The 144,179-nt window shown below is 43.0% G+C and overlaps 3 protein-coding genes and 1 long non-coding RNA gene across 13 annotated transcripts; 3 read left to right on the forward strand and 1 right to left on the reverse strand.

Annotated features, from left to right (window-relative positions):
• Positions 1-11,959: 11,959 nt before the first annotated feature.
• On the forward strand, positions 11,960-21,445 carry GGCT (gamma-glutamylcyclotransferase). The gene is made up of 4 exons (XM_066991960.1): positions 11,960-12,135; positions 17,264-17,409; positions 18,129-18,264; positions 20,018-21,445. The coding sequence occupies exons 1-4, from the start codon at positions 12,040-12,042 to the stop codon at positions 20,165-20,167; spliced, it is 528 nt and encodes a 175-aa protein (XP_066848061.1). The 5' UTR covers positions 11,960-12,039; the 3' UTR covers positions 20,168-21,445.
• A 400-nt stretch (positions 21,446-21,845) lies between these two features.
• NOD1 (nucleotide binding oligomerization domain containing 1) lies at positions 21,846-50,068 on the forward strand. 7 transcript variants are annotated; one of them, XM_048078003.2, is made up of 12 exons: positions 21,846-21,977; positions 28,401-28,739; positions 30,602-30,776; positions 31,997-33,800; positions 35,900-35,983; positions 36,677-36,760; positions 38,325-38,408; positions 40,422-40,505; positions 42,655-42,738; positions 43,853-43,936; positions 45,969-46,052; positions 47,632-50,068. In XM_048078003.2, exons 2-12 carry the CDS (start codon positions 28,524-28,526, stop codon positions 47,702-47,704), a joined length of 2,856 nt encoding a protein of 951 aa, XP_047933960.2. In that variant the 5' UTR covers positions 21,846-21,977; positions 28,401-28,523; the 3' UTR covers positions 47,705-50,068. The 7 variants fall into 7 exon arrangements, 5 of the variants coding, with proteins under 5 accessions (XP_047933960.2, XP_047933962.2, XP_047933963.2 ...); XM_013197769.3 differs by lacking the exon at positions 21,846-21,977 and adding an exon at positions 26,569-26,814; XM_048078004.2 differs by lacking the exon at positions 21,846-21,977 and adding an exon at positions 26,846-27,243.
• A 3,615-nt stretch (positions 50,069-53,683) lies between these two features.
• Positions 53,684-113,977, reverse strand: ZNRF2 (zinc and ring finger 2). Of its 2 annotated transcripts, XM_048077988.2 has the most exons (5): positions 113,082-113,954; positions 83,346-83,441; positions 62,505-62,610; positions 60,644-60,721; positions 53,684-59,457 (listed from the first exon to the last, which is right to left on the reverse strand). In XM_048077988.2, the coding sequence occupies exons 1-4, from the start codon at positions 113,590-113,592 to the stop codon at positions 60,664-60,666; spliced, it is 771 nt and encodes a 256-aa protein (XP_047933945.2). In that variant the 5' UTR covers positions 113,593-113,954; the 3' UTR covers positions 53,684-59,457; positions 60,644-60,663. The 2 variants fall into 2 exon arrangements, with proteins under 2 accessions (XP_047933945.2, XP_066848060.1); XM_066991959.1 differs by lacking the exons at positions 53,684-59,457; positions 60,644-60,721 and having other exon boundaries at positions 83,335-83,441; positions 113,082-113,977.
• Positions 113,978-114,145: 168 nt separating this feature from the next.
• Positions 114,146-119,122, forward strand: LOC106046650 (uncharacterized). Of its 3 annotated transcripts, XR_010829245.1 has the most exons (4): positions 114,146-114,354; positions 114,876-114,981; positions 117,974-118,108; positions 118,842-119,122. It is a non-coding gene; the product is annotated as an uncharacterized lncRNA (long non-coding RNA). The 3 variants fall into 3 exon arrangements; XR_010829244.1 differs by lacking the exon at positions 118,842-119,122 and having other exon boundaries at positions 114,146-114,422; positions 117,974-118,501; XR_010829243.1 differs by lacking the exon at positions 118,842-119,122 and having other exon boundaries at positions 117,974-118,500.
• The last annotated feature ends 25,057 nt before the right edge of the window (positions 119,123-144,179 follow it).

Below are 144,179 nucleotides of genomic sequence, written 5' to 3' on the forward strand. Positions count from 1 at the left end.
GCAAAACACATTCATATCTACCCACAAAATCCCTTGGCCTGCTGCTAGCAATGGCCATCCCATATTTACTGGGATTTGGAGGAAAGTCTCTTATCATCCCTGCTGGGGAGTCCTCCCAAGGCACATGCTTGACCTTATAATATATGGTGTAAGAGTAAATGACATGTACAGTCCATGTGTTGTGGTGGTGTTATTTGAGGGCCTCCTTCCTCCTTTATGTCTATTCCCTCGAAAAGGACAAATGACAAGAAGCACATGTCAAGACACCTCGAATAATGGCCAGTACCCAAACTAGCCAGCATCATATCACAGCCAGCTCTCTTGGATTAAATCATCCTCAACTTGATTTCTTTTTTCACTGTGCTCATTTTTCTTAACATTTTGCTAAGGTGTACTCTGCTTCTACATATAGTTTTCTGACCTTTACATTAACATCCCCCACCAGTTGATTATTTTGTTTTGTTTTGTTTTGTTCTGTTTTGCTTGTTTGTTTAATTCACAGCTGCTACCCCCATTATACTTTGTATATTTGCATCCTAACTTAATTATGTCCCTTGACTTCATTCAGCCTATGCCTCTCACAAAGCAATATATAGGGGTAGCTGGACCTAGGAAACCTTAGTGCAGTGGTACTCCTATCCTCTAGGACCTTGTCCCTAATATTGCAAAACACACAGCGTTCACCCATTCCAAAAATTCCTCACTCTCCAAACATACCTGAGGACTAGTGGGGCACCAGGTGGCTATCAGATAATTTTCCAATCCTAGCAAAAACTAGGACAGGAGAGAAAAACGAAGGCAAACTAGAAGAGAGGGATCTGCTCTGCTTAAGGCACAAAGAAGCTCATGGTGGCTTCAAGAAGAATGGAAGAAATTATCGGTTTTCTTGATTTAATTATCAAAAGATTATTAATCTTGAACAGTGTTTGCACAGCAAAGTGTTCACAAGGGGAACATTTCTTGTCCTCTGGGGCACTGTCCTGCAAACACCACAGGAACAAAAGTAAGGTTCTCCTGTCCTGATCAGTCACGAGCATTTAATCCGTGGCAGCAGAAGAACTGAGTGCTGGGGAAAGTATCGCACAAACTGCAACTTAGGGGCTTCACAAACCCTCTTGTTTAATACTGCTTGTTTTAAAAGATCCATTGGATCACCACATTCCCTGGTGGAATGGGAAACTGAAAGGCTGGTAGGGCCACTTGTTTGAGAGAGGAAAGGTACATAGACTCACCTACACGGTGTGCCAGGACAAGCACCGAGAATTTTGTACTGCTTAAGTTAGGAACAGACTCCAGTCCTTTTCCTTGACTGCAAGAGTGATTAAATTCCAAGCTAATTAAACTGGAAAGTAGTTTGCTTACGTAGATGTGCCCTCTAAAAATTATGTTTCCTCATAGTCATCAGGCTGGTGACTGCTTTTCAGACACTTCTCCTTTTGCTCGTGGTGGCCAGAGAGATCTCCTAGGGGCTCCGATGTTCACAGCCACCGCTGCTCAGACCCCCTTCTGCTGGGAGCCAGATGTCCCTCCAGCCTTTCCTCGGATAACACCACTTTGTGTGTCATGGGAGTTTGAGTGGAAATGGAGAAACACTGCAGATTTGGGCTCTAACTTCATCCTCAGGAGAGTTTGGTTATAACCACATTTTCACATTAGCAAGGTATTTAAAGCGTAAGAGAAAACAACTCTCCTGCTCGGCTCTGGTATCTTAGTCTGTATTCCAGCCAGGGAGTGCCTGATAAAGGCTCAGTATTTTTCCATGAATTAGGATGCCTTAATTAGTAGGGACAGCTCATTTAAATTAGCTCTAGGAGCAGGTGCAGTCCTCAAGAGAGCAAAGGATAATTATTGTAGTTCATTCAGAACAGAGTGAGGAGAAGCTCTGCTTTAGGAAAGACATTCAAGCAGGCAGACCGAGGCAAGGTTGGACGTGCAGCTAGTCACCTACATGCATCGGGGTTTGTTGTCATTGTTGTTTCGTGTGAGTGTGTGTGTTTGGTTGGGTTTTTTGTTTTGTTTTGTTTTTTTGGTTTGGGCTTTTGTTGTTGCTGTTGTTTTTCAGAAAGCGCCCATTGGTCCTTTCTGGAGTTACAGTCACAATTTTTTCTCTATGATGTGATCCAAGCTGGATTTTTGCCTGGACAGAAAAGGTACTTCTGAAAACTCAGTTTGCTTAATGCAATCAGAGCTATAAAGTGCGCCCCGCCTATGTCTTTCCAGTGAAGGCATATTGCATTTTCCCTAGCTCTGAGACAGGGGCATGAGTGGTTATTTCCATTACTGCCCTTCTTGCACCACACGGATGGCACCTGCCAAGGTTGGCTCACCCAACTTGCTCGCGCATGGAGCACAGGTAGAAGATGAGGCCGGAAGCAGGAGATCCAAGGCAGGTGCTATGGAAAAACATCTGGTTCCAGATTCGCAAATTGGCAAGGAGCCTTATGAAGGAGGCAAGCTGGACATATTTTCTTTCTCATTTGCACTAGCACACTTTTGTCAACAAAGGAGGGAAATGGGGAAAGTAAGATGCAAATTTTGATCAGCAATTGCAATTATTCTAACAACGGCTTTACCTTTTAAACTCCCCAATGTGCTTATCGCTGCAGGAAGAACTTGTTCTGCAAACCAGGCAGGGCCATCTGCAGGAGCAGACAAATCTGCAGGTACTGAAACATGTCAGCAGACTGGCCTGTGGAAGGATTTTGACACTCTAGGTACAAATCAAAAGTGGTTGCTGAGGAGTGAAACACTCCAGCTAAGCAAAATTGCCGGAGCCAGGATAGAGTCCTTATCATTGGCACAGATGTGCAAATAACAGCTGCTTCCAAACCCTCCACAGACAGCTATTGTAGCAATGGCAGCAACTTTTCATCCTCGTACGAAGAGCTGCAGTTGGACATTGTTTGCAAGGCCACAACTTACTTGCTTCTCCCTTGCACTGGCATGCATCCCTCACGTCAGTTGTGAAGCCGAGCCCAACGCCAGTGACTTGGACTTGTTGAAACTGCCTCTTTTTTTCCTAGGAAATACCCTTTTGAGCTTAAAATACATATCAGTCTGTCCTAACAGGAGCACAGGCTCAGCAAGAGGTGCATGCAAGAGAGACAGCAGATTCAGCTTGGTTCTGGAGACTGCTGATCTGCTTTCCTCCAGCAGCCCATTAGAAGAGGGACATGAAAACATCCTTGCAAAAGTCTCTGTGGGGGAAACCACCCCGCATGCAAGTAAGGATGTTGCATTCCTCACCCCCCAAAAAACAGGGCAAGCCTGTCTGAGTGAGGTACCTCACTGACCACTTGAAGATCCCCAAAGAGCAAGACAGCATCAATGTGAGGCTGATATTTTTCAACACATTTTTCAGTCCATCATTTTTCGAAGATACCTGGATTCATAGGTGGTTTTTGGGTTTTTTCTTTAGCTCTTGTGTTTTAAAATGGTAATCTGTTGAAAAACCTGATTGGTACTAAAGACATCAGGAAGACCTCTTCAAGCAAACAATTAAACAATTACAACGGAAGACATTAAAATAAGGCTTCTGCGATACCATGGGATTGATTTAAGAGGGTTGCAGGAAGCTGAGCCCTGCTGTTCCACGGTGATTGGTGTCCCTGAGAAAACCCAGTAAGGGACCATAACATAATCACATAATGGAATTGTTTGTGAAATATCAGTGGCTCTGGGGTTTGGAATACAACATTTAACATCTTTATTCATGATCTGAGAAAAGAAAAAGTAAATAGCATGGAGGATGAAACAAAAGGGCCCCCAGCTGAAGTAGACGCTGGCAATGTCAGGCTTGTTAAGTCCATGGGGAACTCAGACGGAAAGAGGTCTGATCAGACACCTCAAGCAAGATGTTGCAGTCTGTCTTAAAAACCAGGTCTACTGAGTCATCTTCGGTTAAAGGAAGGGCAGCAAGGGCCAGCAGAATCAGAGGAAAAATGGACTTTATTGATGTAATGTAGGGTTACATCGGAAGTCCACACGGTGCCTCAAAAACCTCTGAACCTACCAGGTCCAGAAGTCCTTTGCTTCTCAAATACCACTGCACCCAAGCATCAGCCAAGACTGGAAAAACAAGGGCAGAGGTGCAAATTGTGCCTTTCTACCCCTTTTCCCCTGAAAAAAATGAGGGTGGTTACAGCACCCTGGCACGAGTCTTCCCCTGGGGCTACCGGTAAGGGCAGCCACCCTTCAGGGCAGCTCTGGTGGTGACGAGTGGGGAGGAAATCCTGCTTTTCTCTGTGAAAACCAAAGTGTGCTCAGAGCCCCAGAGAGCCTGGTGGTGGCTGTGGCTCCAGAAGGTGCTGGTTTCACTCACAAATGAACTGAGAACCCCGTTCCCTAGGACAGTCCCTTTTGTACACACAAAACTGTGTGCCGAACATGAGCCAAACCAGATGGGTTACGGAGCAGAAACTTGAATACCATGGCTTGAATACCATAGCCAAAACTGAAGGGTAACTACTGTGCTTGCAGCAGCTGCAAAATCTCTGTTCAGTCCAATCCAGCTATGGACAAAACAAGCGATGTCTGGCTGTTCTGGCTTTTTCCTACAAACTACGCTTAGCCTCACAGCTGCCCTGTATTCCCTGTGGAGCACGAGTGGCATCTGGTGGTCAGATCCTCCTAGCACTCATCACAAACGGATGAGTTATACACTCATATATATATTATATATTTGTGATATATACACTATATGTACATAGTAACTACATTGTTATGCTTCTGCAAGTGGGAAGGGAGGAACAAGGACCTGTTCTATCTTGCTGAAGACATATTTTATTTTATTTTTCCCAACTGCTTAGAAAAAATAATAATCAGCAGCAGGGCTTCCTATGAGGGTAGAGATAAAATAAGCTTGTTTCCAATCAGCTACCAAATGTGCATCCCCAGAGATGCTTAGGGCCACGTGTTTCTTGGAAGAAAATGTTGTTATTCTCCTTCTGCCTGTTTATCAGATATTCTCTGCTTTGGCAGGACATGACTTCTGTAAGTCCCTGCACTTTGCAAACCCTGTGAATAATGGGTGTGCTCAGAGGCTGAATTTCTGCCAAGGGTGCTCCTCACGTCACTGACGTGTCTGGCAAGCAAAAGTTTTGGTGCAGAAGGGCTCTGTCTAAGAGATGAATAGGAAAACAAGCCCACGCAAAGCACTCAACATAAGACAGCCTGGTTTTGGATTCATATCTTGCAGGTGAGTGATTTTTTCATGGCTCATTAGAGAACACAGACTGAGGGGTTGTCCCCTTAGCTCTGATAAATGTAAACTCGTACTGGAAGTTTTTCTGCAGCTGGGCCATGGTCTCTCTCCTTTGCTGTCTAAGAGTGTCCTCAAACTGGTGCCTTTCCCTGTTTGAAACCTATTTTTTGCCTAGCTGTCCCCTTTCCTAAAACTCATCAAAACATGGTGTCGAAGAGATTGATTGGTACCTATCTGCAGGTCTGGTAGGAATTGCCCAGAAGTCACTGGGATGGACATTGGCACATGATGGGATAGCACGAGCTGCACTTCCACAGGAAAACAGGCTACAAACTCGGGCTGTATGAAACATTGGCTTTCCATAGCTGCTGTACTGGAATAAAATGATGAGAACACAGACAAAGCGATTCTACAGTGACTGCCAGCGCAAAACTCTTGCCGGTTGGCTTTCCTGTGGGCCATGCTCAGATTCCTGGGCACCAAACTGCACTTGGAGAGGGAAATCCACCTGTTGGGCATGCGCCAGCACAGGCAGAAAGTGAAGAAAAGGTGGCATTATGTGAACACCACAATCGATTTTAATGAAGAGTGAGATCTGTGGGTGCAGCTCGTGGATGGCTTCTCTGCCTTTTTTACCCAAGAGGCCCTTGAGGGATCAGAAATGTGATACTTCATGATGCATCTCTGATGTTATCCCGGAAGGCTCGTCTGGTGAAGGAAGCAGAGCGTTAGCACCCTTCCCTCCAGCAGGCTTGCTTGCTCTCCTGCCCTGCTCAAAGGCTTGCATCCCTGATGCAGTGGAAGAAAGAGGTAAGTGAGGGTAAAGTAAAGAGGTAAAGAAAGAGGGAAAGAGGGTAAATGCAACTGAGCTGGAACAGGTCTAGCTGCTGGTTCAGAGATCTGCTTACACGTTTGTGGAAAGCGATGGCAAGCCACAGCCTGAACTCACACTGCTGTCGCCATGCCACTGCAACGCTGGGGCTCAACCTCTTTCTCTGACACAGGGATTTTTCTGTTTTAGTTTATGTCGTGCTGAATCAAGTTTAAAAACAGTGGGGAAAAAAAAGCACAAGAGTGCTTCTAACCTACAGAAGCTAAAAGGATGAGAAAAAAGCAAACATACACTGCACTGTAAATAATAATAAATAGTAACTATAATAAAAATGAAATGGACATTAAATAGCAGGGCTGCCTAAAGACAGCAGAACAGAGCCCTTTCATTCACCACTCTGCATTCAACAGTCATCTCACTCATGGAAAAAAAAAATAGTACTCAACAGGCTGCAGAGACAACCTGCTGGGTGTTTGGTGAGACAGAAGTCTCAGCTGGAGAAGGACACCAATGCAAACTGGTCCTCTGAAGGGATAGCCACGTCTGCGGTGGGAGATGCCCAGCACCACAGAAATGCCATGCTAACAAAATCCTCCTTGATGCAGCAAAACCACAGGACTTCAGTAAGAAGGGAAACTATCTTGACAAAATCTCCTGCAATCATTTGCTTTGTCTCACAAGAGAATTGTTTTCATTCAAAGCAGCTTTACAATGAGAGAAGTAAAACAATCGGTAACAGGAGAAAAGCCAGATTTTGAATTTATTTGCCCAAAGATGAGCAGAAATTCAACTTCAGGCGGTTCCCACTGTACACTTGTATACAAGGGATAAAAATTAGGCTCCAGGTACAGCCTGCACAGTAAAACCCAGCATTTTTCCTTTGAAATCTGATGTAATGTTTGGCAAGATTTTCAAACTGGTTGCTGAAGTCACACCTGCAAGTGCCTGCAGTACTGTGAGCGGAGCAGATGCACTCACAAGCCAAACCGACTACAGCCAGCTGCATGCCGTGACTGTGCCCACTGGCATCTGTTTGCAAAAGCTCTCTCCCCCTTTTCACATCTCCAGATTTCATGCATGTCAAATTGTTAGCATTTTTATTTTTAAATAGATCCCATATGTTTTGCCCCTACAAGAGTTAGATGGGACTCGAGAAGCTCATCACGGTCCGTCTGCACAAACCTGGGTCCCAGGAGGTCCATGCTAAAGCCAAGGCAGAGATTCACATCCTCCTCTTCCCAGTGTATGATCAAGAGGGGGGAGCTGCACGGCTCTCCTTTCCCTGTACACCTTCCTCCACCCCAAATGGCACAGACCAAATGGCAGAGACATCGCAGGACTACACTGAGGGTGAAGCAGCCAGGGAGAGCTCCAGGCTGCCTCAGGAAGGGCCCCAAACTCACTTTGGCACTGGCCCGAGCTCAAAAACAAGGCAGGTGGATACATGCACAGACACAGGCACTTTAACAGCTCATCGCTCCTAAATGACTGCACGTGCTATTTGCAGAAACATGTGAAAACAGAACTGCAAAATGAATGATGGATATTCCCCTGGTCAGAACGCTGTGGGCCAGTGGCTGTTCTGTCGGAGAGGGCAGGGTGGGAGGCCAGGTTTGCACAGGATTTCATGGCCCCTGCTTTGTAGGGAAAGAAGCAGCGCAGCAACACCACAGCACATTGTAAAAGTGTTTGCATTCATTTGCATGAACGTGAAATCTCTGCGGACCCCCCCCCAGACCTTGCACACTGCATCAAGAAGCTACCATCAGCTGCAACTCTCTCGGTACCATTTCCACAAAATACTAATTGCAGAGCACATCCTGCTAGGGCTCCGTGGGGAGGAGGAGAGAAAAGCCGTGGGGAGGACTGCACAAGTGGCTCATTTGCATCAGTTGCCCTTATTATTCCTCCAAGTTCTTTCTTTTTCTTGGGTATTAATTAAAGCTCATGCAGTGACAGGGAGGGAGGCACACTGAATGACTGCCACATGCTTCGGCAGGTTTAACTCATCCCACTACAAAACCTTTTTTCCAGATCCCTAAATCCTATGTAGGATATGAGAATGCTGAGGAATAAACTGTGTCTAGGGATAAAAATATGATGGGAGAAAAAAACATGTTTTCGTTGTACAAATAACCCCGCTGATCTCCCCGTGGGACAATGCACAAACCGCAGCGTGCATCCAGAGCTTTCCCCTGCACCCAGCCCTTGGGAGCCTCCCAAATACGAGGCGTGCTGCTGACTGCCTACTGTGCGCAGGTTTTGTGTCTGCAGCAAAGGGAAACAATGGCTCCCAATTGTTTGGGGCTTCTGACAGGTTAACACGGGGCTCGCATCAGCTGCTCTGACAGCCCTGGCACTGGTTTACCTTCAAAAAGCAGGGTTTTTTTTAACACCCTGCTCTCTGTGAGGTCTTGAACCAGCAGAAGCGTAAAATGTAGCACAACCATCAGAGCCCTGAAGGCCTCTCTCAAATTCTGACAGGAAAAATCCTTCCACCCACCTCCATTTTTTGTGTTTTTTATTTTTTGTCAGTTGGGAACATGGTTTCAAGCCAAGGTCTGCCCGCAGTGCCCAAGCATTCTATGTATGCACTGCCATGTATGTACCTCATGGATGTACCTCAGTGGGAAAGGTGCAGTTATGAGGCCGCACCTCGAGTACTGTGTTCAGCTTTGGGCCCCTCACTACAAGAAGGACATCAAGGCCCTGGAGCATGTCCAGAGTAGGGCTACGAAGCTGGTGAAGGGCCTGGAGCACAAGTCCTGTGAGGAGCGGCTGAGGGAACTGGGGTTGTTTAGTCTGGAGAAGAGAAGGCTCAGGGGAGACCTTATTGCTGTCTACAACTACCTGAAAGGAAGGTGTGGGGAGCTGGGGGTCGGCCTCTTCTTGCAGATAACCAGTGATAGGACTAGAGTGGATGGCCTCAAGTTGCATAAGAGGAGGTTCAAGTTGGAAGTCAGGCGACATTTCTTCTCAGAAAGAGCAGCCAGGCATTGGGACGGGTTGCCCAGGGAGGTGGTGGAGTCACCGTCTCTGGGGGTGTTGTTGGAAAGGTTAGACCTGGAGCTTAGGGACATGGTTTAGTGGGCGACATTGGTAGAATGATGGTTGGACCAGATGATCTTGGAGGTCTTCTCCAACCTTCATGATTCTATCATAGGCTTGCAAAGCTTTCTCTCCAGGCCTAGCTCCCTTTTCTCCTGTGCTGCCTCGCCATCAGCGCAGCCACACTGCTAATGAGTTGCACCCAGTCACAACCTACGCTGCACCACCTCCTGGTGCTGTGGTGAGAAGATACAGAAAATTCAGAGGCTAATTCCTAGTGAGCATGAGCTCTGTATTTATATGCTTGGATCAGCCAGGAAAACTTAGTTGTTGTGATGGTAGGCTTCAGAGTTAACATTCCCTCTTTAAAGTGTTTTGCATGCTAGGGAGGCCTAATTTCTATGAGCTGCTCAGTGCTCTGCATTAGATGTTGATGATCTCAGAGCAGACAATGCACATTTGGGTGCTCTATCAATAATAATTTTAAGAAAGCTTTTAAGAAAAAGAAAGTTTTAATAAAAATTATTAAAAGCTTAAATTTGTTTAAATGTTTGGGGTGTCTTTAACGCTCTGTTGGGAGATGAGGTTTATATTTTCCAGCTAGTTTAAAACTAAAGCTTACTGTTACTCTCATGGGGAAAAAACATTGTCCCACACCCTCAGTGTTGGCCCTTCCAGTTCAGCTCTGCCATCCATCACCCTTATGAATAGCGGACAGGCTAAACATGATGTTTCCAAGCTGCTGTGGGCTGTGCTGGGGAAGAAATGGGTTTCAGAAGTGCAAATTGATCGACTCATTCAATTAATTAAAAATTAAACACTATAAATCTGGGGTTTACTTCAATAGCATTAGAATTAGCAGTATGTTATATCTGGAATAGGCAAGATCAACTTATACCATGCACAACAAAAATCTACTCCTGCCACTGCTCCTTCACTCTAGAGCAGGCTCAATATTCATTACATACTATAAAAAATGGAAACCTCAATAGGCCTCATTTGAAAATGCATTCTTGAGTGATTAAATACTTAGAATTGCAAGTGGCAGTGTTTTAAATTGATTTTCCCTCTGTATGTTTGACTGTAATTTTGCTAACCGTGCATAAATCCAGCCATAAGCTCAGGGACAGCCTCCTCATTTGTCAGTCATCTCACTTTGTAACATTCGCGCTTAGATTTGAATAGCATTAAAAAGCATGCAAGATTTAGGATAAAACAGTTTCTCCTCGTTCAAAATATATATGCTACTTGAATAAAAAAAATCATAGAAATCGTTGTTGAAACTAGGTGTTGGGAAAATAGAATTTTTGTACAGAATTTCAGAAGTTTCAATAACTTTAAAAGTGTTATGAAAAGCTGGTGGTTTGTTGTGTTGTTTTTTTTTTTTTTAATTTTTTTGGAAGATCATTTTGAGATTAAAAAGTGTAAATTGCTACATGCATCACTACAATTCCTACGCCAGATTTTCAGTTTAGAAAATGATGCCAATGCTGGCTCACAAGCAACAGCTCAGAGCAAAACCGAAGGGGTTGTTCAGCAAGCACTGGCGTGTGGGGAACCTGCCATCCTCCAGGGGCATTCCCCGAGGCAGAAGGACCATGGGATGGATGAAGCCAGGAGGCTCACAGCAAGCTCCTCCAGCGGGACGCATGCTGTCCCACTGCTGCACTCACATGGCAGCCTTTTCTGAAGGATGGGCATCACAGCCATCTCTGCCTATTTTCTTGAATCTAGTAGAAAATGAGTAAATTTGAAACCCCTTTGCATTCTGTCATCTCTGGTTGAAATCAGCATTGCTGATGCTACTGGCAGAAAAGAGGCAGGCTTCTCCATGCAGAGTTCAGAGTTGTGTAAGCATTTCCCTGGGGATAGTGGACTAAAAGGAGATTCCAAAACATATTTCCAAAAGACACGTTCAGCTACCAGCTGTCCTAAGGACCGAGACTGAAGAAGCCTTGCTTTGCCATCCTACAACCTAGGTCACAAATGAACACTATGGCTCTCTCTGGCCCTAAAATACTTCACAGAATCATAATCACAGTATGGTTTGGGTTGGAAGGGACCTTGAAGATCACCCAGTTCCAACCCCCTGCCATGGGCAGGGACACCTCCCACCAGACCAGGTTGCCCAAAGCCCCATCCAGCCTGGCCTTGCACACCTTCAGGGACGGGGCATCCACAGCTTCTCTGGGCAACCTGTGCCAGTTCCTCACCACCCTCTGAGTAAAGATATTTTTTTTCTTTCTGATATCTAATCCAAATCTACCCTCTTTTAGTTCATTATTCCTTGTCACATCACTACACTCCCTGGGATAAGTCCCTCCTCAGCTGTCCTGTAGCCCCCTTTAGGTACTGGAAGACCACTATAAGATCTCCCTGGAGCCTCCTCTTCTCCTGGCTGAACAACCCCAACCCACTCAGCCTGCCCATATAGGAGAGAAGCTCCAGCTCTGATCATCCTTGTGCCCTCCTCTGGACTTGTTCTATCAAGTCCGTGTCCTTCTTGTGCTGGGGCCCCAGAGCTGAACGCAGGGCTCCAAGTGTACTTATCCCTATTTAATCCTACTTAGGGGAAAAAAAATAAATGGAAAACTGACGGACAGGAAGGATCAGAACCTCACTTTTAATTCAACGCATTTAATGACGAATTATAATTTCCCGACACCTCCCACAGGTTACTCCTGCAGCCCCCCCCCCCCCCGCAAGCACCGCCCCAAGATGGCGGCGCCCCCTCCCCTGCCAGCCCACCGCGACGTCACCCCCGCGCCACCCCTCCCCGCCGGCCGACGGCCGCCGCGACGCCAGCACGGCGCGCGGGCGGGCAGCCAATAGCGGGGCCGGGCTGCCCTGAAGTGGGCGTGGCTACCGCGAAAAGTAGGCGTGGTTAAGGGAAAGTGGGCGTGGCTACGGCGAAAACGGGCGTGGTCGAGGCGCGGGGGGCGCGTCCCGCGGCGCGATGGAGGCGCTGTACTTCGCGTACGGCAGCAACCTGCTGCGGGAGCGCCTGCTGCTCGGCACCGCCGCCGCGCCCTGCGGCACCGCGCGGCTGCAGGTGCGGGAGGGGACCCGGACCCGGACCCCGGGCCTCGGAACGGCGCGGGGGAGGAGGAGGAGAAGGGCCCGTCCGGGTGCCCGGGGGGGGTGGGTGGGGTCGTCATGGGGTTTCGGGGTTGTTTCGGGGGTTTTAGTTGGAGCCGGAGCCTTCCTGCGCCCTGGCTGTGCCGCTTCCCTCCTGCCAGCTATCTAACATCAGTATGTTTATGCCTGGCTATCGGCTCTTCAGGAGGGACAGGCAGCACAGAAGGGGTGGTGGCGTGGCTCTCTACATTAGAGAATCTTTTGATGTTGTGGAACTCCAGGCTGGGAATGATAAGGTTGAATCCCTGTGGGTTAGGATCCGCGGGAAGGCCGGCAAGGCTAGCATCCTGGTGGGGGTCTGTTATAGACCGCCGAACCAGGATGAGGAGACGGATGAGGAGTTTTATAGGCAACTGACAGAAGTTGCAAAATCGTCGGCGCTTGTCCTCGTGGGGGACTTCAACTTCCCGGACATATCCTGGAAACACAACACGGCACAGAGAAAGCAGTCTAGGAGGTTTCTGGAGAGCGTGGGAGATAGCTTCCTGACGCAGCTGGTCAGTGAACCTACCAGGGGTGGTGCCCCGCTAGACCTTCTCTTCACAAACAGAGAAGGACTGGTGGGAGATGTGGTGGTCGGAAGCTGTCTGGGGCAGAGTGACCACGAAATGGTAGAGTTCTCTATTCTTGGTGAGGCCAGGAAGGGGACCAGTAAAACTGCTGTCTTGGACTTCCGGAGGGCTGACTTTGAGCTGCTCAGGACGCTGGTTGGCCGAGTCCCTTGGGAGGCGGTTCTGAAGGGCAGAGGAGTCCAGGAAGGCTGGGCGCTCCTCAAGAAGGAAATCGTGATGGCACAGGGGCAGTCCGTCCCCACGTGCCCAAAGATGAGCCGGCGTGGAAGAAGACCGGCCTGGCTCAACAGAGAGTTGCGGCTGGAGCTTAGCAGAAAAAAGAGGGTTTATAATCTTTGGAAAAAAGGGCGGGCCACTGAGGAGGACTACAAGGATGTAGCGAGGCTGTGCAGGGAGAAAATTAGAAAGGCCAAAGCTCATCTGGAGCTCAATCTGGCTACTGCCGTTAAAGACAACAAAAAATCCTTTTACAAATACATCAACGCGAAACGGAGGACTAGGGAGAATCTCCATCCTTTACTGGATGCGAGGGGAAACCTAGTTACTAAGGATGAGGAAAAGGCTGAGGTGCTTAATGCCGCCTTTGCCTCAGTCTTTAGCGGCAATACCGGTTGTTCTCCGGACACCCAGTGCCCTGAGCTGGTGGAAGGGGATGGGGAGCAGGATGTGGCCTTCGCTATCCATGAGGAAATGGTTGGCGACCTGCTACGGAGCTTGGATGTGCGCAAGTCGATGGGGCCGGTTGGGATCCACCCAAGGGTACTGAGAGAACTGACGGAGGAGCTGGCCGAGCCGCTTTCCATCATTTATCGGCAGTCCTGGCTATCGGGGGAGGTCCCGGTTGACTGGCGGCTAGCCAATGTGACGCCCATCTATAAGAAGGGCCGGAGGGCAGACCCGGGGAACTATAGGCCTGTCAGTTTGACCTCAGTGCCGGGGAAGCTCATGGAGCAGATTATCTTGAGGGTCATCACGCGGCACTTGCAGGGCAAGCAGGCGATCAGGCCCAGTCAGCATGGGTTTATGAAAGGCAGGTCCTGCTTGACGAACCTGATCTCCTTCTATGACCAAGTGACGCGCTTGGTGGATGAGGGAAAGGCTGTGGACGTGGTCTACCTTGACCTCAGTAAGGCTTTTGACACCGTTCCCCACAACATTCTCCTCGAGAAACTGGCTGCTCGGGGCTTGGACTGGCGTACGCTTCGCTGGGTTAGAAACTGGCTGGATGGCCGGGCCCAGAGAGTTGTGGTGAATGGAGTCAAATCTGGTTGGAGGCCGGTCACTAGTGGAGTCCCCCAGGGCTCGGTACTGGGGCCGGTCCTCTTTAATATCTTTATTGATGATCTGGATGAGGGCGTCCAGTGCACCCTCAGTAAGTTTGCAGACGACACCAAGCTAAGTGCGTGTGTCGATCTGCTCGAGGGCAGGAAGGCTCTGCAGGAGGATCTGGATAGGCTGGAGCGATGGGCTGGGGTCAACTGCATGAAGTTCAACAAGGCCAAGTGCCGGGTCCTGCACCTGGGCTGCAACAACCCCAAGCAGAGCTACAGGCTGGGAGATGAGTGGCTGGAAAGCTGCCTGGCCGAGAAGGACCTGGGAGTATTGGTGGATAGTCGGCTGAATATGAGCCAGCAGTGTGCTCAGGTGGCCAAGAAGGCCAACGGCATCCTGGCCTGTATAAGAAGCAGGGTGGCCAGCAGGTCGAGGGAAGTGATTGTGCCCCTGTACTCGGCTCTGGTGAGGCTGCACCTCGAGTACTGTGTTCAGTTTTGGGCCCCTCGCTACAGGAAGGACATGGACGTGCTCGAGCGAGTCCAGAGAAGGGCGACCAAGCTTGTGAGGGGTCTGGAGAACAAGTCTTACGAGGAGCGGCTGAGGGAGCTGGGCTTGTTCAGCCTGGAGAAGAGGAGGCTCAGGGGCGACCTCATCGCTCTCTACAGTTACCTGAAAGGAGGCTGTAGAGAGGTTGGGGTTGGTCTATTCTCCCACGTGCCTAGTGACAGGACGAGGGGGAATGGGCTAAAGTTGCGACAGGGGAGTTTTAGGTTGGATGTTAGGAAGTACTTCTTTACCGAAAGGGTTATTAAGCATTGGAACGGGCTGCCCAGGGAGGTGGTGGAGTCACCATCCCTGGAGGTCTTTAAAAGACGTTTAGATGTAGAGCTTAGGGATATGGTTTAGTGGAGTACTTAGTGTTAGGTCGGAGGTTGGACTCGATGATCTTGAGGTCTCTTCCAACCTAGAGAAATCTGTGAATGTCAGCCTGGCTTTGACGGGCAGCAGTACCTGCCCGTGGTCTGGGTTTGATAAGGGCCCGGAACCCCGAGCGTGTGGCCGTCAGGGTGTTGGTGAACGGCTGGAACGGCCCCTGGGGGAGCGTCACCCTTAGGATGCCCCTCGAGGACTTCTTGGGGGTTGTGGGAGGGAGCTGGGGTTGTTCAGCCTGGAGAAGAGGAGGCTCAGGGGAGACCTCATCGCACTCTACAGGTACCTTATAGGAGGCTGTAGCGAGGTGGGGGTTGGTCTATTCTCCCACGTGCCTGGTGACAGGACCAGGGGGAATGGGCTAAAGTTGTGCCAGGGGAGGTTTAGGTTGGATGTTAGGAAGAACTTCTTTACCGAAAGGGTTGTTAGGCACTGGAATAGGCTGCCCAGGGAGGTGGTGGAGTCACCATCCCTGGAGGTCTTTAAAAGACGTTTAGATGTAGGGCTTAGTGATATGGTTTAGTGGAGGTCTTGTCAGTGTTAGGTCAGAGGTTGGACTTGGTGATCTTGGAGGTCTCTTCCAACCTAGGTGATTCTGTGATTCTCCTGGCAAGAAATGATCTGTGTTAGACAGCATATGAGCAAGTTCCAAAAACGTGTAATGAATAAGCTTCTTACCATCTCCCAGACAGATCAGTAAGCCCCCTAGAGCCAGCTATTCTCTGTCCTGGCTGGCAGCTGAGGCCTGATCCTGTCAAGCCCAAGGCACTTTCAGACACTGCTGGCACATCAAATGCACCGCGTGCCCAGCAGGATCGGACACAAAAGATGTGGAAAGCGCTTGGCCTCAAATGGAGGAAAAAACCCAACCCAGTGCTTCAGCTTTCCTGCTGGGTTTCACATGACTTTTGGGGTTCTCACAAGGAAGCTGCTGGAGAGCTCTCGGTCAGCCGCTGGCTTTTCTGTCAGACGTCTGGCGGTTTGTGACGTGCCTGCCGATGCCAGGGGGCTCCGGTCGGCTGCTTCAAGCTGGAAAATTGCTGGTAGTTGGCACTGAGGATGTGTGCAAAGGGTCAGATTGATTTCTAAGCTGCTCTAGGAGCATGTTGTCTTAATAACATGAAAAGAGGCTGCAAAGCCTCCGTTTTTTGTAAGCCTCCAGTTGCTCAATTTCTGCAGCCTTTTCCCATATGTGTTAGGGCACGTTACAAGAAGGTAACATCTCTGAAAGCAAATATATTAATATATACAGGCATGTATTTCAAATCAAAGTTTTCTTACAGCTTAAAAAGGGGGTGAACAGAAGTAAGCAAAGCCGTGAGCTTGTCTAGTTGTTTTTGTTGTTTTTTTTTGTTTGTTTTTGTTTTTTATAATAACTTCTGCCTTTGCCAGTTTTTTGGTTTGTTGTTGTTATCGATCAGGTAGTCTTCCTTAAGGCTTTTTTCTTCCCCTTCTCTATGGCTAGTGAAAGGTGTACAAATTGGAAGGGAAACTGGGCCTCTATGAAGTCGGATATGAAATTATACTGGAAAAAATGCAAGAACGAGTTATTGTATTTTGCCTATATGATAATATTTGGTATTGCTTACAGGAAAAAGAAATACTTGATTTTTAAAGCAATGTTTTGACTTGCAGCACTTGAATAAGCTTACTCAAAGAGGCATATACCCTGACTTAAAAATACCCAAAACTGTTCCGGTTGAGTGTTGAGATGCCATGTAACACTGGAAAATACACAGGATGGTATCATATGCCTGGGCACTTCTGTTAGCACGTGAGGAAAAAAATTACTGTTTTGGAGGCTTATCATTACTATTTTCCTGGACCCAGCACGGTAGCATTTATGTCTTATAACAGCACCAAAAGTTGTGAAGGAATGGGCACCAGGTAGGCATGTCTTTTGAGGAACGAGAAGAAGGCAGTAGTCAGTCCCCTCCTTCATGGCACACCTCAGACGGTGTTAGCTAACCTTTAGGTGGATGCAGGCCTCTGCAGACCAAGACTTCTACCAACACGGCTCTGCCAGACCTCTCTTCCCTTTGTCCCAAGGCTACAGTTTCTCTTGGGGGGGCGGAAGAGGCTGACATCAGCCCCGCATGAGCTGAAGCTGGATCAGATCCAGCCTACGTGAGTGTGAGTTCTTCCTTCCATGGCTCCAGCTGACTTTTTGTAGGCTCTGCTTTAGGTGCCCCCTTCTTGTCAAGAATAGCCAACAGCCCTTATTGTAAGTGGAAATTGATTTTTCTGCATTGGTTTCATTTGCAGGATTTTAAGCTCGATTTTGGCCATCATCAAGGCAGGACAAGTCCCGTCTGGCATGGAGGTACAGCTACCATTGTTCAGAGCCCTGGAGACGAAGTATGGGGACTAGTGTGGAAAATGAACACTAGCAATTTAAGTTCACTGGATAAGTAGGTGACTTAACTTTGCTGTCTTCTGTTACTTTAGAGAGCAATTCAAAAGTAGTAGTGTTGTTTGTTTGTTTGCTTTTTGTAAAAGGCAGTGTGGAAGCTTTTGCTGGGATCAAGACGACACTTTGGATTTTAATATGTGAATTCCCCTCTATAGTACATTTATTGGCTTCTAAAATATTTGAGTTTAAAATTGCCTTGTTTTCAAGCAAAAGCTAATTTAGTGGTTTCTTTTTTTTGCCTTTTGTAATGATAGCAGAATCATAGGCTATCCCAAGTTGGAAGGAATCCACAAGGATCATCGAGTCCAACTCCTGGCTCCACACAGGACTACTTATTAATTCTGATAATCTTGGTTGGGTTTCTCTTGTAGATTACAAGACTTGCACAGTACCTAATTCTCAAGCAATACTCTCTAGTCTTGCAAGCTAGCTGCCCTTTCTTAGTCATCTTTCTTCCATTGCTCAATCGATGAATAAGGAGTAGCACTTGCTTTTAGAAACTTATTTTTGGGTATGAAAGCAGCACAAAAAGTACTGGAATATGTTTTGCTTTAATTATTTTTCTATAAGTCATTTAACCATGAAGATCAGTGTTGTGTCCTGAATTCTGTCATGTTAAATGTATAGGTTTAATTGCACAGTTTGCTTGAAAGATGTAAGATGCCTGTTACCCATGCATCAGTTACTGGCCATGAAAGGAATCTATGTCCTTTGTAGGCAAGAAGGAGTTGAAGATGGAATTTATGTCCCAATAGAAGTTAACGTCCACACTCAAGCAGGAAAGGTTCTGACCTGTCGAAGCTACCAGATGAAGGACTATGTCCGTGGTCCCCCTTCTCCTCAGTATAAAAAGGTAGGCGTTGCTTCTGGAGAGAAAGAACAGAAATACATAATGCAGTACTTCTGTCCTGTTTAATAAGTACCTTATTTACAGTAGATAAAAGGCATGAGTAATTCTAATGTCAAGGTGTAACATAATCCTTGTGCAATCTACTAGTGTGACGATGCTTACTGAGGACTGCTAGCTCTTAAAGATCGACTAAATCAGTTTTATTTTCTGCTTTAGTTCTGCTTTACATGAAGCCTCTATTTAACTCATGAATTAGTTATGACTGACACCAGAATTTCTGAAGGATGTCAGCTCCTTTCCATATACGCAGCAACTCTCTGTTTGGGAATGAAAAATTAATGCACTCCACACAAAGTACAGAGGGAAGCTTCTGTGGGGAGAATACAGCACCTGGCTTGTAGTCCCAAGGACGCGGATTATTCCTATTGCCTTATAAGTTATCTTACTATCTTCTAATGCACAAGTCCATCTGCCTCTTTTTACCAGATGCATCATCAGTAGATCACAGGATTTCTAGCACCGCTGTAGGGCACTGCAGGGTCCTCACTTTGTGGCTGGTGAGGCAGAAGTGTTTCAACACTGCGACTCACTGACTCTACAGAGACACAGTACCCAGTCACAGAGCAGGCCTGACCTGCTTAGCCTGTGAGATCTGATGCGGGACTAGCCTCAGGTGGCATGACTGCATGTCTGGAATTGTGAATTGTCTGCACTTGCTAGCAACTGCAGACAGACATCGCTGTAACACGTAGACTTTTCCTACCAAAAGCAAAGAAACAGGGCTCGAGCCTATGAAATCCCGTGTTCCTCTCTCAACTCCCACAAATCAGCTTCCAGGAGCACAGCGAAGGCCTGCTGCTGCAGGATTTCTTAAGAGAAAGCTTGATTAGAAAGCAGGTGTTGCTGCTTTACAAGCCTCCCCCTTCCTTTCCTGCTTCCTGTCAAAACAGATCTTTAGGGCTTTTCAAGGAATTAATACGTGGAATCTGCTGCTGTATGTGAGCTCTCACTAGTATGCTGTGAGAGCAGGCTTCCAATATTGGCAACTTTATCTAGTTAAACATTCTCTCCTGCTGTTGCCAGGGTTGGTTTGTAGTTCTCTTTTTCTCCCCCCACCCTGCCCTGGCTTATTTGTTTAACCGAAGTTAACCAGACAAGAGGTCTAAAAATTTAGTACAGGTGACTGCATCTGCACACAGCGAGCTACATCCATCTACTGCAAGGTACTTTTTGTGGCAAAGTTTATCCCTTCCAGACACCACATCCTTGGATTTCCTGGTTGTTGAATGTGTGAAAGAATACTTAACACTGGTGTCAGCTTTTAAAGTCTCTGTATTTATCTTTCTTCATTTCTATTTGGCAACTTGCTAGTGCCTCTTTCAAGCCTTGGCTCCTACAGCCTCCTCTTTTCCTCCCCCTGTCACTTAGGTTCTCTTGCACTAAAACTTGAGGGTTTTTGGTATGTAGAAGGAAAGCTGCAGTAACAAACTCCAAGGAATCTGTTTTCCCTAAGCTAAGTATCTGTTTCTATTACTCCTATAACCTCTTTAGGTATTCACTGTTGTGCTTTGGATTTGATCTGAATGACTGAATTAACAGGTTAATCATGTCTTGGGCACTTTGGTAGCATTTCAAAATCTTAGGGGTCTCCCTTGGTGGTACCTGTTTTTTTCTTGGTCCTTTCTGTATGACTAAATGTTTGGAGGGATCTCTCCCTCCTAACATTATTGACTTTTTTTTCCCCTTTTGACTATAGGTTATCTGCATGGGTGCAAAACAGAACGGCTTGCCAACTGAGTATCAAAAGAAATTAGAAGCTATTGAAACTAATAACTATGCAGGACCAGTGCCAATCTTTGAAGAAATTGAAGCTGCTGTTAAAGCAAGTAAAACAAATTTTGCATAGAATACCTCTGCACTTGCTTGGCCATTCACCTTGATTTAGATCCTTCTCTTCACTGTGCTGATCAGCGGCTTCTTTATTTTTCAAGAAAAGATGAGTTTGCTGTGCATCTACAGTAAGCTGTTAGACATAATTTGCCATCTGAAGACAAACTGACATTGATAACATCTTCACTTTGTATTAGTATAGCTTAATTTACAAATATGCAAAAGCTTCAGCATGTACTTATCTTTCTGTAACTCTCATGGAGCTCTGCACAAAAACTTATGCTACGTGTCCTGTCTACAGACTTTTTTAAAAGAAAAAGGCCATCTTCATAGGTTTTGGCATCTGTTATCTTCTAAGGAATAAGGGCTGCAGGATCAGGCCCTTTGTTCTTAAGTTACCAAGAATTTCAAAGACTTACTAGAGTGTAAGGTAGACTCAACTCTAAAGCAATACTAAACTTTTTTCTTTGCTGCTGCTTATAATGGTCTTAAAGCCCAACCTGTCTGAAGCTGTGGGGTTCACATTTACATGGTTAAAAATATTCCTCTTCTATTAACTATCTCCATGTTTTGAAGCGTTAGCCTGAAAGGCAGCTCACGCCTGAAGATTGCATTCAGTAAAGAATTTTATTCAAAGTGGAACAGCCTCCCTCTTTCTATGTCTAATAATCAACATAGGTGAACTAGTTAAGTACAACCAACAGATTTTAAATAAATCATTTTAGATATTTGAGGTTTTAAAAATTACTTTAACTGTCTTGTTACTTATCTAGGACTTGGTCTAAAGTCCAGAGAAATCAGCAAGACTTATGTGAATCCATCTTAGCACGTGTCATGGTTTTGTCTGTTAAATCACAGATTAACAGACTTTGCCTTTTTTTCCACAGCTGTGACAATTTCCTACAAAACTGGAAGCACTTGTAAGGTTTACAGTACTTAACCAATCTTTACGGTACTTGGCAACCCCTATAGTTAGTCTTAGGGGACAGGGAAAAACACAACCTGGAAGATGTGAAACAACTGAACCTTGTCGTATTTTCTGTACTGTAAGATATACTCAGTGTCACTGTGTGACTGCTTAGATGGAGAAATGAAAAAATAGTAAACTTACCATGTCTTCTCTGCTTATTTTGTTTTCTGTAAACTTCTGCCAGGGGTGTATAGTTGCTGTCCTGATGTCGTATGACTGTTGCTGGAGTTGCGCACCACAACTCCAGAGAAAAACATGATACTTTCTGTATTAACACTGTCTGGTCTGAGATTGGGGTAAATAAAATTGCAATTACCAAACCTCTCCCGTGCCTACTCAATGCATGATTCAATAATACGTGTCACTTATATAAGCTGGAGCTGACGATGTGGAACTGTAACTGACAATTTCATTCTCTTTGCACTTTTAATGAGTGAAATTGCAGTATACGGGGTAAAAGTGCGTGAACACAAGCGGCTCAGCTCCTCGATGCCACAACTGCTTATTTTGCTTTGTCCTTACCAGGCTCCTTGGGCGCTTTTGAGGGGGTATTTTACTGTTGCAAGAAGCAAAGGGAAAGTAAACACCTGGAGGGAGCTGATGAGGGATACTTTATGCCTGATGCTGAGGAAAAGAGGGGAAGCCCGGAGGGGCGGTGAAGGCCTCCTCCCTCTCTGAGGTACCGGAGGGAGGAAGGCATGGCAGTGGCTGTGAGGGAGAAGCAGCCTCCGGCCATGGCTGTGCGGGGAGGAGCCGCTTCTGGCCGGGGAGGGGGCACCGTGTGCGGGGCGGGAGCGGGCCGGGGGCGGGGGAAGCACCGCTCCTCCCTGCCTGCCCTCCGTCCCGTCTCGCCGCGGTGAGTGCAGGGGACGGGGCGGCCGGGACGGATCGCGAAGGGGGCGCCGCGCCGCCGGCGGCATCGCTCCCTCCCCGCGCCCCCTGTGGGGGCGGCCGCCATGTCGCGGCGGGAGGGGTGGGCGGCGGGGCAGGGGTCGCAGCCGGGAGGGGGTTTAAGGGCAGAAATCGGAGTTACTGCTGCAAGACTGTGAGGCGTCCCAGGGCCGTGTTGTGGCTTTCCTGGGGGGAACGGGCTGCGAGCCCTCGTCCTGAGGGCAGCGCGGCGGGAGGATGCCTTCACGGCGTCGCTCGCCTCGGCGGGGCACGGCCCCGCCTCGACTGGTCCTTGAGCGAGGGGGGAAATAAGTAGAAAAACGTTTATTTGTCGCAAAGCTGCCCGAAGAGCCGTTTGTGTGCGCTGACTCACGCAGGAGTCATTTAGGCCTCGGTGCCTAATTTTGCCAATTGACGCAAAAAATAGCCAAAAACGAGCGGGAGAGGTGGGAGCTGTTCACCGCAGCACGCGGGGCTGGCGCTTCGTGGCTGTGGCGAGGGCATGGCGGGAGGGTGGTGGTGGTCTTCCACGCCCGCACCTTGCTGTCGGAGCACTGAACAGTGCCTGACCACGACCTCTGAGCAGCCCACACACAAGATCCCGTCCTGCCGGAGTGATGGATGTACAGGCACGACGGAGCAGAGATCTTCAGTGGGTGCAGTGCCCGTAACCAGCCCGGCTTGCTGCTGACAACTGCAACAAGTCTTGGGGAGTAGAAGTAGGAGAGTCGTGAGGTTCAGCCAGTTACACCTTCTGTTATAGACCTCACTGCAAGTTGAACGCGAAAACAGCAAATAATAGTAGAAAAGCAGTTCAGGTTTTTAAATATATTAGTAAATTGTTCCCCTTCTCCTCCACTGAAAAAAAAATATATATATATCTCCAAGATTTTTCTGAGTGAAGGCTATTCCTTTGCCTTTTAATCGTGGCTCCTTCTTATTTATTAAATGTTTTCCTGAAGCATACCATAAAGCAGTTATCAGATAAAATCTTTTTAAAAAACCACATAAAATCTTTTTGACAAGGACTTGGTAACAGGGACTCCAAGCCTGGTAGGTAAAGCTCCATTTGTTTAAAAGTGTGCTATTGGGAAATACAGCAGCAAAACCTGTGAAGGATATGAATATTCTTTAAAAGGTTCTGCCTTTTAAGCAAAAGCTTGTCAGGTTACTAGATGGAGGTAGAAATTATTTCTTACGTGTTCTTTATTACCTGTTGCTCTTCAAACAGCTGGAGATGGCAACAAAAGCTTCCACTAATAGTCAAAGGGTAAAGAGGGGGGGAAAATCACTGAAAGGTGCTGATCTCAGTGACCCCAGAGCAGTGCAAAACCACAAGAATTATAATGGATTTACACCACTGTGATGTTGATGTATGGCTCCCAGGACATTTATTGATATTCTGTAGCATTGGTTATGATAGTTACACAGAGATTATAAATGGGAGTATGATTAACGTGTTTTAACTCATAGATACAGAATATCATTTTAGGATCAGTACAGGGACTCTGCAACCTCTAGAAACGCACCATTTGTGCTATAAAAATAAAGGGTAGTTTTTCTTACCTCTGGGAAATAAATAAATTGCATCACTTCTAATCAAAACATGCAGACTTTTCATGTAGTATACGTGCCCATTTGCTTCTAACATCTGCACATTTTTACTGTTCTTGTACTGCGTAAAATTGTTAAGTTCTTTTAAAGGCGAGGTGACAATCAGAAACAACTCTGAAATTAATGCTGTGTGGAAATAAGTTCTTGGTTAGTTGCTGTGTTCGAAAAAGTTGTAGCACACATGAAATAAGATGTGGATAAGCAGTCTGTTTTCTGTTTCTCCCAGTGGTAGCAAATACTTGAGTTTGGACTGGCCTGACTGAGCCAAGATTACTGTTATTAATGAAAAAGCATGTCAGGATCTCCAGTTCTCCCTTAGCTTTAATGACCCAGCGGTAGGATGGTGAGCACTTGTAAGATAGCTTTTCTCAGGAGGCAAATCTGACCTGAAGACACAAAGGGCTCAGATTTTCTTGTGAAAGGGGGCACTATTTTCATAGAGCCACCTCCTAAGAGTAATTGCGCTTTGAATACTACAAAATAGTCATTTTGATAACTACAGAAGAAACTTGCTGTTGACTGAGTTTTCAGCTCTTCAGAAATATACTTGTCTGGTCTTAAATTTGCTGCCTCGAAGGACAGCTTTTAATTAGTTTCTTGTGTTGGCTTTGCTGCTTCTTCCTACACAATCTCCTTGGGAGCAATGAGCTCGATGAGGAGTTAATTCTTTAGTTTACCCAGATGTGGAATTCTTTTTCGCTATTCTTTATGACCCTTCAGCCCCTTTATCTACAGTGTTTACATTGAGTAAGACCTTTTTGTGATAAATGTTGGTGCTACCAGTAAAACAGAATACTCTTTGCTGCCAGAGGACTTGCGGCATTGGAAATTGAACAGGCACAGCAGTTTTGTTAGAAGGAAAGCAGGCAATCTTAGTGAAAAGAGGATATGAGAAGGGCAGGGCCAGGAAATATAACTATATATGCTTGTGCAATGCCGAGAGTTTAAATAGAGGGAAGTCAGAAGAGCCAGTAAATAAAGTGCCAATACCTTCTCTCGGAAGCTATCAGCACTGCTGCAGGTTATTGACATAGATTACATAAAACTTTGCTGTAAGCACTGATACTTTTGCTGTACCTCTTACTATGACGAATTTCATTTCCCTTTTTCATTTCCTTCTTTATTCCTGGCCTGATCCCCATCTTGCTTCCTCTTTGTTACTCTCAGTTTTGCAGGCTTGTGATAAGGATCCCTTGCTAGTGTTGCTATTGCTTCTAACATCCCTTCAGTCCCCACTGATGCTTCATTTGGCCAAGACTGTCTTCTGTCTCATTTGCCTTTGCAGTTGATGGGTTGATCACTCTGCTCTCTGGCTCCTTTTAATTCCTGATAGTCTGTTTTCTGTCCTCTTCGCTTGGCTGAAGCTGTTCTCCTCAAAGAGACTAACTTAATTTCCACTATGGCATCGTTGGCAGCCTCTTGAGTAAACCTTTATTTTTTCTTTTTCCCATCAGGAACAAGAAGGCCATTCTGTTCCCAGATACGAAGCTTTGCCCCATGTGTGTCTGTCTCCTTGTCTCCCCATACCAGGCTCCTGCTTTGCCCTGGTATCACTGTCCTTGCCTCTCTCCCTTCCTCCTTAGGTGGTCTGCTGATTCAGGTACTTGTTAGAGCTGGCAAATCTTTCAATTTCTCCCCATGTATATGCCCTTTGTACAAACCTCAGTGCTCATGTTCAGCTGTTGCTGTTAGAATCTGTGTTAGATCTCTCTTTACTGTAACTTAGTGATACCCTAAAAAGGATTGTAAGAAGCTCAGGGTGGCTTTTAGGAATGATTTTATTCATTAGGCCTTTCAGAAATGGAATGGCTGTTAAATGAGGCAGTGGTTCTCAACAGAGGATGTTTTCAGACGTTGGTCGGTGCACGGAGGTGTCCCCATATTAATGTACGCCTCAGCCTTTTCTTCCAGCATCCCTATGACTGATGCACAGGAATTGGACCCAGCAGCTGGAGTGCCTGAGATAAGAAAGAAAACACTATACACGCTCCATGGACTAACAAGTGATTGTTTTCAACATACATTTCTAAGCCACATAAGCGTTTCCCTTTAAACATGCTAGCTGTGTAAGCTAGCATTATAAAACTAACAGAACCTTGTAAGAGGAGACTCAGTATGTTGTAACCCTGTGATCCATCACTCAAAGAGGCCATTGTAAAGCACCGTGGAAGCTGGGACTCTTTCCAGAAAGAGATGACAGACTTGCAGATAAGTCTGATACCTCATAATGTCAACACGTTGGTCTCCTGCTTCAAAAAACCTGAAGCTAGCAAAGCAGAATTGTGTATGTCCGAATCCTATGGACAGTTTTTCTGAAAGAATAAGCACATTCCCACACTGGCAAGGACTTGTAGGTGCTGCTGCACCTAAAAGTGCTACTGTAAAACATTTTTGTGTTTGCTTTAGTCTGGGTAGGACCTGAAGTTTCCTCATGTAGCACTTTGTTACAAACATGCAGGTACCTGCCTTGCTGTTAACTGCATGTGCCAGGAGATAGGTCTGTTCCAACACCACTTCAGGCGCTCAGCTCTTCATCTGGCGTGACATTTTCTTTGTCTGGGGATGGTGGAAATTTTCCATTTTCTTTACTGAAAGATACTGGTGAAAGTTACTGTTTTCTCCAATACTGTCTTTTTTTTTTTTTTTTTAATCTTGAACTTAATATTCCTACAGAAAATATCAGTGAGTACGTCATCATGCGCGGATTTAATATTGCCAGCTCTAGCTTCCCTGTTCTGCCTTTGTGCTTTTTCTCCCTTTCTCCCCTGATGCTTGCCTTCACCGTAAATACTTTTCTGATTCCTCTCTACTGTCTTGCAATTCACTCTATGTGAAAGGGAATGTGCTCTCTCATGCAGCATACCAATGCCAACCCCTTCTAATAGCAACCATGTTCTTTACTGACGTAGACTCACTCAAATGAGGGGCAGGCATATTTGAGACCGTCTGATCTTTCCATATTTTCCATGTTCTTGTCTTTTTGCTGTGTTTTTTTTTTTTTCCTTACTTTCTTTGTAGATGGGTCTGAAAGAGTAAAGAAAATATTTCTGTTTATTTTGTACCCGTGGCAGCACTTGGTTCAGTGTTACAGGTTCCTGGATGTTTGCCTCAGTCCTCACAAACTAGGAAGAAAACGGGCATTAGGATAACGTGGTCCTAGAGCAACCAAAGCCAGCAGGAAATGTTGGGTAGGTGCAGTGTCCTGAGAGAAAAGTGTTAGTGTTTCTGTTGCCTGTGTTTTAAAGGTGACTCTATCTCTTTAACTGAAAGCTTGCAAAAGCTTTAGAGGAAATGATGTTTTCAACATTGTTTGGTCTTCATGATAGAGTTCATTTCTGAAATGTGTTTTCTTAAACAAAGGGATGTGCCAGCATGGCTTCTAGGAAGCTGAGTGACTCAGAAGTCAGCCACTCGATCTGGTGGGTCATGTGCATGGTGCAATGAAAGGTTGATTTGTCTGAATAGATGCAGTCACTCACTCGTGGTAAGAAAGCCAGCTCACTTGGTCACATCGCGTTTGGTTGAAAGAGTTCTGCAGTTCTGGAGTTGGCTGCGATCCCGAACGGTTGTGCCGGGGATTTGCCTGCTCTCAGCCTCTGGGGGGCTCATCTGTGCAGGTCAGCAACCACGCGTTACAACCTCTTGAAATCGGAGGAGCTAGGCTGTTTGGTGCTGAAACGTGGTGTTTTACACCGCATCTTTCCCCAGCACCAAGGAGGAGAAGCTACGCTGATGCAGACTGCAGCTTCTGGTATGGAACCCCACAGAAGTGAGGTCGTGCCAGTAGCAGCTCACCTGGACGGATCTGGGACCTGGAAGAAGGCCTCGGCTGTTCCTTGTCAGGGGGGTGCTGGGGACCATTCGGAAAGTTTGCCAGCGCCATCCTGGGAAATCATGGGAATTCTGAAACCGCGAAGCTGGCACCTTTACAGAGTTGTCGAGGAAGGACTTTGTGCTTTGTTTTTGTCGATATGTCTATAATCAGCATCTAAGAACATTCTTCCAAATATCCCTTGACCTGCTGAAGCAGCAGTACTTTTTCCTCTGTTACTGAAATTCCTAGAAATTCCTGTCAATCGTGCAAATTCTCATTGTCTGTGTGGAGATCATTTGGTCGTGATCTTGCAAAGTATCTCCTTTTTGCAAGGGAAATTGTGTGTACAAGGTCCATGGCTAAACAGTAGCTAAATGGACTGCCTCTCAAACCTGCCCTGAAGCTGAACGCTTCTCCTTCCTTTAGCTAGGACTGTCAGAGAGTTCACAAGGCCTCACTTAGGAGGACAGTTCCCCTACTGGCAAAATTTTACACAGAGACTTTTGTTGTAACCGAAAACAAAGGGAGTTGCTACTATAAATTAATTCTTCCTACAGAATTAATTGCTATGAAATATAATTTTATTCCCTTTATTTCCTTGTCGAGCTGTGTTTGGACAGATGCCCTGCTTTGTCTATTGAAACACGAAAAGCTAATAAAAATATTCAATTATGCACGAAGAACAGGCAGTTAACAAAGCAGATGCAAGTGTTGTTGTTTGAGGCAAGCTGCAGTGAAGTATTTATATTACAGGGGAGATTGCCTGCAGTAGTTAATTTTTTTTTTCCAAAAACTGAACAAATGATTGGAAGTACGTGAGGAAGATATTAGGTTGGGTTTTTTGGATAAAATTGTCAGTGGTGTTTTGCAGAAGATGTAGTTATTCTTTGATGGCTACTTGAGGGATGTATCTGCCCAGGATAACGTTTAAATTGAGGCTCTTTGCAATTACTTTTACAGGCTCAGTAACGTGAAGGAGAGATCGCCTGTTTCCTTGAAGCTAACCTCAAGCTGACACTTCACTACAGACAAACAGTTTGTCAAAGATGAGGCTAGAGGGAGCAGCTTCTTGCTGTCTCAACTATGGAAGGCCAACTCTGTGCTAACTTGGAGATTTCTGTGGAAAAACCTCCAGGAACAAGCCCTCCGTCCTTCATTGCTTTGCTGAAGATATACCGAGAGCTTCTGGTCAGTAAAATCCGAAACACGCAGTGTTTGATTGACAACTTGATTAACAATGAGTACTTCTCCACCGAGGACGCCGAGATTGTTGTTCAATTTCCAACTCAAGCAGATAAGGTATTATTTTTATTTCACTAGCCAACTTGAACGTTCTGTTACTTTCAACTTTACTGTTGGGTTTTATGGGCTTGATGTCTTTCCCAGTCTTTGTTATTTTGGAGACTCCCCACCCCATTCCTTCTGGACAAGCATATCTACCACATCTCTTTCCAGCACTGCTGGCACTGCTTGTAAGCCTGATGGCAGCTGCAAAAGCAAGCAGGTTGATAATTGCTGCTCTGTGTCCCCAGCTGCAGCTTTGTCCTCAGATACGGAGGTGACCACAGTGGCCGTCAGAGTGTAGCTTGCTGCACACAAGCCTTCATTATAATGTAGAGTATTGCAAGAAAAATCTACTTCAGGACGCCATGGGACAGATCAGCCTGCTCTACAGGAGGAGATGGAAATTAAATATTATTTTAGAAGCTCATCATTGCGTGTTGTCCACGTGCACACCCTCCCTTCTCTTTAAAGACTTACGGACATTGTAAACATTTGTCTGTAAAATTGATACATCCTGGCACGTTGGGGTTTGGAATTCATCTGTGGGCATCAGTAGCAAAAATTAATTTCTGTTCTTTTGATAGGAGAAGATCATCAGATGTGCACAGTTGAACTTTGCATCGTGACCCAAAACAAGCTCTTCATTCCCTGACCAGTCATGCAGCTTCAGAATAGTATCACAACTAGGGGCAGGCAAACCATAAAGAATTCAGAGACCTTGGACTTAACTAACAGTGCAGATTTTCATAAAATAATCATTCTTGCTGGCGAGCTGAAACGCTAACACAGTGCTCACTGTGTGTAAGGTCAAAGCTGAATAAATGCACACTGTACGATCATCTCCATTTCTTTTTGTTCAGCATAATATACATGATTGTTGTAACAAAGCTGAGGGGGAGGCCGTGCATCAGGACTCTAAGCAGAGACAGGGAGCAGGCCACAATAGTAAGTGAACTGGACTCTGTGGGAGCCTGTCTGGAAGGGTTAAAATTGTTTTTTAGAGCATACAAATTGTCAAAAAAATGCCGTGCTTTTGCTGTGTCCCTGTAACTCACCCTGCTTTATGCTCACAGGAGGCCATAGTCTCTAGAAACCCTTTGCTTTAGAACTGAATTCTTGATTCATTCTCAGCAAGAAGAGGATCCAAACATTCAAATTGGGCCCCAAAATGATTGCTCTGTCCTGAGGAGGATTCGGTACTGGGGTTGCCTTGTACTGGTTGCACAGAGATCAGGCTCTGGTTTGCCTTTGGAAGGATTCGCCTTGAGCTGCTCCAGACACTGTTTGGTAGCCATTAGTTTCAATAATAGTTGCAGGCAACAAGTAAATTGTACAGAGATAGCTTGCTGTATTGGCTTGCTGTGTTAAAAGAAAGAATTGTAGGTTTTTTGGATCTGCATTAAGATCCAGAGAGAGTTTCTGCCTGCCCTACTGTGGATCTAGCAGGATCCAGAGGTAAATCTAAATGTGAGTGGAATATATACAAATCAGAGGAATGAATTTAGGTCACTGAGAAAACCCCTCCATCTTTTTTGTTTTAACCAGCCTGGGATTTAAAATATACTCAGCCAGGCTGAGCTAATCCTTCAGATTCCCTATTGAGGAGAAGTATTTATCCACGTTGGTTTTTTTAGCATATGATTTAGCTACAAGTCAGGACCTTAATCTGCAGAGCTGACTTTCTTGCAACATCCAAATACAAGCAGTAAGTGAGGTTTTTGATGGTTGAAATTCAGAGCTAGATTTTGAATTCAAGTTCTTTAAGCACCAGTTTTGATTTTAGTATCCTGTTCCAGTCCAAAAGGGATCCTAAAACAGTCCAGCAATGTAACAGTTATCACTATGCATCAATGATATTTCACGTGTTGTTTCTTCAGGTTCGCAAAATCCTAGACTTGGTTCAAAGCAAGGGAGAAGAAGTTTCAGAATATTTCATCCGTGTCCTACAGAAAGTCACTGATGCTTACTATGAACTTCAGCCTTGGCTGGATGAAATAGGTTACGAGCCTTCAGAGAATATTTGTAGCAGACCTGTGGTAAACACAGATCCAGGTAAGGCCATGCATCTATATCCCTTTCGTTAGACCTGCCCCACTGTGTAGGAAGCTCTAACCAGGTGATGGGAGAATAAGAGAGTCTAGGAAGGCATAGCCAGAGAAAATACATGTGAACATGCTGTGTTTGCTACTAGTGGTAGCCAAAGAATTAAAAGGCACACCATATAATGCAACAGTCATGTTGATTTAATGCCATGTTTTGGTAAAGTCAAGCTCTTTCTCTATTTGTTTGTGGATATATAGCATGATGGCATATCCACCTTGTGCCACCTATGGTTTATTAGCACCACTGTCTTGTTTTGGCAATGGAATAGCCAGTGTGCCATGGTGAGGGCAGTCAGCAATGAGGCAGGCTGCCCAGAGAGGCTGTGGAGTGTCTGTCCTTGGGGTTTTCAAGATCCCATTAGATAAAGCCATGAATAACCTTATCTCATCTCCTAGAAGGTCCTCTTCTGAGCAGGAGGTTGGACTTAAGACATCCCAGAGTCCCTTCCAACCTGAATTATTCTATGATCCTAAATGATGCCTTAGACTTAAAGTCAGACTTAAAGTATAGCAGGAATACCTGTTTTGCTCTTGAGAGGTCTTTTCGTACTATATAAATATACAAGCATTACTTTGCCTCCATCAGAAGTAAAGCTTCTGTTGCAATAAAAACCCAATGCAACATTGCACAATAACTAGGACTTTCATTTTCTGTGTCAGCCTAAAAAAGATCTTTTGAGATGCCTGCTTTCTAAAGGACATGCTTTCTATTTGCAATAATAAAAGTTACCAAACAAGTTAGGAAAGAATGACCACCTGCCTGATAGAAGTAACAGGTAGAATATAAATAGAGTAAAAAGGCAGATGCCAAAACTAATCTGTGACCAAAACCCCCTGTCTTCGCAGAGACAAATCTTTAACAAAGGTTCAAGGGCTTGACTTAGAGTCTCAGCTAAAGTTGGAAGCCTCCTAATGCATTGCAGTGTCTTGGAGCCAGTACTGGTTTTCAGGAGACGGTGACTTACACGTTACCTCTTTCATCAGCAATTTCATTAGCAAATCTCTGATTTTTCCAAGAGACTAATGATGGCGGCCCAAAGCCATAGAAGTAATCTGCCAAAGAACTGATTTTACAGAAGAATTATTTTAACTTATTGCCCCTCACAGTTCCCACGGAGGTGAGCCATCATATGCAACAGGCTTTTTAATAACACTTCACTGTCTTTTTAGTTAGCAGGTATTGCCAGAAACTCAGACATGAGCTGGGACGAGACTCCAAGTTTGTTATGTCGTATGCTCAGAGGGAAGAGATGCTGCTTGAAGAAACTTACTCTAACAGTATTATGGAGATGGTCAGTTTCACCAATGAGAGCCTAGGTGAAGTGTGTCAATTAGAAGCCCTTTTTGATGATGCAGTTGGGCTAATTAATGAGGATGGAGAGACTATTTATGTCTTCGGCGATGCGGGAATTGGAAAATCTATCTTACTGCAGAAGATACAAAGCCTGTGGGCCAGAAAACAGTTGGATATAGGGGCCAAATTTTTCTTCCGTTTCCGATGTAGAATGTTTAGTTGCTTTAAGGAAGATGAAGCCGTATGTTTGAAAGACTTGCTCTTCAAATATAATTGCTACCCAGACCAGGACCCCGCAGAGGTGTTCCATCACATCTTGCAATTCCCTCATACAGTTCTTTTCACGTTTGATGGCTTTGATGAGATCTATTCCAACTTTGATCTCAGTAGTGTTCCTGAGATGTGTTCACCCGATGAACCCATCCACCCCCTGGTGCTGCTGGTAAGCCTACTCAGAGGAAAGCTTCTTAAGGGATCCAAGAAAATTCTTACAGCACGGACGGGAACTGAGATCCAAAGAAACATCATTAGAAAGAAGGTGTTGCTCCGTGGTTTCTCCAGCAGTAACCTGAAGGAATACACTGCCATGTTTTTCAAAGATGAGGGGCAACGAACACTGGTATTGAACCAGCTGGAAGCTAACCCCAATCTCTGCAGTTTGTGCTCAGTGCCTTTATTTTGTTGGATTATCTTTAAATGCTACGAACACTTCCATTCCATGTATGACAGCCACGAACTTCCAGACTGTTCTGTTACGTTGACAGATGTGTTTCTGCTAATGGTTGAAGTCCATCTGAACCGGTCTCTGAAAACAAGTTTGCTGAAGAACAACACCAGGAGTCAAGCAGAGATGTTCAAAGCAAGAAAGGAAACCCTTCTAGCCTTGGGTAAAATTGCATACAGAGGGATGGGGAACTCCTTCTTTATCTTCGAGCAGGAGGAGGTCACAGCAGCAAACATCTCTGAAGAAGATTTGCAATTGGGTTTTCTCAGGACAGTTAAAGGTTATACTGGCTTTGACAGTCAGTCCACTTATGAGTTCTTGCACTTAACCCTTCAGTCTTTTTTCACAGCTTTGTTCGTGGTTATTGAAGAGAGAGTAGGCACCAAGGAGTTACTTCAGTTTTTCAATGAATGCTCTTCCACTGAGACTGCCCAGCCTTCTTGCCTTCACATCCCTTGGTTGAAGAAACACCTGGCAGGGGAGGATCCTTTCCGAAACAACGAACACTTCCATTTTACCAACCTTTTCCTTTGTGGCCTGCTTTCCAGATCCAAGCAGAAGCTCTTCAGGCACTTAGTTTTGCCTGCAGTCATTAAGAGGAAGAGAAAGACACTCATCACATACCTTGGGGAGAGCATGAAATCCCACCTGAAGGGCCTCACTCGGTCCAGGCTCCTCAACTACAATCAGATTCAGGTCCAGCCAAATTTTGTTTGGATGCTGAGGTGCCTTTATGAGACTCAAAGCGAGAAAGTGGGGAAGCTGGCTGCCAAACGCATGCACGCCAATTACATCAAGCTGACATACTGCAATGCCTACTCTGCTGACTGCAGTGCCATTTCCTTTGTCGTGCACCACTTCCAGAAGCGCCTGGCTCTGGATTTGGACAACAACAACATCAATGACTATGGAATAAAACAGCTGCTGCCCTGTTTCAGCAAACTTGCCGTGATCAGGTAGGAGTTTGTATGAGCTGGTTCCTGCTTAGCCTTGGTTTATTCCACTAACAGCGGGGCTAGAGGAGGTGATCTTGAAAGCGGAGAAACATGAAAATTCTCACTGCTGCTGGAAATTAAAGTGCAGTTGGCCTTGAAAGCAGAAATCAAACCCTGGAAATAGCCTCATGCAGCATGATTTGGATTAGAGGTTTGACTACCCCCAACTCTGCCACTTTCAGGTCTTATGAAATATTTGTTCAGTCAGCCACAGGAGCAGGGGCAAGTGAATTTGGAAACTCGAACAGAAAAGGTGGTAAGAAGTCCTTAGAAGCCAGGACTGTTTAAGCCTGTTAGTTAGCTCTATCACAAACTTTTTTTCTCAAAAGTGGATTTTTATGGGAGAAAGTGCTTAGGGGAGAAGAAAGGAAACAGAAATTCTTCCTCCTATATCTGAAGATTGTCTGAGCCTGTCTCTGCCCTTGGACATACAGGGTGAGAGAGAATCTGCCATTCACAGTAACCCATGATCAAATGCTGTGAATGTCTTGCTTTTACGTCCTGCCAAGATGTCTGGCTTTCACAGAATAAAAGCTGACATGTAGTACTTCATGAAAGGATGTAGCTCAAGTGTTAGTTGTGGTATTTCCCTGAGGTGATGTGGAGGGAGGACATGAGCTGGTGTGATCGGGGCAAACTAATTCCACCTCTAACATCACAGGCCACATTGTTCCACCTGCTGAGGTTGTATAATGTAGCCATGCCTTATTTGGCCAAATATTCAGGTGCAGAAAAACAGGAACTTCAAGTATTTATTTTTTGAAGTTCCTTCAGCCTCATGAGATTTTTATATTTTTTTAATGAATGGATTTATTACTCTTGATTGGCTTTGCTCTGCCTTTTTTTTCCCCTTCTATAAGTCTTCTAGAACTAGATCAAAGCAATTGATGCTCGGTGTCTCCAGTAGGCTACGAATCAGCTGACCTCCCAAAAGAAAGCAATAGGGAAACTTAGGGAAAAAAAGCGTAAGTCTGCAAAACAAAACAAAGAAGAAAAGGACAGTCTTTTGTTCTTTGTCCGTATCACACAATCATGCCCTGCACAGTGGGAGCTTAACGCTGTCTGCAGCACCTCACCAGACTGTTAGGCACCCACCTTGTCTTTGTGGATTTTTCTCATGTTAGGACTTTTCCTGTCCTACAGAACTTGGTCATTAGAAGTGAAAGGTTTCCAAGAGCTTAATGATCCCTTTCAAAGAATCAGTCTGCTCTGATGTGGGGAAATGCCATCCTGATTTCTCCTTTGTGCGAGTGTGTTTCAAAGTGACCACGTTACCAACCAGCAAGAGCCCAGGAGGCTGCTGGCGATAGGAGCTCTCAGCTTCAGAGTTTGTGTAGAAACTAAAGCTGGTCAAAATGTTTTCACTGGGACAGTTCTCCTTAGAAAATGTGATTTGTCAGAATTGGAATGTTTCACAGGAACCTGTCCAGTTAGCCACAGTGAAAAAGCTTCAGTTGTTTTTGTTTTGTTTTGTTTTGTTTAAAAAAAAAAAAAAGTATTTTCATTCCGTGAGTGACTGACATTGATTTGTTTTGAGTGTAATTGGGACAATAAATTGGAAACATCTAGCATACCTATGGGACTGCAGTTCCATTTCCTGGCCAGAGCTTTTCACAACCTTTATTCAGTGGAGCCTGAAAGTGTTGTGCCTTTCAAGACGTCTGGCTTTAACTAGGTACCCAGAGAGAAGGTTGCAAGAGTGCTCTGGAAAGTTTGTTTTTGCTAGCATCAAGTGGAATTTCTGCAATCACTAAGCACGGGAAGAAGATGAGGTGTTTGTCTCTGGTTTCTGACTTACCACATTTTATGGTTTTCAGGCCTATGGACAGCTTCCAGAACACTGCCTTGGTGTTTGGGGGCTTTTTGTTTTCTTTTGTTTTTGAAGTGAACCATATAAAAATGAGCTCACATTTCCCTTAATTGCTTTTAATACGTGGTATAAGAACCTATTGAAATGTCAGAGGGAACTGCACAGACCTCCAGTCATTCCTTAACTCATGGGGGATGAACACTTGTAATCTCTATTGATTCTAACTCTCTTTTCTTTCCTTTCATCCCAGGCTCAGTGTAAATCAAATCACAGATCATGGAGTAAGGATATTATATGAAGAACTCTCCAAGTACAAAATTGTGACTTTCTTGGGGTACGTACCAACTGGGAGCAAAGCACTAGGTATTGATACTGGAAAATAAAACTGCAGTGCTGATAGTGCTGACACAGCATAGGTGGGGTGGGAACCAAAGACACCTCCTTTTTTAACATATAAAGTAACATTTTTTTAAAAACTTTAGTTCATAATCAAGTTAAAGCTGGTAGGCATGTTAGCTCTGGCTTCCCACTCTTGGTTAAGAGGCTACATAAAAATGACTTTTAGAGAAGTGAGCGTGAATACCAAGAATGACCTCCTTCTTCCAGTGCCTTACTGTAAGTACATCTGCTCAGGTATCTGATCTTCACTAATATTTGCAAGGGGATTTTATGACATTTTAAAAAATGAAAATACATTCTTCTGGTGTTTTCTTTTTCTTCAGACTTATGCGGTGTTATTTCTGTACTGACACAGGAATAAAGGGAAGATTTGTTTGCTTGAGGAGACCATGCATTAAAAAAATTGTACAAATATTTTCCCATGATTTACAGCCTGGTCTCTTGTATTTTATATCTAGACCTTCACAATATTAACTGCATATCAAAATAGAAATACAAGCAATTGTGCATGTGTACAGAGCCGTACAAAAAAGATAGATGCTCTGTGTGCTTTATAAAACATCCAGGTTGTAAATATTAAAGTAACAGCAGGAATAACCTATTTTTGACAATGTGATTTTTCTTTAAGCTTATACAACAATCAAATCACTGATGTTGGAGCCAAATATGTTGCGAAACTCATTGAAGAATGCTCAAGCCTTGAATATGTTAAGTAAGTTGGGCTTTTTTTTTCCTTTATACTTATACAGTATCATAATTAAGGTAAAGCAACTTGAAAAGGGAGGTAGAGTGAAAAAAGGCAAAAATTTTGTTTCAACTAACATATAACTTCGATTGCATTTATGTATTTTTTTACAGTAGTCTAGCAGTGAATGGCAGCAGGTGAAACTCTTGAATTCACAGTCTTTAGTAAAGATTGCATTGCATTATCAGTGGAATATGGTGGTAGGCAAAAGGGGAGAGCACGAGACCTACTCTTTACTTAAATCCAGTTTGAACACTCGAGTGAGGCTTAAGTGGTGCACGAACCTTGCTGGCCCTTGCAGTGGGTGAATTCACTTGCATTTAGCACCAGGCTTCTTTATATCCAGCCTTTTATGGGCCGTTGGGGTCACGCTGTGCTAGTGTCATACCTCAACACTGGAATTACCCAAATTCACTCGGTAAGTTGTTTCCTTTAATTCCTGGAACTTCTCCACATAACTGTCTGGCCATGCACAACACTGATTTGACATAAAGGTAAATCATTAACCGATGGTTTAATTATGACCACAGCAGAAAATGAAGGTAACTACAGCAATGCCAGCTGCTGGTATGAAGGTAGCAACCCACAGCCAGGGATTGTTGGGTTCTAGGCGTTGTTCTGCCACTAACTTGCTGTGAAACCCCACACAGGCCACATACTTCCCACTCAAAATATTTGCAGAATTCTGAAGCCCAAGAGCTCTCCAGTTCTCTCACTGCTTTAACAGAGTGATTTGTTTATTTAATCTTCTAACTTCCACCAAAAAACCTGTTGGAAGACAGTTTCTGTCAGGCTACCTCGTAAGCCCAGAGATTGTTTTGGGATAGAATACATATTCGTGTGCCTGAAGTCAGTCAAACAAACCAGTTTTAATTTATGTAAATTCAGTGGCTTGAGGGGTTTGGAGGGTTGGTTTGTTCTTTACAGTAATGTATATGCAATCGAGACTTGCCTCTTTCTTGGACTGCAGCCATGTGATACTCCCACACAGGCCAAGAAAAGGAAAGGTGTTCCAAGAGCACCAGCCACTGACCAGTGCTGCATTGGCCTGTGCCACCACCTGTAGCCTGTGCTCGGAACAGAAAGACCTGAAATTATTAGTCTGTGCTTATCTGCTGCAGTCTCCTCTCGAGCTACACTACCAAGAAATGCTCTGCTCCCTCTGGCATCATGCTGCGTGTAATTCATGTACTCTGCAGCAACAACTGATATTATGAGTTAGATTAAAAACCAGGCAGGGAGCCTTGTCTTGGGGATCAGTTCCTAAGCCTCATTTCTGACACACGGAACACCAAAATCAAGACCCTACCCAGTAATGCATCTTACTAGGAGGGCCAACACACAAAATATGTCTTCGTTTAATCGAAGGTCAAATGCCTGCAGTATTTTTTACTCCAGGTTAATCTTTGATAACTGTAACTAGCCTCCAGAGTTAATTAGCCTTAAATGCTTGTATTGCTTCATGAGCTGGTGTTCTAATAGCTGTACTGTTGTAAGCGATGTACCTCATCAATTCATGTGTTTTGTGCAGAATAGGAGCAAACAAAATAACTAGCGAAGGAGGGAAGTGCCTCGCCCAGGCCATCCAGAAGAGCAAGACAATGTTTGAAATTGGGTAAGTTCAGTGCTTAGGAGGAATGCTCAGGGCTTGGTCTTGGCAAGGCATTTGTAAATCCCTTAGGATTTCTTCTTTCATTCTTACCTTCCCTCCTTCTCCCATTTCTTCTCCCCCTCCAGCTGTAGACCAAACTGGTGAAGAAGCACAGCCACATTTTCTACTCGGGGCAAACAGGGGCTGCTTTATTGTTCTCCAGTTCACACAATGATTTTCTTCCTGTTCTGTTGAAACCTTAAAGGAGAGACAAACTAAGAAGACAGAATGTAATGATAGCTATTTCCTTTGCAGCACTGTAGCTGTTGTAGAAATATTTAGTCATTAAAAAACAAAACAAAAGAAAGAATGGTTTTATGACTATTGGCGATGTACCTAGTTATTGAGTGTCAAGGTTAAGATTGTCAAACATTCTGTGTCAAGTCCTGATAAATTTGTGAGCTCTGAGAATAAAAAGGAACTCCTCATCATCCTTCTGTGCTGGACTTGAGAGCCTCCTGTTATTGGAAGGAGATCTCAATGTACTCCAAAGCTTTGATCCCTGTCCTCTTTCTTAGAAGAGATGCTAGACTTGACGGGTTGATTTTTTCCCTCTGGCAAATCCCAGTTTTTCTTTTCACTCTGCAGGAAAATGTTCTTCTTAGAGTCTAATACTCAAATACATGGAATTAAAACTTTTGTTTGGCCATCATGAATACCACAGTAACGAATATGAAAATCAGGTTTGAACAATCAGATTTTGGCCTTTATTTTTGTTGTTCTACAACATTTCACAAGAATAGTTAACAGCAAGCACACTGCTGTTGTCATGCAGATGGGTCTGCTGTGCCTTTGTGCTTGCTGTAATTTCAATGAAAGACTTCTGTTTTCTCCTTTGGAGGAAATAGTCACTCCACAAGGATTTATGATAGCTTGAATAGCCATGTTTAAGCAGGTATATTCAGCATTTATGTGACAAACTGCATTGGGTCTGAAGGACAAGGAAATTCTAGGGAACTTACTGGAAGTGGCTGTGTTTAGATACCACAAAACTCAATTGATTTTAAGAGCTGCCAACCAATTACCCATCAAGCTGAGTGTAGCTCTGAGTCATCAAGGCATGAGCTCTGTAGAAAAAATTGTAACTCAGCAGAGACTCTTTCAAGCCTTAGAATACATGGTGAATTGTCAAAGCCGTTGGTCTGCGTGGAAAGGATTTGACCAGATATTGCTACTTAATGTCGATCAGACCTGTGCAGCTTTTACCATATTACCTTCTCTTAGCACTTTCATGTTATCAAGGGTTGCTTTTCCATCAGAAATACCGTTCCTTAGAAGTATGTGGGAGAGTCCCAGGGTCATACAGTGCCTGTGAGATTCTGATCCCTCTCTTGGCAGCTGATGAGAGAGGAGATACCACTTGGGTATAACACTGAAGGAACTGTAACCATTTTACCATATTGCTCTGAAGGAAAGGGGGAGCTTATCGAGCTCATCCAAAGTCATCCCTTTGGGTACGGGTCACTGTGCAGCTGTGCGTGCAGGGAATCTTTCCCAAGGCCCGTACTTCGAGCTGTGTAACAACCAGTCCGTGCCCAACAGGTAACAGGAAAACTGCAGCAGGGGTACCTACAGCAAATGCTGAGCAGGTGGATTTAGGACTTTGTGTATTTGTCACAGCAGCTCACTGTACAGATCACAAGACTCCTTCACCCCACAAGGGTAGAGGGCTGCTGAGGGTTTGCCCAGCACAGCAAGACAATCCCAAAAGCATTCGCACTGCAGCAGGCTGTCTCCTAGAGCTGCTTCTGTGCTGTGGCCTTAGGGTACTGGTGAGTCAGAGAGGCTGATGGCGTGGTGTGCAGGGAGTGGAACATGCCTGGCTCGGTGGGGATGGTTCGTGCCAGGTTTCTTGCAAGCCTCAAAGCCTGGGAAGTATTGGTGGGGGGAGGGAAAGGGAGAGAAAAAGAGAGAATGCGATGCTGAGGGGCAGCAGGGCAACACACCTGATATCTCCTGCTTTCCTGTCTTCACTAGGATGTGGGGTAATCAAGTTGGAGACGAAGGCGCAAAGGCGTTCGCAGAGGCCCTGAGGAACCACCCCACGTTAACGAACGTGAGGTAAAACCCCAGCCGAGCCTGGCAGCTCGACATAGCGCTGACTTTCCCACCGCGCTTCGAAGCAGTGACTCTTTCCACCACTCGTTAGCTTGGGACGCCATCTGGTATCGTGGTCTTCACTTCGTACCTAACAGGTGCCGGGTGCAAGCAAGAGGCCAGGTTGTTTGAATCGAAAAGCCCCGTGCAGCCATAAAGCAAGTTAAAAATGTTGCAGGGCTGGCATCCTTTCCTCTCTCTGCACCTCCTCTCCTCATGCCGCAGAGTTACTGGCATTTGTGAAGGCACATGGTCAGTGGGTGCCATTTTGATCTGGGAGCGTTAGCAGAAGGATTCACAAGCTGTTGCAGAACCAGGCTCCAAGGGAGCTCGGTGTTAACAGTTGCTGTGGTGAGGATACAGCAGTTCTTACCAAAGTAAGTCTTAGACAATCCACTGTTTGGGTAGGGACTGTGGTGTTTTTAATTCAGGTTCAGCCTGAATTAAGCTTCCAGTGGAGCTGCAACACCACAAAGTCAGTGGCAATGAGATGTGGATCTCACTGGGGTTCAGTAATTAATCTCAAACTAGCCTTCTGGAAGCCCTAGTGTGGGTGAAGTTGGCAGCACAGCAGGGAGAAGCCAGCAGTGTACAGACAGCCCCTCCCCTGCCTGTCTTTCAGATCCCAACTGGGGATTTCAAGGTGCATATTGTGGCTGCTGCTGCTGTTTTGGAGTCCCTCCACACAGCTGGAGCACTGGGATCGTGGTGATCCTTTCAATTTGTCTCCCAGTTCCACTGGCCTCTCTGGTGAGGGAACAGATGAGGTTTCTTTGTTTCCCCACAAGGTGGCACATGGCACCAGTTTCTTCACAAATACAGCGCTCGGGGAGTTTGGGGATCTCTTGGGAGCTTATTGCTGCCACTTCAGATCCAGGGATTTCAGAGCTGGTGGCTTGTCCTCCTTTCTGTCAGCTTATAGCTGGGCTTAAAAAATTAAAAGCTGAGCAGGTGCAGTGACCTAGATATATTTAAACTTAAAAGCTATCTGAAATAGCCATCTCCCCCTAATTGCAGAATCCATCCAGATGCATCAGACTTGAAAGCAAACAGTTTGAACCTGAATCAGAGCTGGCTTACACCTGGGATTCTCGGACGGGAACAAATATGCTGATGAATGTGCTTGCAAAAATAAGGAGGGGTAACTGCAAGCTACAGCCACATTTTGCTGGCACCTGCGCAGGGCGAATCTTCAGCTCTGCAGTGTACTTGCACTGGGGCTCACTTCTTATATTCCACCGGTTAATCTTGGTTCATGATTTAAATGCACAGCTAGCACCAGCTCAATATGGTAGCTTTATGCAAAGGTTAAGAGAAGATAGTTCCTGCTACATCAGCTTACTTCAGCATATTTGCCATTTTTAGGCTCAGTCATGAGGGACTGAGAGTATACAGTCTCAGCGGAAGTTAGCAGGGGCTCATGCTAGCACATATTCTTGCCATTGCCCCGCTTCATCTCCTTTCTGCCTTTTTTTTTTTCGAGGCCTTGCACTGTTTTCAAGCTCTGGCCTAGCTTCTGAGGATGGAAATGCTTTTTGAACTCACAAAGCCTGAAGCATAAGTTTTAACTGGATGATTTTGCCAATGTCTATTCAAAGAACGAAGGGCAGACTAAGAAATGTTTGTGGTTTGTAATGGAAAGCATGCATTTACAAGCTCATCTCTCCCTGCACAACAGAAGGTATTGTGTTTAAGAGTCAAAACACACCACTTAAAGGAAAAAGTGCCCAGTTTGTACAGGGGGTTGGGATGACAAATGCATGTACAAACCTGTGTGCTGCTGAGCACAACTCTCTCCTTGCTAAAAGCCACAGCTCTCAAAATCATCGGCTGCATCTCTGCTGTCAGTCCCTAGAGTGAGTTTGCAGTCACCGACAGCAAACCTTGTGGCCTGTATGACAGACCTGCGATCAGGCAGCAGCCTGTGATCTGTTCTCCCGTGTAAAATTGACAAAGACCTGCTGGTTTGCAAAGTGTGTGAGCTTTGGAGCAGCCAAATACTGAACTGGACCACTGAGACACAGATCGTCCAGGATACTCATTAGTGTTTGCCAGTGACAGGGTCAAGTAATGCTGGCTGTCTCTTAAGCCTTTGTGTCTGTTCACTTCACAGTCTCGCATTCAATGGCATCACGTCAGAGGGAGGCAAAAGTATTGCTGAAGCCATGCAGCACAACAACTCCGTGAAAATATTCTGGTAATCAGTGGTGTGCTCTGCTTCTCCTCTTCCTTCTCCAGAGAAAGCTGCAGCCTAGTTTTACTTCCTCTGATCCCATCTGCTCCTCCTCCTCTCCCTTCTCCCATCCCCTGTATCTCACTACCCTTTGGAAGAACGTGGATATGAGTAGCAGATCAGCTTTCCCGCCTGGAGGAGCATTGCTACACTTAGAGTGTTTCTGTGGGAAGCTCGGTGTGTGATGTGGACTCCTTACATTCCCGTAGGTCTTGGTGTAGTGGTTTGGGATACCCCACTATTTGCATCGAATGTGCTCAGGTGAAGCCAGTCGTAGCTTTGCTGCAGTCCTGTGTTGACAGGGGAGCAGACCGTACGTTTCACACAGTGGCTTAGGAACTTTTTACAGCTGCAGACCTCAAGCCCATGTCCAGTGAGAGTGCAGAGGGCTATGGGGAGGTTTGAGTTTCCTGACAATCGCTTGCATTACTCAATGCCGTTCACAGACCCTTTGACAGAGTCTTGTCCAGCCAACTTCCTCTGGCAACTGAAACTGTGCACGCTGGGTTCTGTGTGTCACCGGGTAACTTTAGAAAGATTGGTTGAGTTTTGAGTTATGGGAGCAGGAGCCTCTTGTTAGTGTCTCTGCAGACTGCTGCCTGAAAGCAGTGATTTAACCCATCTGCCTCTGGTTTTGTCATGTCCAGTATTGAGTTTGGGCTTCTCAGTTCCCCTTGTGGCTACCTGCAGTTCTGGTCTGTGCTTATTTCTACTCTCTCCACCTTCCTTTCCCCATCTTCTCTCAATTCTTCATCCTCACAGGTTTTGTACCTCTTCAGTGCTGTCGCTACCTCTCCACCTTTTTCCACCACAGCTCACGTACTTTTTAGTCACCTTAACATCATGAGAAAATATCATTAGATAGATCTTTGCTCCAAGAAGTGATGTGATATTCTTGTCCCTTTTACCCCAGGGCTTCTCTTTAGCATGTCTGTGTGTCCAGACTTCAGAAATTGCTCAGGGCAGGAACAGCACACACCCCTTTGGCTGTCTAAAGCTAAGTCTCAGATGAGCTGGAAAAGAAGGGGGATGAAAAATAATGATAACATCTTAAGTGAACGTTTTCTCTCCCACTTAGGTTGACAAAAAATGAGCTGGATGATGAGGCAGCAATGAGTTTTGCAGAGATGCTGAAGGTCAACAAGAAACTGGTGCACTTATGGTGAGTTACATTCCACAGAGGCACAGGCTCTTTGGCAGTCACTGCATTAAAGCTTCACCTTCCAAGTCTATGTAGGTCACAGTAAGCTTTCTGTGCATGGTCTGGATGCAGCTGACTGGTTGTAGACAGTTTTAATAGAAAGTTAATAAAGCTGTGTCTAGCATCTAGAAACTGCTTTCCTACAGGGAAAAGTTTAAGCTATCTGTGTGTCCTGGTAACTTTCGAACTACCAGCTGATTTCATTTATCTTTAGCAGAACATTACTGGCCTCCAACATAAGTTTCAGAAATCTACAAGCAGATAACTAGAATAAAATAACATTATTATAATTCTTGCTATTTTGTCATCGCTGTCAAAGTAGCCAGCTCAACTCTTACTCCTCCACCAAGAAGCTACATGACAGACACTTACATCCCCCATTTGCCTGATGTTTTCTTGTAGACGCTTTCACTGAGGGAAGACACTCAACCATGAGACACAAACTTCCAGGAAAGCAGAGGTTATGGTTTCTAGCAATCGCAAAGAGACTTGTTAAACTTCTAAGAAAACACAGCATTGGCTGTCCTAATCCAGAGGTTCACAGGAATTTGTCCATGAATGGGGTTGGGCAGATGTGGGCTGTGAAACAAACAGCCATCTATTCATCCCAAGTGGCCAAGAAAATGTAATAAACAGAGTCCCTTTACAGCTTATATAAAATCTTTGCTAGCCACCCTTTAGCATTCCTTATATTAATCATAGTTCATGCCCCTTAGGAAGCGTGCTGATTGTCAGAGGGGCTGAGTGCTTGAAGTCTGTTGTGAAAGCAGTAGAAGTCCTGCTGCCCATCACCCTGAAAATAAAAGGGGGGGGCGGGAAGGGCTGGATTTCTTTGCGCACAGCTGCAGATACGCTTCACTGGACAGTTCGGTTTGAGTCATGATAAAATTTTCCAAAGCAGACACAGTAGTGTAGTACAGTGGCTCAGTGTTGTCAAAGGGTTTCTGCTTGTAGGCAAATTTATCTCCTACCTTATTGGTTATATCAATGAATACCTCCAAAAGGTGGTGACCTATATAGATGGTTGCACTTGAGGCAGGATTAAGTGTTTTTCCAGCAGCTGAAAGAACCTAGTGGGTCCCTTTGTGTTTTGATTCATTTACAAAGTGCAGGAAGCCCTTTAATGGGAACATCTCCCTGCTTCCGTCCTTCCCTCCATCCCTAAGAGATCATTCAGTTCCTTCTGATTTTCAGCCTCATGAATCTGGGGGATTCATTCAGGTAGCCACATGAAGTAGTACAGCTATGGGGCACACCACGATAGACTGAAAGGTGAGTAGTGAATTAGGACAGGATGATGAGTAGTTTTATACTCGTGTAGGTGAGGCGGCTTTGTTCATTTTTAGTTAGGGTTATGACCTGTTGGTAGTTAGTAAGGATTACCTACTGCTTCTTCATCTGTGCTGCTCGAAGATCTTTTGTACTTTTTCCCTTAATTTCAGATTTAGCATACTTCATATCTGCTAAGAAGACTTCACCTGTTCATACCAGAGCATAATGCAATGCGTAAGGATCTTGCTGGTCTGATAAACAAGACAGGAGGATTTGGCAAGCTCTGGATCATAGCTGCTAAAACACTGGGCCTACACAGATTTTGTACTCAGAATCTTCTGTACATAACTTAAAAATGCTGCTCACAGTGTTCTTAATAAGAACACAGAGCTAAGTAAGAAGTTAGAGTCCAAATCTCACAATCCTTTACCAGTGCCAGAATTCTCAGCAGCAGTCTGTCAGCTCTGTCAGCTCAGTACCTACAGAGTGCAGCCACATGCAGGCTTAAAAGGAAGTGATTGATGCTCCGGGCTCTGGTTCTGAAAGTGCATCTGTGGGGCATTTGACCAATGCTGGGTACCGTCCTCCTGGATGGAAATCACAACTGCCTTCCTGTGGCAAAACTGACAGCTTTGCTCCGTGATGTCAAGCTGAGCTTAGGTTGTGCAGGTGGTGTGAAATAGTTTGCATGCAAGTTTGATATGAAGTGCTTTCTTTTCAGGCTTATCCAGAATCAAATTACAGCCAAAGGGGTGAAGTACCTCAGCGAAGCTCTCAAGGAGAACACGGCTATTAAAGAAGTCTGGTAAAGATCCTCTCCTCAAAGGCTCACTTTGTAAACTTTCTTTCCCTTCAAAAACACATCTGGCATTAACTTTCCAGCCTTAAAAAAAAATTAAAAATCAAGCAAGTTTATGTGAGGCAGGGGCTGTAGATCCAGCGGCAGGTTTCAAAGAGGTAAAAAGCCCCTGTCATTGAAACACTTCCCTGCGTGTTATGAATGTCAAAAAGTTTTGTGAGTTCCCATCTGTCTGTATCACCGACTCACTGAATGCATGTGTTTGCAGAATTAGGGGCTAAATTTCTAGACAAGTTTGCTTTTCATGATTTTTTTTTCAAACTTCTTAATGTGTTCATGCTTCTCAGGAGTTAAATCCCAACAAGCAGGAGATGGTTACATTTAATTAGCATTACTAATTTGGTTCATATAATTTGTGCTAGGATTTTTCTTCGGGCAGTGCTCCAGACACCTGAAAAGTGCTAAGCTACAAGGAGATTAACTTTTTTGTAAGATTTGCTTGTTTTAGATTAGGTAGGCATCACCCAGTCACGCGTGCGCATTATAAGGCATAAAGCCAAATACCACATTCCTTCCCTCACCTCAGGGAGCTCGGGAGTCAATAGAGTGGTGCTGGTTTTAGCACTGCTGCTCCTATATTATTGAACCTGAAATTTATTTTTAAAAATACATATTTGTTTTAGTGAAAGGACACTGGATTCTTGCTTGGAAAGACAATGACTCACTATCTGACTAGTGGCTTCCCTGGAGATGTGGAAAAGATGCTTTTTTTTCAAAGGCCAGCGTCAGCTGTCATCTACAAAGGAGGCCTCAATTCCCACTTGAGTCATTCTGAATTTTCAAACCGAAGTCTGTCTTTTGATTCTTGCCTGGATTTTGAGAGGTGTTTGTTAACCCTAATATTTTCATAAATCTCGGTGGTTTAATGGTATTCATCATTTCTGAAAGCTGCACTTAGCAGGCTGCTTATTTTCAGGGGCATAAATATCAGCGTAGCTAGATTCAAAAATGTTGCCCTAAGTCATTTCAGATTAATAATGTCTGAGTACTTACAGGTTTTCTTCCTTTGTTGTCATGGAAGACACAAAAGGCTGTGAAGACAATATAAATTTCTTTAGCCCGCTGAATGTTAAGAACCTTTGTCAGCTCTGTGCTGCTTTTCATAACAGTCCTGTCAACCTGACATTCTGCTCCGAGCAGCGTAGGGTTCTTGTACCCTGATGCTTATGGCCAAGACTTCTCAAAATGAACACACAGAAATCGACCCCCAGTTCTGTCAGCCTTCAGAAGCAATGCAGAAATGCAAGCAGATGGGTATCCAGCATGCGGGAGCAATCAATTTAATGAAATTTAGGTGTTCTGTTTTTCTTTCTGAAGAAGTAGCCTTGCTCCCTGTGTGTGCAGTGGGAGCAGCAGTGCTGCAGCCTGCCCGTTTGAGGCTGTTCCCAAGCGCGCACCCTTGGGAAGCTCACAGCTCACACAGCATCGCCGAGTTTTGATTTCTGCTCCAAAACCTTGGAAAAACAGAAGATGGGCACAATCACTGCCTCTCTTTCACATCCCTTTTATTTTCCCTCTCCAACAGTTTGAACGGGAACCTGATAAGCCAAGAAGAAGCCAAAGCTTTTGAAAATGAAGAGCGGATCATTTGCTTCTGAGTGAGGACTTTGCCATTTTGACAAGGTTCGTGTTACAAAGACTGCTCCTAAACTCAGACTACAGAGTTTATAAAGGCATAAACCAGCAGTACTCGTGGCAGGAGAGAGAGACGTGATTAGCTGTGTTTTTATGAGCAAGCTGCCCTCCCTCGGCTCCATCCCTTACCCTGCTCGCTATTCTTAATCCTTTCGGTGAGTGGGAAGTTGCCTTGGTAAATAATTCATGTCTGTATGGTGCTTTGAAGATGAAACGCAAAGTGCTAACAGACCAAATCCAGGAGCAGGTATATGGATTTGGGTAACTGAGTTTAGATTTATTCTGTACACTGATGTAAATAATCTCTAACTTATTTATACACACGCGTACACGAGAAGGGGTGCAAGATGCCCGGACTCCACAAGCTCACAGTATTATCTGCTTCATAACTGAAAACGATGGTCTTACTGGAAACAGAAACTGGCTGTAACAGTTGCATGGAACCGATGCTATCAGCGTGAATCCTTTTCTCCTGCCTAGAAATGAGGCCTTCATTTTCCCACTGGAAAACAGTAGTTGTAGGCACCATATTTTCTTTTTTTTTTTTTTGATAAATGGATACGTGAGATTCAGATTACCTTCAATAATCTTTTTTTTTTCCCTATTGAAACCAATACATGTTCTTTTACACAAGCAGAAAACCTTACTACCATCACTGTAGAATCATAACACTGGCAGTGAAACACTTTTGCTTAAAATTTCCTGAGGGCTGCATAGAAACTGCCGCCTCCTGCTTTCACAGTATTTGTTCTGGGGAGAGGGTCTGGAGATAAATGTGAAAAATTAATTAGCAGGCTGTTCATTGCCTTGGCTCTTGGCCTAGACACTGTGCTGGTGGCAATACACCAATATGAAGTTGCCTAGCTTCAGGGGGGGAGAAAGGACAATTGAAAATCAATTGCGTCAAGTGGAAATCCCTTCTCCCAGCAACATGTAAGCACAAAAAAGCACTGAGATTTGCTTGGAAACCTTTTATCCTATGCGTCAACTAGTGCTAAGCACAAGGCAAGGTGCACATAGCAATGATAAGGACCAGCAAGAAAACACTATCCCCTTCCAAAGTAATTATCATTTAGAGAATGTTACTTTAGAAAGCCTTAAAAGAAACCAGTTTACAGAGGAGCAGGGTGCTTGATATTTATTTTTTGGTGCATATTAGGCATTCTTCATAAGGGGAAATCTCAAATTCTACCTTACACTGCTTACAAAGAGCCGAAAATGGAAAAGCACAATCCAGCTTCCTTCCTTCTGCCATGCTGTTGTCCCCCTAAAACTTTGAGAAATGATTCTGCAGTTGCTGACTAAGCCACAAAACTTCTTGACTAACCAAAAATAGGCTTTCTCTGTAGGTTTTCTCCTTTTCCTGCTTGGTAGCAGACCTTTACCAGTCCTCAGTTCTGTCTGCTCTTTCCAGCTCCCTAACATTTTACAATACTCATAAAGCTTTTCACAAAATAAGCAGTTTAAAGAAAAAAAAAAGATTAAAAACAACCTAGTAATTATTTTTCAGTGACTTTTCCTCCCTGCCCATGCTATCAGCACTGATTTTTTTTTAGAGGGAGGCAGGCAGATGAAGCTTTCAGACTCTGCCAGAGGAAAGTCAGTGAATGATTTCCGCACCTGAGCCATTTGTTTACTGAAGCAAAAGGGCACAGTTACATATGAGCTGGATTTCAGTTGCAAAAACATCTGCCAAAACAAGGCCTTTAAAGCCTTCTCGGTCACTTCAACAAATCAGACACCTGTGCGCCTCGTCAAAATCTTGTTCATGGTTTATCTTACGAAGGGAGGAGACACCGGGGCGAGAAGGGCCTTCCCCAGAGCTGTCACTTGCCTGTGTTGGCAGAGTGCTCCCAGTTTGCTCTAATCATTGAATTATTTGCTTGTTTCCCGTGCCAGTCACACCCCCTTGGTTTCAGGGAAGATTTCAGGTTGCAAGAGTTCTTCTGGGCTGGCCCAAAGGTCTGGGTCCAGCTGAGTCTGGCTCTGACAACTGAGAGGTTTCCCACCACCCTGCTCCCAAGTCGCATCACAGCTCTGGGATGCTGGGGCTGGCGAAACTGCTCGGGGGCTGCTTGAGTGTCCTCCTTTGTTGGCACAGCACTTGGGTCTGCATTTCTTTCTTTGTAGTCTTACCAGACTACTTGCAGGGAGCTTCTGATCAACACCTTTGCGGTTTGCAGCGAGAGCCATGTTTACTGGAACACAGACACAACTGTAACTTTTTTAAGACTTGCTTGTAATTTGTGAAGACGTTCTCTGTATGCAGCATTATGTTTTTTCTACTTGTCTGCTGTGATAATAAACAGCTTTTTAAAGAACTCCAACAGGCTGCCTGCAAGTTCTTTGGCTTTGCTGAAGCAGTGTCAAGCAGACACTTGGCTAGCTCAAGACAGAAACGTGACAGCCTAATTCTGGCTGCCGAAGCCAGCGAAGAGCTGTCACAGCTGGAGAAGGGTGCTCACAAGGGACCGCTGAGGCAGCGAGTGCAGCCCGGTCACAGCACTGAAGGAAACCTCGAGCGACTCAGGGGTACGTACAGCAGCTCTGCTGCCAGGCCTGCTGCAGGAGCACGCTGTGCTCCACGCACTGCTGGGGTGAACTCCTGCTGGTGGGAGCGTGCACCACGCGTGTTTGGCCGGTGCGAGCGGCGTGCAAGCACTGGCAGTGATGGGATAACACAGCAGCCCTTGAGAGATCCGTTGCAACGCCGTGGTTTCACACTCTGGTCACACACCGCCAGCGCTTTGGGAAAGGATGAGTCGCTGAGAGTTTCGTGTGCTAGCTGGGTGCTAGAACTGTGTCTCCAGCCATCAGAAGCCATGCTGAGATGGCTCCCATCGCCCTGGCACTGTGCTTGCACGCCAGGTGTTGTGGTGGCTGGTCCCTGAGCACACACGAGGGTTTGCTGTGTGCTGGCAGCACAGGGCTGCAGAGCGTGTGGGGGGGGCCCTGGCAGCCCAGCAGAGCTGCTCGCTTGCTCGGCCATGCGTGGAGCCACGGACTTCTCAACTGATAAAAACAGTTCTTAGAAGCAAAAAGCGGCAGCTGCGCATGAAAGAGTTGAGTCTTGCTTCAGAAGGTAGAAACAGAATACCAGGACCGAGCTGGAAGAAAACGGAGGCCAGGCTGGGAGCTGCCTTGTGCACTCCGGGACTCAGATGTGCCACACAGCAGAGCCCTCACACACAGCCCTTCCTGCCAGCCCCTAGGGGCCTGAAGGCGAACAGAGGGATGGTTTTTGTGCGAGCTGAGCACCACCGGCCAGCTGTGTGCAGTGCAGATGAGCCTGGAGTCAGGCATCTTCATGGAGAACGGTGCCCACAATGTGGCCACTTCCATCAGCGCAGAGGAGTGACCGCAGCCGGGACCAAACCAGCCCTTGCACAGAGCCTGTCCCTCTCTGCGGGCTGGCTCTTGTGGAGAAGAGCACCAGAGCTCAAGCCCTAGCAAACCCTTTGCAAACAACTAAATTACGCCCCGCCGCTTGCGTCCTGGGCTTCAGCCTGCACACAGGAGGCAGCAACTTAATCAGCTGCGAAAGCCTCGTGAGCCGCAGACTTGGAGCTCGTGGACTGGCACAAATGAAGCCGTCAAGTGTTCATGCCCCCGCTACCTGCCAGCCTCTTTAATCCTGAATTTAGCAGATGTGAATCCTGGCACGGGTGACTTGAGCTTTCCTTCTAACAAGCCACCGGTCCGCTGGGGCAGAGGAGGAGACCCCACTGCAGCATGGCCCCGTGGTGGGACTTTCTGGTCGGCGACGGAGCCAGTCCGGGGCAGACAGAGACTTTGTTCCTTTCCTTTTCCTAGCATTTGAAGCCTGCTTAAAGAATCAGCGAGGAAGGGAGGGGAGGAGACAAATGTCTTGGTTAAAATTTAAACGCATGTTCAGACAAAGAAATCTGTAGCCAGGGTGAAAAGGAAAAGCAGGGCAGGAGCCTGACACAGAGCGTGACTCAAAATGCAGGGGGCTGAGCCCGGAGAGGCACCAAGCACCTGCAGCTCCCACCGCGCTCAGCTGAGGGCCCTTCCCCGGGCTTTTAACGTCTGCCTCCCCTATTCTCTCGCCTTTACGAGGAGTGAGTCATCTTGCGTCAACCGACGATGGGCTTCATACAATTATTTATTTATGTCAAACCCTCCTCCCTGCCCCCACGCGTCCCTGATCTCATCCCCCTCAGAAAACAGACGCTTTATTAAGCGAGGCCTGGAAAACCCTGTCCCGCTCAGCTTCTGCGAGGGCTGCCCGTTGTCCGGGCGTGAGCAGGGTCCTGCTGCGGACGTGGGCACCTTTCTGGACGTGGGCACCTCTCCCCCCAAGGGGGCACAGGGCCAGGTCCGTGACCGAGCTGCTGGAGGAGCACGCGGGGCTCCAGCCTGCACCCGCTTGGGCACGGACATGGCTCCTCACGGGTAGTGCTGGAAGGAGCACGAGGCCCTTCAGCTCAGGGCACTGAGAACCCCAGGGGAGAGAAAACATCCCTGTTTAGCTGCAGCTGCTGAAGGAGACCCTCCCTGCTCCCTCCTTGCTCCTTGGCCACGAGTTTTGCTCCCCTTGCTGCTTCAAGGGACACCACATCCAGAAGCAAATGCTGGCCATGCCCGTGTCAGGCCCCGCACACACACAGTGGCTCACAGCAGAGCCGTGAGGTGAACGCGATACCAACTGGCTCCACAGATCTATGTTTCACACTCCAAATCCCGCACCTACTGAAACGGACTCATTTCCAGCGGATTTTCCTGACGCGAGGCCAAGCCCGGCGCTAACTAATTAGCGACTGCTCCCATAATACAGCTCCCATTTCACATGCCCAAGACAGAGGAGGAAAACGTATGAATTACTGGCAGTGAAGGAGAATTCAGGCTTCCCAGAAGGCAATCAGGAGAAAAAAAAAAAAGAAAGTTACACTAGGAAGAGATAGGAACATGTTCCTTAGTAACTACATCCAACTGTCTTGCTGCGGACTCAATTCACGCATTAAACCCCTCATCTCCCAAGGAGAGAGCTGCAAGCGTTGTAAACTCTTGCCAGGCTTTAACAAGGGGCTGAGCGACCCCAGCCGCTCCAGAAGGATGCTCTCACAGGCAGAGCAAAGCGAGGAAGGACAGCCAGCCTCGGAAACATCTTGCCACCATGCTGATGGCCCGGCTGGGAGCAGCACCCGCTGGGTTGAGCTGACACGCGGCCATATGAAGGTGCTTCCTGCCTGCAGGGCAAACTCCTTTCGTTTTCACCACCCACGCATGTAACGCGCTCCGGTTCTGCTCAGAGCACCCACAGCTCGTTCCCTGACTGGGACTGGGGGGGAATCCAACGCCTCCCCCAGCAGCTCCTCTGCCTCGGGCTCGCTGCTTTCCAGCGGGGGCCACGGGTCCCCGGAGACGTGGAGTAATGACGGGGTCGGGCCTTCAGCGCCCACAGCTGCCCACCCCACTGCACGCAGCGCCGGAGGCAACGCCGACGAGTTGGGTAGCTGCGGTCCCCTTTGGAGGCAATGAAAAAAAAGAGGGGGAGCAGTTTCGTGTGTGCTTTGTGTTGGTTTTGAGTTGTGTTGTTTTTTAAGCTGCCCACATGAATTTTCCATCTCCAGACCTGGCTGGTCTTGAAGGCCTCCATGTCTGCGAAGAATTGCTGCAGGAGACATCAACCGGCAGGCCGCCAGCTCTGAGCTAGCAGGATGAGGGCCTGCCGTGCAGCAGGCCCCACGAGGGGCAGAGGGGCTCTGACAGCCTTAAGGCTGGCCCCGGGGGTCGAGATCCCCACCTGCAGGGCCTCAGACAGACAGGAGGGCCCGCTGCCCTTCGAGCTGGGTCTACACGTTTCTCTTCCTCCATTTTCGGTTTGGCCTGTAGCACAGACACATGGCAGCTCTGCTCCACCACGGCAGTGCCTCATCCAATACTTTACAACCAAAATCACCTGAAAGTGTGAAGAAAACTGTGCTTCAAAAGATTTATTACATATATTTGTACATATTTTACATGAATGGAATGTTAACATACAACCTAAAAATCAATAAAAAAATATTTTCATTCATGATTATGTACTGGCAGACCATTGAAAAGAGTACCTCAGAACAACTTAAGTCAACTTGCAATCATACTGCTCAATTAAAAAAAAAAAAATACAAACACGTTTTACATTAGACATTGCAAATTACATTCCGATTTCTGCTCAGGGTAATGAAGGAAGACATCTTGTCCATTACCACTGCACGTACGTGTGGCATCCCAGGAGCTAGCACCGCGCTCTGTGGGCAGGGTTAGCTCTGTGGGGAGAGGCGTAGGGAAGGGGGAACACAGACTGCACTCTCTAGCAGCAGGTACGCCTGCCAAATGGTAAGGGAGAGCTAGAATGAGACTCTCAGTCAAGTAAGAAGGTGAATGCTGGATCACCGCAGCTTTTAAAATTAAGCAGTTCCTTAAAGCAACCCCCCGGCAGCTGAGCCACCTCCTTTCTTCCTTGAAAGTTGGAGTACTTTGGCAATATCAGCTGGAAGAGAAATTCTGACTGTGCAGCAATGAATACTTCAGCTTCATCTTAATACATACAGGAAGATCACAGAATCTCTAGGTCTCTTCCTGTTAGCATTTCACACCTTGGGAGCTCGTGACCAGTTATGTGGAGAAGTGTTTACTATTACGTGTAACAAATTAGCAAAGAAAAGGGCAGATTCGAGGGAAAAACAAGAGGAACAGGATTCAGCAACAGATTATGTACTTGCAACATTGGGTTACTTACATTTGAAACTCTGCCAGTATCGAGCAAATCCTACTTATCATTGCAAAATCTTTGCCAAAGCACACTCAAGGGCAAAAGTCTCTCAAACAAACATAAATAGATTAAAAGCTGCCAGAAGGATCGGCAGCTAGCTGGCTTGCTGCCTTCCAGTTATTGTACTCTGGCAACCTATTAGATCAATGCCAGAGCCACGTCCAACCTTTTCCAGGTGCAGGATATTCCCGCAACGCTTTATCTGAGCAAGTCTTCAGCAACTGGTAACGCTGTACAACGAGGTCATTTTATGGTTTGCCCCATCATCAGCTCTGACGCATTTAAGTAAGAAATTACGTTCCAGAACACTATACAGTGGGCTGGGCAGCCAAGCAGACTGGGTAGGGCAGCACTCAGAAGATAACCAAATGCAACTTGAGAGAGTCAAGACTGTTTTTTTGTTTTTTGTTCCCACCCAGTAGGCTAAAAGATCTTCAGTTTGATTTTAGAAACAAGTTAATTAATATTGGAGAAACATCACATTAGTTTTACATTTAGGAAACAAACACTGGACACAGTTCTGTTTCTCTCACAGATTATTTTGAGTGACACAAGGTTAAGTGGTACAAGCTGATGATGCTGCTAAAGGAAAAAAAAATGTTTGGCTGGTTTGTAGCAAAACTCATAACAAGCCCTCCTCTTTCAACCACAGTCTCTTACTTTAATTTTGCTGGTGCCAATTGAAAGGATTTCCAATGGGGATATGGCCGTAAAATGTAGCACGCCTTCAGCTACAAACAAGGGAAGAAATTTATACTAAAATGGCTTTTAAGCTTGGCGGGGTGGAAAGTGAATTAGAAAATGCAACGCTCATCAAGAACTAAGACAGTCCTCCACTGGCAAAGTGAGCTGGAAGATCCCATGGTGGCATTTCTGCATTCCCTGGTGTATGGGAGTCTCTCAGCAGGAAACTCCCAACCGTACATACAGAATTAGCAGATACAAAACTACAATACCAAACTTGTGCACAAGTGTTCTCTTTCAATGTGACAAAGCAGCTAAAATTCACAAACTCGGAGATGTCATGGCCTGCATCAAAACCAACATACGCTTTGTTGCTGTCTCCTTAGAGATGTTAGTAGCATTCGAGTGCCACGTTCCCTTGTTTTGGTGGAACACAGAAGACACGCAGTAAGTTTCTGAAGCCCTCGAATGGAAAAGGTGGTGCACCAAAAGCAGCCATAAACACATCTCATGTATTAGGCATTACACGTCTATAAGCACCAGCACAAAGATCCACATTTCTGAATAAAAATGATCTTTCTCGCTTTTGCTGGGAGTCAGTTTTACCAGCTCTCCAGTCTTTCAGCAAAGACTTAATTAAAAAGCCAGTGCTCCTAGCATTAGGAACTAGGACAGATATATAAACTTGGAGATTGTTTAAGTCATAAAAACCCCTTTACATCATAAACGGGGGGAGCAGGGAGAGAAAATAAAGGTCACAAGTACCCACCCACATCTTTGTACATTACTTACACATTTTCCATTTCAATATACTGCAGTACACTTACCCTGGAATATGAAAATTAAATTGATTACAAATAAGACCATCTGTTTTACACTTTATTCTTCCCAAAAATAAAATACCACAAATTTGCAGTGTGCTTCATATTTTTTCCTTTTCCCACTGAACTCACCACCTAACAAACATGTCGAAAGAAAACTAGCTAACTACTTCCAAAGGAAAACAATATTAGAGACAGCGATTTATAAGAGACAGGGCAATCAGTGCCCTGCGCTGACAGTAGCACGGCTCTCTTGGCATTGTATGGAGGGCAGTTATGTACAAACCAAATCACAGCCACCTCCACTACGAACTTCCGAACACAAGTTGCCACTCAAGATACACGGGTATGTGACGAGCTCAGAAAAACCTCACATTTCAAGACAGTGTTGAGTCTACTCTTCCCCTTCCGGCAAGCAGCATGTTTATGGCAGACCTGAGTATGGGAATCGTTTCACACCCTTACGTACTTGGGGAAGATATAGGCCAGATGACAGAAAATACTCCGAAACAGCACAGAATTGGCAATCTCAATATATTTACAGGCAAAGAAGCATATCGCACCGTAATTTTAGTTATTGCTTCTCGTGGACAAGTGTGGGATTCCTTGACTGAGACACAGGACTTGTTTGGTGTTTATTTCCCCCTTCTGAAGCACAATGACTCAGGACCACTGCGAGGATGTTTTTAAAACGAAGGTGTTGCCTGTTATTTCAGCTACGTCTACAGCATGGTTGTCTCCAGCTGGCCAACGCAGCTGGTGACAAAGCTTATGGAGGTGAATATCCACAGGCATTTTCAAACCCAAGCATCAGTCTCATGCTTCCAGGGTCATTCCTGGCTTGGTCTATATTACAAGTTTTGATAGAAGAAAACCTACCTTAGCCTTTCAGAAGAAATTTATAAATACCAAGAATGCAAAACCAGCATCTAGGGCCGGCCTCGTATCAGTTCCTCAAACAAACCAAAGTAGTGCAGCTCTGATGGAAGCAGGAGCAGACTGCTGCCTGCAAAACCACGCATCGACGCGACAGCTACTGGCATGCTGTTCAAACACCGGCCCTACGTGCAGGACAGCAGTGAGAGCTGCTGGATCTTTACACCACCTACTTGCATCTGAACACAGGAAACCCAGGTGCCCAAAACAGCAGTAAATGAACTAGAAATATGAACTACCAAAACCAAGCTTAAGTTGTAAACAGATTTATAATATTTATCTACTTAATCCCCCAGCCAAAGACTATCTATGACCTTGGAGCACAGGACACCAACACGCTAACCTACCCGCTTTACATATTACAGGTGAGTTTCTGTAGGCGTGAAGCCAACAGCAAACATCGAATCAACGTGAATGCGAAAGCCTTCCTTTCAGAAGACAGCGGGAATTTAAAACATTGGAAAAGTGGGCCTGCAGGCAACACCACTGCTCGAGTACTACAGGTGCTGTAATCCCTCCTACCCCCCAGCCCCTATGACAATACAAGGCAACACAAATGGTTCTCGGCTAAAAAGGAATCTGTACAGGGAACTACTGTACACGTGATGTGACTACAGAATTGAAAGTGTGACAAAATGGTTCTGCTCCCACTGAAAAAGAGAATACAGCAGGGCCCCACAGCTACAGGTTCAGCTGAAACCAGTGATGCAAGCCCAAAAATGTAGAAACTGCACCGTCAATTACGAAAATTATCTAGTTTGGACTCCTTTAGATTTGCAGCATAACAATGGCATTTTACAGTGCAACATTTGGGGAAAACTGTTACCCAGGAAAGAACTGCTCTGCAAGCAAGACAGGAGAGTCTAGTAACATGCACTGCACTTGTTCTCCTGGATAGCAGCAGTTGCTCCTGCTCTTTGCCCCTTTTGATATGAATCACAGTAGCAACAGAGAGAAATATGTATTTAAACAAAAGAAGAACAGCAGAATTATGTATGTACAAGAAAAATGTTTGAAGTGTGCAAATTTATTTTCGCTACTGAAACCCACTAAAACTGCTGTCAGGAATAAATATTCATAAACTCTTCCCTGTACTGTGAAATTCAGATACTACTAGGATTAATTCTTGATATAAAAAGTACTCTTCTAAGCCCTGATATCTGTTCCAGTTTTTTGTCTTTTTTTTTTTTTTCTTTTTTTGAACTGTAATACCTTATGGGAACTAATACTTAACCACAGTTTTACTTGGTGTACCCCCCAGAGACAACCGGTGTTTCATGGAGCCCTGGTTATACTAATATAATACAGTAAAATAATAATAAATTAAACAAATGCAGGTGCCTTTAAAAAAAGAACGAAAAACCACACTGTCAAATGCTAGCCTCCACATGAAGAGACCAATGATTTAGATGCAAAGTACTACAAATCCTGCCATCAGATAAAACATTCAAACAAGGAAACAAAGAAAAACTTGCACATACGTGTTTTAAAAATTAAACACAATTCCCACCTTGATGTTATCTCACCCATGCCTATTAAAAAAAAAAAAACACTCTTGCTGTGCCCACATTTGTAGTTATTCATTTCCACCTCAGGAGGCAGCCTGGAGATGAGAGTAGTACAATAAAATAATTACCTGAAACATTTTTAAAAAAATACCCGTTAAACAAATTACCTTAACTGGCAGCACTTAAAATTGGTAATTCTTCTTTTTTCCTATTTAAAAAAAAAGTTGCATAGCTGTAAGATTTTGCTTTGCTGCATTTTTTTTTGTTTTGTTTTTACTCACAAGCAGTAAAAGAGAAGTTTTAGTTACTTAAATAGCAATACAATGTGCAGATTTCAACAATCCCTATAGCTTGATCAATATAAATTAGTTACCTGTCCCAGTTTTACTCTTTGGACTGCATTGTGACAAAGGTTTAGTTACAAAATTTTGAAATATAGTATTCCTATGCAGAGAAGTTTGTTTTCTGTTCTTGTAAAAGTGAAGAACATAAAACAGGGTGTGAATTCAGTAAATAAGGTCACACTGTTAGATTACATTTAATTTGCCATTTACTCTTCTTCAGCCAACGAGAAGGTGAAAACGTCCCCATTTAAAAATGGGGCCACCCTCCTGCAAGGGTCTCAGATAGCACGTATCGAACGTCTCGGCTTCCACTTGAGGCAGCAGGAAACGTGTCCAATAACCCGCTTCTTCACAGAACCAGAAGTTAGGCTGAAATTAGGAACTTTGGCCTTCGATACAAAAGAGTGTCAATAATGTCTGTGGGGAGTAGATTGTTACAGAATGTGCAGCATTTTCAAAATCCCTGTGTGTCCTTTGCATGAGTGTTTGGTATACTGAGCACTACTGGTGTCCGCAATGCTTTTTCCATGTCACTGTCCATCTCTGCCTTTTTCAGCCACAAAGAACAGTTAAGTCTCAAGCCAGGCACGCTGTGTTCAGCAAGGGAACCGCAGATCTCCTATGTTTTCTGATCAGTGGAAGCAGCTGTTGAAAAAGCAGAAGACAAAGTGTCAGCATTTCAGCTACTTCAATATATAATACACAGAAACAGCATGAACACAAACACTGCGTTTTCCTTCCCCTTTTTCCTAAAACCCCCAATTATCACCATCTCTGCTGTGAAAAAACAAGGGTTTAACAGGAGACTACACATCCATGAACATTTGAAGAGACAAACGTGCTCATAAGCGGCATGTGGGCTTCTTTCACCATTCATTTGTTGGGTGCAGCGCAGGAAATGTGTTTATCAATTTCAGCTAACATAGGTCCTGAGGTTAAAGTAATCATCCCTGTAGCAGGATATCTTCCCTCATGTTTTCTCTGCCAGCCCTTCAACAATCATACCACTGCAATGTGACCTGCAACACAGACTCGTGAAGCAAGGTGAAACAAGTGAACAGATAAATGCCAGCAATGAGGTCTTCAGACTTTTTTTTCCCCTAAATCTCTAGCAGAACAACAAAAACAAACCTTAACTTGCCGACCAGAATTTCAGATATCCATTCCTTTAAGAATTGTGATGTGTGTCGGTGTTTTGCAATGCTTGGGGGCAATAGTTTAATGCAAGATAAAGATTTAGAACTAGTCAACTGAAAGAATAAACCTATCCTTTAAACCTTTGACACTGATTACAGATCTGAAATGATTAACACCAAACATAAGCTGGAAAAATGTGAACCTCTGTGGGATGGGATAGATGGGAACATGTTAACTTTAAAAAAACAACAAAAAAAACATTCTGGAATGCATTAAAATGAAAGTGGTTTTGAAAATACCTAATTTCAACTTTTTTTTTCTTTTATGATTCCAAAAGCTTTCTGTCAGAAATAAATGCCAGTACTTGTGGAACAATCCAAAATTAAATGATTGTATTATTTTGATCTTGTTTCTTTTCCACAGAAAAAGTACTCTTTAAAAGTTAATGCTAAAACTTCACTGGCACTGACTTGCCACTTTCCAGTACTAAAAACGAAATACACCATTTCAGACTACACCACATAAGGATGCAGAAACCTTTTACATATTGTAATATACGTCATTACTTACTGATTAACCTTGCTGTTCTGAGACACAGTAGCAAATTCACAAATTAAGAAAATAGCATCGAGAGTTATTTCAGATAATCAAAATATTTGTTGTTGAAATGTACATGTCTGAAAAGAAATATTACCTAAAAACATGAATCTTCTCTTAATCTGATGGATGCTCAGGGCAAGATCTATTTACTTCAAACCATTCATCTATGCAGCTGTTGGATGCAAGACAAAAATGAAAACGATTGACATGAAAATCCCAGTAACAGCAGTAAGAAATGCATATAAATAGGTATTTCATAATTTCCACAAATAGTTGGATTTTATATTAACAAAGAATTACATGTATCTACACAAATCCACGTACACATTCAACATCTTCATATATTCACAAACAAAGAATATATTTCAACATTCCTTGAAAACATAATAACCCAAAACCACAGCTGTATTTGGATATTAAACACTGCTGAACAGCTAAATATCTTAAGTGTTAAAATCTGCTAGGGAAGTATTTTACCAACTACTTAGCCAGCTGTCCAAAACTTTATTTTTCAATTCTCCAAATTTCCCAAACATTTTGGATTTGGCAACTAAAATAAGAAACTCTTTAGATTTAACTGCAAACCCAACTTTCTTTTATCTATCTAATTATTTATTTTTGGGGAAACGTACATTTCCTTTTGAAATTATGAATTTGATGTCCAGAATTGCATTGACAAAACATTTGAGCAAGCATTTGTGACTTATCCTGCAGAGGATGCCTATGGCTAGAAGGTCTCTGGCGAGGTGCCCACCTCATGGCAGGACTCCTCTGGGCCCAGAATGGGTCGCACTGTTCACGCTCAGCCCAGGCTAACGGTGCCACGGGTGGCTGGTTCTCTTCTCCCCGGAACAGACAGGGCAATGCTGCTGGGCTGTTTGTGTTGGCCCAGCAGCCAAACCACCCTGTGTGCAGTAGGGAGTTCGTGTGTTCCCATGGCAAGTGGGTGAAGGTCAGCAGGGCAGGAGGTGTCAGACCTCCTGCTGCACCTTCCCTGGGGTCGCTGCCAGCTTTGTGTGTCAGGTGGTGCACGCAGAGATGAGGGGAAGCCCAAAGTGAATGTTGCATGCCACAACTGGTAAAGCTGTGACCAGGCTGCTTTCTGAGGCCAGCTTCAGGAGCTGGCAGATGGTCAGGGATCCAGCTGGACAGACCACTGCAGGTACTTCCTTGCCTGAAACCCACAGAAAACCATGGGGAGCAGAAGAGTGTCTGGGATCACAGTGAGTCACTGACGTGTCCCGTGGGACTATCTGGAAATGGATATCCAGCCTCAACCTCTTGCTTCTTTCTGAAACACATACATGGCTCAGATGATGGCTTGTGGGCTTCCATCAGTCAGACATCGGGATGGGTTGCCCAGGGAGGTGGTGGAGACACCATCCCTGGGGGTGTTAAAGGAAAGGCTGGACGTGGTGCTTAGGGACATCGTTTAGTAGGTGACACTGGTGGTAGGGGGATGGTTGGACCAGGTGATCTTGTAGGTCTTTTCCAACCTTAATGATTCTAAGGATATTGTCTTACATCATTCATTGACATCTTACTTGCTGTAGTTACAGACATTTGTGAAAATAAGTACGAAACAGGCTTAAAATGTGCTCCCTCTCCCGCCTTCTAGCATTTAACAAAACTGTTATAACATAAACACACACAACCTAAGCTAAACAGCTATGATGTGCACTCCTTCCTCACACAGGTGATTTCACCTTATTTCTTTTTTCCTGTGGACTTTTCATGAAAGTGACAGAAGACTACAGTAGGAGAAGATGACTTCAAATACACTGGTGGAAATTACACTAGGGGAAATGCAGAAAGATGGTATTTAAAATTCATCTTTAGGGTTGTTACTGTTCATTTTTTGTTTGTTTGAAGTGTAAAAGGCAATTAGGTTTTAGTGAAGTTACCCCATAAATGCAACCTTCTGGAATTCTGTCTACATCGTGAGGAATACTTGCCCTTTATGATATATGCAGAGGCAAGGCAGCCGTGCTATAGTATCTCCTTGCTGCAGCTCTTCCAGGCATATTGCACACTCCCCAGTATCTTTACTCAGCACATCCTCTGAAAAAAGAGCACAAGATTGAACAGTTAAAAAGCAGACTACAACAAGGAAAGTATTCTCTATTCATAACATCAAGGACAGCTACAGAAGATACTTCTTAACCTGCAGAAAGCCCTCTCAAGGTGAGGTTCATTCACACATGCCAGGTGACAGAAGATTCCTAACGGGAGACATCTTAACAGCTCAAATTAAAGTATAGTTATGATTCAGTTTCTTGCCTAAACACTGCTGTAGCTCAAAATGAAGTCCTGTAGGAAGACAACCACATGGAGAAGAGGGGTAGCTATCATCAACAGCCGGTAATCCTTTGTTGTTTATACTCTCTCAGCAGATGCACATCCCACCACACAGATTGCTCTGATCTGAACTGGGAAACCTGAGCTCCGAACCACACAGCTGCTGCATACACAAGCTGTGCTGCTGACCCCAAGAGCCAAGCCCTGGAAGAAGTTGGTACCATCATCCAGATGGTGCCATCATCCAGACGGCACCTAGTGCCTCCAGGGCTCTGAGGATTCATTCTGGGTGGGTTTTGCTCAGCTGTCCCCTCCTCTCCATGTTCAGTTGTCACTACAGAAGTTAAGTCCAAGCTCAAAAATAACGTTTCTCTGGGCGAGACACTGACGTTAATTTACTGGGTACAGATTTTATTAATTTCCTCCCTCTAAACACAGCCTGTCATTTGCTTTCTTCTACTATCCCACTATTCTCTCTTCTATATATCTGGCTTTCTCTAACTTTTACCAGCCTCTCCAGTACTCTTATTTCACGTCTTCCTCCTCCCCTTCTCACATCGCATCAGCATGTTCTACTACATCCCATCTACCTTTTCCTCAATGTAATTATCTGACTGTTGGCAATAGGAATGAAAGTTTTCCATCAGGGAAAGATCAGTGCTGAAGACCCTAAATTCCAGGCGATATTCATTTCTTGCAGCATTACCAAGTCCCAAAAGAAATGAGGAAAAAGTAAGTTACTAGGAATGCATAAGAGTTGGCTTTCAAACAGAAGTTTCTGGGAAAATATTTTTAATAAAAACCTTCTCTCTTGGACACTGCTCTCAGCCAGAAGGCGGGATGCACAATTCAGCCTTAGCACAACACAGACCAGGAGGTCACACAAGGCCCAGTTTGCCAGAAGCAGGTTAAGAGCATTGGTTAGAAGCGACCTCACGCAGCGCACTGTTACCAAAAGGGGACCATGCAGCAACCAAGCAATCTCTGGCAGATCAGAACAGTGCACACTTGGCAAAGTAAGGACCGTGTGTTTGAATTTCTGCAGCTTCTGGGGAAAAGTTTCCCCTTTGTAACCAAAAGGAGTCTAAAGGGACTGTTTGTGGAGACTGTGATTCCCTGGTATGACCAAGAAACCATCATCTTTAACGTATGCTCTCCAGTGTCTCCAATACTTGTCACTGTGACTTTCCAAGCAGACAGAAAATGACGAACATACAGCTAAAGAGCCATCGCTGCCACAACAAGTGAAATGAAGATGCATGAAATCGTGTCTACCTTGTTTCTCCAGGAACTGTAGCGCACTGTCTTGCAGGTGCTTGGGTTTCTAAAAGGGTACTTGTTTCAGTCTCTGCTATATTCATTGGTTATGCTAAAAATGCAGTATAATGCCATGTGTGTGGCATCTTCATGGGGATATGTGAAGAATATCTAACGTGAGACGAAATGTTATAAAGAAAAAATACCCCCTCAAAACATAATACACACACCACAGTGAAGAAAATTAAAAAATGTATTTTACACATGGTAATATTATTTGTAGGCATTGTTTTAAGAAATCGCTTCTTTTTTTTCTATCAGAAGTTGTAAGCATCCATGAACCAAAGAAGAAAAGCAATTTAAAACAATGCAAAAGCTCTTAAAAACTCATCTGTTCTTACAAAATCCTGACGCTAAGAACCTGCCCTGAAGAAGGTACTATGGATAAATACTTTCTTGTCTATTTTTTTTTTTTTGTATGAAAAGATACGAAAACATCTGACACCAGGAGACAAAGACTGTACAGACAGTATTGTCCTGGTACAGAGATATTAATCTTTGCCCGAGGCTCTCAGACACTACCCTCTTAGACTGCCTGTTTGTTCAAATACTTTGCCAAAAGTCCTATAAGCACATCTACTCTTCCTACAGCTGGGTTACAGGAAGAAGTGCCATAAATAATTCAAGCACTTACCATATACGCAGAGCTCACTTAATAAAAATCATTTTTTCCAGAGTTACTTTATCAGCAATTGGTGCCCAAAACAAAACGGCACTAAGACACCTCCAGTGAATTAAACCTCAGGCTCCTTTCCTCAGCGCTCTCAAGAGGGAGGCATTTAGACAAGCTTTGATGACAAAAATTAAAATGCTGTCCAGTAATAATAAAATTTATAACAGAAAACATTCCTGTGAACTGCTTTTACATCACTCTCTATTGTACGTGTCTGGCTTAACATGTGCTCCCCAGACTTCACAATGTTTGGGTCAGACCTCCTGCTGAGCATTTTGAGAAGATTCTGCACCTTTTGGCTAGCACCAGGATGAGATGCCAATTTAAACATTTTTATCTCCCACCATCCCTGGCCTAAGTGTCTCAGACTCCTTTTCTTTCCTCCAGTCCTCCCATACTCTCCCCAGATGCCATTAGTCTCCCTCTTGCCAGTACTGGCCCTACTGAGCAAGCCCCAGGCAAACACCTTGCCCCCCCTCCCTGGCTTCAGCCCTGACTTTCCCGCTGGGATGCTGCTGTTGGGTGCACACCACGCTTGACACAGTCATGCCAGGAGGAGCTGGTGTAAACGCTGAATGTGGCTTTGGAAACCCAGCATGGTTCTGTCACAGCTGGAGTAGGTGGGAAAGGTTTTGTTAATAGGTTTCAATGGCCTTCTTCCTCTTAAACACCACCGAGTTAGCACTGTGCACTTCTTGTGTCACCTTGTGGATCCTGTCAGGCTCTCACACAAGAGGAAAAGTAAGTACTGAAGAAATAGGCACAAAATACCCAACTGTTATGAATGCCCGAGTGCAACTTGGCACTGCCCGCCAACAGAGTCCAACCGATGCAACTACTCTACAACTGGCCACACATGGAGAGTGGCAACACCAATACCGAATTGTTCAAGGACATGCCACACTTTTAGACTGACTCCATTTTCACAATTTGATGTGATTCAGATCACCAGTCCCAGATAAACAGGAGGGGAAAAATAAACTGTTTGACCTGGACCCAGTCAGGCTTTCTTCTGTACTTGTTTCATACAGCCCTGTCCTGTACAAACACTGGCTTACACCAGATTGAAGTCACTTTGGGGGCCATTTACCACTGACTTTTAAATGCATCTGTTATGGAAAAATGTGTAAATGATTTCACATAGACCCACTGCAGTCTGAACAACTTTTTTGTTTTCATAATTTCTTGTAGTGCAGTGATTCATCAGATGCATATTATTCATTTTACCTTTTTTTTTTTTTTTAGGAGAAAAAAAGAGAAAGGAGAAAAAAGAGAAAGGAGAAAAAAAGAGAAAGGAGAAAAAAAGAGAAAGGTGAAAAAAGAACAGTTTGAGATCTCACCAATGTTATGGTTAAAACGTTCATATCAGTGTATTACCTAAATGGAAGTGGGAAGAGGAAATGAGCAGAAGCCACATTTTTCCATTTCGCCCACACATGCATACATACACAAACACTCACCACACCCCCACATCCATCTGCCTCACACCAAACAGGAGGTAAACACTCCTCCACCTTCCCAGCTATTGCAACAAGCACTCACTAGCCCAAGACCGGTGTCAAAGATGAAATCTGGCAAAAGAGCAGAGTATTTCCCTCCTGTGTCTGCTCAAATACTTCTTTCTCCACTATCCCTGCTTAATAGGACTAGTATTTTAACTTTTGGTTGTCAGTAATTTTTCCTTCCAGAATCCTACTTTTATCTTTACTGACAGATAATTTCTATTCCACTTGAGCATTTGTAGCTAGATACGCAGTAATCTAAAATACAATCATCCTGGCAACTCTGTACATAAATTTGATTAAAAACATTTTCTAGAACTTTTGAAAAATATATCTAAAAATTAAAATCTAAAAAGCCACCAGCTCAGCCATGGTTAAAATTATAGGCAATGCCCATGATGAAATAGTCTGTCTTTAAACTGAGGACTGCAAAAGCACATGCAATACATACCCCATGCATGAAATCATTTAAATGTGTGCTACCGCTTTCTGTTTCTCTTTTTAAAATGCAGATAGAAGTAGCCCTAGACTCAGGAAACCCTGAGTCAAATCATGAAGGCTGCGCTTGGGGAGATATAACCTTGCAGCTGCAGTATTTTTTTTCTCTAGACATTCAGTGGAACACAAATTAGAAAGACCTTCGATCTAAGTGTGATTTTATTTTTTATTTTTTAAATATCAACAGTTTTTTCCAAACACTTATAAGCTTAAATTTCTGTAGAAGTTGCCACCACAGGTAGCTTAACAGTGAAGAGAACACTAAAGCACACCCTATCATGAATATGACTGAAACTGTTTGGAATACACCTTCTGAACAGGATCTTAGCAGCATTAAAACTGGCAAAATAAGAGCCTTAAGGGGTTTAAAAACCTTGATGAAACTTCATTAAACAGCATATTACCATATATGTTACACATTCGTTCATTTTTTGTTACTGATCACTAAAACTCTTTCAGTTAAGTACTAGAGACTTTTTTTTAAAAAAAATGGTAAATAATACATCAAGCTCTAGACATCTAGAATCCAACATTTATTTGCACAAATTTCATTAATTCTTTCACATTGCAGAATTTATTCTACACTTTTACTAACGTTGCCTTCTGGGAAGATCCAAAGTATTTCCTTATACAGTTACAAAAACAAGCAGACCAACTGAACCTACGCTTTCCACAGGTAACTATTTGGTAGCCAGCAAGTAGGTGTATGGGATTAACACACTGATAGAACATGTTATTGACTTCATTTTTATTTTTATTTATTTTATTGACTCCCACCTGCATCTATTTCCCCCCCACACACACACTCTTTCCAGCTGCACTGGCAGCCAAGAGGGCCCGCCATGTCCTGGGGTGTGTCAGGCACGGCACTGTGTGCAGTGTGGGGCACCACGATATAAGAAGGACATAAAACTATTAGAGAGTGTCCAAAGGAGGGCTATAAAGATGGTGGAGGGTCTAGAGGACAAGATGTATGAGGAGTGGCTGAGGTCCCTTGGTTTGCTCAGCCCAGAGCAGAGCAGGCTGAGGGGAGGCCTCATGGCGGCCTGCAGCTGCCTCACGAGGGGAGCGGAGGGGCAGGCGCTGAGCTCTGCTCTCTGGGGACAGCGACAGGACCCGAGGGAACGGCATGGAGCTGGGACAGGGGAGGGTCAGGCTGGGTGTGAGGGAAAGGTTCTGCACCCAGAGGGTGGTCGGGCACTGCAACAGGCTCCTCATGGCACTGGTCACAGTACTGAGCCTGTCAGAGTTCAAGAAGAAGGACAACGCTCTGAGACCTAGGGTTTGGTTTTTAGGTGGTCCCGCGTGGAGCCAGGAGTTGGACTTGACGATCCTTGTGGGTCCCTTCCAACTCAGGATATTCTGTGATTCTATTTACTACTACGTTTTTCTCCTCTGCACACCCATTTCCCCAAAACATCATTCTTTCTAGGCCTACTTTTTCTACTTTCCTGCCTTACCCCCCCACATCATCTCATTTCATTTATAGTTACAATGCAGACACTGGAGAAAGGAGATGAAGATTAACATAATTAGCCACCATCAGTTACAAACACGATGGACAGCCTTCTTATTCAGGGTTAATATCCTTGTGAGAAGTGAACACAGGAATTGAAGGGAAAGGGGCCATTATGCAGGGCATGCTTCTCTCAGAGAGCTCAGGAACTATCCTTACAACATCATACTGACTGCAGGCAAAAGCCTTCTCTCCTGGTCCATCCTCAGCATTAGGAAAGAAAGCAGCTTCTTTGAAATGCTGCCCTTGCTTCGGTACTGGGGCTGGACAAGAGGAACATCTTTGGTTCAGCATTCTCCAGCTGGGGATCATTCTTGAATGACCAGGTCAGCCCTCTGCTGCAGAGCTCAAAAACGGAGGCAGAAAGACTCTGAAGGACAGCTGATTCTTTACTGCTCAGTGGGCCCTAAGTAGCAGGGGGAAGATCATTCAGTTGTCACTGCAAAAGATGCTGATTTTCTCCCTCCAAGCTTCCCAAGCTATAGGTTCTGAGAGCAGACTTAGTGAGGCACAGCTGAATATGTTGGCTTGGCTCACCGATGAAGCTGTTCTCTGCAGCTAGAAATTACGCTTTGCCCTGCCCTCAGCAAGGAACGAACCTTCTGAAGAAACAGTGGGTTCTTGACCAGAAACAATTCTTATTTGTCTCTGTAGCTCAAATAATAAAAGGTATGATTTTTGAAGTCTAGTGCTTTTACTAGAGCCTCAGCTAAGTGATTTTCAACATTTACAACAGCAGAAAGCTGAGTGCACGGTAGTTCAGAATTCAGCTTTATTGAGTAACTTTAATTCAAGTTCCTTCTTATTCTGCTGAAAAAAAAACCCACTAATATCCAAGTGCTACTCAACCATGTACACATTGCCACTTTCCATGCATTTCCAACAAACACAGCTTCAAACACAATTGCACAACTTGCACTGTAATACTCTGAACTTAACCAATCTGAAAACACCTTCCCCACGACAATGTACAAAAACAAAACCTCTCCTAAAACCAACCAGCTACAGAAAATGTGACACTTCCTCAAATACCAACAAAGCATTTGGTGAATTGTGTGTGTGTGTTGGGGGGAGATGATTGGCATCTTCCTCTTCTTTGCTTGCAACGTGGCAGCCTGTTATAATTTCCTATTCAAAGTCCAAATATTATCCTTGTTCTCTCTTTCCCTCTCATGTTCTCAGTGCTGGTCCAAGACTGAGATATCTGTACACGAATAGATACCCGTCATGAAAGGCTTCCTGCACAAATACTGCCTACAGTCTTTGGCTCTCCTCTCTCCTTAAACACAAGCACAGCACCAAGGGAGCAGACAAAATGAAGAAAGTGAAAGTCATAAGAAAAATATTTGCAATGGAATATGGCCTAATTTGCAATACCTGCATCACAAACACCTAGAGAGAAGTGGCTGTAGAAGTTTCATTGCTTCTCAGCTAAAGCCCAAATTTTAAGAACTGAATTTAGATTTTTGTGCAACAGTCTCAACCTTCAGAAGCCAGTTCTCAGAAATAACTAGATGTTTCCTGTTCAGTCAGATAAGGATCGGGTGTGTCTGGTAGTGAAAAAATATTCACTTTGTATCGAATAAAGATGAAAACAGGAATAGTAGTGATAGACATCCTTTCTATTCAACTCACTCCCCAGAAAAGTCTATAGTTCTGGCTACCTTGATACAATTCTAAGCAGGTAAACTAAAGAAAAAAAAAGAGGAGAGGTATTTGTGCACTGAGAAAAGCAGTTCTTTGGTGAAGTAGTTTACCTCAGTGGCCACAATGGAAATCTATCTACAACTTCAAGAGATGTGGTCTCAATACAAACTACCGTACCGCACAAAAACCCTTCAAGTCACAAGTAATATGGCTTTCATACAACATCGAATTAACATATGTTTGCATCCCAGGACTCATGATGCAGAGCTAGGCTTTGAAAAAAGGCCAAGCAGTCTGGGAAATAAAGCTCCTCAACTCCAAACAACTACATCATAGCCACTCACTCCTAAGCTATGATGATCAGTGTACCAACTTTCTCAAACCACATTCATGCTTTTGGTACAGAGTATTGGGGTGAAATAGATAATCACACAAGTTAAATTTTATTAGCCTGATTGGACATGAAATGCCTTGTGCTCCTGTCTTGAGATTTATTGCCAGAGTGACTCTGCGTTTCCACAGTGATTCAAGATTTGCTCTGGAGACAGTGGAGACAATTATCTGATTGACTCTGAAAGATCTGCTTAATCTATAGTCTTTCCAACTTCTATTTAATCAGTCTGCTTGCAGTTTGATGTCCTTGAACATTAAATCATCTCAGGATAGCTAAACAACCTTCTCCTCTTGTGCAGATTTCTAATGACAAGTTCTGTTCACCACATTTGTAAGTACTGTGTCTTTACGCTTTCAAATTTTTGTCTAGATACAGGTACCTATTCACAGTAGAACCACAAACAGTGTTGTCTTCCAGAGTGTGATGTGAAGAGACTTTGTGCCAAACTTACCCATCCTATACCATCTCCATTACAAATGAACTGGTGCATACTTATGTTTTGAGTGACTGAAGGGGTAACTTCTTGAACAGTGTTCCTTGGGGTGCTGTGTCTGTCCCAGGGCTTCCCCCTCCTTTCAGAAACACTATTCTTGAGAGATAAAAATAATTCTAAATATTTCTCACCAGTAGGGGATTGAGTAAAAAAGTCTTGAACATAGCAGTAACAAACTAGTGCCCCACAGTACAACTACATCATGAATGCTGTACCCAAGCACTCACCGGTTTGAAACAAAAACTTCTTTATGGCAGCTCATGGAACAAAGAAGCTGCCTTTAGGCTGTTTTCTTTTTTTTTTTTTTTTTTTTTTTTTTAATTTTAAACCACATGACCTCTCCAACTAGAAGTTATTAATCTTGTATAGGTCTTGTCAGGAGTTAAATCAAAAGTAGCATGTAAAGGGGCAAACCCACAAGAAATGAAAAAGAAGCAGAATAGGACTCCTCAGGAAACAGCGTGAAGAACTATCACTGGAGTATACCTCCTCCTTCGCTCCACTGCATAAGAATGATTTACACTTCTCAGGGCTGAGTTTACCATCAAAGAGGATCATATACCACAAACAAGCTACAAAAAGGAGTGGTTGAGTAAGTGGCCAGAGGCAACCAGCACGTACTGCTGACAGACAAAGAGTCTGCAGCAGTTAGAAAGGATTCTTATATAGCTGGGAGTTACTTGGGATGAATTAAACTTACAGATGTGGGCAAGAAAGAGCATCACCGCGAAATCCACACATGCAGATCTTTTATCATTTTTATTCTTTGGTACACAATGCTTCTTATCTTTGAGGAATAAATCAAAGAAAAATATTTAAGGGCTACTTATACATCCTTGACTATTTTGTACCAGCACTAAGTAACTGCTGACAGGGGCAAAATGAATTTAGGTCTGTTGAGAACTAGGGATTGCAATCCAGAGGTCAAGTCCAAAAAGGCCTGAACCGTATGGTTCCAGCTGGAGCAAGAGGCAAGAAATGCGAGAAAATTCGGTAGTGTAGTTTGCTTTGTGCAAAGATAACTTATTTAGCAAAGTTAATAAAAAACAAACAAAAAACCACCACAACCAACCAGGCATAAAACCCAGAGCAGTAGGGAAGCATCTACAGAAGCATCTTCTTGTAGAAAGTCATGTGGAAATTAGATACAATGAGGAAAAGATACCACTGTGGTCAGGAGGGGGAATAATTCCTTTCATGCAGAGACAGTTCCCTGCAAATAGTTTTATGGTCAGAAGGAAGACTTAACTATGATGCTGGAGTCTGTTAAAGCAAACAACTTTGCCAAATCAAGAATGGACATTATTGCCAAGAAGGCTCACATAGACTGGGAGAGGGAAACAGAGCATGGATATAGCAAAATAGGTACTACAGAAGTTGACTGTCTCTCATCAAACTGAAGGAAAGGTCTGAAATGGCAAAGATCTGGCAAATGCAAGATGTTGATGTGACTGTACAAAAGGATCCCCACCAAGGCTAGGAAATCCCTCTTGCTTTGGCAGCTTTTAAAAGTGACTTTAAAAAGACCTTTGGCAGCTTTTAAAAGTGACTTTAAAAAGACTTTAAGCTTATTTTTCCCCAGCATAAAGGAGACTAAAATGACTACAGAAGTGAGTTTTTCCAAACAGTGAGGTTCCAACCATTCATTGTCACTGAAACTATGGTCAGAAGCCAGATAAAAAAAAAAAAAAAAAAAAAAAGAAAGAAAAAAGAAAATCATTACAAAGCAATTTGGAAGTTTCATTCTAGTAATGATCTGCAAGAAAATGAGAGCGTTGATGGGGACCTGCTGGCTTAATGAAAGGTATCTATGAGAATTCTCATTTACCACAACATAGGTAAAGCAGGCAGATTAGAAACCTTTATAGAAGGAAAGGGTATGAGAATAGTTTCTCTGAAGAGCAGAGAGAATGGAGCCCAGTTGTAGTTAGCTGTCCTTTTACTCTGGGCAACATGGGTTACTTTAATGGTGACTTGTTTTGAAGTTGACTGTAGGATTTGATTCAGTGTTTTGTTCACTTTGTTCTTTTTCGGGTTCTTATTCCAGTCTTCCTACAGATGCCCTGATCACACTGAATTTTCCCAGCTCTTTTCTCCAGTCCTTTAACAGTGGCCAAATAACTGACTCATTTCTTTGCAAGCTTGGAATGGCGTTTGGTTTGATCTGATGCAAAATGAATGCACAGGGAGCACTAAGGAAGATGGCATGAAGGATGAAACCGTAAGCCAAAGATCAAAACAAGAAGAGGGGAGAAAAAACAGGCATGTCTGACTAAGATGCTATTCTTAGGGAGGATACGATGCGTTACTGAGCACCACACGATGAAAATGCTGGTGCCAAAACTCAGCATGCATAAATTCTGGTTTATTAACCCTAGTGCCAGGTGCTACATCAACAGGGTGCTGTGCCCAGCAGGACCTAGATCAGTCTCCTCCAAGCAAAAATTGCATGTCTGGTGTCAGTGCGCACACAGGACAGGGATGTAATCACTGCATAATTTTCACTTGTTTTCCTTCCCTGTTCACAGCAGACAGACTGCTTTTTACGAGCTATTCCTATTTTAAATGTAATTAGCTTTGCTACAAAGATGGATCCCAGAACACATCTGAATGCAAGAAGTTCTGATAACATCAAATATTGAGTCAGTTTTCAAAGTTATCTCAATTTTTCTGCTCTACACTAACCCATAATCCAGTATAACAATTTATTCCAGCAAGCATAGAGAATATGGTGTTTCTGGTGCTAACAAATACCCACAGGATTTTACTATCCCAGTAAGTTACAGAGTATGTGGGCGTTTAGTTCCAACAACCTTCCTTTACTTTTCCAAAGCGAACAGCATCAACTTCTAGATCCTAGTAATTAAGTCAAATAAAAGAAACAATTTCAGTGTTCATCAATCATGATCATTCCTAATAATAACACAAGACGATTAACCCAGGAGATGGATTTAAAAAAAGAAGTCCCCAAAGACAATTCTCCAACATTTGTTCAGCTTTACACACACAATCTGGCAGTGTACTTCTACAACCGTATTAAAGTTTTATTTCTCTCCCCCTTTTTAAATCTACAGGCTATCAAAGCTATTGGACACCGTTACGACAACACGGTGTTTCAGCTAATAAAGCCATAGATCAAAACAGACTTGCTTAGAACAGGAGGGAAAAAGATAAAAACGTTAATCAAACGATTCCTTCCCCCCCATCTCCCCTCCCCCAAACATTGTTTATGGTCTAAAAAATTATCACTGAATCCTACATTACTGCTTAGTCACATGAAGGTTATCCATTACCCAACACTATACACAAAGGCTACCTAGACTTTGCACAAGAAAACAGGGGATGAGGAAAGTGGTAGAATTGATTGAAGTTTGATATGGCTTTGAATTTCAGACAGTCATTGGGGTAGGGTTAAAATGGAAGCCATCTAAGGTGTTTATGAGGAAACTTTAACAAGGTTTCATAACTGTTAATGTAGCTCACCACTAAACCTAAGTGAAGTTTTTCCTGTGCGGTAGAATTCAGGGTTACTTTGCAGCTGCAAAAATCTGTGGCCACAGAAGAGACGGTTACACAGACTTCAGAGAGCAAGGAGGTTCCTCCAGGGAGGACGTGCTGTAGCCTACCATGTGCTAGCCTTTGCAGCTTGGTAGCTCTGTCAGTATACAACCAATCAGTCATTGTCAATAGACAATTTACAAGCTGGTCTAGAATCACTGGATTTTGCTACAAATACCTAACTCTGGTAAATTTTTCTCTGTTAAGTAAGCAGTGACAATCATCCCCAACTTAGACGTGAGAATACTCTACCACACTGTGTTTTCATTCAGCTTATTTTGAAAGAGCTAGGCTTGCTCTACCACTGAACTCCCCTGCAAAAATTGTACGAACTTCCTTTATTATTAAGGTCTTGAGTCTGCAAGTCAGAAGTGCAACACTATTTAAATAATTAAAGGGTAGCAAGTTTTAAAGCAAGATTTTAATCTGAAGGAAAAACAAAAATAACAATAACAACGACAAAACAAACCAAACCAACCAACCAAACAAACCCAAAACCAAAGAAACCTTACAAGTGGTATTTCAGGCTATATTTTCAATTGATCTGCCCTTGGGGCAGTTTCTGAGCAAGAGGGAATGCTGCTTATTGCTTTGTATTTCCTTAGGAAAAAAAAATCCAAATCTGCAAGTCATCTGTCCTAGTTCCCGCAAAACAGAATGGAAATTTGGGAAGGAAACACCATGAAATTCCAGCAAAGATCACTCAGTGAGATGCTGTTTGGCATTTATTTTTAAAAAAACTAAGATTTCAAGTCAAGTACATTTTATTTCAAATTTCAGCCAATGAAACATACTCTCTAAGGTTAGGAAAAGATGTGTGTTTTCAAGTGTATGGTTTCTGCAGAGCAGCTACAGAAAATATGTCAGTTTGCTACTAACAAACAAGTAAAATCTCAAGGTTTTAGAGGCATCAGACTTAAAGGCTGCAGAATTACTATTCAAAACTAGGAACATTATTTTCCCTGAAGCTAAATTCCCAGCAGTCACAAGACTGCAGCAGTTGCAGACACGATTTATGACATCCTCCGAATGACCTCTCAAAGCTAAAGACTGATTAAGTGTAAGACACGGAAGGTAGCTCCTATCTGCCCGGATCACATGATGCAGAGTCACAGCACCGTGAGCATTTGCTATTGAGCTAACAAAACTGCTCCTCGGCTTTCTGCTGCATGCCGCACCGCACTGCCATTATGTAACAGAAGCACAATGACATACAGAACATAGCGAGTCCTAACCTGATCCGAATCGCTCCTTTCTTCACCTGCACCTGTTCTTTGCAGCACCAGTTCACAGGTGTATCTGTAATTTTCTAGGACAAGAACTGTCATTTGACTTCAGCAGCACTGTCAGTACCAAAGCAAGACAACAGCAGCATCTGAGATTAGAAGTAGCTTGTAAGGAAAAGAAACAACTTGAGCTATTCAGCACATGAATGATTCTATTTTCTCTACTTCTTTCAGAAACAATCAGGCTTGTTCGACAGTTGTCAAAAGCTTTACTGTATTTATCCAGTGCTGCACAGAAAATATTCCCATGGCACATGTATGCATTTATGTAAGGGCGATTCCAACGTACTGAGAAAAAAAGTGTTGTCTCACCCTCAGGAGCTGAAGTAAGCATGAGGTGACATTATAGCTAGGTTGGCCAAGAGTGATTTATGATGGCTGTCGCAGGAAGTACTGTCTGGTGGCTTTAGGCCTGGCTCAAGGGCAAGTATGCAGAGAATCACCTACCAAAACAGCCTTCTCTCCAAAGGTTCATTAAAAAGAGCCAGTCCTATTCACAACAAATCAGGGAAAAGTTTAAAAGATGAATGGATGTGATGTCCGATGTCCCAAAGTTTTATACTCCTAGGTAAGATGCAAACACGTTAACTCGAATTCCATCACAGCAAGAAAATTTAGCATAATCTGTTGAGCATCCCCAAACCGCACCATGAAAATTAGCTGTCATAGCTGCTTTACAAACCAATGCTTCCCTTTCTCTTACATGAAGAGTAAGGTAATGAGCAACGTTGGTATCTTAAGCTGCCGACACCACTAAGCCTCCAAGATTGTATCTTACCAAGATAAATGGGGCCAGTTTGCAGCTCTGAGAAGTGTTCCAGACATTTGGGGCCCTTTTCTCTCAGTTACACTATGTTCCCATTTCACAAGCTTTCTTCACAGCCACACCATTAGAGATATACAACTTACTTTTTTTCCTGGTAGCAAAGGGTTGACAGTTTGTGGGTGTGGAGGAAAGATTAGAGACTGCAGCCTCTGAAAATGCTCCAACTCCACACTATCATGGACTGACCCAATTCATCCACTGACTGAGGCTCAAATGGGGTCACAGAAGCAAGTCCCACCTCCTTTAGGAGGTAGGCCCACATTGCAGATTGAGTGTGGCTTTACTTAGTGACATTTCTCACCACTACTCCTCAAAACGAACAACCTTCTCCCCAACAAAACTTAGCTGTAACAGGCTGGTTTTGGAGTGCTACTTTTCCATGAGACACCAAAAACTGCTGAAAGAGATTTGGTACGGTTGGAAGGAAATACAGCTTTCCTGAATACAAGGGAGGAAGAGCTAGAGTTGCCTATTCTTCTTGTCAGTCTGGTTTGAATGAGTAGCTACCCATGGCCTACACTGGTGAAAATCAGTGGAAGTTCTCTCCTTGCAGAAACGTTAAAGAATTCCTAAAGGGAGGAAGAGCGAACTAGTCAATATACTTTAATCAAGTTCTTCAAACGCAGTTTCCCTCCCTGAAACTGTGACAATGATTTGCAAGACAGACCATGAAAAGTCTGAGTTGACGTCGTACCAATTCACAGAATAACAGCTGTGCAAATGTCTGAGATTAAACTTTTATTTACAGTAGCAATGTTCCTCTACTGGCACATTAAACAAAATCTCCAAGTTCAACAGATGTTCATCAGTTCAAGTTATTTTTAAGAAATACATTAGAAAACAGTTTTAAAGCATTAAGGAAACTGAATGAACCTCCTACATAATCTGGAGGGTTTTCATGGGTACACAAGATCAAAATAGGAGGAAATGTCACTATTTTAGCTGCAGGCCCATGCTAAGTGTCTGTTTACATGTTAAATTATCCTGCAGAGTATGCTCTTCCCCTGTCACACAGCACCCCTGAGGACAGACTGCAGAACCACCTAGGGCAGAGCAAGAAGCTAGAATCTCTTGGTCGAGAATCTTGTTAGACTCCAAAATGGGAGAACTGAAAATTTCTAAGAAGAATTCTGTATCTCATATGAAGTGGAATGAAAGAACTGCTTTGCCTTGGTATTATTTTGTACTGCTTTGCTGAAAGTCTAGTCCTATTAAAGGATGAGGACAAGGAGGAAGGCTTAAGCTTTTCCTGGCAGACTGGCAAGATGCCCTTTTGCAAGGTCTTTTAGGGTATGGTCTCAGGAATCCTGGCAGAGACGTGAACTTGAAATTAATAATTCTCTTCATTTTCTTCAGACTGAAGTTTTGAGTCAAGACAGGTGACGGCATCGGCCCTGCTGAGTAAAACACCACCCTCCCCTTTTTCATGCACAGAAGTGACCAAGGAAATTAAGTCACTGCAGTGGGGAGAACTACCAGCATCACAGATCTCAGTGGTCCAGATGCCAGGCTGTGGTGCGCTTCCCCTCCACTGAGCAATATAAACTAAGTTCTGACAAAAGTAACTTGACCCAAAGATTTCAAAACAGCCACAAATCAACTAAGCTTACAACTTGTGCTGGAAAAAGAACAGGTCAGTCCCATTCACAAAGAACGTTTCAAAAATATTTTTGTTTAGTCCTTTAGGTCCTTTATGCATCAAAATGCATATACTATAGTTGTCATTTAGATTTTGAGAACTTCTACAGCAGGATCATTGCTCAGACAGATGCCATTTCATGATTCTGAAACTCGCACACAGGCCTCAGTTTCACCAAACACGCAGTACGACCACTTCTCTTTTTGAACTGATTTAGAATTAACAGAGTATTTATACCCTCGTGACAAAACCCTGCTTTGCTTCCTTGCTAATCTAAATCAGAGCACTGCTGGAGCTTGAGCACTGCTGCGGTTCAAGTCACCTTGAGTTCGGTTAGACGGCACCAAAATATTTGGCTGGCTGTGCCTGGTACTGGATTCAAACACCCTTAAAGACAAAGTATGTTGTTGAACAAGAAAAGCACGTCGAGTTTCACTCTTGTCTTCCTTCCAGTACACCTACCTTCATTTTCAATGTTCTGTCTGTAACAGTTTTGCCACGTACTGATCTTCCACTCAAAACAGAGCTGAATAAACTTTAAAAGTAAAACCGTACATGTAATCAGTGCTGTATATGATGCCTGACCCCCTGCTCTTTTTTGGTGTGAGGGCTCAAAATTTCACTTATGGTAATTAAAAAAAATTTGCGAAGTGGTTACCTTGAGGAAGGAAAAATCCTCTAACAGTTCACACGCTGGCTGCAAGATATATTATTCTCTCTCTGAAATTAGACTAGCAAAAGTTTTTCTCCAGGAAACGAACCTCGGTAAATATGTTGGCCGCTAACCAGACCCACTGCTGTATTTGAATTAGAGGCAGGGCGGCCTGAGCGAGAGCAGCCCTGATGTCAAAGCAGCGCTACCCCTGAGCGCACAGCTTCCAGGAGGCCCGTTCAGAAAGTTTCCAGCAGGACGACGCTCCGACGCGAAGTGCTGACTTGCTGAAACCCAAAATATTCCGCAGGAATGTGCTACTTCAATCAAAACTTTTGAGAGAGGAGAGGCCGGCTCGCGGAGCCAGCCAAGCAGTGCAGTGAGCCGACTGGCTCTCCCCAGCTCCACGGGGTCACTGGCTTCCCCAGCTGGCTGGCCGCCAGGCTGCTGGGCCCTGCTGTCAGAGAGGCCCTTCAATAATAATAATAAAGTCTTACAAAGTGTTCCGAGAGGCAAACAAAGGCATTTCGAGAAGACAAACAGAATTACTTCAGACACAACCAGCTGCAAGGTTTCTTCAAAAGGAACTGGTGGCATTAGTTGCAAGCCCTCTAAAACTAGTTTGCCTTAAGTCCCAAGCAGCCCTCTCACCCGTGTCTTCTCAGGTCTTTTTAAACATCTTCCAATGAAAAAAATGCATCAATACTGTAAAAACACAAACTGAACAATAATTGCATTCAAAGCCTAAATTTCGCCAGGTAAGCCTGATCACCTGCTGTTCAGCAGTTGGTATTTATGTAGACCAACCCAACAGCAAAGAGGCCAAGGCAAGTTGCTTCCAAAGCACCGAGCCTTGCTTGAGAGAAGGGCTCTGCCTGGCCAAAACACACCGCGGCTCTGTGAGCAGCATCACTGGCGGAGTCAGCTCCCAGTGGGCCCTGTGTGCAGCTCACCACTGCAAATTGGAAAGACCTGGTGCCAGGGGCCTCACCGAACACGCTGAAGATAATGAATGGGATTGGCATGGCTATAGAATATTTTATAAGTGGTTTTCAAAAAACAACCGAAAACCCGGTCGACTACCAAGAAACACGCTTTCTCCACAAAACTGGCTTTCAGCAACCTGTGGCTAGCAAGTGCACAGGACCTATTTGGGCTTCTTGGCAACTCAGCAAGTAACAGTATGAAGGGTGTCCTTAATGGCTAAAAAAAGCAAGACTATGTAAGACAGTAACAGTAAACACCACGATGTTTTTGCGCAATTCAGTTCATTTAAACAGCTATTGTATCAAAATGACTATATACTGGTTCATGGCTGAGCACCACAAGTAGTTCAAGAGATACTTGGAACAAAGTTCCACAGAAAAAAGAAAGAGCTCTTTTTACAGGCCCAACTGAGTAAGCAATGAGATCTCTGTTGGAGGCAAGTCACATGATTTTATAAAGAATAAGGCTAATAAAACGTACTGATTTATTTCTATGAAAATCAGCACAACTTGCAGCATAGAACTGGGACAAATTGGTGACCAGTCCCTTTCAGAAAACACGTGTAAATCAGACAGCTGCCACAGACTGCAGTTCACTGGTCCTTCCTTCTGCCCAAACACAGTTCAGAAAGCAATTAGACATTGCCTGTGAGGACTTCTGTAAACAAACAAACAAAACTTTCTAATCACAACTCAGTCTTACACCATTTTTCTGGGGAAGTCTGTATGCCTTAGACTCGCATTGAAAAGAAAGAATGCTTGTCTTCTCAGAATCACACAATATGTACAGTTTGCTCCCTGACATTTCCTAGAAAGATCTAATCTTCAAACATTTACAGTATCACAAGGAAACATATCCAAAACAGAATTAGATATATACACAGTTCAGTCCAACCACCTAACTTTTAAACATCTCACCGCTTGCAAGTCGAAAGTTCCCTTCAACTACTTGCAACATAAATATATATAGAGAAAAAGCAGGTAAAAGAATATCAGGAGTTCAAGAGGTATCAAGAGTTGACAGCAGCATCTTTTTTTTCTCTAAAACAAAACTTGAGATGCCCTTCTTATAGCTTACTGATCTTCTCGTTATTTTGCAAACAGCAAAAATACAGGAAAAATGTATGCATCTAGACATCTGTGTGCAATTCTGGGCCTGTAATTACAGCAGCATTTAGTCAAGTTATCGATCTGCTAGTTAATCCTTGTTCATTAGCCTCATTAAATGCATCACAATCATACTACAAAGTAACTATTAAGTGGTACACAACGCTAAAGCCATATCCTCAATTTCTTCGTGCTGCAGTAACTTAAGTAACCAACTATATTCTCTAATTTAAGATTTAGTCCACAACTCCAGGAGCTAACCAACTGCAGTCAGAAGGATTAATGCACACTTCTATTAAGGTTTTATGAGAATGAGACCATAATTCCAGGTAAGTGTGTCTCTCAAACCAATTTCTGCAATTTAGTAGTTTTCTCCTTTCAAGCTTATATAACCACTTCCTAGAACAAGCATCTGAGGCTCTGTATGCTGTAGACACGCTCCTAATTTGACAAATTACATGATTCAGGTAATACCTTATATTGCATTGTCCGCAACTGCTTTTGTCGTGCTGCAAATTATCAAGAGAGTGGCTTCATGGGCCACACAGAGGTTTTTATTTGTGCTCATTTACAGGGAAGTTTTGTGTTGTTTTTTTTTGCTTAAGGGACTGTGCAAAACTAATGAGATGGCCCAAAAGAGCTCCAATTAACAACGTACCAGCTGGGAGAGACAATGCAGGGAAAAAAAGTTTGAATATGGCACCGCTGTGATACAAATGAACATCACAAACACCACCGAGAGGTTATGTGATTGCTTTTTCCTTGAAAAAAAGTAAGTCAGCTGAATATGCTCGTACATACATATAGGAAGCAGCAGGAGCAAAGGATCTCAGTCTGTCAGCTTGTAATTTGTGCACATCCCATCAGCTGGATTACAGCCAGAGCTTGCTCTCTGCCAGCTTGCCACCTTCTGCTCCACCCAAACTGATCCCAAGTGCTTCACTTCTCCCTGACTCGGCTGACTAGCCCGCTTCTCTCTTATGCTCAACAGCTCACAGTACACAGAACCCTAAAAACCTACCTTGGAAACTGCTCAGTCCTAATTTAAAAGACAAAAATAAAACAAAATTACCAGAATAAAAAGAAACAAAACCCCTCTGCTAGATAAAGTCAACTTTCTCAAATATACGGTGCAACACCAGGAGAAAAAAAAATATTTATTTTACCTGAGTACTGTGCTTTGAAATGGATTTCACAACTGCAAGTATATGATTTCAAATTATTTTCGCAATTAATGCTGTTCCTGTAACCCTGATGCCTTATTGCTATCCAGACAAAGAATAAGATGGGCCCTATCATCCTTCAAGACCTCTCCCAAGACAAAATCCAGCATAGAATACCATAACAGAAGGGAGACGGAGGTCAAAGACTCCATAACACTATCAGTTATTTAGACATTAAATTAAGTTGGAAGGGACCTCTGGAGGTCTTCTGGTCCAGCCCCTCATTCAAAGCTGGACCAACTTAGACTAAGTTGCTCAGGGCCTTGCCTAGTCAGTTTCTGATGAGATTGCACAGCCTCTCTGGGCACTTGCTACTGTGTTGGACCATCCTCATTATGAGGACTTTCTACCTTACACTGAATCTGAATTATCCTTGCTGCAACTTGTGACCATTGCGTCTCAGCTTTTTGCTGTGCACCTCCAAAATGAGTATGGCTCCCTCTCAATTTCCTTCTAACCATGTTCTGCTCTCACATAGAGCTGAGTGTTAGCCTAAGCCACAGTGGTAGAAAGGTTTGATCCCCAAAGTGGCAAAAGTTCTGTTTGTCTTGCATCATAGGCTGCTTACAAGGAGAGCTTAGTGGCATGGGAACACAAAGCTACCACAGGTCCCATTTGACATTGGGAAAAGTATAAGTAAACCCACAAAAACTGAAGGTTTGAAGACCTATATATCTACCAGTCCTTATGCATATCACGTAAGCAATAGGCAGTTCCTCAGCTCCTTCAAGAAAGGGCCACTTTTTTGACTAAGTTATAAGTACATGGTGCAGCAATAACAGTTCTTAAAATGTTCCCAGAAGGAGACTTGAATGATCTTTCTGATCACTCAGTGCCATAGGTAAGAGGTTGTTTAAGCTACACATATCTCAAGTGGACACTAACTGGACAAGGACTAGCATATGACCTTGTGATCAGAAACAGAATAAAGCATACTCAGATAAGGATAATTTTACACTTGCGGTATAAGTCAACAGCATAAATTATACTGGCATACGGTGTTAAAAAAAAAAAAAAGACCAAGTTCTTAAAAATTATTTTGAAAAAATTTACTACAAGCCAAAAAAACCCACGCCACTTCTGAGTCCACTGGATTAGTTACCTGAATAGCTTACTAAATAAATAATTATTATCACTCTAATGTTTAAAATGAAGAAATTATCAGCTTACTTCTTTCTTACCATTGTAGGTTATCCTTGGTTTCGTCAAACACATCACAAGATGTAAATCCATTTCATCAGAAGATACAAATTTTGAACATACAGGGCACTTGAATCCTATGAAAAACAAAAACATGTAAGCGTGAGTACACTTGACCATGTAGCAAATATTCACATTTAAGCCAAAACACTATTCTCCACACATTCAAAGCAAAAAAAAATAAAAAAAAATCTGGCAGCTTTTCAGTTTTGACCTGACTTTTCTTACATGAATATAATTCTCTTGATTTCAAAAGACCTCAGAATGAACCATTGTTTCTGCAGATGGATCTGTTGCCAAGTGTAAACGTGTCACCACCTCTGGAATGTAAAGTTTCACAACAACTTCAAGAGCAGTTTAAGACAGGAGAAAGAGGATAACATGACTCTACCAAAACAGAAATTAGAAATGTAGGGAGCATGTAATCATTAAAATCTGAACCTGGGCAGGAACTCTGAATTAACAGCATCACTTTTACCAGGAATAGCGTTGAAAATTTAACAAAGGATCTCAGTTTTACACCTCATCAGGCAAGCTGCAGCATCCTTCACCAGTCTGGGGCACCGGGACAACATTAACTCAAGGGTGTCACCTCACCTACTGAATCACTAATATTTCCTGTAGCACCGAATTTGTTTGACTTTTCTCATCCTAGCCAAGCATGACCTTGTTTAGCTAGTGAGGTCACAGCCTGAGGCAACGCGGGATAAGGAATAATTAAGACAGTCTGGATTGTGATGCAACTGCATAATAGTCCATGACAAAACTACTTAATACTTTAATTTATGTCATTACCATGTCTTCCAGTTAAGAAGACAAGATTGGCCGGACAAGTTTTAAGATCCACAGAAAAGTCTGAGTGGTAGACTGATTTTGATCTGCTGAGTAATTAACGTGCAAGTGAGAGACAAAAAGCCACCCAACAGGGATCTTGATGTAGAAGAGCTGTTAAGAAGTATGCCTACAGGACAACACAGAGCAAAAATATCTACATAAAAATATTCAAAATCTGTGCTCAATGCCAACTCCTTAGTTGGCACTGCAGGAAAGTAATGACACAGGCGTGTATAAGTGGACATTGCATCTCTAGTATGAACATCCCAGCCTGCTCCCATAGTCTTTACTTTGTTGCCCCTTGCTTTTGTACCTCCAGCCTCAGGAGCCCACGATGAACTGAGTCAGCCGAGGATATCGAGTGATTCGATGTTGCACTTTCAAGTTACTGATGCCTGAGAATTTTGATCTTTTCTGGTAATTATTATCCAGATGTAGATCAAGCAACCAACCCGAAGCATTAGCACTTGAAGAAATGCACTGAATTTATCAAGGCAAGAGTTGTTGTTTTTTTTTGGTGCAGCTAATAGGAAGCAAGTCAAACCAGGCAACTGGTAGCACACATGGGGAACTCGGAGCAGCAACCGAACATGTACGCTGGAAACCACTTCCTGAGATAAAGTACAGCTCTGATTCTTCCCGTTTTAGCTACAAGTGCTTCATATCTGCTTGTTCTTGTTTCAGTGTTGCACTTTATTTTAAATATTGCTCCTCTCTCTTTTTTTGCTATCCCTCCCCAAACCCACATATTTACAAGTAACAGTTACACCCACAGGTTAATAAGCACAAAACAACCAAACATGTATTTTGAAAAACAGGTTGGGAGGATTAATTTACTTGGAGAAGGCTCTGTCAGTGACCCTTCAGCCACTGCTCTCTTTCCCCCAGGCTGCATCTCAACATGACTAAAATCTAAAATCTAAATTAGTATCTTAGTCCTCCAAACACCCCAAACCACCCGAAGCTGTTTCGTTATGGTTTTCTTCAAAAACTGACCTAAGGGTAAGTTCTCTCTCAGCCATTATCAGCCAAATGCAGCTGATTACTCTTAAGTCTAGTCACAGTCAAAAAGCCTACTAATATCCATGCCTTATTCTCATTTATATGCTCCTGCTAGGCACAACTGACAACATATTCTGATGTAAAAAGGCACGTAACTTCCTTATATGCTGCAGACCAGTCCTGCCATGCCAGAAGGGAGTGTTTGCATTACAGCAAGTTAGCAATTATGTTCATGGCTAGTTAAGCACTGGGACAGTCATTAACAAGTTGCCTCTGCTTTCTGGACAGAACTCTTCAAGCTATTCCGCAGGGTCACCAACGCATCTAATTGGCAGTGACAGGGGGCAGGGAATAAAACACCACTAGTTTTTAGAACCACTTCTAAAGTTAACAGTGGTATTAAAAGGGGACCTATCCCAAGAATGCAGGGAGGGAAGACTTGAATCCAAATGAAACAGTAGGGAGAAATTCTGTATATAGTAATAATAATAGCAGCAGCCCTCATCAGTGCAAGCAACAAAAGGCTTTTCCTTAAAACCATGCCCAAGGATAGACAGCTATGAAAAATCTTTATTGGTTATCCCACCGGAGTACTCAGCTGAATGTGCTTATATTACCATGTGCCTGTCCTTAAGTCTTATAAACTGCCCAGATTTTGACAATATAGTACCTTGTGACTTATCCAATGTCAAGGAGGAGCTGAAGGTAACAGGTAAGCAAATACAAATATCCTCCTGACACAGCAAGTCTGGAAGATGACTGCTATAGCTGTATTCAACATGCAGAACAATACCTCACTTACACCTAACACTTAACTAAGACTTATGGACCAATTTAGCAGCCAGTGGTAAAGGTTTCTTTGTGGAAAAAGATGTTTTTCCACTGACCAGCATCAGCTGAGTGTCAGAGACTAGCATTACAGCAGAAAAAGTGCCTTGAACTCTCTACACCTGAAACATTTTTCAAAGGCAAGTGAAATCCCGCTTCTCATTTCTTCCCAGTGTTGTGCTGCAATAACCAGCTCCTGGATTTCCCCATCTTCCTCAACAGATGCACCGTGCATGTTTTGTGTGAAGGATGTTAACATTTCCAACTCCTTTAGCAACCCCAAGGAACAAATTATTTTGAATGTAGACGCTATTTTCAGGTGTATTTTAAAAGATAAGTGAAATTCCAACACTGTCAACAATTTGGTGTTTTCCTTACCTCAAATCAGAAGGCAATAGTTTCATGACCCAGTTTACAATTAAGCGCTCTGCAAGAACAAAGACTCTATTGTACCACTGTCCAGTAGGCTAACAACGTCTATAGCCCATGTTTGTTTTTACCACCAGTTTCAAGGAACAATTCTGATAAACTTTAAGAAAGTTTCACATGACTTCAACAATCAGCAACAGGTCAAAAATAACTTGTTCTCTACTTGACTTGTTTCACTGGGTTTCGTGGATAAACACTGTATTCACAGTCATCCGGATGACAAAATAGAAGTAGTCATCGGATGAGGTGGCATCAGGTTAAGTGTCCTGTAAAAACTTCCAAATGCTATCTACAAAAAGATAGCACAACAGATGACCTACAGTTCTAGACAAAAATGCAACTCTTATGAAGTTGCTGATTTCTCAGCATCCCTTATCCTCATCCAAGATAAGCAACTATCACTTCTGTATTAGGGTCACCACACAGTTGCAAAGCTGTCCTTCCTTCTCACATTGCAGAGAGGACATTGCCTGTGATAAAAAAGCATGAGCCACCTCTCATCCCAACCTCAATCACCTCTCAATCCCAATCTGTAGAGCAGGAAGGAATTGAGCACCAGATCTGAGCAAGCACAGACATCTAGCTGACTTCTGCAAGTGCAGGCTTAAGAGAAACCAGAAACAAATTCTTACAGACTCCCATCATCTAGTTTCACAATCCTGAGTACAATACCGAAAGTAACATATTACTTAAACCAAACCCACAATCCTGGAAAGAAGTGCAGTTACAAGAAAAGAGACAGAACAGAAAGAAACAGAAAGTTACAGTGAAGCAACTTAAAAATTCCAAGATGGCAGAGAAAGTTTGAAATAACGAAACCTGTAAAAGTAGCAGGAATTCACTATTCAGAAGTGAATTCTCTCTCTCATTCTCTCTTGAATGTATCACTTTGTTCCGACTGCCATCTTTTGCAAACAAGCCTACAGTTACCCAAGAAATCCTATTGTTTCCCATATCCACGTACAGAATTTGCAACTTTAATCTCTGGCAGGTTTGGAAACCATCCACAGGGACAGGCTGGTGAGTGGCCACTCACATTATCCATACCAGCTTCAACCTTTTATTGGTATTTTATTGTGGTTGCCTTCCTTTGCAAACAGACTACTTAGCAAAGCAAACAAAATCTCAAATCCATCCAATAAATAATACAAACTCCTGGACCGCTACAATTTTTTGCAAAAACATTTTGGTATTATTCTGGAATACCTTTGGGGTGGTCCTTTTGGTCAATGTTAATGTCAGTAGTACTAATGACAAGAACATCACCAAAACCAAACTAAAAGTATAATGAAACTAACTGTCCTTTAAAAATAAATATTGAATGCGGTCAAGTTTTTGTATGCTTGTGTTTTCAATTAAGACAAATAAATCCATCTCCGTTTACGTTTAAGCAAGTTGTAAGCAAAGAGAAAGCTTTACATACACACACTTTTGCAAAATGTATTTGGCAATTAAGAAGCCTGACAAATGTTACTTACATACTTGCACTTGTTCTTCAGCGTTCAGAGAAATAAGTATAGACAATCTGGAAGCACAGCATCCAGTAAATATGACGGTATGCAGGGTGGTATGCAAGAGTATTGTCACAAATAATGCCTGCGTAATGATGCTAAAACAGACCTATCAAACAAAATGCCCTTCCCCAATAAACAGGAAAGACTTTACTGAGAAACATGGTTAGAAAGGATGTCAAGAGGTAACTGAGTTCATCCCACACAGGGCAACTGGGTAAATGTACTTAGAGGATTTAATCTGCCCTTAAAAATCAACTAGTGAAACACTTTACAACTATCCTAGCCAACCTGCAATGCTGATCAGCCAGTCCTAGAGAGAAAATCTTCCCTTCTCTCTAATTCGGCAGCTTTCACTTTCACAAAAAGGTTTATTACTTCTTATGTGTTCAGTGGACATTGAAAACAGTTGGTAACTGTCATTTGCGTAAAAAAAAAAAAAAAAAAAAGCATGCTCACACTAGAAAATGCACCCTTCGTCTTTTTCCACTAGACTGCACAAAACCAGTTACTCTAATCTTTCCTTACAGGCTCTGGTATCTAAAACTTTTATTCCTATAGCTGTCTTCTGGACTCTGTCCAACATTTAAGTATTGGATTGACAAAAATTGGGCAGAGCTTTCAGGCCAAACCTTCAGAAGTCCTAAGCAGAAATGCATGGTTACCTATCATATTGTTCTGTTACACCAGGCGTTGAGAGGAGAATATATCCTTTATAGGCGTACACACACTCACCCTGTAAACAAACCACCAGACTGCTGTCCCATTCCACTCACAACAACCCCTACACCCTCAGCAGAACCGTTACTAGCCACGTCCCATTTTGCAGTGGTGCGTTTCATTTCCCCTCACGTTTAGTACCTCTCATTTGTCCTTTTTAACCCATTTTGAACATTTTTCTAATATGTCAAAACTAATGATGAATGCCAGTTTTGCTTCCAGATCTTACAAGTCTGGCACTAGATTCCATTTTTAAAGTGTCTCCCAAGAGGATTAAAAATGAACCCAACGTAGACCACTGCGATACTCCACTTGGATTGCTCTCTTAGAACAGGAACGGGATTTTTCTAAACTATTTCTGCATTCACCTACTTTTTTTTTTTTTCAATCTAGACTATATTCTCTAAGTCTGCTGATGCAAATATCAAACAAATAGCACCAATGTTTTATGTTTATGTACAATGCATCGGCTTCTTCAACTTCTTCCTTTTATATTCAACTCTGTAAAGGACTATGAAGCGAGATTGTAAGAACAGCAGAAAAATAGATGGAAAGAATTCAGATTCTTGCTGAAGTAACAGTCCTGGTCAAGTTAAATTTTTGTCACACTCTTCTTCTGTAATCTAATTTGTAACGCTTAAAGAAAAAAAAAAAAAGAGCTCCAGTCAAGACCACATGTCAGAGTTATTTGGCCACAGAATTCCCTCTTCTCTTCTCCTCAGCCAGCTGAAATGGAAAGACAGAATGAGTAATTCCTTAAACAAAAACCATGAAGCTTTGTACATGAAAGCACATTGCTTTACCAAAGCTAACATCTTACCTGGCAACTTTACCCTTACCATCAAAGGGAATAAGATTAATTCATACTAATTTAAGAACAGAGAATTGGCATTTTTTAACTGTCTTCAAGAAGTTAGAATGTTTATAAAATAAAGAGAAGAAGAAAGAAAAAGTATTACCAGTTCCCAAGGAACCCTCTAAATGAAAATTTCTAAATGCTGTAGCTCCAAATAGAAGTGGCTACTTGGAGACAGTTTTTCGTTTTATGTAGAGACTTGTTTTTATTATGGGAGAAAAGATACATCTAGTTGTTTGGCTTTCATCCTTCCTTACACTGTCAGTGGCCTGAGCTGAGAAAACCCAGCACCATCTGGAAAGACCTCTGGAGATGAAAATAAAGAAAGATGTACCTCCTTCAATTTGAGAGGGAATAGGAAATCATATACTAACAAAGACAAAAACATAAAAATACCAAACTCTGTCATTTTACAAAACTTGACCAGATTAAGCATAAATAGTTTCTTCTTCTCAGTACTTGATTTTGCGCTCCTAAACTATAGTGGTTTCTTCACCCCTTTTGTGCCATAAAACTGAAATAAATACACTTGTGAATTCCTTGATGAGAACAAGGGATCTTCTCTTATATATATATATATATATATTATTTTTTTTATTTAAAGCTCACACAGCACTCACAGGAAAGAGAAGAATAAATGAAATGGAGAAAAAAAAATAAGACTGAAATTTATTTCAGTTAAGGATAAACTCACAGGAGACCGTAGAATAATTTGAGAAGATGTGTTTGGATAATACTTCCTTCACCTCCTAAGCAAAAGCTGAAGAAAGACAATCTCACTACGTAACTTCTTTAACTCCCTTCATCTTGTTAACTGGGTGAGATCTTCAATAGCAATCACTGAAAAATAACGCAGTACAGAACGAAGAGCAGGAATTGAACAAGACATTTTCTTATTCACGAGTAAAGCCTTTATCAACTGCACAACTTCAGGTGTCTAATACCAATGTAAAGCACATGATAATGACTATAATTGACAGCTGTGCACTTTTAGAAACTGAAGAGCAATAAATACAGCCATGAAAGTAGAGGTGGGGGGAAAGCCCCGTGCTAAAATACCTTGAAAACCAGAAGATAAGATTGTAGGTGGGAGAGACTTGTAGAAAGGGTGATTTTCTCTCTTAATACAAAAATAAGAACAGCTGTTACTAGAGTAACAGCTTTTCAGGAGCGATATTTTAGATCAAAGCTAGCACGAAGCACAAGTAGAAAAGACCTTCTTAGCTCCACTTGTGTGTAGGGGGTGTGTGGTCGGGTGTTATCCTCCCAGCCCACCATCTGTAGGGATCTGTAGTCAATGTAGACGACAGACTGCTCAAACCTCCTTCATCTGAACTCCTCCTGAGTCTATGCATTTTCAAATTTACAAGCACAGTGACATGACCAATTTTTAAAGTGACTTTTACAGTATCAGTTGTCTATTTAACTTATTATTAATTGCTTTTCAGACCTGTCAATTTCCCTACCACAGATCCATACCACAAGTTTCTCAGTGGAATAGAAGCAGCTTAAGAAATACAAGCGTGAACATAAACTTGTGTTGGAAGTTGCTTTCAGTAGATCTAAAGGTAAGAGCAAGCCTCAGCTGTCTTGGGGAAAAAAAAAAAAAAAAGAAAAAAGGCTCCACATAGACTCTAGATCCAAATGATTTCAAAAAATTTAGCCTCCTGTGTATGATGAATGCTAGAAATCATAGAAATCATGCCAGAAAGCATGGTCAATGATTTTGGGCACAAATGTATTTAATTTGCACATTGTAGGCAGGATTAACTTGGCAAAAAAGCTTAGTTTTTCCATTACCAAATGATGCCAAATAACTCACTGCAAGTCAGCTTGGAGGTCTGAAAACTTCATGCAAATGAAATAACTTCAAACGCTTACTTGGTAGATATTAACATATTCCTATAATTTTTTCCTACCTCACCTACCACAGTTTAAGTGCAGAGTATTCTTTTTTTCTCATTCCTATTCTCTCCTAAACCTAGGTCTTGGGGTTTTTGTTTGTTTTCTTCCTTCATTTTCCTACACCCTCACTTTTCTCTCGTTCTGTGGAGCCATATTTTTCTCAAACACCCAAAAAAGGTCTCTTCCCATTCATCACTTCACAATGGGAGGTGGAGAAGACAGGCAGGATAACAGTGTCCCACTGTTCTACTGAAGTAGGCTCTTCTGGAGTGACTGAGTAATTTGGCAAGACAGCTACTTATTCTTATGTAGAAGGAACCAGTTTGTTTACACCACCACCACCTTTCTCCACAGTGTCCATAAAGTCAGTACTTTGACAAATCCAGCAGAATTAAAGAAAATGCTTTCAACAGAAATCACATAACTTAAAAGGAAGTATAGGAAGAGCTGCTCCAAGATCAGAAGAAAGAATGAAGTCCTACTTTTTGAAAATGCACAGACATAAATATCTTGAAAACTCGCACTGTACAATGCAACAAATCTGATTAAAATTACATGAAGCATGATAGTAAGAGAGGGGAGGGTGGCTGTATCATGCTGAGAGTATATTTAATGCGAGCTAAAAGGAAAGAGGTGTGATGAGAAAATGGCTGAATAATGGTTGACAAGGATGACTAAACCGAACACGTGAAGACAGAGCACCTTGTCAGACGCAGAGAAGTCTTCTGAGCAAACTAGCCAAAATGCATATAAGGTCTTATGAAAAAAAGAAATGGGAGAGACAAAGTAAACACTGCACTTGAAACGCAGCAGACGGGAACAAGGGAGCAAGCCCCAGGAGAAGGCAGCATCTTAGAAGACAGCACAGATATGGATGCTGCTTGACAGCATGCAGAAGACAAAGTCTCTTGGAGAATCTGAAAACTAGAATTCTACTACACAAACAAGGCGATAATGGAGACCTGAGAAAGCACAGCATTTACAGACAACTGGTCTGCTGTCTACAAAGTTTTTACCAAAGTAAGTGAGGGTAAAAGGAAAAAAAAAACGTCCTCACTAAGGCAAAACTTTGTAAGGTCTGGTTTAGTTGAAATACTTACCAGTAACCTACTTGTTCCTGCAGAAATAGAGGTAGCAGTGACAAAGAAAAAAGGGGAAAACCAATCAATGACAAAAAAGTCAGTACAAAGTATTAAAGAGTACAACTGGGAAGAATATATGTAAATAAAAAGTTAAATTATTATATGGGATGTTCTCAGGAGTTTCAATATTAACTTTTTAAAAGATGTCTTATTTTAACAGCATCATTAAATTATATATCAAAAGTAGTTACGGTTGCATTTATCATTCAATGTATCAGAGTTAAACGTAATAAAAGCTCAGTTTCAAGAGAGTCAAGGATAATCATTTCACAGCACACTTGTTTTCTCATTTTTTTCATCCCATTTTTTAATCATACATACAAAAATTTTTATTAACTAGCACAACAGCAGACTTTTCTACATTATTATATTCTTTACTTTCCCTTTTGAGCTCTCAAAATCGCAATCCTCCACAAAAGGTGCCATTTTCTTAAATCTGCAGGGAAACTAACCTATGGATATTCATTGACTTGAAACCAGTGAAAGTCAAGCATGTTTGCTTTTGTTTTTTCCAAACAGAATAAAGGTATGATTTACTAATGAGGACTGAACTTAGTAGAAAGGCCTGGGCTGAAAAAAATCATTCACCTTCAGCACAAAGGAATTTTGCTTTAGGAATAGCTTACTAAAAGTGTTGATGTGTTCACTTATCATAAAGTTGCCTTCTGGGTTCTAAATGGAAAATTCAGCTTGGAGAAGTTCACTCTTCATTGACTGCTTTTGTCTTCCAACTTGGAAAATATGTACCTTAGTATACAAACAATTACAGAAACTAGAATGTAGGTTTATAAGGAGACAGCTTTTTAACAGAATCATTAAAAAGAATCTTTCAAAACAGGGAGAAGACCAAGGGTTAGGAAAAGCCATAATTTCAGAAAGGTGTATATTGGAATTAGATTGTTAAATCTCTCAGGATTAACATCATTTAACTGTTAAACATGAATTCTGAACAAATTTTAATAAAATGAGAGCAGGTTCTTAAGTTGGAATGATATTTTATTTAAGTTTTATAATTACTAATTCTGTAAAAGCTCTTATTTCTAAGACAGAACCGTTTAATAATATCTGGGGAAACAGCAAAATGAAGAAAGCATGCAAAATGACTAATAGGAGCAACAGTAGAGAGGATACATAACTGCTTCAGAAAAAGACAGAACTGAACCCATAAACAAATAACTCCCCTAACCAAGTTTTCTCAACTGCTGTCTGTGAAAGCTAAGGAAAATCAAGCTGGTGACTTGCATGCTGTAAACATGTCAGTCATGACAGATCTGCCTACATTTCCAGATTTTTACCTTCAAGAGAGTACATAACTGCAATATTCTGCAAAATCTTACTCACGGAACATCCATGAATCGCAAGCCAACCGTAAAATCCCATGTCACATCACTCCTACCTCAGCAACCAAGTCAGCAATGTAATTCTCACTCTTTTCACGTGAAAGATACCGCTGTTTGAACAAACTCTTAGGAAATATTTTGCGCATTACTTGAACTTCAAATGATCATTGTAGAGAATGCTACTGATCATTTTCTGTTTTTCTTGAGTTATAACTGCTGCATTGGTCTATCAGTCAAAATCATCTGTTCAGAAATTCGCTCACAGATACTTACTCCAAACAGCTACCCTTAGAGCAGAAACATCTCGTTTACATTAACCAGATCATGCTGAGGAGGTGCACATATTCATGCATGCACACACACACACAATAGACTGTAATTGGAACAAATTAATTCAAATGACAGATGTTTTGACTTTTCAGCAGTTTAAATAACGACATATTAACTATAATGCTTTTATTTATCCAATTATGGCTTCTGTTTATTACAGTATATGCTTTCAGTGCTTTATTTATCCGTAACACCACTGAAGGTAAGAGAAGCTGTAACTAACGAGTATGGCTTGGTCTTCACCGTTCATATAAAATCACAATCTATCAACTGATACATATAAGCATTATACATTAAAAAAAGACACTGTCTTGAGTTTGAATACTGAGATGACAGGAAACTACAAGATGTCAATAAGTTATATTTTTATGTAAAAAGGTATTTTTCTTCTATTTTAAAACAACGGAATAAAGACCAATCATAGTTAGTATTCATGTTCCTGGAAAGCCCTTATAAGAGCAGGGTCATAGCGTGCCAAGTGCTGCAAGTATGTTTGTTTGCATATGTGCATTAGTCCCTCCTCTGAAGGGCCTACACTCTAAAAAGAGGAGGAAAAGCAGTGGTACAAAGGGAGCGATGTCTTCATTATACACTCCAGAAAGGCAGTAAAACTTGCCTGAGCTTACACAGCAGGCCAGGCAATTCTCGTAAGTCTCTAGGCATTACCTTATATAAAAATGCCTAGCTGCCCACAATGACATTGAGACAAGGGTAGCAGAAAGAGTAACTCATGACATAAATCAGCACTGCCTCACCACATCAGATTACCTTCTTAACCGGAGCCTTACCTAATGAGGTAGCAAGGCTCTACCAGAGATCCCTAAAACCAGAGACGAAGCAGCTAGATCAAAATGCTCCAAAAAATCTGGTTTTGAAAGAAGAAAAGAGCTCTTTAGGCCAGCAGACAGAATGGCAGTCTGAGTTTGCCTGCCTCTCAGCTCTTTGAGGCGTTCAGCCCTTCACCTCACTTTTGTCTCTTGGCAGCATCATCTCCTCTGCTCTTGCCGTCCCCTCCTGCCCGTGGACGTCACCTCGCGTGGCTCTGCACACCTCCCCAGGGACCCTGGGGCAGCCTGCTGCATGCCGCTGCATTCACTGGGCTGCCAACAGCACCCAAAGCAAAGTGGAGATGGATAGGGCCGAAACAGCAGCTAGTGGGCAAAGACCATTAAGGTAAAATAAACACTTACATTACACAGAGCAAAACCAAAATGGCAACAAGAACAAAACAACCAACCAAAAGAAAAAGACTGGGGGCTTCTAGCAGAAAAGACAGGAGGATGAAGAAAGCACACTAAATGTGTGGTATATACATACTTCAGCAGCAAACAACTTTAAAGAAAAAATCTTCCATAATGCATGCTAACTAACCCAGTATATACTCCTGCTCAAACAACTAGAATTTCATTTCCTTCCAATTCCTGCTTTTCTAAAGGGTAAGGCACTCATTAAAAATAATTTATGAATCTTTCATCACTACTTAGACATCTAAAGTCTGGAGGTAAGAAACACTACTAATAACCTAATGCCAAAATGATTAGAGAGACAGATTTACTTCCATTTTCTCATTGTAGCCTTTCACTCTAGGTTGAAAAAAAAATATATAACTTCCCAAAATCTTCTGTGAAACAAACAGCAGTTCTCAAAAATGTTTTCAGTAAAAAAAGCCATCCTCCAAGCCAAAAAGAATTTGTACCCTTAAATATTTGGCTACAAACCAGGTTTTGAGAACTGCGAAGAATTAACATTACTTATAGGCATTTTTCCATTTCAGATTAGATTGCCTCCTTCAACTAAGGGGTGCATTAGTCTCTTAGAGAGACTTCTCGTTCAGCAGACAGAAGACGCACTTTCAACATCTTATAAAACAAAAACCTCCATGATGCCCTTGATGGATAACTATCTCACTCTTAAACCTTATTACCAGTTTTCCAAAAGGGGTTCTTATTCTGGGCTTTAAGAGGAGAGGTCAAAGTAACTGTTTTCCCACATGAACATCTGCCTGAATCCACTCCTTACCTTGCAGAAGCCCTCGTAAGGCAAGCCCACTGTACATAGGTGAGTACAATAACAGCAACTTTGAGAAATTTCACAGCATGGCCACCAACAAATTTAGCCAACCATCAGCTATTTAACTCTGGTAACAAAACAGACTTGTTCCAGTTCTTCCATAGTAAACTCTATCTGTGTTTAGGCACAGGCATGTAAAGAACAGTTGGTGCCTCCAGGTTGGTTTTTGTTGTTGTTGCTGTTGTTTTATAAAGAAACTTGTTTGTTGTTTTTAATTTATTTTGCCTTTAACTAGCATTTTCAGGAACACCTACCAAAAGCTCCAGCAGGAAGCCTAACATTCCTGTCAATCATTACAAAAGCACACACTGTCTCTAGCAGAGGTCTTGCTGTACCTGTCCTTTACAGCAGTTGTATCAAATCAAAAATCAGTAAACCAGGAGATCTGCCAATTAAAGAAACCTACTTCTGTTCTTTTTTCTTTCTTTCTTTATTTTTTTTTCTTGAGAAGAAGCAATATTGAGTACAATTCCTGGCACTGTGTGGTAAGAATACCCTTTAAACTTATTTTTTTGCTTTCTAGAACTGTGTAGACATTGTACCATTCATTCTATTAATCCTATAATCTACAACAGCAGTTTCTGTTTTGGAAGACATCTCCCCAGGGCAGTATGCAGGCTACAGAAGACTAACAGCTGCCTAATCTTTCAGGGAGATCCTCCAGCTCAAGGCTGAAGAGTAAGTGAATGCTAGACTTGTTCTGTTAACAAAAGGCCTTAGTCCGACATGCTGTCTGTCTGGTACTTTCCACAGAACATGGTAGGACAGATTGAAATTCTGCTCTTGGTGTAAAACCAGTCCTTCGCTAAAAGTGTATGAATGCTGCCCACAAAAAACCAGATGCAGTTGGAAGGGCTGTATCACACACATGGGAATATAAATATTTACACACAAGCATATGTTTTTGGGTAGAAGTCAAGTTAAGGAAGGGAGTTCACAGCACTTAACATCTATACAGTGACCTTCAGAAAGAAAAATAAAAACTTCAACTCATTCATCCAGTTTCTACATGCAACAAAACTCATACAAGTTGCACTATATATATCTTGAAACAGACTAATCCTGGTAGACTATCATTTAGTTACTCTAGAAACATACAATGGCAACATTTCAAGGGTAAAAAAAGTTCATTTAAGCCCTTCAGAAAAAAAAAAATCAAACGTTTCAGATGTGTTTATGTCAATTCAGCACATTACTCTACCTACAACATAGGTGGGATCATAAATCCTGAAGTATGTTTTTGTTGCTCTTGACCCAGCTTGGTATCTCATAAAGCTGAGGGTAGTACAATCCAACAAAATAAGATAGCAAGCCTTTTGGAATAAATTCAAAGTACTAAAAGAACAATACAGTCTTCTAATCTATTAATATTCTGGCAAGAGCATGTACACACAAGTCTGACTCTTTAAGACCAATTTACACAAAAATTCTGATCTAAAATGTATTAATATGAAGCTACAAAGCTTTTTTTTTTAATAGACAAACTGTTCGTACACAAGCAATTTATAAAAGTACCAATTATGATAACATTTATTATCAATCTCTGTTCCCTCGGGGACAGTTTTACAGAAAGAACATGAAAAACAAAGCCAGGAAAACAGCCTCCTATAAAACTACTAGTCTTTGTCTTGCACTGGCTAGTCTGTTAAAGCAAGTTTTAAATTTATTGAAATGTAAATGTAGATGGTGGGTTCCATATGTGTCGTTCTCCCTCCCCATCCAAGCAAATATTAGCAGTGTTTCATTCCCTGTTCAATCTTCATACATTTCTTTAGCTACTCAGGGAACAAACTGAGTTTCTTTTACCAAACCTAAGGAATCACAATACCAGAGAAATAAATTTTAGAATGTGACTTCATTAAAAACCTTGAACTCATAAATAAAATCAAGTTATATATGATCCCTCCAATGAAGTTAGTTTAAGGGAAAAAAATAATAATCCCACAAGTGGAAGGCACCTCCAGCAACTGTACAATAGCTTGCCTCAGTTCCCAGACACATGGCAGCGGCCCAACCTAAATAAAGCAGAGTTAGCCATAAGTTAAAGACAACTGATTTGGAAACACAGCTTTTCCAGGACAATGAGGAAACTCTAATACTAATTTTGTTTAATGATGGTATTTCCACGTTTCATTTAGAAGTTGAAATGCATGCATTCCAATGATCGAAATAGCAAAAACAAGGTTCTTTCTTCTCCCCCTGAAATTCACTCTGTTTTTTCTCATGGGAAAAGAGTGAGTAAGAAATGCACGTGGCTTCCTTATTTATTTGTTTACTAGTAAACTGAGTAAAGGTGCCAATGCTCTTACAGAAGCTAGTGGAATGGTTTGGTAATATACCGAAAGCTCCGCAGCATAAAAAGGAAATAATATTTACTTTAGGATTCCCACCCCTAAGGAAAATCCAGCAACACGTTTGTAAAAAGATAACAGTAAGTGGGGGAAAAAAAGCATGTATTATCTTAAATAAACTGCACTTAACAATAGGGCAAAAAATGTTCAATCCACATAGCTCTCTGCAGGCAGGGTCATAAAGAGAAAGGAAAAAGGTCACTGAAGTATTTACAAACCCTGTTTTCACACATGAATCAGAGTATTACTGTGTTTTCCGTCTCTGCCTTGAAAGCTATTAAGTGAAATTAAATATTTACATGTTTTGTTCTTTTCCCCCTACGCAAAAGATGGATCTTATCTTGTTACCTCAGCACCGCCGGACGCAAAACTATCTTTTTTTTTTTTTTTTTTTTCACAAGTAAATATTTCAGAACCCCAGCTTGTAGGTTTTCACTTCTCGTCAAGAAAAACTAACGTTATTTCAAAAGGCTAACCTTTGGCGAGCCTCCTGCTGCTCGAGCCTTCTTCCTAACCCTAACTCCCAACGTATGCGGTTGGCGGTCCTCAGAACCCCTCCGGCTGCGCCTGCGCTCAGCAAATGGCTGCTGCTGAGGTGAGGGCCCCCCAGCAGCCTCCCGCTGGTGGGGTCCCGCTGAGCTGTCCGGGTATGGGTGCTGAACGGCTGCCGGCTCCGGCCCTGCCCCAAGGCCCTTGAGGGCCCAAGGCCATGGATGAGCTCTCCGTGCCAGCCCCCCGCCACTAAGTGCGGCCCCACAGCGAGGACACCAAGGGCTGGATGGACACTGAAGTACATCTTCTGCAGGCCCTTTCAGAACCAAGCCCTTTCAGTGGGCTTTACGCTTGGTCTTTAGGCAACGTTCATCACTTAAAGAAGCAAAGACATTACTTTCCGTTTGCACAAAGGATGATGAGACGTATAGGGGCATAAAGCCACTGCAAACCGCCTCCATTTACAGGGTCAACTTGCACACGCAGTCACGGCTGTACTTCTGTGGGAAGTCCTCACAGACCCATCAGATGCTTTGAGTTTTACAACACAACCACAGCTAGCTCCCATGTTCGTACAGGAAGAAACGGCTTTGAGTTTACCAGCTAGCACAAACAGTAATGCCACACAACTCTCTAAGCATGTTTATTTTTAACAAATTCTGTTACCCATCAATCCTCCTGAATCTGGCTAGGCAGACAATCAGTCAGTGACAGAAACTGCAACTTAAGTGTTTCAACACAGTTACTTGGTTGTTAATTGTCTGCCTCATTACCATCCTGGTCCTTCTTTGTCAGACATCTAGCAAATGAGAGCTTCTACAAGCCTAGTACAAAGAAATTTAATTTAAAAATAAAAATGAGATACTAAAATGAGATATCTACCAGCTTTCAGTTACATTTCAAGACTCTATACACTTGAAATTATATCTAATAGCTAGAAAGAGTCAAGTATAATTACACAGGAAAAAAAGAGCCCTTGACATTTGTAATTAAGAGAACTATGCTAATAAAAATGCACCAATTTGCAATTGATGCATTCAAAATTGGGAACCGGTAGTGAAACGGTAGGAGGAACTTGCTTATTATGGAAAGTTTTCCAACGGTAACATTAACTGTCAAACTGAAACACGCAAGTAATGAGGTGGCTTTCCATTAAGAAATGAGCAAACAATAGATGAACATTATCTGCTCAGAATGGACTAAACCTAGCCAATCCTGAATTGCAGTACTGGGAAGCAACTGTTAACCTCAAGGTGTCTTCAAGTGCTATGATCATCAACAAAGAGACCTTCATCCACACATTATCATCACTTCAATCTATTCCTGTAACCCCTTTCATGTAAAGTTTTAGGGAAAAAGACATTATATGTCTACTAACCTAAAAACAATCATGAAAATTCATCTACGACATTGAAAGGCCTGTTGTTTTCCAGTACACCATGAAAAAGGAAAACGCGGTGTTTAAGTACTGTATAAAACAGGAACAGACTGTACAGCTGACAAAATATCTTTCCTCTATTCTTATCCCTCCATTGACGAGTACTTATGGGGATATTCCTAAACCTCACTTGGAGGGTCCATTTTTTATACAGTTCATTGGCTTTCAGAGTTAGAAAGGCAACACTAAAATTAGCTTACAATTTAGAAGTTTATAGAAAGGGACTAGAAATGTCTTAATTTAAAGGGGTGAACACTGAGATTACAAAATATTTCCTTTCACGTAAGCAGAAGGAAGAATTCTTGTCAGTTACATATGACAATTCCTGACAAATGGGATTACGCTCTTCAAGGCAGATTTGTGAGTACACCCAAAATTTTGCACGTGCAAGACTCACAGACTTAATTACAGCTGTCCTCACAGTGTTTTAGATGTTCAAGTATCTTAAAAGCATTATGCCTAGTATATTTATCATCACTGACTGAAAGAAAACAAAGCTAAATATTTTAGAGAGAAAATACAACAACAGGGAAAATGTGAGAAAAACAAGGTACTGACTTGATGCTTTCCTTTCCCTCCTAATTCTGCATCAAATTAAAAACATGACTGAAATTGACTTACAACTGTGTCATTTAGTAAATTTGTACATTTGGAAAGCATAAACAGAAAACTGATAGGACTAAGATTTCATATGTTGACATTTGAATTCCAAGCCTTAATGACTTGTACTGTATGTACACACACGTACCCAGTTTGATCTCTGATGAAGCAAGTTTAATCAAATAATTTTTAATTGTGTGCACTTCAAAATATTGCTAACAAAAAGGAAATGTTACATGGCAATTTTTAAGTTAGGGGGAATGCAAGTTAGAAAAACTGAAGATAAGAAAATACCAAAAAATTGATACCCTAAAATAAAGAATTTCATCAAAATGACCTCTCTTCTTCTTGACGTAAAAATTAAGGATTTTAGTATATTTCTCTTCAGCGTTTCTCCCCCATTAAAACTAGGGGTACAGATTAAAAGAAAACATGTATACATAAAATACCCCAAATTATTTCTTTCTACAGGGGAAAAAAAAGTTCTGAACTAATACACTTTCTTCTTTCCTTTTTTTCTTTTCTTTTTCTTTTAAACAGAGGAACATTTTAAAGTCTGGCTAAATTAGTATTTCTGCAGATTTATTTTTTTGTTCCCAACAGCACTTCCGTATTGGTGTTTAAGGTAGACGACTCATCCGCACAGAAAACTGCAATTGGGCAGAAAAAAGGAAATGAAAAAGGGGAGGCTCTCAATAAGCTATACACACATGGCTTTAGTGTGTTAAGGACCACAGTTTAAGAAATTGGAAAACAACTGTATTAGCATGCTTACAGCTGTGCACCCTGATTCCCCCTAAAAAACAGTAATATAATGAACACCACCGTTCCACACAGGCTTCTTCCTCCTCTTCTCTCTTGCTTACAGATTTGGTGTACTTTTACAGGATTTCCTTTGAAGCTAACGTTTTCTGGGGGGCTTATGTTTTTCACTCAATTTCATTCTGAATCTTTGTAGATTTAGTCAGGCCAGCCGCATTTGATACAAACATTTGATGTTAACATAATTCAAAGACTGTTTGCATGCTACGGCTAACAAAGTTTTAGAATTAAGAACAGGCTACTACAGGACACAGCTGTTAAACAGCTGAGAAAGTCCAAATCCATGAGGGGACAATGAAGAAAAATAAGAGACCTTAGCGATGCATCTTTTAGAATTAGTATAGCTTTGCAGCACTTACTCTCAGAACATTTTACAAACATCACAGTTAAACCAAGTAGAGACATTTTACTACTTGCAGGCATTTAAAAGCCTTCCTCATGTTGACAAATTATGTATCACTTTTGCTTGTCTAACCTGCAAGCAAAGGGAAGAACCCGAATATCCCTAAATTTATACCATCTCATGTGGACCAGAATACCTTCAGGTTTCCCATTCCCAGCTTTTTATATCAGAGCTGCAGCTAGAGTAATTTCCAGTATTAAAAGGCAGCTACATTAGCCCAGCACCCTGCTTCTCAGCATAGCTAGGAAGTCAGAAGCACCACCAAACCAACAACATGGCCACGAAGCTTTTCAGACTTGAAAAGCCAACAACATTCAATGCCACATGCTATGCTGTCATTCAAAACCATGCTTACACCTGCCATTTTCATTAGTTAACTAATGAACTATTGTCACAATTGAGGAGATGGGAAAAATAAAATTATCTGTGGATAGTAAAATGCAAATGCCACCTCTCTAATACACTTTTTGCATACTGTTGGCTACTCCTAGCTTTGCTGTGGGGTGCATGTTCTGCACCAACAAAACATCATGATAAAGTATAAAATTTGTATGCCGATATTTTCATCAGTATGTTAAAATTCAGCCAAAATGGAGGTCAATATCATCAAACCACTATTAAAAATCAAGCAACAACAAGACATAAGCAAGTATTTTGCAGAGAAAGACTGCCACGTCTGTGACAACAAACACAAGGCAAGCCATACTGAACGCTTATGAAGACTGGTCAGAGTATAATTTTTTCCAAGTGTTGAGAAGAATCTGTAGGAAAGAACTTAGAGAAATTCATTCCTACTGACTCTTCTAGTGCTACTAAACGTGAGGACTGCAGCAGAGCCACTGGAAATGTTTTGTTCTGTCACTTAATAGAAAAAACAGTCAAATACTTGATGAGCTTTATAAACAATTCAGCCAGTAGCCAAAGTTACCTTGACCAAAGATTAAAGATGGCCAGTTCCTTAAAGAGAATCGATAGGGGGCAGAATTTAAAAACTAGAATGCTTTTGACAGACAACCACTCCAAGACCTTAGGTTTCATGACAGCATAAGCTTGCCTTATCCGTGTGGATAGGATCAATCTCAACAGTGCTGTCAGCCCAAGTGGTCTTCATAAAGCCTAGTTCCTAGTCCACTCTTCACAGATCAACAGCTTTCATGAACACATTAAACTGTTTAATGACAAGAAATGGTGTAACGCAAGCTTAAAACTCTTTTGAACATTTCTGAAAGCAAAATGTTCAATCATTAAACACATTTAAAAAGTTGACTGCTAGCACGACAGACACCTGTAGATGAAAAGTCATAATATAGCCACCAAGCCCACTAGAAAGCCAAAATGAGAACGCTTGCCCTCTGGCTCCAAATGTGTTGATCATTTCCTTTTGACTCCATCAGCTGAATGCAACTGCATGCCTTACAAGTGGAGAGGCACAGCGGGGAGACAAAGGAGAGCCGAACACGTCATCTCCCGCACTTGCGTAACACAAACCCCAGTATTTGCTTTAGCCATCTTATTTCTTTGTTTGCAGCAGAACTAGCCCCACATTTGCAATGAACATTTCCTCCACTCCCTCGCTGCACGCAGTCACTGGATCTTGGACTTACCGAGCGCACAAAAGCCAGTTTATTTTAGCACGCACTTTATTATGCTAGCAATATAATCTGTATTTCCTCTAAACTGAAAGCTATTTCAGCATTATAGTTTCCTTCAAAAGCATTTTAAACACTTTGGCTTTTCACATCCATGATTACAAAGAAGCCCAGTTTCATCTGTCTTTGAAATATTATCAGTTACAAAACAGACAAATTCATGGATATGAGACATTTGGATATAAACTAATCCAAGGCTGAACTGAAGGAGAAACACAATTAAATCTCACTGAAGAGTAATACAGTTTGGTACTTAAAAAGCCAAGCAATTCCTGTACACTTGTCATCTAGTATCTAAATGTTAGGACAGCTGAATTAAATATTCAAAGGGAATTTCTTTGATAGCATGCAGTCCTTTTACATACGTGAATTTCATGCTGTTTTCATTGCCATGTGAGTCCAGGAATCATTTCTCATCAACCAGCAACAGCCTTATGGTTTTATTGCGATGGTGGAGTACATGCTTTTTTACATGACGCATTAAAAATATAGAAGTAGTTTTACAACTGCATTTTATTGTTTTGGAACTGTAATTCAATAATAAATTCATAGAGCTTTAACAAAAGCGTTAGGGTTTTTGTTGTTTTTTGGTTTGTTTTTAAAGTCAGACAAACAATCTACTTGGCATACATTTAATACTAACCTGAATATCGAAAGAAAACAAGTATCTATCCACACTGATCTGACGGCCTCTAACAACTATACCCATATGCAAATAACAGGGATAAGAAAGCTAACCCTAATCAACCACTGAGGTTGCAAAATCACAACACTGAGAAACGAAAGGAAAGGTGTAATGCACAACCCTATATTTGGACAGTTCACACCTAAACTCAGTAATACTGTTTTCAGCACTCTTCTTCAAAATCACCTCCGAAGATGAATCATGGTTATCCAGAGTAAGAGACTGCAGGAGCCCTGAGTCACTTGCTGCACATGCTTCATATCCAACATCCAGAATGCAGATGTGTGATTTTTACACTCATTCTTGGCAAAGAATAGCAAAACTCCCAAGAAAACAGCCAGCAAATCCTCAAGTATGGTATCTTATGCTACTTCAGTCATCCTTGATGGTGCAATTAAGACTGAGAAGAAAGAAGACGGCCCCTTGGTGAAAGCAGTTAAATGACGAGAGCGCTGCATTTTGTTACTGCCGCCAGTCTTTATACTCTGGAGATCCTCCACCACTACCTCTGAAATTTACTTAACTGACAATGCACTGCCCTGTCTGGTAGGACCATAGGATCTTCTCAAGCCAGGCAGAATTCCCTTCCATGCCCATACTCAGGACTCAAGTAGGAGTGATATTGTTTCAGTCCACAAGAAGTAAAAGTCATGATAGCTGCAGAAATCAGGATTCAAAGGTGGCATGATTTTCAGAGCACTGTACAGTGCCCTGCAGAGATTCTTGGCAGGGTGACAGTTTATTTTGTAAGTTTTCTGAAAGACTATCACCAGATTGGTCCAGTTTTCATCAAAAAATAAACTATTTTAAGATTCTCAAAATACTGTGTGTTCTAGGAGCGTGCACAAAGCACGTCAGGGCTGACTTCTCTTTTGCTGCACATGGAAAACTTTACCAGTTTTAAATTCCTTTCACGAAGGCCACAGCTATTAGTGTGCACTATGACACAGTTTTTATTTTAGGAGTACAGAAGAACTGCATTTAGGTTACGCTCGGCAAAATTCAGCACAAATCCATCCTTCAATTTTGTGTCAAATTCAATATCCTAAGACAGATGCATCTGTATTTTAATGAACCACAGCTCTCACCCTCGTCTTACACTGAGTTCTAATAGTTTCCAAAAATGTTGGAAATGCCTTAGCTATGTTTCAACTCAAGCAAATGTATATACACCTATACTTCAGGACAAAAAATCCAAGAGAATCATAACTAAAGCTTCATTTTTCTCCAGAGAATAGCCATTAGGCATGTTCAGGCAACGCGCTAGCACTGACATAGCAAAGAATGTAATCACCTAGCACTGATAATGCTCCAGATGCTCAGCTAACCTCTCACATCTAAAATCTCCACCTTCAGTTCTTAAAACAGTAATGAAATCACAGTATAAACCAACCTGACATAGGGACTAATTACGGCAGCCCGACTAGGAAGTGTTCTGGAACACCACTAGTTTCAAAACCCATTTAGAGCTGGTGTTGCTAAATAATTGCTTTATGTAAGTGACACTTTGTATGGAAAGCCAAATAAATTGTAACAGCTCATTTTTTCTTGCCATTATTCTTAGGTGAATTTATTATAAGTTACTAGAAGACATGCAAAGTGCATGCCAGATGAGACCTCTGTATTTATAGCACACTAAGTCAGTCAGCAAACAGAATCTCCTAAAAATATCCACAATGGTATGCAGCACACCCGCTCTTTGGGGACTGCTCAGTCTGCGGTGGTCTGATTTTCAGACAGAGCACACAAGGACGAAGAAAACACCCAGGTAGGTCAATTCCTGGAGAAGCATACGAGTAGCGGAGGCGATTCACATACAACACTATTAATTCTGTTTGGCAGGCAGTCAAACATCCCAAGCCCTACAAGACTTCCCTGCGTGCTTCCTGATCTCTCCAGGTCAATACGATGTAATTTACATGCAGGGAACAGAAGCACACACCGAGGCTGAACAAGCCCCATTCCTACTGTGGCTTAGCCTCCCATTTTTGCAGGTGTCAGGAATTTGAAGCCTATCAAATAACAGGCACCAGAGAGCTCTGGATGCACACCGAGACATCCTTGTGAAAGTCACGATGACGATCATTTACAAAGAAAGGTGGCCTTGGGAACTCAGGCATTTGGTTAGGAGATAACTAAGCAGAGAGTAGAAAGCAAAAATAATTTCTTGTATGCATATAAAATACTGCTCTGATTTTACTCAGGTAATTTTTTTAATTTTTATTTTTTAAGTACAAATCATTTGTTTTTGATTTCTGAGGTGCATGCCTTTAAAGATATTCCAAAATAAAAACCCTTAGCAATCAGAGGTTTCTCTCTCCTCCTTTTCACAGGTTCAAGGACAACACATTCCATTACCACAGTAAACAAACAATCTGTAGAAATGAACACAGGTCTCTCCTGAAACTAATCAAGCCATTAATGAGCATTAGACACATTGCAGAAAAATCTTGAAAATAATATATATTTGGTTCACGCATCTGCAAATAGCAGGGCAAACCTACCCAAAACCCTTGGTGATATTGTTCCAAACCTGAAAGTTTTGAGCAAGACTAAAACAGCAAATCAAGAACATTTACATGATGAACTTTTCCGTGAACAGCTAGCAAGAACAGGAGAGAATGTACTCAAGCAGACGGGTAGGCAATGTGTTTTAAAAATAGGTTTGAATTTTTAGCAGTGACAAAAGGCTTTCTTTACAAGACAAAGAAATGACTTGGAAGGTTGTTGGAGTGGAGTCTGCAATTACGTGAGAGAGCACAAGGAGAGACACGCTGTCAGGATATCACGGTTGGATTAGAAGAAATTAAAGAGGAAGGCCTTGTTTGAACTGGCACTCCAAAGGCTCAGTCAGGTGTTATCGCCGTCTTGATAGCCAAAAGAAATATTTATATATGGCATTACAATTAAGCCAGTTTCCCTTTCTTCAGATCATTAACTATTTAAGTTTCTTCCCTAAACGCAGAACTGCCATTCTTATTATTTGGCATCTCCTAACACCTTTTGTTTACCAGGCAGGAGATCTCTCATCATCGCAGAGACCTGGCTCCATCTTCCTCTGAAGGAAACCGAAACAGGTCCCAGGGGCTTCACTAGAGCTGCTGGCAGATCCAGACAGTGCTCCTTTATTTTTTTTAGCTCATTTGTCTGGACACGTAACATTTGAGACTAAAACCACTCTCTGAGCTGGGGCAAGTGGTGGCAGACCTTCTACTTCTTTTTTCTTGTCCCCCATCTGCTCCTTAGGAGCGTTTGTGCCTCTGCTGCTCACTATATATAAGCAGGAACAACAGCAGAGCCCACGACATACGGAACAGTGAGACCCTGAAAAGGGATCAGACTCCCCAAACCCATCTGTCAGAAGAATTCTTCTGGAACTCCTTATCATTAGATTTATCCTTGGACTGCTTTCCTAGCACACTGAATTATTACTATTATTTTTTTAACCTGCACTGTAGATAATGGGATGCTAATACATTTCCAGAACCCTTCATCTGATTGAAACACCTTCAACAACTGCTAACAAGACTCTTCTCTTTCACTTTGGAGTCAGCTCATAGGTATAACTGAAAAGAAAATGAGGCACACATCTATCTCACAATCTGTGGTTGTTGTGAAGGTGCATGCATCTGTACAGACATGTTTCTATTTCTCCCAACTTGCAAACCGGTCTCAGTTTTAGCCTTCTTCTACAATCAGCAGAATTCAGCCAGCCTCTCATTGTTATTGCTCTCATTTCCCGAAGTGGACAAACGTGGATGTGATTCTGTTTCACTGCTGCAGCCAAGTGAACAGAAAGAAATCAAAACAGCCTCTTAGTTTTCACTGTACTGCATCTTGGAAGACCTATGAACAGCAACAGCAAAACTATCTGAAAATGCACATGGGATTTTTTTTGTGTTTACAACTGCAAACAGCAGCGTTACCATACCTCTAAAAAAAGGTAGAGTTTATATGGAAAAGCAGTAACTTCTACTAGACTAAAACCTTACAATCTTTCCTCATTCTGAATGGTTGGGAAGTAATTTAAAGAAGTGTATCGTGTACTGAATATCTGCTGGCCTTCCTCAAACATTAAAAAACAGGGTGAAACTGAAACAGCAAGTGTCACTGCTTCTAACATGATACACACACACACAGATGGAGGAGGATATCCCCAATAGTCTCATAGTAAAGCATGCTTCCCAACACTTTTCCCAAGTCAGGGGGGCAAAGATGTCAGAGCTACAACTTTGGCTAGCAAAACAGGAACGGCACTGAAATCTGAAGTGTTTAAGAGTTTCACACTCGTGGTTTCGCAAAACAACAGTACTTGCGAGACACTGGGAGAGAAGGGCAAGGAAGTGACCAGAAGATATTTGATTCCCCAAAAAAGGTGTGAGAAAGATGAAAGGAACCTTCTTCCATAGCAAGGAGAATTCATTCATCGCCTCCACCGGCTATTGTTGCAGTCAAACGCTACTGTAAAACACATACAAGATACTACCCATACAGCATTACATACATTCAGTGGCTAGCAATGAATCCTGCACTGTAAGATACTTCATGAAATAGCCTGATCATTAGTTGGCTTGAGAAGAATGCAACAAACTTCTTTCCCCTAATAAAGTTGTAGAGAAGCAACCTAATGTCTGAATTATTACTCCAAGTCTTGAAGCAGGCCTGAAAGATGTCAACAGTTGTATCTGACAACACTATGTATTTAAAATCTGTCTCTATATACATCACACAAAATTGGATATGATTGTATGTAAGACAATATGAGATTTTGTATAAGACTTCTCTGCTCAATCAACCTTAATGAAGAACTGATGTGGTGAATTTTAAAAACACGGTATGCAACATTTCTGCTACAGTTGGATTCTTACATATTTGTTTCTAAGAGAAATCACAAAGAAGCAGGTCTTTATTCTTGCCTTCTCGCAATGTCCTCAAGAAGCAATTTAAATTTGAACACTGTAAGTATATTTCCAGCAGGTGATTTCACCAACAATTCTCCCTGTTGTGACCACCCAGAAATAGGATCACGAACATAAAGGGGGCTCTAAGGAGCTGCCAGTATTTCAAGTGACAGAAGTAACACACCAGCGGTTACTCAAAACAAAGAGAATTCTGAAAGATGGTCCAGTTTGCGCCAATCATGGCACATATTGTTGACAAAAAGAGGCTACATTACAACTACGGCAGTAGCTTTGCTGTAGTAGTGACAGTCTATGAAGAAATACTGCCTAAAAACAGAGTGGAAAAACGAAATTAACTATGGATCCCAAGGCCAACTCTTTTACAGGCTGTTCTTAGAGAAGTCAGCATGTTTACTTTGGGGCAGGGAGAGAGGGGAAGTCCCATCCACGGAGGACCAGAGCAGGAAGCTACTGGTCACAACTCTACAGTTATCACCCTAAAGGAAGCTGGAACTCGGCGCCGTGTCCCAAGACAGTGCTTGGACATCACGCGCAGGCCTGGCCCCTATGTCTGGGAGCACCGTACGGTCTTAACGAACTTGGCCCTCACTCTGTTTACTGCCCTCAGCCTCCCCCAGGAGTGCTCGCCACACAGTTAGCTATGTTACATGGGTTTCTTTTGTTTTTATTCTGCGATGCCAAGGCCTCAATTTGTCAGCAAACTGAACTCGGAGTTAACACATAAGGTGCATGGCCGTATTTCCTCCGTTACACTTTGATCCTAAGGATGACAAGCCTGAGGCCTGCCAGGACCCCTAGGCCCTTAGAGCCAGGAGAGGCTGCCCTAACTACAACTAGATAGACTACTATGAGTAGGTAGGCTCCTACGGAAGGAACAGAGCAGCTAACTCATCCTATTTTCTGATACGTTAACGTACCGCATCATAATACCTTGTAGTACATTAATGGCACATTAATAAGCATAGTATAGGCTTCAGTGTGCTACATTACAGAATTAATATTTATACATTACTTCTGTATGCAAAGCTGCTCAGTAAAAGTGACAATAGAATGTAATTCACTAATGGCAAATTAATTACAGTAATCTAACTAATGTAACGCCCACGCATCACTGATTGATGAAGCCAAGCAGTATGCCTAAAAACACAAAGAGCCAAAGATTCAGTTCAACTTATTAAGGTTACTCTTGCTCTTCTTTAATTTGAATAGAATTGTTGTGCTAATTCTCAAAACTAATTGAGGTAGTTTTCAAGACAAAAAGGAACAATTCAGTCAATTTGCAAGTTACAACACAAGGGAGGGAACTTCAAGCATGCATTTAATACACAAGTTAAATGCCAGATACCACACCTAGACAAGCTTGAGCTAGTTACCATCAGGACAAAAACAATCCTTGAAGTTATTTTTCATCATGCTGATGCTACCAATTTATGATCTTCAGTGGGGCTACTCATTCCAAGCACTAGTTGTTATGAGGAATCTAGAAGACACAAAGCATGCAACTATATCAGGATGCCTACATTCAACGTGATGTGGAGTTGTATCACTGATATTACAGAACATTTAAATTGAAGGAAAAATAGTGTTTCAAGTGAGGTTTTTTTCCACAAGTATTGCAGTATTATGATTAAACAGCTACTCATCCTGATAGGAAATACTAAGATTTTTAGAACACAAAACTAGATGATTTACGATCATCTCATGACCACCAAAGGACAATGCATTTTAACACTTGCTATCCAAAACCCCAACATATGGCATTCCTTATTTATTAGTGAGTAGATGAAGAGCATGCGCCTCTCCTGGTGCTTTTCCTGCACCAACAGAAGCAACAAGCTCTGCATCATCTCAGCCCATATCCTTTTTAACATTCCAATTTCAGAGATTTGTGAAAGACAAAATATGCTGTACATACAAACTGTGCTGTACGTACATATGCTGTACGTACAGCAATTAACACATTATGACCTGTCATAGAAAAGCATAATCAAGTTCAGAGTTACCCTGAAGAGACCCTCCTGCTTCTGAACAGTTTCCTAGATTGCTGCTCCTTGTGTGTGCACTCACATTTAATCCAGTCCCTCCTTGCAGCAAGTTGGGTTGTGAGACAACAGTTAAGCAGGGAGAAAAAATGAAGTTTTTCCTCTGAGCAACAACTGCCTACACGTTTTAATGATTCCCTTGTGCTTAGTACAAATTGCACAAGTCAGTGATAGGGCATCCTTTCATCACTGAAAGAAACGCGTGTACCTTCTTCCCGCAAGCTATGGCGATGGTATAGCGAGTACCCCTGCAACAAAGCACTACTATTCGGCAGCTTGGTACTATGAGAACAGTTGTTTTCTCTCTTAAGGGCAAATACTCCTTTATTATGATAGGGCTTGACAGCTCTCTGTTATGTCCAAGCAGTGCACTGGGAGGAGACAGTTTCAGACCTAGGAAATAACAGCTCTGATGTCTCCAGGTCAGCACACCAGCGATGGATGGTGGCAGGCACGTGACAGCAGCCCTGCGCTCCCCGCAAGGCTCAGACCGAAGGCACTCTAGCCTTGGCTACCAACAGGTCGTGTTACAGCAGAGACGAAAACCCAGTCCGCTACAGACAGTATTGACAAATCCATTAATTGGAATACAACAATGGGGGAATTACACATTAACCCCCCACCTTCCAAAAATAAAGCTTTTTTTTTTTTGAGGCTGGTTGGTATTTAGACAGGTTATAACGCATATCTTCTCTGATATGCATTAGATTTATGGAAAGAGTGAATCCATTAAAAAGAGGTCACCTTGGACCTTAATGTTTGACTTGTATGAACAATAACCTTTAAATAAGCAGTACCGAAAGCAGTCAGCAACTTCCGTGCAGGTTTTTAACTTCAAGGTAAAGAACCCAGGTGGTGAAACGCAAGCCTTCCACCAGCGCTATTCATCTAAACATCGCAGGAAAGACAAAAAGACCGCTACAACTCGCTCTGGGTTTAGTGTGAGTCTTTAGAGGGCCCCTGCTTTTTGGTGAATTCAGAGCGGCTTCGCCTCCTGCCTCGACACCACGCGGTCCCGTCTCTGCAGGCGGCTCTTCGGAGCCGCGGACAGCTCTGCTGCCCAGCCGCTCTCCTCTTTTAGAGGGGGGGAAATAAATGCAGAAACTTTTTGAACTTCTCTTTTCCCTCGCCTTCCTCAGGGCCGAGAACTCCAAAAGAGGAACGAGCTGATACCAACCGGTGCCTAGAGAGTGTTCGGGGCCGGTTTGAGAATAAACGGCGGAGGCACATGATCCAATTAAACTCTAATTATGTAAGTAGCAGGCAAGAGTATTTACACAGGCACCGATTAAAGCCCCGAGCCGCCGGCCAGGCAGGCTGCGCTTCCCCCCGCCCCGTGCCCTTACCTCCGAACAGGTGCGGCGAGAGGTGCGCGGGCAGCGAGCCGATGACGAGCCGGGGCCCCCCGGAGCCACCACCGGAGCCACCACCGGAGCCTCCTCCGCCGCCGCCACCACCACCACCCCCGGGGGCCCGCTCCCGGCCGCCCTCCTCCGGGGTGCTGCTGACCGAGTCCTGCGAGCCGTAGGGGCCGCTGCTGTGAGGGATGCTGAAGGCGGACTGCGCGGCGCGGGCCCCCGCGGCGGTGGCGGCGCCTCCCAGGGACCGGCTGCGGGGCGCCGACCCCGCGGCTCCCCCCGAGGCCGCCGCTGCCGCCGCCGAGCCGCCGGGAGCGGCGTGAGGAGCCGCCGGCGCCGCCAGGTGCGCGGACCGCCCGCCGCCGCCCGCCGCCCGCCCGCCGGTGCCGTTAGCGCCGCCGCCGCCGCTGCTGGAGGAGGAGGAGGAGGGCAGGTCCCCGCCCGAGTACGCCCGGGTGCGGCCGTTGGCGGCGGTCGGGCTGCTCTGCTTCGCCCCCATGGTCCCGCCGCTGCCCTTCGCCGCCGCCGCCGCCTTCCCGGGGGCGCTGGGAGTCCGGCCCCGGCGGGGGCGCTGCGAGGCGCGGGGAGGGGAGAGGGCGAGCTCGGCGGCTCGGCGCGGAGAGGGGAGAGCCGCCCGCCGCGATCCGGCTCAGCGGGCGGCCCCGGCGCGGCCGCTGCTCGCGGCTCCGCGGCGCCACCATGAGCTGCTCGGCACGGCGCTGGCTCCCCCAGAGCGGCGGCACGGACCCGCCGCCGCTGCTGCTGCTGCTGCTGCTGCTGTCGCTGCCGTCCCCGCTGCCGCTACCGCCGCCATCCTCCGCCGCCGAGCTCTGAGGGGGGCACCGGCGGCAGCAGCGCCGGCCCCGAGGCCGCCCGCCCAGCGCCGTGTGCCTGTGGCGAGGGAGGCGGGACGGGGCGGGCACGGCGGCGCAGCCGCTCCTCCGCCGTGTGTCGCCATGCTGGGGGCGGCACCGGGCGGCGGGACGGGCACGGCGACGGGGAGGGAGCGTGGGGGCCGGCTCCACGCGCCGGGACTCTGCTCCCCTCAGCAGCCGCCGCCTCACGCACCCCGAAGCCCCCCCCCCCCCCCCCAAGGGGCCGCGGCCGGCTGAGGAAAACTCCCCTTGTTATCCCCAAGAGCTGTGCCCGGGCAGGGACTGACCCCAAGGGCTGGCCCTGTGAATTGTTCCCCTGGGGGTAACAGGCTCCGTTTGCTCACCGCGGAACAATTCGAGGCAAAATGTTGCTTTGTTCTTCACCGGTACGTGATGCTGAGCGTCGTGTGCCTTGAATGTGTACAAGCGTGATTCCTGCCACCAGTCGTCCGGGGTGAGCTGCTTGTTTTTACGGGTTGCTGCCTGCCGTCAGGTGCGGTATGTCGCCGCGGAGCAGTGCTACACACCACCCCGGGACTCGGCCCCGCAGTCTCGGTAGCGTTTCCAGCTGCGTTCACGCCGAGATCACCACGGCACGGCACCCATGGTATTTTACAATTAACACAGCAAAAGAGATCAGCACCTTAATTCATATACAAAGCATTACTCTGCTGCTTCTGAGAACGCTCGCTCTCAGACGCGAATAGGCGCAGAGGCCTCCCTTTTCCCCCTCCTTTCCCCATCTCCATTACAGCTGCGTGCAGCAGGACCTGGTGCTTAGGGACATGGTTTAGTGGGTGACACTGGTAGTAGGGTGGTGGTTGGACCAGCTGATCTTGGAGGTCTTTTCAAACCTTAATGATTCTATGGTTCTATGATTTATTTATTTATTTTGACATTACTGCAGCTCACAGTTCAGTTTGCAAGAGGTACCACCGCTTGGGATGGAGGAGGAGGTTACCAACACTAACTACTCATTCCCGCACCAGTTTCCTGGATGGCTGAGCCACTTTGTGAGTAATCCGAACCCTGTTTAGAAGATCCTGCTGTAAACTGTTGCTGGTTTCAGTACAAGGCAGCAATTCCACAGCTGTCTCATGAACAGATTGTTCCCCGACAGAGCTGGGGTCGATAATGTGCTGTCCCATGCTATGCCATCCCTGCTTGTGAATGATGAGCTGCAGTCTCTGCTAGCAGGGGCAGATACCCCAAGGTAGACCAAGCATGGACACTTTCTAGCTCAGTTTCCTAAAGAAAAAAAAGAAAGTGTGGTCGTTCTATCTGCTATACCGCTAGCTCCTTTTGAAACCCTTGGACAGCTTGAGCCAAATCTCTCAGAGATGCCAACGATATAGGAAGCAACCAGTCATTCAGAACTACCTTCTACATGACAGAGGTCCTATTAATGTTCCCACAGAAGGAAAAGCTACAATAGGAGTAGTTGCTTGATCCCAAGAATCCAGATGGGGAAAGGATGTTGCCGCTGTGACTGATAATTTCTGCCACTCACAGAATGCTCATTGCATGTTTAGCCCTATTGGAGAAGGTTTAGAGGACAATGTGCTAATAGATTCATGGAGTTCTTAAAATTCCCACTAGTGAGTAGTAGTGAAGCTGGCTGGTAGGATAAACAGCATTTTGAAAATACTGCATTGCTAGACAGTACCACAGTACCGTCTGTAATTTCCTTACAGTGATTCTAAGAGTTGAGCAGGTATTAAATACAGATTTTATTTGGCTATGACTAACCTTTTATTCAGTTTAGAATTAAATAGTAAAGCCTATGGGGGGAAAAAAAGCCCTCAAGACATCCAAAGAGTTATTCAGTGTTACAGTCAGCAAATTACCTTTAACAGCACAGAATATTTCATAGAAGAGAAGTCAGCTGCAGAAAGCAAGTCACAACAGCAGGACAGCTCTGTCTCCTTCTCAGAGAGCAGGGATATTCCCACTCAGATGTGATTTTCTTTCTTTTCTTCCATTGGCTTCCATGCATTTCAGGCATTTAAGTTTAACATTTGCAGATCTCTCACTATCAAGTGTGAATCTAAACAGGATACTTACCTCAGAGAATGCCTACATCTTTAGAAAAGCGATGTGGCATGCTTCTGAGCCAGCTTTCTCCCCTCCATCCTTCCTGGTCCCTCTTATAAATGATTGAATAGAATTTCTTCTGCCTATGGAAAGTTGCTCTCTATAGCCAATAGTACAGTTAGGTTTTCAAACTAATGTTTCTTCTAACAAATGACTCTACAAGCACTAAGTCCTGTAGAGGCAAGTACCTGGCACTGTAGCTTCCACACATTTGTTCATTAATATGCTCCAGAAGTAGTTTGCATAAAATTTTCAATTTCCTACCCAGCACAGAAAATAATCATTGGCAAGAGGAAACAGTGCAAAGAGAAAGCAGAACATATTGCTGCTGACCAAATTTCCATAGATCTCTGGGACTCAGCAGAAAGTACATAGTTGTATGAAAATTAACTTCCACGGGCCTACGTGGATGAATGCTGTTATTATTCCTGTAGAAACATATCTAGGGAATCTTATTCATAATTAAATAAGCATGAAATAGGAACTAACCTTGTTCCTTGTCCAGGATACTGGAAAAAATACTGGTTTAGACAGGCAAATACACTTGCTGTTCTTTGTTGTAAGCTGTATACCTCCATTTTAGTTCTGGTTACATTACCTTGTCTATCAGCAAGTGAAAATAATAAGCTTGTTTCTTCACCAGTTTCCTTAAAAATACCAAGTGGCAGGTGTGCCCTAAGAACACAAAATTGGCTATAAGCTCATAACATTGCACATCTTGGAAACTGTGCTGATAAATGGAACAAGGTCTGAATTTTGGTTAACGCTGAGCTGTGCTGATGGATCATCCTCCCTCTCCCCTCCTGCTCACTTCTTCGGTGGCTTTTACAGGGTGACTACAATAGCTTTTCAAGCAAAGTTTCGTCTCTGGCAAAAGCATCTGACCCTGGACTGAAAAAGTCAGCCAGAAGTTCAAACTGTGCTCAGAGTTAATCAGGTAGTCCTTTTTGAAGGACAGTGGCTGAAAAAACAATAGCAAATACTCGTAACATAGAGTTTAATTTTCTAGTAACTAAGATTCACTCCTAGTAGGGCATGGGGAAACTAGATTTGCTGTTCAGGTACTGAACTAGGGGTGCATGCTGTGGTTGGAAAAGATCAGTGAGGTTTTTATATTACTGTACGTTTCAGGTGTTTAAAATAAATCGCACTGCACAACACCTCTCCACAGATACTGAAAGTAATGTTCAGTTGCTCACACAGAAAGCAAAACAGAACTGTTTCATCCCTCTCAAATACGAATTTTGTAAAATTCACATGCCTTGCACCTGCAGGTTGTTTAAGCCATCTGGCTGACCAAACTGTCCTCAGGTATGTTCACACCTCTATGCTAAAGGAAAAAGGCCCTGTATTGTCCCTGGCAGTACAACTATGAATTACACATAAGTCTATTGTAGGCATCTTTTTATGATGCATTTTGATATCAGTGTGTCTCCAGCTGGTAGCTGGTATCCTGAGATATGTAGCAGACCTTACTATTCAATATCTTAGATTTTTATTTGCACTGAATAACACTTTGTTCATGTTGGTTTTAATCCTGCAAAATTTATGCACATGCTTACACTGGTGCAGTAAAAACAGTCCTGCACTACGCTGTCATCGGTCTTCGCAAAATAATAATAAAAAAAATGAGCAGCTCTGAAAGTCTTTCCAGGTTTGGGTCCTAAAATTATTCTGGAAATGTGTGGTTACTTATGGTTTTAATGTGAGGAAGTTTATCCTTGTTTTATAGAGATTCTGCTTAGAACCTTCTGCTTTTTGTTTGAAGTTTATGCTTTTCTGAAGTTTATGTTACACCATAAACAATATGCTGTATTTTGTACACTGGAGTCACCCATGCGGAAAGATAATGTTCACAAAAAAGGATAACCTAGTCTTAAAAATAAATTAACATTTTTCCTTAACTTACAGATTGACCATTTTGTACAGGAAGAAATACGTGGAAATAATTTACCTGAAGAAATGGCAATTTGTGCTGTGCATTCCACTACATCTGCTATGAAGCAGTACGATAAGAAATACACTTTAGTCTAACAGTTCTAATGGGTAAGTGTATTCACCATAATAATTTCTAAGCTGTTCTACATTCAGAGTTGGATTATTGTAGCCAGTGAGTACCACAGTATTCACCAAGGCCAAATGCCATTCACATGAATTTGCCATTTGAGTGCATAATCAGGCAGTAACTCGTTCTCTAATAAACTGCATTAGTTCTATGTGTTAGTTTGTTGGTTTTTTTTGTTACCATCTTTGCACACAGTATCCCATTCTATATACTTCCTGACCTTTCATACATCTAGAGCCCCCCCAGTGCTATCTTTCTTCAAAAGCTACAGCACAGACCTCTTTTATTATGTGCTCAAGGAATAACTAAAGACAAATAGTGGCTTAGACCATGCCCATGCCTACACTAAAGGCATTTGCACCAATTCATAAATGAAGTGACATCAATCTGTGTTTATTTGGGCAAGGCGTTAATACACAGATCTGTGGGTATGGGAGTATGGGGGTGGATTAGTTGACCTATAAAGGTCCCATCCAGCTGATTTTTCTGTTTCTGTGATTTCTAAGAAGAGGGGGTGGAGGACAAACTAACAGATGGGAAGTATGTTTACTCTCTCTTGTTTTCAGATCTCGTATATCAGTGCCCAGCGATGCCAGCTGAATGTGGATTTGGGGGGGAGGAGTGTTGATGGCTTCAGCCCTCTTTATTTCTGCAGAGGGAAATAATATGAGTCTTTCAAAGTTTATTCCTCAATGACATTGTTTTGTCTTGCAGTTCGGAGTGCTAGACCATGAATCCCTTCTGCACCTAGAGAGGCATTTGTCTTTACAAAAAGCTCTATCTGAACAATTCATGACAGTTAATAAAGAAAGCACTTCGAGTCCTGACACACTGAATATTACACAGGTAAATCAGTCTTCAGAAGCTGATTGCAGACAAGTTCTTTCACAGGATACATCTTTCATTAGTGGTACTAATTGCTTGAATGCTAGACATCTACCGAAAGAGATGAGTAAAAGGAAAACAGAGTTACAGAAACAATAACAAAATGACATATGTAGGAATGACAGCAGGTGGTAGAGCCATGTGACATTAGATTTGCCAAGTACAATTTGTATTCTCTCAGGTTCTGTATTTTCTGCCAAATATTACCTTAAATTCTCAGAATCCAGGAGAAAAAAATACTTTTGTGTTCATTTTTGCACGGCATGTGGTAATATTTTCAATTGATAGTTTTAAGTATTGTTCTTTTAATATATTATATCTTCCTACTTACAGTCTGCTACTGATAAGCCTAATAACAAGAAACAAAAACATACCAGGTAGCTATTCAAAATGCTTTTAAGCACAGCTGCTTGGGCAGTCATGCTTGCGCTGCAGTGACTTCTTGCAACAAGTCAAAGGGACAGTAGCAACTTCTAAGTATAATAAAAGCAAGGTGCACTAGTATATGTATCAAGGTAATGCTTCATTAATGAGTGCACAGTGAAGAATATAAAAGCACATAACTGGATTTTTCTGAAGGCCATACTGACTTGGGAGGAATGTCAAAGCGCTCCACTTCCCATTATGTGCCAGAAGCGTTTTCTGCCTAGGCTTCTGTGCATCATGCCTGGTGTAAACCAGGCACGAGGGTGGTGTAAAAGGCTCCATCTGTTGTGCTGGCTCCAATCCACTTGGCAGAAGACAGAACCCATGAAAATAAGAGATGAGAAAAGGGAATTGTGAACCCACTTCCTCCTCTCCCCACTCTATCTGTCCCTGGTATGTTCTTCTCTAGGAGCAGGAGGAGCAGTGTCCTTGCTCTTGATTGCTTAAAAAAAAAATTAGGGGAGTTGGGGTGCTTCATGCATCTTGCTCAGCCCTGTGGTAACAGCACAGGGGCCATTCATGGTTTGGATTTGGAGGTTTACATTTCTTAAAGAAGCAAAATGTTTTCTAAAGAGTGAAAAAAAAACAAGAGTCATTTTACCACTTTGGGAACCAAGCATACACTTCCTGGTTGGTTGCTCTGCTCGTAGCTGGTTTCGTTTCTGTATTGAGAAAATGCCAGGCAAATAATAAATCAGGTTCAAGTTCAAACAGTGCTTGTAACAGTTTGTTGTAGCAAAACATTTCTAGATGATGAAATGTTCTAGGCAATGGGACTGCATGGACTCAGTCTCATCAGGAGGTTCTCATTGAGATGAGTACTGCTAGTTACAGGATTAGCCACCTGTGTAGAGCACCTGTACACCCTTAGCAGGGTCACAATTTATCAAGAGAATTCAGAACCTTTTCTTTGTCCCCATTACTTCCTAAGCAAAGCTTTTTCTCCAGAGTCATGGTAGCTCCTCTTTAACTCGCATGCAACATGATCACAAAATGAAGAGGCCCCCTTTACAGCCATATGAACCCATACCAAGGACAGACAGCTCTACACATTTCTTGTGAAGGTCAAACAGGAAAGGAAAGACCTGCTTGGTTGGAAGCACATCACGAGGCTGGGGAGAGACTCGGTTTCACTCTGAATAGCAATTCTTCCTCTCTTGTGAATGGAAAAAATGCAGAGCAATCTGGTATCGTATGTCCACACTGACATCTAGTGCTGAAAAAATTGCACTAGCCAGTGGGGAAGCAAAGAGGCAAAAAGGTGTTGGACTGGAATGAAAATTTTTAAAATATAGCAAAGCATCGCTTCTGCTTTATGAAAGTGACTGCCAGTGGGTGGCCCTCCCAGTGGGAAGGAGGTGTCCTGGCTCCATGAACCTGGGTGCTGTGGAGGCACCCCTTGGAGAAGCATCCCTTGGAGAAGCCCACAGCCAGATGCTCCATGTGGCAACCCCTTGGTGTCCCTGCAAACCTCCCTTCAGGACACGAGGAATCACGAGTCCGTTTTGCAGCCACTGGCACTGTGGGATTTAGCAGAGCAGTGCTGCCAACGGCCCAGTAATCTCGATTTTTTCAAATGAAGCCTTCACAGGTATAAAATGTTCTTACTTTCCAATCCAAGAAGAGAATTCAATTCCCTGGTAAATCAGAAAGCGTATCTCCCTCTCTAAGCTTTTTCTAGAGAAAGGGATCATTTGCTTAACAGTGGCTTTTAGTCGTTAATGTTCTCTTACCTCCCATTTCAGTACGAAGCATTCTTGTTGCTTTCCCACATGCATACAAAATTGCCCTTTGTAATATTTTGCTTTAAGGGCAGGCAGAGACTGAAAAACAAAATATTTGTGATTTTTCATTGTGATTTCTATCTACCGTGGGGAGGTAACAAGCAATAATAATGTACAGAATAATGAGTATTTTTCAATGTCAGCTGCCAGCATACTTCTTTTCCTGTCACCAGGGAAATTGTGAGATTAAAACCAAGTGCTCTGTGTGCTTCAGAAGTGATATATGCATGTCAGCGTTGGATAAATCATCAAAGGAGAAGAGCAAAAAGGACAGATCCAAAACCGCTGAGATCAATGGACTTTTTTTTTTTTTTTTTTTTTTTTTTTTTTTTTTTTTGTCCTCCATTGAATCCCATGAGCTTTGGATCAGGTCCCAGGGGAATGTCAGAGCTCTGCCAGCCCCACTGAGACGCTGCCGTCCAAACGCCGGCGTGCTGCTTGGCAAGCCCCAGCAGCAAGGTTCAGCAGCGGCTGGCAGATGCGTGCTCCACAGAGGGAATCCTCTTGTTCATAAACTGAATTTCCCAGCGGGACCCAGCACAGTGCGCTTCTTGTTTCTCTGCGTGGAGGCGAAGTGGGTCCTGACCTACCAGGCCCTGCTGCTCATGATGACATCCCTGTCCTCCAGAAGCCCTGTGCTGGGCTCTGTGGCACACTGGCAAGCTATCTCCTGCCGTTTGGTGCCACCTGAGAATACCTATTACCTCCTCTTCCCTCACAGCACAGCAAGCAGCAAAAGGCAGGATTTAGCCCTGAGTGCTTTGTGAGTGTGCAAGCCTCAGGAAGAAATATGGCTTTTATCCTGTCAGTAGTACCCTTCCCATCCTTAGAGTCAGAAAGCCCAAGTATTAAGGTGCAATTTCCTCTTTTAATTTTGAAGTTCTTTATTTTTTCTTGAATGATAATCACAAAGAAATAAGCATATTGCCACATCTAGGCTGCATTTTTTTTCCCATCTCTTGTAATCAACAACCATATGCGGATTTTAAAAAACATTTCAGATTCTTGTGTCTGGGATGGACAGATTGGGATGAGCAGGGAGGATTGGCAGGCCCAATTAGACAATGAGTAGCATAAGTAGCTGTCAAAAATAAGGATAGAGCAGGAGAAAGCATGTGGCATCTCTCACTAGATAAGCTGTAATGATTGGCATGTTCAGTCAGAAACATTCTTTTTTCTGATTTAATGGGGGCTTAGAGTAGTCTATAGATGAATTGTCTCACAGCTGAGACCATGCAAATCAAGCATTAAAAAAGTAGGGTTAGAGTCTGGTGTCAGTTTAAATTCCATTAATATCAGTGGAATCAGGCCAAATTTATACACCCAAATTTATAGGGTGCAAAACTTGGCCCATATTTATTATTAGAAGCAAAAGCAAGCAAAACTGCATCACATGTTGAGTATCTTCTTGTAACAAAAAGTAATACCAGAGGGAGAGAGAGAAGGAGGTAAAGAAGGAGAAGGGGAAGGGGATGGAGAAGAAGGAAAAGAACGAGGAGAAGGAAAGAGAGAAAGGGAAGGGGAAAGGGAAAGAAAAAAAATGTAGGAACTTAAGAAAATTCTCTGTTGAAATTTAAAAACATGCACAAAAATTTAGATCTATAGTAGTAACATTGAATTAAAACACTTCAACATTGGTGTCATCGTATCATGTCTTGTCCACCCTTTCCCTTGCAACGTTCAGGATGGCCAAAAGGACATTAACAGATTAAAGGTGACCAGGTTGCAGATTATATTTGGTGCAGCGATGGAACATCCAGAATAAGTACATTCAGCTGCCATCCTAAGCTTTTGGGAACGTTGCAGCATGTAACAAAAGCAATGCCTTTTTGGGTATGAAACCGGGCAGTAATGGATATAATCCCAGCTAGGAGCACTGACTTGCTTTGGACTACTTGTACGAAATCTGAGTTACGTTTTGGGGAGCAGTGGGTTAGGCTGAGTGGCAATAATTTGGTGTCATGTAATTAATATTAAATTCACACCAGTGGTGTGAGCGCCGGCTGCCGCTCAGGGAGGCCTGTGGGACCACCGCCGAGGCACAGCCTGTCCTCTTATTTACTCAGTGGCTCAGGGCTCTTACAAATCCCCCGGCTGGGGTGCAGGAACAGCTCTTGTAAAGGAGTCGCTGCTCTAGTAGGCTGTTTTACAAACAGTTGCTACCCGTGAGCAGGGTGTGACAGGATTTTGGCAGCGTATGGCCTCCTGCGGTAGCAGCTTAAGCCGAGGTGGCTGACACAGCCACCAGCCCTGCCGGGTCATGCTGCCCTTGTCCTAGGAGCTGGCACCCTTGCCTGGAGCTGCCAGAGGGATATGGAAAGCTCAAAAAATGTGACTGAAGCAAAGAGGAGGCCAGTCGTGAGCAGTGGTGCTGCAGGAGTTGCTGCCTGTCCCGTAACCCAGTCCCCCAGGAGACAGGGTGCAGTGGAGAGCCGTGAGCAGCCCAGCTTTTTTTGCTAAAAACTAAAAAAAAAAGTGTGTTGTTGAATCCAAAAATATTCACATCAAGAATTCTTTCCCAGTGGAAGAAGCTGGAAAGAGGGTGCAGTGCTTGGAGAGAAACAACATAGATCATGAAGAAGCTTGTCCTTGGTTTTCAGCTATCTGGTTTGATTGTTTGGGCAACTTATAAGTCACTTTGTTTCTTGTTGATTCAGTTCCTCCCTTTCCACCTCCTACCTCTTTATCATCTTGTCAGGTTAAAACACATTATGAATTGTAAGAAGCTCAAAGGGCAAGTTAAAAGAACCTTAATAAGCATGGAAGGTCAATACATTTTATACTGGATCCCGATGATAAGAAGAGCTTTGGAAATACAGAACTCTTACAGAAGTTATCCAAACAAATGCCATTTACACACGAACAAACACACACACACACACAAACGTTACTGATGCTAGGCTGCTAAGCAGAACCATGAATCCCACAGCATGCAATAAGCATTGCTGCAAAAATACCCCGTAAGTTCACATACAGCAGGATATATCATAAAAAACGAGTCCCAAAAATACTTTATTATGTAGGGATTGTAGTGGCTAAGGAAGCCTCTTTTGAGTTCACCTGGGGATTTATAGTTATGACCTATACTTGAGTACAATAGATAAATATTTTGTCAATCAGCAGCTGACATAAAGTAAATATGTTTGACTGTTAATGCTGCTGTCACAATTAATCACAAGATCTCAGGAATCAGATACTACAGCACCTACTGTTTTTCATTAACATCACTGCGCGGTGCATATTAGGGCTTTCTCAGGTAGGGAATTAATTCTTATTAAAATGTCTTGCAGGCATCAAAACTGAGGTAATGAGACAGGGATAAGCCGGGAGCCCAGAGGCAAACTGGGGGCTTTTATATAGAACAGCTTCTTAAAAATCAATTGACGGAAACTCACAAGAAAGGAGAAGTATGCCAAATGGAAACATCTTTGCCTGCTGCCAGAATAGAGCCTTTCACCCCATTTTTAAGAGGTAGGGTGAGATATTGTTAAGGTTGATCAGTCCCAAAGGCAGACAGCAAAGAATTTTCTCTCTCTCTCTCTCTCTTTGTTAACTGAGTTGATTGCCAGCTCAGACTGTTGGTGGAAGTTTAATTATCAGCCCTGTTGTTTTCATTATAAACTGCTCTTCCTTGGGGTTTTATTATTTCTGTTCTTAAGGCCTTTCTATGCATGGTTTGATCATGGAAACAGCAGAACCAGATTGATGGAGAAACAGATTTAGTCAGACTGGTGCTGAAATTGTGTTTAAAAAAGCCTGAGTTACCTATTCACCTCTTTTGTAACACACATGCTAAAAATCCTGCCATATTTACCAGAGTCCAACATAACTGGAAGCACATCAATAGTCTTTGCAGAAAAGTACTCACTGAGACACCTTTCTAGGAGGCCTATGATTAATCCAGAATCTGTTAATGAGGCTCCAGCCTAGCACATGTCCAATGGGCAGGTCAATTGGTCAACGTTTGCTGAATTATATCCCAAATTTTGATTATTACAGAGCATATAAAATCTTTTCCTCATCCTCCTCTTCCAGATCTGGGATATACTAACCTCCCAGTTCTACTGGTTAGTAAAGGTCTGAAAGCACAGCTGATGTTGCGAGACTTAGATATGTTTTACATACCAGCAAATGGATATATCTCAGAAGTGAGAACCTGAAAAAACAGACAACAGACTTTGGTAAACAATATTGCCTTATACTGGTTTTTGAAGAAAAGTGAAGGTTTTTGTTGCCACGAACCAAAGAGGATTGAGAAGGGGTGGTTAGCTCCTCTTCTTCTCCACAGCAGGCAGCATTTCTGAAGTCCTCCTAGAGTCCTTGTCATCAAAGTATCTGTTAGCTACCTCTTCAGGCGTTTAGAGGGTTACATTACATATTTTAGAAGGTGTAATTATACAGCAGTAAACCCAACATGTTATGTGGCTATTTGTGTAGGCAGACGTTGCATAATGCTTCCAGAAAACTTCCCCATGGTGGCAAGAAACGAGTGGGAAATTACTAACCAAGTTTTACAAGGCCAAAGACAGCCACTCTTTGTGTTTGCCCCTCAGGATGTATCTTCCCTGCCCAAGCAGCCGCAGTCATGCTGCGGAGCTGCATCCTGGTGTCACCATCCATCTCCATCCCAGTCCCTTCCCCATGAGAGAGCAGTGATGAATGGAAGTAGAAGTTTGTGTTGTTTTTTGTAGAGCTGCCAACCCTATATATATATATATATATATTTATATCCCACAAACTTCACCATTATACTAATCCAATCTGCTCTGTGATCCCTTTCCAATAAGCCACAGGCCCATAACTAGGAGGGCCCACCACTCTAAGTGGTTGCCCTGCAAAATAGTTCTCCATAGTTTACCACTGGGACTGCAGATAGCACAAGGATTTCAGGTTATAACCCAGCCCACTCCAGCATGAAGGAAATGCTCAGATGAGGTGGTTCAAATTTGTAGACAGAGCAGAGATTGGGGCATAGCACCCAGTTAAGAGCATGAGCGAATCCTCAGGGAAGGCTGCCCTTTGAGTCACACGTAGGCAGACAAATGGGGGGTCATCTTCAGTCCCCTGTTGTAATCTGTCTTCTTGTCACAACCGAGCTGCTTGCTGATATCCTACCCTGCAAATATGTCTGTCATGCCCCAGGCAATGCCCCAATCTTGGGCGAAATCTATAAACCATTTGCAGATACTGAATGAATCCATTTTAGAGTACGGGGATATGCGTTATCCAGCCTGTCCAGTATGAATTTTAACTGGTGTGTAAGCAACCTGCAGTCATTGTTCTGCGTGGTATTTACGAGTGTTTTTTAAAGATACAGCCTCTGCCTGGAGCTGCATGTTTGGGGTGTTCCTTCATCTTATGGTAATGCACCCCAACCGGGGGGCCCTTTCTGCCAGCTCCCAACCCAGTCCTGCTCCTTGGGGTGGCCGAGGAAGGCCCACAGCCCCTGGAGAGCAGAGGGAGGATGAGGACAAAGAGACCCTCCATACCTATTCAGGGAGAAATCTGCATCTGAAAGTGCCTGCTGGAGATGGGCAAGGCGCCAAGCAGCAGGGAGAAGGGCCAAGCTATAGAATATGAACGAGGGCACACTGTTATATTTTTCTGTCTTTAAGTCAGTGTTATCTGTTAAAAAAAAAATAGGAAAGGAAAGAAATGAAACAAACACATGGAACCGCTTCATTTGGCAGCAAGACAGAGTTTATATTCATATCTAAGGCAGTACAACATCCCTTCTCTCCCACAGACCTGCTGCCTCTGTGACTCTTCTCCTCCTCCCTCGTAATCCCACAGCCATGCCCCTGTTCCACCTCTCCCTCTTTAATCCACCACAGAGCCTCCACCAGCAGGTAAGTAGGCTGGATCTGCAATTGCCCTGGGAAGCAACAGTCCAGGCAGTGTTTTCTGAGCATGTAGGTGACCTAAGTGCTTGTTTTCAGGGATCACTGCCTTTATGGCAGTGTAGGTTGCACTGTTGAAATGCCCTGCTTCCTCCAGGAGACCCTGGTAGCCTTCAGGTCCCCGTGTTTAGCTGAAGGTATGTCAAAACTCTCAGCTCACCTCATAAAAGAAACAGAGAAGCATCTCAGCAGCAGGCTACAACAGCAGTAAAGTTCGTTGGCATTCATGCTCACAGAGGACAAGCTGCTGCGGGAGCCTGGGAAATATGTAGAAACAGCATGCCCAGCCTGTGTCAGTGGGTGCAATGGACTAGACCCCTGTGGTCTTCCTCCTCTGCTCCTCTTTCAGTAGCTAGACTGATAGACAGCAGCCTTTCTTATGGAAAATAAATAAATAATAATAATAATAATAAAAAGAATCTCAGAGTAAAAGTTCTACTGGCAAAGACAATCTTCCCCCAGCAACCCATAAGATATGCTTCGCTCTAAACCAGATTTTCAGCACGGTGGGAGGAAAGCTTCAGGCCCCTTGGTGCAAGTTTGATAACAGGATGTGATTCACATGCCAGTGGACCTGGGCTGAGAATTTGGTGTCTGAATCTAAGCTTCCCAAGTGCCAGAAGCATTCCAGCTGGGGCTCATCCAGGATTAATCTGCAAAGACTAAGAAAAAAGAAGGAGCAATGATTGACATGGTAATACAGCATCTCCCATGCAAAATGCACTCACCCCCTCCAGCATTTTCATAACCAAATACACACCTTGTTTTGCACTATAAAGATCATGGGAATGAGATGTGATAATGAGACATAACGAGATGCATGTATGAGACAAGCTGTGGACAGGCAGTGAACATAAAAAGAGAAGTGTACATGTGCTCACAGGGAAAAAGTGGCAGATAGACATTTTCTTCTAATCTAGCAACAATAATCATGATAATAATTAAGTTTTGTTTTCATTTTCCATCCCCTGCTCAGCTCTATGTATGTTGAGAAATACACAATACTATAAATGTGTAAGAAAAAGGTAAACTTTCTATTCAGCTTCTTATAACTAGACTCTGGTAAGCTCTGTCAAAAATGTCTATTAAGATCCACATAAATCATTAGACAAGTATACTTTAACTGACTTCCTGCCCCTTGTGTTCTGCCTTTTTTTCTTTATTAGCAAAGACAAAGCGGCATGGAAAGCCTACAAGAGTGCATTTTACAGAGAATTTTGGAAATTACCAATTTGGAATTCACTGGCACACCTAGTACTGAAAACTGCATTCACCTTATCAGGAATCAGAAGCAATGCCAGACCTGCATCTATTTACAACACTTACAAAATGAATATAAGCATGCTTCAGATCAGAAAGGATTTGGAGACATTGTTTGGCAAATATTTCCAAATGATAAATAATAGAGGAAAAATAAAATTCTATGGACAGTGCACCAGCAGGAAAAGAGGCAATATTTGTTTACTACACTCTCTTCTACTTATTGACATATTGCAACTAATCAGCATGAGAGGCAAGAAGAAGCTGTAATGTCCTTGTCTTTTTGGAGCGTTTCCAATACTAATTGCACCAGAGAAGGGTTCCGGGTGGGAATTCTCCTCCTTTTCCAGTTATTGCTTAGAGGAACTCCGAGTGTGCACAAAGCATTACAGGTTTTCTGACTTTTTGCAGTAATATTTTGGCCTTTTGACTTTTGTAAGGCCATGGATCCACAGCAATGACCCTTTAGCTGAAAGCCTGTTGCTAGCTGAACCACTGGTAGCAGATGCACGGAGAGATTTCCCTTGGGAGAGAACATCAAGGCAGCCCAACAGCAGCAGTGGCAAGGATGAGTGATGTTCATTGCCACTGCAAGTCTTGGGTATAAATGTCCCTAAGACGTCACTGACTTATGGCTGAGGTTGAGAAGAGTGTGAGTGTTGTAGCACAGGCTGTGTTCCCATGCTCTCATCGCATAAAAATGTCACTGAGTGATCATCTACATTGGGCAGGGTGTCACTGCCTACGCTGTGGCACGGAGCTCCTGGGCAGGGCGTGCTGGGGGTGGGTGAAGGCAGCTGGAAACAAACACGCCACGATGACCAGTGTTCATTGATTATTCTCCTAGTAATGTTCTGCACAAGTGGAAGTTCCCTCTGTCTGAAGCAGAAATTGTTAATGTATGACGAGAGCTGCGCAAACACTAAAATGTGGGAATGATTCATTCCTGCGCATGGAAGCAAACCCCTGGCGTAATGGAAGGAAGTTATTCCCTCTCCCTATGGTGTCAGGGAGGTCTCTATAACTGGCTTTGGGGATTTCTAGTCCATTTTTGCTCCTTATTTGAAAGAAAACATATTCTTTGATCCCCACAGTGCTACCTTGCAGGAGCAGTTGTGCCGGCTGTGCACCTTCTTTAGGACGGAGAAATGTGGCTGCCTTATGACACCGCAGTCACCCCCTAGGCAAATTTTTCCTCTTAGCAATCCTGCCAGATGCGATCTTTTGGCCCTTTATGCCTTAGGGTGCAAGGAAATTACTGATGGGACATAAACAATGAGGGGAATTTCACTAGCAGAAACACCAGCTGGCTTACCTTTGTTACTTTTCACTCATGCCTGGATCGTCTTGCAGCAGTTTCTATGACAACAGAAAAATTATTTCTTAACATAAATTAAGTTTGTCAGACTTATGCTTGTGCATAGCACTTGCTGAAGGCTAAATAAGCAAATCTGAGACCAAAAGCAGATAAACTGATATGCTCTATAAAAATGGAGCTCTGGTACAGAAAAGATCCCATGCTTTCCTAGAGAAATTTGAGCATTGAATTTTGGTTCTTCTTTTATATTTTGAGAAAGAAAAGCACAAGAAAAGCAAATATCATGAATTAATACAGTGATCTTTTAAATGCAGAGACTTTGTGACTAATCGCCTCTGTCTCTAAGAAAAGAAGTGCAAGTATTCAGTGCATAAACAACATAGGGAAAGGAAAAAATTCATACAAGCTTCTCCTTAGGAAATGTAAAGGAGTTTGTGAAAATCATTTTCTGGGCCTGTTTGATACATGGTAAACTATAACAGTTTTTGGTAACCTGGTCATTCGAGTGCAAAATCTTAAGTTTACCTTTTGTTTATATGTTTATTCTCTTCTCTGTCTTCTGGCATCTTTTTATTAGACTCTAGAAATATAGTTATCATTTGCAGGTTGGAAGGGTTATTTTGCTAACACCTCATCCCTACTATATGTGTTTCTTCTGTGTAATTATGAGTTTTTTTATAAAGGTACTCATTTATTTACAGAGTGATGTGTGGTAGCATTCCATAACTATTTAGTCTATAAGAATCATAACTTTTAGTTACGACAAAACCCTTTCAGAAGTTTAGTGCAATTTTGTAGCTCTGATACAGCTACTGGGTTTATGTTGTGGGTTGCTCTTGTTAATCCAAAGCAGCTGGTTAATAGGCTGTTTTAGTTAAACTGTCTCTGATATTAGGGGTATCCTGTGCATCCTGTGGAGAGAGCAATCTCCATGCCTGGCTATGGAGGATGGGCTGTGGCATGGATCTAAGCAAACATATTGCCTTCTGTCCATACCACAACTCCTGCTAGTCTCCAAGGGAGCTTTATACAATGAGAAAAGGCAAAATATCAGCTTTTGCTGCAGCAGGTAATACGTTGTTTGTTATTCTTTCACTCTGTTAGTGCTCAATTCAACAGAACTCAGTGGGAGTGATTTCACTTCCCTCCCCATCTTCCTATCTCTGTTTCTGCTCCACTTCCTCCTTGGCATCTTTCCTCTCTCCATTCTCCTCCTTCCAGCAATTCAAAACTCAGCCTCAACTGCATATTGGCTTCATTTCTATTCAACTCCATCTGCTAAAATGTATTCATGTATTATGTATCAAATGTTGACATTTATAATGGTGTCAATAGGGTTTTCAGTCAAAACCTGAATGGAAACAAGCAGTTTGAACAGCTTACCTCTCTCACCAGTATCGTTTAAGGCTGTTTTCAGACACAAGTAAGGAAGCACCACACAGTTGGGTCCTACTGGAACGATTTTCTGAACAACCATGATGGATAGGTGCCTTTTTTTTTTCTTTTTTTTTTTTATTTTTTAATCAGAAATATAAATTCCAAAGAGTATGGTGGATCCATGTAGTTAACTCATAAAACAAGTGGACCCAGTGTTTCAAGGATTATGCATCAAAGTAAACATATGCAACTGTGGTGCAGTTAAAGTGTAGGTCTTTTGAAACATCCACGTGCACGACTGGGAGTGGGGCTGTGTGCTTAAAGCTGCAAGTCCACAGCAAATTTAATATGATCTAATGTAAGGGTGCTGTCCTCCTTTCCTTAGATGCACTCTCCCATTCTTACCTTCACTGACATTTACCTGATCTTACAATAAGCCAGTTAAGGGAGAGAAACTTAGCAACTAATTTTATGGAAAAATAAGGAAGCGTTTCCTTCCAATTTTGCTCTCTGAACCAACTCACTGCAGGATTAAAAGGAACACCAATGTGAGGGAGAACAGGAAAGTCCAGCCAGCAGTGGAGTGGGACAGGTAGTCCAGAGGTAGCAGCAACTGAGATCAGCTTAAACTCTTACCAAACTGCAGCTTTTGAGATTTTGAGAATCTCAGGCATGACTTTGACGTATCCATAAAAGCACCATAAGTCTGTCAAACTTCCTTCAGAAGTATTGTGGCATTAGGGACGCTTAAATTTACAGCTCTGTTTTGGATTTCTTGTCTTCAATGTATTGCTTGCTGCTGTTTCTCCAAGCTCTTTGCTGTGCACCATACATTAATTTTAGTAGAGGTCTCAGACATATTTTGTCAGCTCTGGATATCTTCAGAGTAAGATGAATTTCTCCCACTGTACAGATTTATTTGATTTATTTTTATGGGATGCCCATAGCTGGCTATTTGGATCTGAACTACATATACACTAGAATAATTTGATTGCCAGTTTCACAGGTCTTCCAATTACAAGACACTATATTCAGATGGAGGCAAAATATGGAATAGGATCAAGGCACAGGACCAGCCAATACTTATTTTTCCCAAAGGCACATTTTTCCTATTTCACCCAGTACAAGGTTCAGCACTTGGAAGGAAGGGAACAAAGAGTATCAGAAATCCTTAGAATTTATTTTCTCTAGGTAAAAAAAAAGAAAAAAAAAAGGAAAAAAAAAGAACAAAAAAAAAAGAAAAAGAAAAGGAACTAGCTGAAATTCTACTCCTTTACTAACATTATGAAGTAAGTGAGAACTACACAAGATGATAGAGTAGTAAGTAAGTGGCAGAGTCTGGAAGGAAACAGAGGTGAAAAGAGGAAAAAACAATGGTTTTCTGAAGACTTCAGGCATTCAAAGCCCTGCACATATGCTGAGATAGGTGAACTATGTCCTCTTTACTCTCTGATCTTGGTCTGCGAATGATTCATGGCATCTAGTGACCAGCTATGCCAGCTTGCCAGTCAGTTACTAGGGAGTCACCGAAATCAATCACAGCTCTTTCTGCATCACACCCTTGTTTTCCCCTCATTCAGTTAATCTACAAACAGTGTATTTACAAGCAAGAGAGAAGCAGGAGCAAAATGGAGAAGAGTTCTCTCTGTATGAGAGCTCTCTCCCACTGCCACCCCTGCTTTTGTGTTTAAATGTTTTCTTTTGTGCTTGGCTCTTGTAGCTCCTGATCTTTTGCAATATATCACACTATCTCTAACAGTTGTACAAGCACAGACTGAGTCAAATGACACCCTCCAGGGGAGAAACAACTTGTCTTAAGATCAAAAGTTCTGCTTTGTTTGCTGTTAGAGGTCACCTGCCCTGCACATCACATTCATGATTTATTTTTGAGTATTTTTGATTTATTTCGAAGTGACTCCCTGTGCAGTGCCCTAACTTCTCTGGTCAGAGCAGCACCGAGAAGCTTTACCCTGATGCGTCTGCTTCTCGCCATTCCTGTTTGCTAACCATCAGGTTATAGATACACACCAGAGCAATACATTTCTTCAGATGTCTCAAAGAGACAAATGTTCAGCAGTAGTTTTTGATACGTAGCACTTGTTAATACATTCTCTGTTCACTCGGCAGTATCTATAGGAAAAAGCAAACCTGTTCCTGCAGTGCTACGTGATGTGGGAGCCTTTTAAATATTGTCTGCCAATTCACTGCTCTGTACGGTGGCACTCTGGGCCTGGAGAGGGAGCTGTGATTGTTTCCATCCTCTTCACAGGGGTCAAGAGTTAGCCAAAAAGGGCAAGGTCAGTCAGGGAGCTGCAAACAGTGCGGATTGAAATTATCAGTAACTGACCTCTTTCCAAAAAGCTGCTGTACCTGAGGTGGAACATGGCATAGCCGCACCGATATGGCTCTATGTTGCAGGAACAACAAATGGTCTCTGGCAGAAGAGGTCAGCTCTCAGGGTCCTGTCTTAGATCACCTTCCTCTCACTTTGGAAATCATTAGTTGACAAGTTTTTCCTCAGCGGATATTTTATCTCTGATGAAAGCCAAGCTCTGTCTAAACTCAGTGCTTGAAGAAGCCAGAACCAGGTCCTAGTTGCATCTTTCCTTCTGTCCTGTCTTTCCAGAGTTGTGTGCAGCATCCCAGGGGCCATAAGAACAATGCCATGAAGGCCAACTAGTGCAGGCTTGTTAAAAGTTTGGATGTAGTTTGAGTGGGATGGGTGCCCTATGCTTAACTGGTTGAGGTAGATGGTTTTTATATGTTAGAAAAGCTTTGTCATGTTCCTTAGACCACAGAGCACAAGTGAGAAGGAGGAGCTAGTTGTTACTATCAGAAGGGAAGGAAGGTAGTCTGACGTAATTTCCCATCAGAATCTAACGCCCTCTATCACGGCAAATATTAATTCTTAGGTACTCCCATGGACATCAGTGGGACCACTTGTGGAGCAGGTTGCCATTCATTCTGGGGGTGGAAGGCTATAACCTAGCATTTTATTAACCCCGAAGTCCAAAGCCTGAAAGTCCACAGGCCAAAGCCACTGAGTCTTGAAAGGGGTGGGCAGCCCTAAGTCAGAGAGAAGTGAGGGTGGAGAGCAAGCCCAGGAGGTTTCCTGGAGTTCTGCATCTTGGTCTTCAGGAACAACCTCCTGTAGCTACCCAGTCAAATGAGCTAATTTCATCCCTCGTTAGAGCAGCACAGGCCTTGGTGGGATGGACTGGTCTACAAGCATCGCTGGGAGGCTGCTGTCTGTATCAGTCACAAGAGTTTCAGTTTGAACACCTTGTTCTGGTACATCCATGATTTTTTACAGGCTATGGTCTGATCCTGAGGTGCCATCATAGGATGTTATGTGTTTGTCTTATAACAGAGACAAAGTCCTTTTTTTTCAGGAGGTGAATTCAGAAGTGTAGCCAGCCTACATGTGACTCACAGGAAGGAGTGTATTATTTAGTTTTCCTTTATTATTTATAACCACTGGAACCCATTAAAGCTGTGAAGCTGCACAAATGTTTGCTAAGCTAGACTTGTATTCTTTTAACCCATACTGCACCTGCAAGCACAGTACAACACTGCATAATAGAAACCCGAGGGCGATATATGAGGAAAGAGGTAATGTGTTGAAGATATTTCAAAAGGAATCAAAGGATGTATTCAGTCATAAAGCTAATATTTGGCAAGGGAAAAGCGAAATGTCTATAGACAACACAAAAGATGTTTTCAGAGGACAGCGAATGGAGAACGATATAAGAAGGCTGTGCCAGATGGCAGCGCCAACAAATGAGAAAATAAACTGTACCACTCACAGGAACTTCACACGGCCATGTGCAGCCTAGTGGGCTGTATTCTCAGCTGGTGTAGGCTGGGATAACTCCACCATAAAGTCAATGAGGCCAGCAAGTCCAGCTAAGGACTTGGAAGAAGATGCTTCTTTATGAAGCCTGTCTGTGGAAGCAGCACTTTGGTGCTTTCCACGCTGTTTGTTTTCCGCCCATAACACGCTGTCTAAGGGCCACAGTTGCCAACCCGTTTCTAATGCCTCCCATTTCAGCATCCTTGCCGTCACGCTCCGAGCTGACACGTGGGGAAGCACTGCAGTGAGCAGCCAACAGCACACCATGGGCTGAGACAAGCTGCCTCTGCTGGGCAACGCTAACAAAGGGCAAACAGTCGTCAATAGACTGCAGCCTTGAAAAGAGCCATCGGGGCTCGCCTGCGCTCCCCAGCACACACCCGAGGCCTGGCAGCACCAGAGGTGCCTGGGCAGTTGGCACTCGTAGCCAGATATTGCTCCTCATCTCCTCTGTGTACCAGCTGCTTCTGTTCCTCCGTTGTTTCCAGAGGAGGCAGGAATGAGCAATTGTGAATCTGTGCACATTCTGGCTAATCTGCTGTCCCATTACAGTCCCATTATATCCCTAGGACTGCCCTATGTCCAATGCAGCAGTGCAGGGCACTGTGTGCATTCACAGCCTGTGTGCAATTTCAATGGAATTGTGAAGCCTTTTACAGGAGAGAAATTGAAGGGATCTAAAAATTGTGTTCTGTAGCATACATAATGTATGGACCAATATACACATAAAACACATGACTTGCAGAATAACACCACTGCAAAGCACAAAGCCATTTGTAGGGAACCATAGGACTCCTATGAGGTTTTGCATGTTTCTTTCATATTTTCCTTTGGCAGCAGGAATTCAGGAGAAGAGTACACCACCTGATTTACTTTTCCCTCCAAATCATTGTCCTGGATCTCTGCAAGTCAGAAAACCTTCACAGTCGAGGTTTAGTAGCCATGACCAGCTACATGAGACCTCCAGGTAAATGGACAGAGGGCATCTTGTAGCAGCTTTGAAAGTTCACTGTTCTCAAAGGCAGTCACTCTGTTATTTCTCCTCTCAGATTGCATCTGGCATCTCTCAAGTATTTCTCTCAACTTTTTATCCACCATCAAATGCCCTTTAGCCTGGTAGACAACACCACATAAATCTGACAGTCAAATTATGGGTTAAGAGGAAGAGCCTGGAGGAAAAGGTAGGGGTTGAAGTAAGTACAGCACCAAACAGCTCATCTATTCATCAGCTGGTCTCAGGTATGCCTCCTGAGATGTTTGCTGAGTGACATGTTGCCTTTGGATTTGTCACCTATTCAGAATAGCCGTTTGTTCCTCTTTCAGTAAATAGGACTACTTTGGAACCAACTACTGGCTTCCTTGGTGACTTCCTGAACAGTTCCCTGAGCACTGAAATTCAGTAGCAAGGCATTGAGAATTAAAGCTTTGAGCCCATTATATAGCTCCTCTCTAGATAGAAGATATCCTAATTTCTGAACAATGTAGATAGTTGCTAGGTTTTTTGGCATAGTGGGAATCTCTCTCAGGTCCTCCTCTCTCTGGGTTTAGGATCACGAATACGAAGGACCTGCTAGTTTCTCAAAATTTTTCTGCAGCTCCCTCAGACCTTTAAGATATGAGCTCACCAGGCATCTGTTCTCCAATCATAAGTCACTTGTTGCTGTAGGAAGGGCACTAATGAGTTGTTTTTCTAACTTGACAATGAAAAGAGACGCAGGGATAACCTATAAAGCTGTGGAGGTTTTTTTTTTCTGTGCTCTTTAGTGCAGCATAGGTGCCTATCCTGGGTGTCCTCTCCATCCTGACGATACCGGTTTGTGTTCATGCTGGAACGGTTAAAGCAGTACAGCTTGTGCATGCAAACACGTCCAAATTCAGGTAAAATGAATGCCCTCCTACATGACTCAATTTTCTTAGAACTTTACACATAATCACCAGAGTCTACATCCAGCTTGGTCACTGTAACCTCCCCTTTGGTGTCTCAGCCTCTGCTTCTCAGGTACTGCATTTTTCAGTGGCAATGGACTGCCAGAAGCTGGAAGTTCTGGATCACCGCAGTCAAAACCTGCCTGTCTTTCCTCCCTTCAAACACAAGAGCTGTCAAACTTTATGTCTGGGATAGCATTTAAATTGATTTGCTGAACAGCTTTCACTTCTTATTTTTACATACATTTCTTTGCCTCGGTAGCCTGAAGAGCAGGTTTTGGCCACCAAGGCACAAAAGAAGCTGGTGGGACTGGGAGTGGAAGAGGCTGATGTCTCACACGAGAAGTCAGGAGCATGTTAGGGACAAATCAAGTTCCTCAGAGGTAGGAAAGAGCTTTAACGGACCAGGGTCAGTAATTCTGATGGAACATGGATACGGTGAATTGGGAAAGGATGTTACCAGCGTCAGAGCCAGATTTGCAAGGAGTGCTTAGCCGCAAAACACTCAGGCTCCGTTTGCCATTGAGAGAGACCCTTCACAGTGGGGAGGACCCTCAATAGATGATTTTTATCCATCCTAAAGACTACATCAGCCCATATTATTTGCAGGTTTGATCTTTATGGCCTAGTTTTCAGAGAGAGGGCTCTCTCCTCCAGCCCCAGTGGCTATAACTATACTTTGGGGATTTACTCCCTGTAAATTCTTAACATTAATTGTCTTATTGATGACACAAGGGAAAAATATTACTGCTGCGTGTGAGAGCTGCAGGTTGGACTCTTGAGGGTTAAGATTCTTCTGGCTAAGACGAGCTTCCCAATTTGGTCAGCCTCCAACAAACAGAAGACAAGCAGAGCACCAGAGTGCAACATACAATTACATTTCTGACAAATCACATCTTGCTATGCCATCTCTTCTTAAATCAGAACCAGTTTTCACTCTTATAATTTAATACAGTATGATATGAAGCCATGAATAGAAAACTTTTTTTTTTTTTAATTTTGACTAAAAATAGCTTTCCTTCCACAGTGAGCTCATGGCTTTGTACTTTATCTAATGGTCACTTGGCTCCCCCTTCACACATACATGTATTTTTGAAGAGGAGTCATACAAATGAGATCTCTAAATTATTCATTTACTTTGTGTTTTATTTTAGTAGTTTCCTGTTATAACAGTCTTCAGAAGAGGAGCTGGCTTTTATGCAAATGCGCATTTTGCAGACACGGCACCTATTTTTGTATATACTTAAACATAGTCAAGTATATACTCCTACATCTCTCATTTGAAAAGCAGTAGCTTTTATGTTTGCTGAGGAAGAGTTTGATTTGCGTAATTCTGTCACCATTTGGGTCGTGTTCGTTTCTGTGACTATAAATTTTGCAAAAATAATATATATGCATTCATTGATCAGGCTTAACAGAAGTAAAAACTGGGCTCTGTTCTTATTGAATCCGCTCCCAGGCCTGAGGCTGAGGGAAAAGCTCTACTTTAGCACTTTCCAGCCCTCTAGGGCAAGACAGAGGAGCTTCAAGTCTGCTATCTTCTGCTTTCCAAGGTTTTCTGTTTACTCTGGGAAGCAGACATCTGCTGGGAATGCTCTCCACAATTCCTGGTTAGCTGTCTGTCCCCTTCAGGCTCTATTTATCTCTTAAATCCCTTTATCCCCATTGCCAGTGTGATTGCCAGGTGTGATAATGATGTCTTCAGCCACTCATTGCAGGAGAACCTTGTGTTAATGAAATAAAAGGAAAGAAAGAGAAACCGGATTCTGCATTTTGGTGCCATGGAGCTGTAGTTCATTAGACATCATGTGCAAGGTTTAAGAAGCTCCATGAAATTGTCTTCTCTGATCCACCATTAACAAAAATCTTCTGCACAATGCAATTCTAATTATTAAGGCTAGTGGCATCATTCATATGGGTGAAGTTTATTATTTCTCTTTGTTTTCACATCTAGCAACAGCAACACTAGGCTTAAGTAATCCATCAACCACAACTCATGGCAGCTCAGTACCTTTTTTTTTTTTTTATACTATATAATAGGTTAGGTCAGAATAAGGTAGCCAGAAATAGTTAGCATTTGTGGCAACTTTTGTTCTTTTCCCAAAGGGCACAGGAAACAAAATCCTTTATAAAATACATATTTTTAACAGGAAAAGCACACTCAGCCCCAGATAATTTGCATTTATTCCTATCTAGATCATGAGTTACGATACACTTACCTCTTGGCAATTCATCTATAATTAACAGGGTGCTTGAGTGCCTTTCTGTATACAATACAATCAGGATTCTTGCCCCATCATGCATTGTCCATTTTTATACTTCCATAATACAATAGAAAACTGGACGTCCTGACAGGCAAGTGATCATGATACAGCAGTTTAAGTACAGGTTCTGTTTCATACTGAGCTGTACCTCTGGGACAGAGGTTCTCTGCCATCTCCGTCAAAACCCAAATCGCTCAAGGATGGCGAGAAGGGAATTCACATTCCTGGAGTTCAATCAAACGAGGCCTGCTCATGCTGCCTCATTAGCCTGGCACTGGTGTGTGGGACCGTGTGCCACCACAGCCTGTGTTTGTTCAGGAGAGCTGTGACTGATTACTGAGAATGATGTGACTGATTACTCTGAAGGCCTGAAGAGACTTGCCAGGGGATTAACACTGGAGAACAGAAAATGCTCTTGGCACGAACGACCTCATTAGAATAGATTTATTTATGGAAAGAAGACAAATTTGAAGGTATCATTTATATTTCAAGGAAAATCTCTTTGTGATAGGTTCTTCAAGAGCACAACACATTTAACATATTTTCTCTGATAAGGATATTCGGGATCAATGCATTAAATGTTTAGGTGGTGCTGGTAAAAATGAAGAAGGATATTTGAAAAAAGAAATAAAAGAATTAAGAGTCACGGTTAGATTACACGTATGTAAGAAGCCATGTCTGTTGTCTCAAACAGCTGTAAAGTTGGTTAAAAAGATTCTGAGCTTGTCTGAAGGAGGATAAAATTTCAACAGACTTGCAGAGGTCTGAACCATTAGAGTGACATTAAAACACCTTGATTACACCTCATCAGTTCAATGTCACTTTTCACAAAGCATTTTTTATGTTGTCTGCAAATCTCCTGAACAACCAGAATCAAGTGCTACTAGCCCATGATGACTGGAAAAAGAAGAAGAAAATCAAAGTACAGTGTCCTGTGTGGCTAACCAGAATAGCTAAAAAGACAATTAACAAGTGGCAGAAATTCAGACATTGATTCTTTGGCTCCTGGTCAAAGTGGAAAGAATGGGAGGAGATGCCCTGTTATTGCTGCACAGTAGCTTGTTTTTGTACTTCTCACTTGAAAGAGGAGATCTTGATCTTCAGGATAAACCTGATCCCCAAAGAGACCAACACAGAGGAGATAAGCCCTGAGCACTTAAAAAATCTAAACCCTGCAAGACAATTAAGATGATGTCTAATTTCACAACATTATGACAGAGCTAGTCTGTCAGCACCACCACTATCAATATGTAAGTGCCAAAACAAGAGTCTGTTTCCATTCTGCTGAGCAACCCCTCACCACAGACATGGTCAGAAACTTCTCAGGAGGTTTCAGACCTAGTCAGAAACTTCTCAGGAGCTTTACAGCTGGCTCAGCAGCCTGAAGCTCCCTTGATTCCAGCAAGGAGTTCAGAAGGTGCTGAAGGAACAGGTCCATTGAGATGTTAAAATTAGGAGCATGGGCCTCCTTTTTAAGGAAACCCTATTGAAACTTAATGGAACAGCTGCATTTCAAAGGAAGGTCCCACCTAACATTAAGAAAATGTTACAGAGCATCGTGACCGAGCTCTAGAAATATCAGCGTTGTAACCTTAATTCTGCCCCTTTTTCTGTCCCAGTGCCAGCCTGGCAGTGCACATTTAAAGATAAGAAACTGCCTGAAAGGAAATCCTGGAAGGCCTACAGCTTCCATTAAGACATGTCTTGTGGCATTTCTCTCTGCATCTCTCAAGTCCGTCCCAACCAGCCTGACCCAACCCTCCAAAGCAGTCATCTTTCTCCTCCGATACCCTTCTCCTGTGGAGTCCCAGGGAGGGCAAATTCTGCTACTGCTTTGTGAACTCCCGAGATATTCTGAGAAAGACTTTTATCAAATTTACTCTTGGCTAAGCATTACGCAGTTCGGGTAATTCCTGGAGGCTATGGGAGGTGGGAGTTTAGAGAGCAGCCATGTCTCTACTCCCATGAGACTAGATCTTTTTCCTGCTCTAACAGGCAGCAGGAATGTGACACAAATGTTCTTGCGCTGTTTGTGTTGTGTTTCTAAACTGAGGCCAAGAACACTACAACTGTAAATTCATCGGCTCAATCGATGTTAACAGTAATTGCAAGAATAATTTCCATAGGTTCATTAAGAAATGGTTTTGCTTCAGATGACAGTAAACTGTAAATGTTGATATCAGTTGATTGTTCATTATTTTTTCATAATTTAATTCTTTTTATAACCAAGTTATAATTTTTGAAGAAAAAAAAATGCACTAGAAAAGTAGTTCCCCTGGTCTTAGTGGTAAATGTTTTGCTATATGGCTTACGACATTTGAATGTTGAATGTACTTACAGTCTAACTGAACAATAACAGCCTTAACAGAGGAACTATGCCCAGTTCCTGATCAACCATTAATAACTGTAGAGTTAACCAATATCTGAGCGCTGTATCACAGAACACATGCTGTTTGACTCTTTCTAGTATTGCAGATTATAATTTACACCTTCCCAAATTAGTACAAAACCTTAGTTCAGCAGCGAAGAGTAACTTCATGCTCACATTTTGCACAGATTGTGAGAAACAGAAGCAACAAATCCGTAGACTGAAAGAAAAAAGGAAGGAAAAAATGGTTTCACATAGGTGCCTATCTCCATCAATTAAGCTATTCAAATCCAATTAACTTTTCCAGAGGGTGCTTTATCTTGTTACAGTTCTCTCAACTTAAACAATAAAACAAACAAGCAACAAACACAAGCCCAGTCTTTTTTTCTCATTGTCACAATGAGTTAATGGCCTGCTCGCCAGAAAGCGAGCAGTGATGCTAACGTTTCTGGTCAGGCGTGCTCTTTGCCTTCATCTGAAGGGGAGGGAGCAGCTCTAATGTTCATTACAGACATTCATCACAGTCACAGGAGAATGGCAGGCCTTCACACCACAACAGCAATGACCCACGATAGTCCTCTTCCAGCAGCAAGTACAACTGGAATACAGCTTGCCATTGTAGACAATCATGAGCTTGGCTACTACATTTGAAGGAGCAGCCAGAGCAATGCTCTTGGCTCCAACAGCACTGCCCCTGTGCTGATAGTGTAGCACATTTGGGATGGTTTCCAGGACCCAGGCCCAACATTGATGGTTCCCACACAGGTCTGGACATGCGGAAGTGAAATGCTCCAACACACTTGCTTGTTTTGCCATTTGGACACTGCTGGAAGGACTTTGTTTCCTGTAAGCAGACTGAGATCATCTTTCCTCATTAACTAGGCCTTTGAATTGCTAGCCAAGTTGTCATGCCATGTGATAATATGCAAACATCAATGCCTAATCAGTTCTGACCAATAGCCAATTACCAAAGTAAGGACAGATCACACATCTTTAATTTTCTTTGCCAAAACATACCCAAAACTCATGTTCAATGCTACTTGGCTGTGTGAACGAATGCCAAGTCATTTAGTCAACACTGATACTGATTGGCAGCAGTAGGAGAAACGCCCAGACATTCCTGTTCATTTCTTGCCACCTTGCAGGGCTCTGATGGATGATTGCAATCCAAGAGAGGACTCGTAAAACTAGAAAGAGGGAGAAATAAAAGCCAGACATGCTGGAGAGCCCATGAGACCAGAGAACACGCTGTTCTGCCAGTGACTCAGAAGGAACCTCCTCCCTTAGGAGGCATAATATGTTTTTTGTTAGAGGGCAGGATTTATGATTAGGATTAATGAGAGACTTGACAGATATAAATAATAATATCACTGTTTGGGAACTTGCGTAGTCAAGAAAACCGATCCAAACAATCTGGCTGTGAGCGCTCGTAAAAATTTATAGCCCCTGAACTGAAGCAATGTAGGACTTGGTGAGGTCGGTCTCTAAGCCTTTTGCCCATAGCAGGTGCAGAAGATGGAACACAGGTGGGACTCGGTAGTTGCCAGGGACACAGGAAACAGAATTGGGTTCAAAACTGAACATCCCTGACAAAACTGAGAGAGAAAAAACAAATACGGCAAGTTGGTTTGAAAAGAGAGGAACTCAAAACACTTGCTAGTGACATCAAGAATGACAGCTTGACCGACTACTGCCCCTCTGGTCTCCGAGGCGAAGCCTTTGTATCTACAGTCATATATCACCATATCAGATTTTTCTGTAGAGCAAAATCCCATGTCATTTCCCTTCACTTTGTCCTGCCTTTCCACAGCTGGTGAAATTTCAACCTGTAAGGATAAACAGTGATGTAGAGATCAGGCATCTGTAACCCTATTTCCTTCAGTGCAGGAGACAGAAGGAACAGCATCGAAGACATTGGTATTTTATCAGGTGACCTACATGGAAGCTGGGAGTACAGCAGAGGGCATAGCTGGAGGCAGATGAGGGGAAATAGGACACAAATCTGTAGGAACTCAATACTCATTTGTTTTGCTGCTCATAGAGCAATGTAATTACTTGGGACGACACTTGTAATGAGCTTCAGCGCCAGGTTCTACCTAGTAGTGATGGAGAGAGGTAACAGCTGAATGTTTTTTACGACATTTCAATGGGTAAGTGTTTTTTGTTCCAAAGAAGTATGACAAGTATTATTATTATTAATGGGTGTTGTCATAATGCCCATTTCCTAAATGTATTGTAGCTAATTTTAACCAATACACCAACTCTTTGTGCATTCACATGAAAATACACCTGCGTGTAAGCAATGTGCTGAACTTGTAGAAGAGAATTTTAAATTTCTGAAAAAGTGGCTAACTGCTTCTCTTTAAGCATCATCTTCTCTCTTCAGGTTGGCTGCACCCTCTACCTCAAAAGCTATGGTCACAGATTTGTCTCTAAATGTCTGTGCCCAAAGTTTTCCACTTACAGTTGTTAATTTTGACTGGCTAGCTCTACAGCATGATTTCAGAGTAACCTGAAAGCACGATATTGGACACTAGCTGTTCTTTGCCCCTAATTAACTAGCTGTAAAATTACAGCTCAGGAATCCCAGGGTTGTCCATTGTTGCTGAATGCATGTCCCAGTGCTGCTGAGATCTTAATAATCAGGTTGTGACACTGAAGAAACTGTTGCAAGACTGTCTCAGTGTTAAT

Source organism: Anser cygnoides, chromosome 2 (genome assembly GCF_040182565.1).
Source record: "Anser cygnoides isolate HZ-2024a breed goose chromosome 2, Taihu_goose_T2T_genome, whole genome shotgun sequence".
NCBI lineage: Eukaryota > Metazoa > Chordata > Aves > Anseriformes > Anatidae > Anser > Anser cygnoides.

Coding starts and splice junctions, on each gene's coding strand:
- GGCT (XM_066991960.1), top strand. CDS start 12,040: ATGGAGGCGCTGTACTTCGCGTACGGCAGCAACCTGCTGCGGGAGCGC. Junction 12,136..17,263: donor GCGGCACCGCGCGGCTGCAG/GTGCGGGAGGGG, acceptor TTTCATTTGCAG/GATTTTAAGCTCGATTTTGG. Junction 17,410..18,128: donor AATTTAAGTTCACTGGATAA/GTAGGTGACTTA, acceptor TGTCCTTTGTAG/GCAAGAAGGAGTTGAAGATG.
- NOD1 (XM_048078003.2), top strand. CDS start 28,524: ATGGAAGGCCAACTCTGTGCTAACTTGGAGATTTCTGTGGAAAAACCT. Junction 36,761..38,324: donor TCAAGCCTTGAATATGTTAA/GTAAGTTGGGCT, acceptor TGTTTTGTGCAG/AATAGGAGCAAACAAAATAA. Junction 38,409..40,421: donor AAGACAATGTTTGAAATTGG/GTAAGTTCAGTG, acceptor TGTCTTCACTAG/GATGTGGGGTAATCAAGTTG.
- ZNRF2 (XM_048077988.2), bottom strand. CDS start 113,592: ATGGGGGCGAAGCAGAGCAGCCCGACCGCCGCCAACGGCCGCACCCGG. Junction 83,442..113,081: donor CTCGCCGCACCTGTTCGGAG/GTAAGGGCACGG, acceptor TGTTTTTCATAG/GATTCAAGTGCCCTGTATGT. Junction 62,611..83,345: donor ACCAAGGATAACCTACAATG/GTAAGAAAGAAG, acceptor CTCTTTTTTCAG/AGGATGTGCTGAGTAAAGAT.